This window comes from Nannobrachium achirus (assembly GCF_963921795.1).
Source record: "Nannobrachium achirus genome assembly, chromosome: 7".
Classification (NCBI taxonomy): Eukaryota; Metazoa; Chordata; class Actinopteri; order Myctophiformes; family Myctophidae; genus Nannobrachium; species Nannobrachium achirus.
In genome coordinates, this window is record NC_137816.1 from 35,311,615 (window position 1) to 35,455,793 (window position 144,179).

The window sequence follows — 144,179 nt, forward strand, 5'->3', positions numbered from 1 at the left end:
TTCCTTTTGCAGCTCAATACTTCTTAGTGAAGACTTAAATATAAATAAAGTGTTACAGAGAATAATACTAATTAAATTAGTCTTGACAGCACTCTCAGTGCTGTTTGAAAAGTCATTTTAATATGTCCCATTAATAACAGTACCTCTCTCAACACTGTCTAGTGTCTAGACTCTAGACAGTTAAATGCAGTCTGGCCTGAGATTGCCTTTCTTTGTCTGTGCAGCAACAGGCAATTTATGTGAGATCTGGCTGGCTCAGTACTGTGCGTGGGCTGAATTATTGTGATGTTTTGTTACACAGTAGCTTAGACTGTAAGCTACTGTGTAACAAAACTGCACAATAAGTTACTCTAGGCCTTACAGTAACAGATGAGCCTATGGCTCCAGCTCCACCAACATTGGGGGAAAACACCAAAACAGCACGTCAGGAAGTTCAAGTTTTGAAGTTCAAAGTCAATTGTTTCTTTTACACTATAATAATAATCAATAAAAGCAGGAACAGTGAAATCTGGGGAGGGGGGGCAGGAGGGGGAAAGGAGGGGAGTGCTCTGAAAATAACTGTATGATCATAGTCGTTAGTGCCATAGTTTCCAGCTTTAAAATCCACTTTAGTTCAATAACGTTCACTTGTCACTTCTTTACGAGGAGAGTTTCTTCCCTTTGCAATAGAGGCCCAGATGGCTGCATACCCTTTCCCCTCTGCAGTCTGCTCCATCTCTGCATCCAGGAGGAACTGCTTCTCTTCTACTGCTTTGGTCTTTAAATAGGGAGAGAGATCAAGCCCAGGCAGCAACAATAGGAAACTGCATTGGGTGTTGCTAACTCATATCCTGCACCTGCTCCACTATTACTCATTTGGGAGTTGTTAATGTGGTGCTGCTCTTCCCAGTGACTACGCTGGTATTCTATACACTGCAGCTCAAAGAAAAGTTAAGAAAATCATACATACTCTACACATACAAAATTATACAATTTCAAAAGGAATTAACACAAGGCCAGCTATAATCCAATTTTGAGGGACTAGGAGGATTGAGCATGACTTAAGTTTCAACAGAAATTACTTTTTAAATATGATGGACAGCCTAAAGTGAGTTTACCTACAGTAGGAGTGACTATCGATTTTGGACAGAGCAAAATGTTAATTCAACTTAAACAAACAAAAATGGGCCCTTAAGTTAAACATCCAGTTCTCAGAGTTTAACTTGTTTATTAACAGAGTAATCCAAATACATTAGTGGTTTTCCAGTGTCTTCCAAGTGGCATGCCATGCACTGCATTTTACATTTGTACATCCATGGGACACCCCCAGACGTGGGAATTGTCAAACGTTTCTTAAATAAAGGCTTGCCTCCTGCACATGTAGACAGTACTGCTTCTATATAAAATGCAGAATGTAACTACACAACAGCTGTTAGCCTAGACAACAAGGGCAGCAACATTATCCAATGTTGAATTAACCACCTGTACTCAAGATGATGTTGTTTTCTTCTGGAAAAGCATCACGTGATGCGGTTGTGATGAATATGCACAAACAAACCAAAATAAACACACATTATGGATGTAGCTCTTCCCAGTTTTGCAGTGTTGTTCTGGGATGTAGAAGTGTCAATAATTTGTGACTCCATCTTAAACTGTCTGGTAAAAAGTGCTGAGAACTACAGAGTTGTTGGGTGAAGCAGGAGTAATTTAAACACACTTTTTTATTTCCTTTTTTCTGTGAAAAAATCTCTCATTGCTATGATGCAGGGAACTGAGGAATATAGAAGTGAATTGCAAATGAAATGAAAGGGAAGGGAATTAAGTGTTCTCCATAGTAAAGGACAAACTTTAACTCAACTATAGCTTTGAATTATTTGCTCTGTTAGTACACTCAGATAATACGAATGTTAACAATTTATTGTTGCATTTCTTCTTTGATAAAACATGAAATTTGAGAAAGTTCGTAAATAGCCTTACCATCAACCTGCAGGCTGAGGTTTTCACATAGAATGTTTCTCTTCACTTCTGTCACCTTAAGTTCACCCTCTCAGGCTCAGCACCTCAACATCCCAGAAGTCTCAAGTTCAGTTAATATTGGTGGTTGTGTTACTGTTTTGTTTTATTGAAGTGTTATTGTCATGTTACATGATTGCTTATCATTGCTCTTTGTCAAGATTGTATTAACCCTGAGAGGATTTAAAACCAGCCTGTCTGTTAGCATCAGTCTTGTTATTTCATTAAGTGACTGCATGTCACTGACAGTGTTTCTGTTGCTTCTCACTCATGCTTAAACCAAATTAGTTTCTGGTGTTATTCTTGACTGCTTGTCACTACTGCCACCTAAGGTGCATTTCATCAAACTGCAACTACTGTGCACTTATTTTGGATCCTAACTTGTGACTAATGACTATATGGTCTGGTATACATGGCATTTTCTCTGAAAATGTGAATGTGAGAACCAATGTACACATGTGTGTCTTATCAGTGATGGAGTTGTTCGGCAACTTCGGTTACTGTAATTGGTCAGAGGTTTGTCAGACATTCAAGGTGGGTCGTGGGTGTGATATGTTGAGGAGAGGTACTAGTCTCATGGAGGTACAAACACCTGAGATCCCTCTCTAGTGACTATGTATAGACACAACCTGTCCCAGGAAATGGAAAAACCCCTTGTCATTTCCCAATGTGCGCCAAAGGGCGATCCTGCCGATCCAGGTAAAACCACCAGTTCTAGTGCTAGCTGTACACTGCTTCAGTAGACCGCAGATTACTGAACAGGCAGGGGTCTGTTGTTCAGAACTCGTCCATCTGCAATATATATATATATATTTGTTACCATGGTGGCGACACTGTTTAATATCAGTGATGTCGACATGCAGACTGTTTCACCCGTTTATGCCCATATATGGTGTTCCGTGATGTCAGTCAGTGATGTCGGGCATTGTTTCAGCATGCGGCTGTTACCATGGCGGTAACACTGAATAGTATCAGTGATGTCAGCATGCGGACAGACGGCAGACAGACATTCGGTAAATGAATCATTAGATTAGTTCTTGCACCTTGGAGATGTTCTGAACAGTCGAAGGAAGTTCAGCTACTGTGATTGGCCTGATGTTCAAGGTGGGCATGATGGGCTAGTCCCAGTTGGGCGGTGTCCCAGTTGGGCGGTGCAGCGATAAGGCGGTGGGGGAGCCTTTCCAACAGACTGTAAAGCAAGCGATCTTCATCCCATTCATGCGTTTATCGTGCGCTTGCCCAGGCCTTACGGCCTGGGCATAAATATAACGATTGCATTCACCACACTCTTCGCGGGCACTCGCGCCTGCGTTGCTCGGGCGTGAAGAGCAGGACCAAGGTCCGCTGGCCTTCGCGACGCTTGCAATGTCGTGGACAATAACTGTGACATATAACCATTGTATTGCTCATCAAATGTTCGGCGAGAAATCAATGGGGTCTCATAGCTGTACGCTTGCCGCCTAACGCTACACCGCCGCCCAACTGGGACACCGCCGGCATGATATACTGTAATTTAGTTTTATTTCCACATTCTGCCAGCAGCGAAAACATAGATAGTGGAGGTAGAAACGCCCCTGTAATCACTCTCATTTACCTTACACACAACCTGTCATAAGAAATGTGAAAATATCCATACCATAATTTGCCACAGCGTGTTAAAGGAATATCCAGGGCCAGGCCTTAAAACCAGCACTTTGAGTGCTTCCTGTACACAATGATTCCGTGGCTTGTGAGCGACAGAATGAACCAGGGTGTTGCTAGGCAGATTCATTAAAGGACAACTTTGTTTTTTTACAACAAGGGTTCATATTTTAGATTGTAATTAGAAAAAAGAAAAAGTGAGTGTTAAAATGTTTTCATTTGCTTCGTTCTATTGTTTTATCGCGTTTACCGTGCTAAAATGTGGGGCATGCGTACGCATGGGGGCATGCGTACAAGTAGGGTTTTTCGATTAATCGATTTTTAATCGAAATCCGGGTTTTTTCCTTTGGACGATTTAGAAAAAAAGAAATCGTAAAATCGATTTTCACTTTAATTAGGGTAATTCTTACTCATTGGAGCCTTGCACGGGGCAAAAAGTACACAGCCCGGTCCTCCTAAAGCAGGACGACAAGGTCCGACACCAAATTAATACTACTTTCTCTCTGATGTGTCATTTCTTTTATGCGCGTGCAGCGCAAGTCAGACTGGGCAGAGCTCACCACCGCGCTGCGCTCACTCGCGCTGGTACAGGCAGCAAACAGAACAAAAAGCTGCTGAGCTGGTACACTTACTTACTTGTTGTTGTAGTTGAAAGAAGCTTATTAATTCTGTGTTACCCACCTACTGTAGTCTACTCCTACTGTCCCTGTCACTGTGTTAATTTTGCGTCGGGAAGCGAAGCGCTTCGCCTCCGTTTACAATCAATCAACATCTCCGTGCATGAGTGGTGCAGGGGCGGCCTTAGCTATTTTTTCACCTGTTTCACCAGCCTCCAAGAGCTGGCTTGTTTTGGCTGTTTTGTCACTCACTATTGATAATGAAACACTAAGGACGCTAAGTTAACTTCTGTATGTGATTGTTGCGCAACTAAAGTTATTATTATTATTATTACCCTTATTGTTTTATTACATTTTGCTATTTGGCTATATAAAAAAATAAAAAAATAAAACAATAATGAAAAAAAAAACATTTCCTTGCATTTTTTAAATGAAAACAAAATACAATGTATTATTCTTTTAACAAAAAATCGAAATCGGAATCGAAAATCGACTTTTCTGAGAAATAAATTTAGGCCACATCGAACAACCCTATGTACAAGTGGCTAAATATGTCTTTTTAGACACAATAAGCCAGCAGTTTCTTTATTGCTATTTACAGTAACACCTCTAGCCCCCATAAGTCACATCCAACCATGAAAGGTTGCGTTGTATCTTGGGAATGAGCTTATTCTGTGTAAAATGACATATTTAGCCACTTGTACGCATGCCCCCAACCACTGATATAAGAATCTCTAAAACAATAGAAAGAAGTAAATGAAGTAATTTTAACACTCAACTTTTATATTCTTTAATTACAATCTAAAATATGAACCCTTGTTGTAAAAAACTAAAGTTGTCCTTTAAGCTATACAGTATGGGCAGATTACTGTGGGTGGGGTCTGGTTTACAGGAGTTTGCCGCAGCATAACATGTTTTGATTGATTGATTGATTGATTGATTGATTGATTGAATACTTTATTAGAAGTTTGCATAGGAAAAATACAGGACAGTACAGTTCGCTGATACAAGGTCAACTAAAAGGATTTAAACCACAAGAAAGCTCAATGGCTTGTTTAAATTGGGGTCCCTTTCTACTCAATTCAAAGCCCCTTCCGAAGCCAAAAAAGGTTTGGCATCTGTTGGACTATTTTGAAGTATGTGGGGGGCATACTGTATATTGTAAATGTGGCCGAAACACAGATAAGCTACAGGTCTTGTCTGTCTTCCTCCGTCTTCCTAATCAGCATAAAGACCTATAGCTAAAATAGAAAGGTGCAAATCTCTGTCAGCCAGGAGGCCTTTTTATTAAGGTAGAAGTCAAATGTCGAGTCAATGACATCACCACCACACACATACACAGAACTATACCCGGTAGAAGTACTGCCATATTATGAAACACCGACATCACAGTCAAAAATGTGCACAGCAGAAGCTGATAAAAAACAAACTGCAAAAGCAAGAATTTTGGAAAAGACCTAACTGAGTGTAATAAATGTAATATTTATAGCCGATCTACAAGCTCTCAATGCCTCGCAACACAAGGCGTTGAGAGTTTTAGATCTGCTATTTTTGTTTAAAATAATTATCCTATCACAAAGAATTGGCAGACCCCCTGTAGTAACTCTGGGGACCCCCTAGGGGCCCTGGACCCCCTGTTGAAGACCCCTGATCTAATGATTAAATGTGTACTGTTGTTTGATGTGCTGCTGTATGTTAAAACAGTTCCATTCATTGTGATTGTTTAATCAGGTCAAAGAGGCCATGCAGAGGATTCATGACAGAGGGAACATTGGAAAACTCATCCTTGATGTGGAGAAGTCTCCGACACCGCTGGTAACAAGATGATTGTTTATGTCAGGGTTCTTCAACATTTTCAGGCCAAGGACCCCTTAGTTGAGAGAGAGATGAAGCAGGGACCCCCACAACCTTTCATAGATTCCATATGGTTTAATTGTTTGACAGAACAATCATCAGTGTATTTTGGATTCATGACAATTTGTGTTTTCAGATATTTAACCACTTGAACCGTCAATACTTAATAAACTTGACCTTTCACTATGTACTTAGTCTGAACTCAGAATATGGACGCTAGGGTTCAAGTGGTTAATATAAAAATGGAGAAAAAAGGTTTCTATCACTCAAAGATTTGGAGGGCCCCCTGTAGTAACTCTGGGGATCCCCTAGGGGTCCTGGACCCCCTGTTGAAGACCCCTGGTTTATGTGTTTATGTGTTTTATTTTAGTTCACTGCGGCAATAAGGATGTCAGTGAATGCAGCAAAACCATCTGTCGCACAGCACCATACTGTAATAGTGACTCATCTACTTACACACTTACACTTACACATAAGTATCGAAGTCAAGTAAACAATTACACTTTGAAAGCTTATAGCATATACTGTAGCATTATAATATAATCTATATTATCTATCTATATAATCTATATTCTGCTGCATATATAGCCTACTGCTTATTTACAGTATTATGCATGTACACACACGCACGCACGCACACGCACGCACGCACGCACGCACGCACGCACGCACGCACGCACGCACACACACACACACACACACACACACACACACACACACACACACACACACACACACACACACACACACACACACACACTAGTATATACAGTATACTTGCATAATATTATGTTATTCTTACTAAGTATTTTGTCTTATATCTTTGTTGCAGTGTTGAGGAAAGCCTAAGGTACTTTGATTTCATTGCCTGCAACAGCACAAGCAGCGTATTATGTACTGGTGCATGTGACAATAACATACTTTGAACCATGAAATTTCATGAATCTCTGAAAGTAGAATTGTTTTCACATTGCCAGGTGGTAGGAAACAATCACAGTGGCATGATGTCATTATCTTGTAGAAGAGTTTCCATGGTGACCTCAACATCTAACAATCATGTTTAATGATTGGACAAATTCATGTTTGCTGCATTATTAGGCAAAGACACGCTGATACATTGTTGCTCCAATTTATTTTCTGCTATAGGTGGTTCTCAAACATTTTCATGTCAAATTGATATATATTTTGTGACAGACCCCAATCTGAAGAAATCTGTTGCTAGGGACCCCTAGAAGAGAGTATTTAGGTAGTTTTTCTTTAATAATTCAAAGTTATTCAAAATATGGATTTATGAATATATTATTTTATTTTATATTATATTATATATTTCATAAATATAATATAAAATAGCCGTAATATCGTATCGTAAATAGCCGATCTAGAAGCTGAAAGTTGTCTGATAGGCTTATGGCTGTTTTGGAGCGGTGAAAGCGCTCCCAATAGACAGGTATGTCTGTGGCTGGCTGGCTATGTGGCTGGCTGGCTGGCTGGCTGGCTGGCTGGGTATGTCTGTAGCCTGGCAATACCTTGAGTGGCCACACAAGTTAAAGGAGGGGCGCTGTTGTGCAGGCACAAACACACACACACACACACACACACACACACACACACACACACACACACAGAGATTCACCGCTCCACTTCGAACCGAGGTTTGATTTTTTCTAGAAGTTTGGGACTCACATCTAGAGTTCGTCTGGACAGTGGACACCTATGCTGCACTGCCGATCTGACTGATATATGCCCATACTGTACAGTATATCTGTACAGTATATGGAGATCACTGTGTCTGGCAGTCCTTGTTCCATTTATGTGTCTGTCATTCAATGTAAAAAAGAAAGTTTAAATAAGTCTTATCCTTTTAGTTGACCTTGTACCAGTGAACTGGTTCTATGCAAACTTCTAATTCATTCTTCAATCAATCAATCAATCAATCAATCAATCAATCAATCAATCAATCAATCAAAGCCCATTAGATCCCTGATGTCATCATGATGATATGCCCATATATGGAGATCTCTGTATCTGTCAGTTCTTTTACCCTTTTATGCCCATATATGGAACTCTCTGTATCTGTCGGTCCTTGTCCCTTTCATGCCCATATATGGAGAACCTTGATGTCATCAACATATGCCCATATATGAAGCTGACTGATTTGTTTGCGCCTGATGCCATGACGACACATGAGATTAGATAACACACTCCTTATTTGGGCGTAGCTGCATTGGGAACTCCTTATATGGTTATGGCTGAGTCATGGTAACGTGATCGTGACAACAGAGGTGTATAAAATAGGGCCAAAGTGGTTCAACTGATTTTGGTATATTATACAGTTTTGACCACTGCAACCCCCAAACCCCCATTTTGAGAACCACTGCTATAGATAATATTGTGCATGAATAGTACCCTAAATGATAATGTAATTTTCTCATTAGATGGCCAGTGACAGCACAGAAACCAGTGAGGCAGGAGAAGAGGAAGAGGAGCCAGAAGGTGACAACGATAACAAGGAGCGCATGCCCTTCATCCAGTAGACTGAGGCCTGTTTGGAGAGCTCAACAAGCAAGGGTCATGTTCTACACACAGATGCACCACACAGAAATTACACACCGCAAGTAGAAACCACTCTACAGTATGTACCTATGCATGTACTGTATTATTGTATGTGTGTACTGTCTTCTTCTGTCTATTGTTTTACTTTTAATTGTTTAGATATACATAGCACCTAAGATAAAGTACTACTGACCCCTCATCATAAAATGACCACTCAACTGAAGTGCCATTATTAAAACAGTGTTATAAACAATGCCATTTTAACCAGTAATGGAAATACAGTAGGTTCATGTTAGGGGTGTAACGATACAGTAACTGTCGATTTTAATTTCAGTGATCCAACTATATCGATATGTTTATGTTGTATCGATCTAAAATCGTATCGCCTTGCAAAGAATCGATGTATCGATACTAAGAACTTGTGCCTTGTACTTAGCAAGTACTGAATGTTAAAACAAGATGGTTTAATTACTGAGTTCCACATCACTACATGTCTTTAAATACGTGGAATCTCTTGATGCGTGTCAAGATGTGAGTTTGTCCATATTTGGTCAATGTCGGTGAATCGTGTTCACTTGTTCACGTGTTTATTTATTTATACTCATAATAATATATTTTTCCCACAAATCCTGCAGTGTATATGTTATTTTACACATTATAATGTTTGGCTAAATAGTTACTGTATTGATTTTAAATCATTGTATCGTATCACTATAAATCAACAAATATCATTTATGTATCGTCAACCATGTATCGTGATTCATATTGTATCATTACACCCCTACTTCATGTCCATTATACAATGGACATACACAGGCTGCTGGGTTCGATATGTTTGTTTTTCTATTTTTTGACAAGCAACCCCAACAAATCTGTGTTGTTCATTGATGAGATGAGTTGTGAATGAGTTTGACTGCTTGTATATAAATATAATCAGACAAGCAAATCATCTGTGATGAAGTGCAACCAATACACGCTGCATGGTCATCACAGCTAAACATTTTACTTCTTTAAATTAGCAATGTCAAATTCTCCCTTATGCTGTCCCATTTTGGTTTCCCACCTCCAATGAAGGTAACTGTATAGTGAAAGTACAAATCTGAAATCATCCCAAGGTTTTCTTGCATCTGACTATGAGAAGGAATCAAAACTTACTTTATATAAAGGAAGAAATGTTGCTCCCAAAACATTTCTTATGTACTATAATATCTCTGAAATTGCCACCAGGTTCTGCATTCTAACACACGACTGCTCCTTATGTACAGTTCCTGTGGGTCTCTGGGTCTTAACATTATACAGTTTATGAGACTATATGTTACCATTATAAAGGTAAACAAATGCATTAATACATTGATAAATAAATCCAATAAATATACAATTATCTTAAGATGTATACACAATACACACATAATAGGTGAACAATAAAGAAATGTATATAAATATCTATATGACATTGTTTCTAACTACAACATGTAGATGTATGATCACCAGTGCCTTTGAGGTAGAAACCATATAGCTTTTCTATATTTGGAATATGCTCCTCCGACAAATTTTACTCATCTGTGGATCATGAAATATTGCTGCTACAAAACAAAAGAAAGAAAAAGAATATCAGAATTACTTTTGTTTTGACAAAGTGAGGCCAACATGTAACTACAGGATTGTACTCTGTTAAAACAAAGCATTTTATACAATGCATTGTTAATGGCCTTGTTTACATAATGATAAAGTTTTTTTTCCTCTATTATATGATAGCCTAACTAAGCATTTCATTTATTTTGAGAAAAAGTTGTTTTCATTTGTGATGATGTTTGTTAATACTGGAGTACATTTGTGCTATTTAGAATTATACTACATTGACTACACTTACGGAAAGCTCCATTTCAAGAATGTCCAAGAACATACAGTAGTGTGCTGTGGATATACCTGAACTTTATGTGGTGAAATAAGTTCTGTATTGTCTAAGATGGGACAAACTATTTGCCACTGTAAACTATTCACAAATGTCTTGGTCTGCTACATTCTGTATTGTGTTCGCCTGGTGGTGCCTCATAATAACAGTGTCATAAAACTACTGTACAAGTTACTTTATGGATGAATTAACATACAGTATGGTGTCAGTGTTAAGTTGAGTAGTTTGCTACCATTCATAAACTGTGGGATAAAATGCATCTTATTGTAATGTCTATTTGGTGTGTGTGTGTGTGTGTGTGTGTGTGTGTGTGTGTGTGTGTGTGTGTGTGTGTGTTCGCTCGCAGTTTATGCGTGTGAATACCCTGTCTGTGCCTTTATCCTGGTTAGTAAAAATATACAAGTGTTTAATACTGGAATCTGATTATGTAATTAAATATTATAGATTATATTGTTTATCTGTGATACTATTTTTATTACTTTATATAAGTTTTGCTTATACTACGTACGTACTGTATACAGAAATCTAGTGTTGTTTACTTGAATAAATCTATCTGCAAAGTGTGTTCTTGGCTAGCTGTGCTTTAAAGAAGAAACTGCAAGCATTCCTTTTTCCAAGTAATCCCATCGTACATAACTCTATTAGCATCTGCAGTAATTTAGCTGATATTTAAGCCCGATTTAGACTTAATTAAATGTATTTAAAATACCTATTACTTTTGGGTTTTATAATAGAATAATATAATTGTAATGGATGTAATTTGTAACAATAAAACAAGAACCTTAATCACCATACTTACTAAACTAAATTTAGCTAGGCTAGATGCAGAATGGTCAATAAATAAATAAAAGACACTAGGCATAACAAAAGGGTTTAAAATCTCATGTGCCAAACCATGGCACTCACCCCAAATAAAATAGAGGCCTTCATCATTTTGTATCACACAAAAAACAATCCCTCCCACAAATCACTGACCTGACCTTTAACCAACATAAGTCACCAAACGTATTTTTTACTCAATTTATAAGTCTTGTGTCCAAATGACAGCAGAGGATATTGATGATACAGTCTATGTTTGGCAAAGTCTTGTTTAGGTCTTGTATCCTACATACTGTAGGCCTATATTTGTTTGCTGGGAAGAAAATATTATGATTACTTAAAGGCAATAGAGTAACTAAAAAAAACATTCATTCATTTTGAGAGCTGTTTCTATGTTGAGCCCACGTGTTCAAGACACGTACCTCAGCTCATATATAGACAGCATAGTTTTTCTTAGATCCCCTCTCCCATCTGTCTACAACATCACACTCTAAAAATAGCCTTGCCTGCACCAATGCAGGGGGCTGGACTTCCTCTCATCTAACAGCCTCTTTATTTTCCAAAATTATACATCCGTAAGTCAGTATTTTCTTCACACTTTGGAAGACACTGTAACTGGCCTTCTACTGAAAGTTGTGTGTTAGCTGTGAATTAATTTATGTTTGTACAAAAATGTGATTCTGTTAGATACTTTTTTTTCTTTTCAGATCTTAGGTATCCCTGTTGACAGCCATGGTGATATTGACACTTTCCACTCCAGTGTAGACACCCAGCGGTAACATCATTTATCACTTCTACAGTATTCATTTAGCAGGTCTGAAATAGCCACGATGGAAGGGAAGGGATGGAATGGAATCTACTATAGAGATGGTAACATTTTCTCATACAGAACACTCTGTAGCAGTCAATGAATTTACAGTTTACAGTTTACAGTTTAGGCATTTAGCAGACGCTTTTAATCCAAAGCGACTTACAATAAGCAGATACAACATCACAATAATAAACAAGATAATAGGTCAGTACATTAACAGCAATATAACAATGTAAATGGATATCTATCTAGAGAAAAACACAATATAATCAAGTTCTAAAGAAACCTAAAAAACAAATGTTAACTAGCTTCATGTATGGTCATTGATTTTACTGTAGTGCTAAGGGTTTAGGTGGAGTCTGAAAAGGTGAGTCTTCAGTCCACGGCGAAAGGCAGCGAGTGAGTCCGTTGTTCTAAGTGCGACAGGGAGTTTATTCCACAACTTGGGAGCCAAGAGGGCAAACTGTCTCGGACGAGTGGATTTTTGCCCTGGAGTTTTTAGCGAGGGTTCGGTCAGCATCCCTGTGTTGGCTGATCTAAGTGAACGAGTGGGGGAGTAGGGGTTGATCAGATTTTGGAGGTATGGAGGAGCCATACCTTTGGCTGCTTTGAAGGTCAGCATCAGTGTTTTGTATTCCATGCGGGCCGCAACCGGGAGCCAGTGGAGGCTGCGGAGAAGGGGAGAGACATGTGAGAACTTAGGCTGGTTGAATTTAAAGCTTGTTTGTGAAATGAAAGGGAAATGAAAGGGAAAGGGAAAACTGCTTACTGAACTGTACCCTGTCCCAAGTAAATATTTATGAATGGCCAAAGACAGGGAAATCATTGTCTGCCACTCCTCCCGTATTTCTCCCCCTCCTCCAGAAGTTAGGAAAAAAATAAACATAGCATGAGCCAATGGAGGGGACGTATCTAGAGGGGCATACAGAGGGCCTGTATATATTGAGCAGCCCGCAGGGTTTAGTTCCTCTGACACTGTCTCCTAGGATCCACTGATCTGAGACATGGCACGTTTGTTCCTCCCCATTTTCCTGCTGCTTTGCCTCTCCTTGCTCCATCATTGCCACAGCCGACCATCTCGAACCAGGAAGGCGGTGCCAGCTCGACAGACAGGTAACTGTACCCAGCATAAGATCTACTGTCGTGCATGCTTACTAACATTGCATATCAATGCTGTTTTTTCTTTTATTTATGGATATACAGCTGCAGATGGTGATGATGTGAAGTCCCAGCTTGATAAACTGTGGCAGGAGGTGAACTCGCTGAAAGAGATTCAGGCTTTGCAGACAGGTACCTACAGTCTGAATCACACACATCTAAAAAGTGATGAAAGGGTCAGTGTTTCTGCGAGACCAACACACATAGATTCAAACGTTTCCGATGCTTGTTGGCTTGTGAAAATAGTAAACATTTTCTCCAAAAGTGGGGATACTGTTAATTGTAATGATCTTATAGACCCATGGTACAAGACTGATATGTAATAGCAGCAAGGACCTGAACGTGTCCAACATGGAACATGCTTTCATGCTAAGTCAACAGTAGGGGGCAAAATACCAATCAAAGTTAGATCCTGAGAAACTATTTGGACGTGTTAGGTTTGAATAGAGCAAAACATTTCAGGAATAACACGCTGTACTGATACAGTAGATCATGTCGAGCATTCATTAAACATGTACTGTATATGGGGATCCAAAAATAAGCTTTTTTGTTTTCATTTAAAGGAATAGTTCACAATAGTTTTTTCCATTGATTAGTCACACCATGGAGACTTGAGTTCAATAATGCATTTGACCCAAATGCATTTGTGTGAGAATCAATAGGGGTGAATTTACTTGACCCTTGTCCCTAAATTTACCCCCATTGATTCTGACCCATTTGGGTCCCCATCCAGGGCCTTATTTGGGTCCCCATCCAGGCCCATGCATTTGGGTCCCTATCCAGAATCAATGAGGGTACATTTACATTAATCATTTTTTTTTTCGTCTTAGGAATGCAACAAATACAAGAAACTCAAGTCTCCATGGTGTGACTAATCAATAGAAAAAAATCACACCCGTGTGAACTGAGCGGTGGTTCTCCCCCCCCCCGTGTGTGTGTGTGTGTGTGTGTGTGTGTGTGTGTGTGTGTGTGTGTGTGTGTGTGTGTGGCCTGGACAACAGCGCCCCTACCTTAACATGTGTGGCCAGAAAAGGTACTACACAGGCTTGAGGCTACATACAGACCCACCCACATACATACAAACAAACTAACTAACTAACAAACAAACATACCTACACACACGGCCACGCTATGGAGACGGTGTGACCACCGCTCAAAAGTCACTTTGGGGGTGAACTAATCCTTTAAACATTTTCAATATCAGATAGTTTGCATTCCAATACTCACACATTTTCTATTTTCAGTTTGTCTTCGTGGAATCAAAGCTCACAGGAAGTGCTACCTTACCATTGAGGAACCCAAACACTACCATGAAGCAAATGAAGACTGCATTGCACAAGGGGGCACCCTGGCCACCCCACGAGACATAGATGAAAACAATGACTTGAGGGACTATGCCAAGAGGAGCGCTCCGGGCACCAAGGACTTCTGGATTGGCGTGGCAGACATAGTGAAGGAGGGCCAATATATCGATGTCAACAGCATGCCCATCAGCTACTTCAACTGGGACCGCACCAAGAAGCAGCCCACAGGAACCAAGAGGGAGAGCTGTGTTGTCCTTTCAGTGGCTGCACAGGGAAAGTGGTACGATGAGGTTTGTCGAAGCCAGAACAAGTACATTTGTGAATACCTCATTCCCTAACTGGGATACCACTAAGGGGTAATTTATACTCTGTTGTGTGATAAAGTAAATCAGGGACCAAATGAGACCAAATGGTTGTTGACAACCTGATGGTCATTTATGCTGGTCATTAATTAAAACCATGCAAAAGCACAAGTATTGTTTGAATCTTTTTTTAAGGGAATGCCCTATGTACGTTGCTCAATTTTCATGGATTTGTTGCATTCATTTAACATTTTAAAGAGTTAGTGATCATATAAAAATAATTGTTTTTATTCATACAATACCTCAGAAACTCATATTATGAATATAATATTACAAATTGGACACCGCTCTGTTGTAACAGATAAAAAGTGTACTCACTTCCATGAGCCGTGCTGAGGATAAATGCTGAACTTCAAGGGAAATGCAATAAAAGTGGAATAACAAAACAAAAGCATGTGTGACTCACAACCTTTGCAGCAAGTAATTATTTCTCTCTCTCTTCCAGTTTTCCCATGATGCACCATGATACTGTATGTAATAGCCCAGAAATGCATTAAGCACCTTAAACTAACACCCTAATCACATAAAAGTTCCTGTTGTAGAACACATTAAACACCACCTGATCCTGAATTGCACTGAGCTCGTGGTAACCAGGATGACTGGTGATGGGTATCTGTTTTAGCCCCAAGTTACATGTATTGCACAATTTGCACCTTGTATGGTGAATGAGAAAACACATACAAGTTGTGTTCATAACTCAGAATCAGAAAAAAGAAATGGCAAGTTCCATCTTACATAGTTTTCAGGAAAAAGAAAGGGGTGGGGGCAAAGAGAGGGAGAGCAAGGAGAAGAACATTAGGAAACAGTTCAAAGGGAAAAGATATTTACATGTATACAGTATAGCAAGAAATAAAGGTGCTATACTGACCGCTTGATTGATGGATAGGGTTTCTAACCTGAAATCTATAGTAATATAATAGCACATATGGCTGTTTGGATTCCACTATACACAAGTTCATATTTCATATAATTTTACATATCATCAATTAGTTTGAAAATATCATCATCCACTTAACTGTTACATTATTTGAAAGAGGATAGAGGAAAAACATAGATGGATTGAAAAATGAAAATGAGAATGAAAAAGAGGAAAATATGTATATTCATGCTGAATAGCACAGGTTCCTATTGTAAATGCAGTAAATAATTGACACTGGGTGTGCCCTCTGCTGGCACAATGTGCTGTTATGGACAATCTGCATCTGTATTTCAGAGCATGAACAACTGTAGCCTACAGCTAGTAATCGGAGCGCAAATACTTAAATGTGTGATGTCATAGGCTTGTAATTTGGACCTGTTTGAATAGAGGGCTGTTTTGAAGTCTTGTTTTAAATCTTGTGTCTAAATTAGACAGAAGATGAAACCATTGTGTCGCTGACAGCATTCTTTCCCGCTTATTTGTCTGACATGTAAAAAATAACCACTGATATCAGAATCACATGGTATTACTATTGAAGAAGGATCAAGTCAGTTGCCTGGATAGTTAAATTGTGAATACAAATTCAGTTTATGTTTTGATGAAGAAGTTCTCTTTTACATACCATTATAATGTTCTTATTAGATCATAAAGACTGTCAAGTCTCCAGGTTTTCTTCAGAATATGTATGACAATATGGCACATTATGAGTCCACCAATACCAGTGGTTGGTTCTCAAACTTTTTAACTCTGAGAGTGTACAAATGGGACCAAATGGACCCTTTGGTTACATCTGTACACTCAGAGTTACAGACCTGTTATCATGGCTACAATCTCTTTATGTGTTTCTGGTAATATTATTGATTATTTAAAAACATGTTCTATGTCCATTGACCATGGCAAAAATGACAAAGAAAATCCTCCACAAGGCCAACATGACTGATGATGATTTATTATGGGGTTAATGACCCCTGTGAGTGTGACACTGGTCTTGTGTAGGCCTACTCGTCCTCGAGTTGGTTTGGACAGTCTGGTACTTACCAGAGTACTCTCTGGTACTTGTACTTGAGTCTGGATGGGATGTTGATCACGTGACGCTGACACGGTGACTGAAGTCTCGCGGAGTCGAGCATCGGCCATCTTTCTCCATTGATATCAGCAGCGCACTGGGCGCAGGGTGTTAGCTTACTTTTGTGCTTGTTTGGTAAGCGGAGTGAGAGAAAGTGTGTCACTTTGATAAGCCAAGCAGAAGCCCAGCCACCGCCAAGTTTCACCAAGTTGTACTCGCCTTATAATAGCAGAACTGGCGAGGGGCACAACCTAAAGCCACCAGAACGCGCACAATGCTGCTGGTCCTCTGCGCCGTCGTGTTGTCCCGTTGACATTTAACCTGGATAGATGTGTGTGTAAAAAAGTGTCGCCCGAATGGAAATGGTGCCCAACGAAGATAACCAGCTCGTACCCAGAGAGGTGAGACCTTATTCTTGTTATTGGGACTGATTGTGGTACAACAACTGACTTACAACATGGACAAGCACTCGTCCCTGACAGGGAACATAATTCAATTCAAAGGAGCTGTATTGGCAAGAGAAAACATACGTTTGCATTGCCAAAGCAAGTGTCAAATTATAATAAAAGATTATGTGTATATATGTTCCCCATTTTCAACAGTTTTTTTAATGGGGAACATAATATACACATAACACACTGCACAATTATCATTAGTATATTATGAAAACACGGTCGCAATTAAAACATTTTCAGGCCATAATATGAGCAAACAGTTAACGGCCAGAACGGCCTTTTCTTTCCGTGACAAGGCTATAGTAACAGCTAGCCTAGCGGCTATAGTTTGACTGTTAGCTCTGAGAAACTTTTAGCTCAGATAACAAATTGTTACAAATAAATACCTTTTAAATGAGAAACGTGGTTTACTTACTAGGCTCGTCGTCTAGACCAGGCAGCAGCTAATAACGTCACGACAACAGTTATCTAATATCTAATGTCTAAACATGTCATCGCTAGCTAGCAGGTTAACGCAGCTGGTTGCTAGCTTAACATCGCCTGTCCAAAAAGAGCAGATCTACAAAGCTAGTTGTTAGCTTTGTAGATCTGCTCTTTTTGGAGAGCGACACCGTCGTGCTACGAAGTACGAGTAAAGACAGCAAAGCTGGTTGTTTTGATGTAGCCAAAGACCTTTAGCAAACTCTTCAACTTTTTATTTGTTTAGTTGTTAGCGAATGTTAACGTGTTCTTGCTTGGTAAACATTCCCTTTAAAAGCAGCTTGTTGTCGTTAGTTAGCGGTAGCCTGTTACCATTATTTTTTATACCAGTGGTAAACTTTAAACTTATCTGAACAAGACAGGCCATTTCTGACAAAAGATGATAGTGTTGTTATCTAATCTATTGGGTGGGCCCGGAAAGTTGGTTTTCATGTTTTTGGTTAAACTCGGCAAACTTAATGGTGTGTGAAATTACGCATAGTTAAATCGTGCAGGAGGATGACGTGGTTTAACCGTCAACACTTGGAAATGCGTCATTTGTTTAGCGTAGTAATATAAGCGACGGTGCATTCAATAGCCTATCCATGATCTCGCTGACATTTATTCCGTGTATTGAGTTATTATGGCTGTACTTATTTGATACCTACGTTTATACTGGTCATTCGGGTTCTTAGATTTACACTGTATGCTTCCCACTGTGCCCAGTAGCATACCTGTCCACCATTGTCCTTTTACAATGTAGGTCACATATTTTACATATTTATATTTCCCATAAAAAAAAGATCCTTTATGTTTAGATTTGGTCCATACTAAACGCCATTCACTATTCATGTTGAAAAGGTGTTCAAAAACACAGACTTGAATGTGTACAATGCCTTTTACTTTCACTATTGAATTACTGTATTACTCTGTGAGGCTAACATGACAAACTACAAAATGTGATCTTAATTACTGGTAACTCGATAAAAACAACAACAAAAAAACCCTGCTGGATAATTCAAATAAGACATATGTCATATGTCTTGTTTGACATTATGTCAAACAGTGGGCATATGATATGATAGACAAACAATGTAACAGAGACAGAATAGTCCACATTGATGACACTACAAGCCAAACAAACGGCAGCAGCATAGATGTAGAATCAAATAATCAAATGACCAGCGGTAATAGTTAATAATTCAGGCAAATCTCGTAACACAGAAGCAGTTTCTGGGCCCACTTATCAACTTCCTGGTAGAGGACTGAAATTGGATTTGGTCCATGCAGATCCCACAAGGACCAACAAAATGACATGGGTGGGGGATGGTTTCATGTGTGTGGGAGCAGGCAGTCAGTAAATGTAATATGAAAATAAGGATATCATTAATTGTGGTCATTCATACATTTAAATCCTACACTTGTTCATGATAAAATTTACTCTTTGTGATGGTGGAATTGGGGAGGCCTAGCTTGAACTATTAAGTTCAAGAGGCACTCATTATACAGTAGGTGTAGGCTACAGCAAGCTCAATAACAAGTTTACTAGCAAATTCTCACAAGTATTGGGGTGTAACATTAAGCCAATCGTTGGCCTCCAGTATTCTTTAGTTCTGCCCTCCAAGTATCAGTCACAACAACCGATCATAGCAAAGCCAAAGGGAAAGGTAACATTTAAGATTTATTCTATGCATTTATGCTTTATTTCGGTGAGTGACTGAGTGTAGAGAGATAACACACCAAGGGCAGAGCAGAGAGAAGAGACACATTGAAGACAAACAGCGCACACCAGACACCACTGGAATTCTGTAACATTTTAATTCATATGGAGCAAATGTAAACATGCAAAGAAAAAAGAAAAACAATTTAGGACGCAATTGTCTAGATGTAATGAAACCTACATGTGGAAGTGCAGAGTGAACTTGCTAGCTTTAGCAAGTGCTGTCTAGTTTGTATGAAGTCTGATTCCCAGTGATTACATTTTGAAAGGCTGTTGATGTTGCACAACTTGGTGTTTCCAGTTTTAATTCACAATATTGTCATTTTCCCAACATACTCTGTATATTAGGGTTTGTTTTGGAGTTGCAGACAGAATATATTTGATGAAATGAAGAAGAGGTTTTCTCAGGTAGCCCGACCTTATTTTGCCTGTGTGTGACTGAAGGAGAGTGTATAGCTGTAGAAGAGTTGTGGTGTGCACTGTGTTGCATGAAGAACTTCATAGTGTTGGGCCTGCTAATGATTTTTATTTAATGTTTATTTGAGGGTGATGTAAGTAATACAAATATCTAACCCATTATGCAGGAAATTCTTGGTGCAGAGGAATTAATGTATTTGCTTGAACAATGGTTGTCAACTGGTTGCAAAGACCAAGGTTTTATATCTAAACTGTATTTAATAATAATAACTAGGCTACTGATTTTATAATCTGTTACTGCATCTAGCTTTCTAGCATGATGTTGTAACGCAACTTGTTTTCCAAAGTATGTGTATTTCTGAATATTATTAGAATACCGTACATGGGTCTGAGACCAGAAAATCTCAAAAGTGAATTTTCATTATTTTTGCTGTGCATTATGCTAAGTAGAAATTGAAGACTTCTTTAATGATTTATGAAAGGATCAGTACATGGCATCGCAATGTGATGTAGATCGGCTATTCTGTCACACACACACACACACACACACACACACACACACACACACACACACACCCACCCACCCACTGATACATTCTTCTGTTATCTTAACCGTAAGTTTTATTTTGGTACCATGGGCTATACTGACCTCAGTTTTTGGCTATGCCCTTAACAAACCTAACAGCTAGCTACTACTCCTGTAGTCCACCATGCATCATATAAGAACTGCATAACACAACTGGGGTATTATTTTAGTGTGTTTGTAATGATGAAGTTCCGCTATAGCCTCGGGAATGTTTTAACAACTGTAACGTGGGATCTCTGTGGGTGTGAGAGCATGAATTTCATGCTGTTATTGCTCTGATGGCATGGCGTTTAAAATGGAACTTAGGCAAGTTGTTTTTCATGTTTACCTTTTACCTCCCCTGTGTTTCGCAGATAGACAATGCAGCTGAAGAGCCCAGAGTGCTGTGTATTATTCAGGACACCACCAATGCAAAGACTGTAAATGAGAGACTGACCCACAACCTGCCTGCTTCCACCTTGCTCTCCAAACTTTTTGAAGAGGTTGCCCACAAAGCAGGCTACGTGAATGGCACCTTTGACCTCATTTGGGGCAATGCAGCTGACATGGTTAGAAATTACATATATCCATCTTTATTCCCGCATGCTGCTTGCTGTACCTCTTTGATGCAGAGCTACACAACTCATTTAACTAGACCAGTGTTTCCTACTGTGTGCCGTTAGAAGCCAAGGCTGTGCTTGGGATATTGAGACAACCACACATTATATATAGAAATGTAGTATGTACAACTAAAGCTTTGAATAATAATAAATGATTATTAGTAGTTCACACCCTAAATGAAAATGTCTATTGATTACTCACGCTATGGAGACTATGGAGACTTGAGTTCAATAATCATCGGGAATCAATGGTGGTAAATTTACTTTAATCATATTTTTGTCTTAGGAATGTGACAAATACATGTTTCTTTATTGAACTCAAGTCTCCATAGTCCATAGCATGATTAATCGGTAGAAAAATACATTTTGGGGGTGAACTACTCCTTTAATACTTTCATCTGTTTAGACAGGACACTTTATTTAATGAACAATGTAAATGCGCTGGATTTAGCAAAGATAATTTACATCCACAGACAATAGAGTACACTATGCATCAGGCCACACGTCCCCTTTTGATGCAGTTTGTCTTGCTCTGGGACCCCTATCCACACTGTAAAATCCTCAGTATTAATTTAACTCAGAGTCCGTGTACAACGGTCCATTTGGATTCCTGCTGGTGTTCGGACCCTACATTGAAAAACAGTGTAAAACATTTAAGTGAGAGCAAGAGCTCACTTGCTCCACTCGGACTAGGAGTTTATATACCATGTGGTTTGTCATTGTGCATGTGCTTATTATGTATGCATGCATTCTACTCCTTTTTCTGTACTGAGCCTTGGCTAATCCTGCTGCTGACCCAGGCTAGAGCCCAGGTGCCATGGCTGCAGTTATCTCACTGAGTAGGTCAGTGGATTAGGCACTCTTTCCACTGCAGTCTTTTGCATGTTGCCTCCTCCTCCGCCAGTCCTCTATTGCATATATGGTTATGCACTTGTTGGCTGCAAGGTACTTTCCATAAGGAGAAGCTATTCAAAATGAATTCATTGGGAACCTGAGTTTGTTTGTAAGCTGATTTCTCCCCCCCTTGTTTTTCTTCCCCCAGCTTTGAACACAGACAATGATTTGGAAAACCATACTCTATCTGAATTCTAAAATGTGTTTTGGGAAAACCATTTGTTTTAGTTTACTGTACTGTACCTTTGTGCTGTTTTGTTCTTCTTTCTGTCTGATAAAGTATTTAATCAGTCAAAACTACTTCCCCCAATATAGGCACCACTGGACCACCGCAGTGAAATGCCCCTGTCTGAATCTGGGTTTGAGGCTGGGAAGAGGAATTTTCTTCAGCTTACAGACAAAGATGGAGAACAGCCTCAGATTGCATCGGTGAGTGTTAGAAGAATAAGTTGGATTTCCCAGACTGTGTGTATATTTGTTTAGATTGAATAGTACGTGTTAAGTTGTTTGTAATTGTAGATAGATGAATGGATTGATAGATATACTTTATTGATCCCTGTGTGGAAATTAAGGTGTCGTAGCTGCAAAAGCATGACTTGTCTGTGTGTGATATATTAGGATGAGTCGGGAACAGCAGACAGCAGTGGACTTGACGGCTCCCAAGAGCGTTTTATTGGACCCCTGCCAAGAGACAGCACTGCGGGATGTGGTAGCGACTATAGCAGTCCCTCTTACTCCTACTCTTCTATCCTCAATAAATCTGACACAGGTAGTTCATGTCCTTCCATATGCAAGAAAGCATCTCCTGAGGTTCCTACAAGCCCTCTCACTCCTTCTCTCTTATTGTTTAGGATACGTGGGTTTGGTCAATCAAGCTATGACCTGCTACTTGAATAGCCTTCTCCAAACACTGTTCATGACTCCGGAGTTCAGAAATGCACTGTACAAGTAAGTGATTGTGACCATGGAGCCTTTTATTTCATCCTACATTCCATCACAAGACAACATTCCAACTCTTGTTTTCTGCATCCACTTTTTCCTCCAGCTGGGAGTTTGAAGAGTCTGAGGAGGACCGAGTAACCAGCATCCCCTACCAGCTGCAGAGGCTGTTTGTTCTGCTGCAGACGAGTAAGAAACGGGCCATTGAAACCACTGATGTGACTCGGAGTTTTGGCTGGGACAGCAGTGAGGGTGAGCATTCATCTATAACCCAGATCAGATCGGACAGTGACCAAATGTCCTTGTGTTCGAGCATTTATTTATATTGTTTATGTATGGTTTCAGCCTGGCAGCAACATGATGTCCAGGAGCTGTGCAGGGTCATGTTTGATGCCCTGGAGCAAAAGTGGAAGCAGACGGAGCAGGTAAGAGAAACTTGTCCAGTGCTCTTCTTAGAACAATAATCCCAGCAGCCTGTCTGAATGCTATCCCACTGTCGGAACAAAAGGCCTACTGTGAGAACAGAGGAATGGGGCCAATAAGCTCCAGGGTTTGCTATTTCTGATCTCAGGAGTTTGCCCTAAACACTAAATTCCCTGTGTCTATGCACTGAGGTCTGTGCACGTGAAATCTTGGCTAACTTTACTTGTGAAAAATAAATGCCTATTTGATTGAAATGTAAACGTACGTTTTATAAAAGATTCTGGTAGCATCTTATGAGTACATATGGCCTTCTGTGCACAGAATGACTTTATTAACACTTACTGTATAAAGTATGATACTTTGAATGGCGTGTGTGTGCATGCATGTTGTCTCAGGACCTTCCAGGACCTTGGCCAAAAACGATTCTAGGGGAAAACCTGTTAGGTAACGTTGGTGCCACATGTGAAACACTTACTCTTGGTTTTGCCTTGCCCGCAGGCTGACCTGATAAACCAGCTGTACCAGGGTAAGCTGAAGGACTATGTGCGCTGTTTGGAGTGTGGCAATGAAAGCTGGAGGATCGATACATACTTGGACATCCCTCTTGTCATCAGACCCTTCGGAGCCAGCCAGGCTTTTGGCAGTGTGGTGCGTTTCATCTAAATACTTCTGGCTTTACACACTGACAGAAGAAATTAATGAAATAAAGCATGTATTGTCTTTTCTGGTCGTTTCACGCAGACATTGACTTTATTTTGTTGGATTACATGTATTGCAATTTATGATGAATATCTCTACATATATCAAAAATGTAACTAATTGGAAATCATTTCTACATGTAATAGCAGTAATTGTAATGGCAGTAATGGTAATAGCTGTATTTTTAAATGATGTGGTAATGGTTTCATTTTGCTTCAACAGGAAGAAGCGTTGCAGGCGTTTGTTCAACCAGAAACTCTGGATGGGCCCAACCAGTACTTTTGTGAGCGCTGCAAAAAAAAATGTGATGCCCGTAAGGTGAGGAAAAAAAGGTCATGAAGGCATGTTGAGTGAAGATGGTGCGTGACCATTAACCTTACCTCTAACCTGACTGATGCATTATTTTCACAGGGGCTGAGGTTTCTGCACTTTCCCTACCTGCTGACATTGCAGCTGAAGCGCTTTGACTTCGACTACACCACTATGCATCGAATCAAGCTGAATGACCGCATGACCTTCCCCGAAGAGCTGGACATGAGTCCCTTCATTGATGTGGAGGATGAGGTGAGACGCAGTATCACAGTAGGGCCTGGTGGGGATTCAACATTTTCTGAGTTAAACCATGTCCAAAGGCCTTCAGCAGAGTGCTAATTTTATGCATGAACTCGTCGCTGGTGTTCCTATTAGTCATTACAAATTCATTAATAATTCTTTCATGAGTTATGGTTGACCTTGTCTCACCCCGTTCTACTTTGACCGCTACTGTTCATTGTTGTGAATGGCCTCCCCTTTTAGAAATCGCCTCAGACAGAGAGCTGCACAGACAGTGGGGCAGAGAACGAGGGCAGTTGCCACAGTGACCAGATGAGCAATGACTTTTCCACTGATGACTGTGTGGACGAGGGAATCTGTCTGGACAGCACCAGCACCACTGAGAAAGTGTTGAAGCCAAAGGTGAGCCAGCACCAATATTGTTAAATATGTATACAAAATCGAACATCATCGTAAATGCTATTTAATGTGGATTTTTGTTGTTGATGGTTAATGGCATTCAGTTGCATTGCCCATGGGTTTGTACTATTGTTCAACAGGATTTTGTATTGATGCTACTAAATACCTGGCTAAATGTTGGCAGCCCATTAGTACAAACATTTCCTCAAGCTAACCCCTGATTTATTCTTGATTGCGTACCGAAAATGGCCGATCTAAAAGCTCACAACGTATCACGCTGCAACGTGTTGTGAGCTTTGGCTATTTTCAGTGCACTATGCCAGCTTACAACTAAGTATAAATCACCCTTTACAGTTGTCACCATTGAATTGGCAATCATTGGGTTATCATTGTTCATATTGATGAACTAGACTTGGGTGTTGAGTTCAAAGATGGACATGGTGCACTAGTTGTTTTGATTGTTATCTGAACACACTAACTGTTTTCCCTCTCTTCTCTTTAGAGTGTGTTGACCTTTGAGCTGTTCTCCGTCATGGTCCATTCTGGGAGCGCCGCAGGGGGCCATTATTATGCCTGCATCAAATCCTTTAGTGATGGCCAGTGGTACAGCTTCAATGATCAGCATGTTAGCAAGGTTAGCCTCAGCTCTCAAAGCGATATTTCTGTACACCTACACACCCACTAAATCACTACATCAATGCTACTGTTAACTCATTGACTGCGATTTTGAAACCCTTCTAATGTTCCACACCGCCGGGATTTTGCTTACCTTTAACGTGGGCCCGTGCGTGCACAAGGTGCATGACGGTTCATGGATCGCATATTACAGCATATTGACAGCTCGTCATACTCGTCTTAGGCGGAACGGACGCATTTATATACAGTAGCTTGTCATACTTGTCATAGGCAGTAAGTGAGTTAATATAGGTTTTAAATAAACCAAGATGACAAATCATTCTTTTATCCATGTCCTTTTAAAGCTACAATTAGCCTCTCTTGGGATTGTTGCTTTAGCACATGACTACTTGGTTATAAATGGTAAATAACAGTTGTCCTGTTTTTTATTTTTGTCGTGTAGATCACGCAGGAAGATATCAGGAAGACATATGGAGGGTCCTCAGGGAGCAGAGGCTATTATTCCAGTGCCTTTGCCAGGTCAGTTGTGTTGTGCAGGTCACCCACTGTGTTGATCACAGCAGGCTGACTGTGAGAACATTTATAACTAAATGCTTGCCCTGTGTGCATATGTGCATGTAAAATGTTAACCACTTCAAACCTGGCGTTCCTATTTTGGGCATGTCATTATATAGGCGAGATTTTCTAAAATGTTCAAAGGTTACCTTAAGATAACCTGACGAAGGTCTAATAGACTGAAACTTTGTTGTGTTCCCATTAAATCTTTTTCTTGCATTTGAATCCAATATACTTATGAACTGATTAACCCGGGTCACATGCATCATGAAGTTCTATTGGTCAAAAGGGGATGTATGTGTTATTCATGTTTGGTTACATGCAGGTTAATAAAGGAAATGTATTTCTGGGATAGCCTAAACGGCTTGTGGCCTTCAACAGGGTCATGCAGATTATGTTACAGTATACTATTTAAATATTTCTAAAGTCTTCTGTAAGAGCCTTTGTGAGCAAATAATTTGTAAACCTTTTTTATTAGTTGATGATTTTTGAATGGAACAAACAAAAAATATTGTTCTAAAATGTTTTCTCTCTTAACTGACTTGGATGCCAGTTTGTTTAAATATGTAGATATTGATTCGTAGACAATCATTAGATGGCATGGATCATACATTGTTTTCTTTCTGTCCATTTATCATCTTATTTTCTCTCAACAGCTCTACAAATGCATACATGCTGATATATAGGTTGAAAGATCCCACAAGGAATGCAAGTAAGGGATTTAAAGTAAACCCGCAATGCTATGGTCAAAATGAAGGAAACCTCAATATAATGTTTTTTGGTGGTGACTTGTTTTACTCTTTGCTGCAGTACAATGACTTGAATCATTTTGTAGTAGTAGTAGTAGCATTTGGTTTTGATACATTTTCAATGATAGCAGTTCAATAATTTTAGAATGCTCAGCTGGGATAAATGCTAGTTAAGGAAAATGTACTATGTGGTTATATAGCCTAATGTCTTCATGTCTGCACGATGGTGCACGGATCATACACCACGCGTGTGCACGCCGTTCACAGCTTTCAAACAAAAACATCTGCTTGGAAATTCGTTCAGGTATTCATGAGAAATCGGAAATCTTGTTTTTTTTTCATATGTAAACAAACATGGCCGCCATGTTTGAAAGGTTGAGTTGTTCTGGGGGTCAAACATGCATTTCGCATTTCTGAGACGACGTGGGCTAATCAATGAAACGTCGATGAAGCAGGGTGCCCACCTGATGACCCCAATGAAGAACCCTACCCTCTCTTTTCACCACTCCACCCTGACTGCTACCTTCAAGAGCACCAACTTATCATAGTGATTGAAACATCTAGTTCTTACTAAATCTAGTTCTTACTACACCTTTTAATACAGATTACTGGATTGCAATAAAACAATGGCTACACTAATAGAACTATTACAACCCTATTACTATTATTTCCAGCTGTTGGGCTTGTGTTGCGGTTTCCTATAGTTTGACCATAGATGTATATTGATCATTATACAGTATATTAATCTGACCTGATAACTGGCTCAGGGGTTTGACCTACACTGTCTCTGGCTGCTCTGTCATTATTTGCAGAGTACTTGGATGTGGAGGACTTCCCAGAGCACATCAAACGTCTGGTCCAGAAGGAGAAGGAGTCTGAAGAGCATGAGAAGAGACAGCGGGAGATTGAACGCAACACCTGCAAGGTGCCTTCTGGTTCATGATGCTTTGTACAAGGATCATTTGCCTCCAAACAGACTGCAGGCGAATCAGATTTTAATCACAAATAGCAATCTTTAGGACTGACAGTAACACACTGTTACTTGCAAGTGATTAAACCTATCTAGTACATTGGTGTCTGTGGTAACGTCAGTAATGCTTAACTTATACTTTCGTACGTCCATGCGCCTGTCAAAAATGGCTGAACTGCTAATTAGGCGAGCGACACTAAGACAAACTATACAGTATATCAGTTTTCAGTGTCCAGACTGAGAGACATCTTTAGAAATCACATTTGAACCGCATCACACCACCTAGGAATGTGGTTCAAATCTAATTAGCAAAAATCTGTCCTAAAGTTGGATTTTGGCTGCCAGTCTGAAATATAACCTTGTCTGACCATCTTCGCTGCTTTGTGTTTACATTCAGATCAAGCTGTTCTGCATGCATCCTGTAAAGATGTTGATGATGATGGAGAACAAACTGGAAGTGCATAAAGACAAAACACTACGAGAAGCAACAGAGATGGCCTACAAGGTAGGCTACCTGTGAAAACTGGAAAATATAATGTGTAATGTATCACAACTGTTGCATTAATAAAGAATCATAATGCATTTTATTTGTATAGTGCTTTTCACAATATTCAAAGACTCTTTAAAATCACATGGAATAAAAATAGCAGTGTAAAAAATGTTGAAAGAGAATTCAATGTGCTTTATTGTGCTTTCCAAATGTCACAATTGCAAAGAGCTATGATGAGGGCTAGGACACACACAGCTCATTGGCATCACGAGTGAAGAAATAAAGAAAATGACATTCATTAAATTGACTGAAATTGCAGCGGAAGTACATTTTGGGTTCATTGATGAATGATTATGTAAGTTTTTAATTTAGGTAAAAACATTTACCGGCTTAATGGTGTAATTATTACATTAATTAAACCACCATTACATTTTTCTTCTCATGCACCCCAAGGGGTGCACACACCCCAGAAATATTGAGTATCCCTTTTTTTTGTTCAATGTGTTCTTTTTGTATGGCGTCAAAGCCTGAGGTGTTGTGGTTACATTAGGTATTAATAATTATATCTTCGTCACTCAATGATCCATTTTGTCTGTGTTTGAGTTGGGTCTATATCTGTGCGCTCTTTCACTCAGCTGATGGAGTTGGAGGGCGTGGTCCCTTTGGACTGCTGTCGCCTGGTGAAATACGATGAGTTCCATGAGTACCTGGAGCGCTCCTATGAGGGCGAGGACGACACTCCAATGGGCCTGCTGCTGGGAGGAGTCAAGTCCTCCTACATGTTTGACCTTCTGCTGGAAACACGCAGGCCTGAACAAGTGTTCCAGCCGTACAAACCTGGCGGTCAGCATTACACTATTATCAAGTATATAGGGGTGTGTAGCAACTCATAATGTAATAACGGCTCATAATGTAATAAGGGCTCATAATGTAATAAGAAAAATGTAATAAAAACTCATAATGTAATAATCAGCTCATAATGTAATAAAAAAACGAGCGCATAACGTAATAATGGATTTTTCAATAATGTAATAATGTAATAATGTGTTACATTAAGAACCTCCACATAGGAGGCTCATAATGTAATAAAACTTCATAATGTATTTTTATTACATTATGAGCTGATTATTACATTATGAGCTTTTATTACATTTTAATTATTACATTATGCGCTTGTTTTTTATTACATTATGAGCTGATTATTACATTATGAGTTTTTATTACATGTTTTTATTACATTATAAGCCATTATTAATTTATGAGTTGCTACACACCCTGCCAACTTTGTTGATGAAGAATGGAGCAACTATCTGCTAAAAATGCAGCAAATGAATACATATGGGGATCATTTAGCTGTACAAAGAGCATCCACAATGTTCAACATACAGTTTGTGATTGTATCGACACTGGGTGTTGATCCCCATGTGGTCAGTATGACGACAGTCTGCCATTGCTTGTTCTGGGCCACTTTGCCGAAGGTCATGGGGATCATTATGTAAGCCTTGATGGACCAGTCACACACTTGATTCAAAGAGTCCAGGAAGCAGAGGAGAGCGCACCACTTCGATCTGTCCCTCTCTCTGGCCCTAAGTCTAGCCCTCACTCTGGCCCTGACTCGGTCCCTCACTCTGGTCTGGCCCTAAATCTGGCCCTCACTCTCGCCATAAGGCCCTCACTCTGGCCCTGACCCGGTACTTCACTCTGGCCCTAGGTCTGGACAGATCGAAGTGGTGCGCTCTCTGAATCAAGTGTGTGACTGGTCCATCAAGGCTTACATAATGGTCCCCATGACCTTCGGCAGGGGTTGACACTACGGTCTAAGAGGCACTTGCCCGTCGGGCAAGTACAGGTCATGTTCTACTTGCCCAAAGGTCATGTACACTTGCCCAAAAAGTAAATCGTCCATTATAAAATGATAGGTAAGATTTTAATTACCACTCAATTGAACTCAATAACAATTTTGAATCATACCATAAATACCTCCAAATCCAAATACCTAGGTAGTTATGATTGCTATGGTTTCACACTTCGTCATTTTATATATTTTTGTATGGCCACGTTCAGGTGTTTAGAAAGATATCTTGTGTTGTGTTTATAGACGGTCGTGTCCCCTCTCAAATGAGCAATTGCCCGGTCGGGCAACCTGAAAGCAAACTTCACCTGCCACAAAGTTTTATTTACCTGCCAGGGGCAGGTGGGCAAGCCTTAGTGTCAATGCCTGTTCGGCAAAGTGGCCCAGAACCAGCAATGGCAGACTGTCGTCATACTGACCACATGGGGATATTATCGATGTTGCATCAACACCCAGTGTCGATACAATCACAAACTGTATGTTGAACATTGTGGATGCTCTTTGTACAGCTAAATGTTCCCCATATGTATTAATTTGCTGCATGTTTAGCAGATAGTTGCTCCATTCTTCATCAACAAAGTTGGCAGGGTGTGCAGCAACTCATAAATTAATAATGGCTTATAATGTAATAAAAACATGTAATAAAAACTCATAATGTAATAATCAGCTCATAATGTAATAGAAAACAAGCGCATAATGTAATAATTAAAATGTAATAAAAGCTCATAATGTAATAATCAGCTCATAATGTAATAAAAATACATTATTACATTATGAAGTTGTATTACATTATGAGCCTCCTATGTGGAGGTTCTTAATGTAACACATTATTACATTATTACATTATTGAAAAATCCATTATTACGTTATGCACTCGTTTTTTTATTACATTATGAGCTGATTATTACATTATGAGTTTTTATTACATTTTTCTTATTACATTATGAGCCCTTATTACATTATGAGCCGTTATTACATTATGAGTTGCTACAGGGTGCAACAGTTAATCAAACTAATCGATTATATATACAGTATATATTATATTTCTGTTTGCAGTGTGCATTGTGAGTAATAAAAGTTTGTTTTACGCAGATTTAACACTTTGACCCTAGCGTCCCTATTTTGGGCATGTCATTATTTGCAAATCTATAATATTTTAGAACATTTGGGGACATAAAAAAAAGATGGTAGTAGGGCTTAAATGGTTAAAGCATCTAATACTCAATTTAAAACAAAATCTATCTTTTTAATGTACCATTTTATGATCTCTTCCTTGTTATGTCCCTGTAATTTTAGTTTTCGTTTGCTTGTTTCATGCAGCAATTTGTAACATTGTCTTGGGAAGTTCTATACAAATTAAGTACTATTTATATAAACTCAAGTTCACAGCTTAATGCAATCGTTAGAAGCCTTCTGCAAGTACAAAAGATATTTAATCAATGATGTAGTAACTGCTGAAATGAATGCATCATAGCTCCATTAGCTCCAGAGTGGTTAGTGTTGACTCATTGCTTGCCATATTTAATGGGTTGTGCTGTTGTGCATCTGTTCTTTTGCAGAGGTGATGGTTAAGGTTCACGTAGTGGATCTGAAGAGTGAGACCATCGCTACTCCAGTCAGTGTCAGGGCTTACCTGAACCAGACGATCACTGAATTCAAACAGCTCATTGCACAGGTAGACTCCAGAGCACCACATGTTGACACAATCTTTCTCTTTCCCATAGTATCATGCAAGTATTGGACTGCTGGAGACAAACAAATAATACACTATATTCTAAACAGGACGCAATGGCAGGCATTCATAAAAGCTTATTCTCTTACCTATTTTCACACAAACTGGAAATAACTTTTGTAAAGACTTCTTTGAAATGACTATCTAAAAGGTGATTGTACCTTTGCCAAGCTGGTTTCATTTGAAAATTTCTAACGCCACTGAGTCTATGAAATGGACTAAACCAGGGGTCTTCAACAGGGGGTCCGTGACCCCTAGGGGGTCTGCGGGGATACTGCAGGGGGTCCCCGAAATTGTTGGAAAAAAGACCTCTGGACTAAACGAATACTACATTAGCTGTAACTTAAGTGACACAGACATGCAATATGTATAAGGCCCCTCCACACAAACTGAAAATAGCAGATCTCCAAGCTCACAATGTGTTCTGATGTGAGCCATTGTGACCTTGCAGCTCGGTTATTTTCGGTGTCCAACGCTGCGTACAGATCAGGAGTATGTACTGTCTACTGTTTGTCCCCAGACAGATCAGGAGTATGTAGTGTCTACTGTTTGTCCCCAGGCAACCGAGTTGTCTGCAGAAACCATGCGCGTGGTCCTGGAACGCTGCTATAATGACCTTCGGCTCCTCTGTGTCCCAAACAAGACACTGAAAGCTGAGGGTTTCTTCAGGAGCAACAAGGTTGGGAGATTTTTATTGTTTTGTCTCATGAATGGATATTAATTTCCAAACATAAGAATTGCCTTTGTTTGATGCTTTGTGTACTGTATGTGTTTGTATATATTCATTAGAAAAACTAAATGAATTGGATTGTCATCTGTGATGAGCGATTTCTTATTCCTTTTTTTGTTGCAGGTTTTTGTAGAGAGCTCGGACTCGGCAGATCAGCAGCTCACTTTCACCGACTCACTCTTGTGGAAACTGCTTGATCGACACGGGAACACAATCCGACTCATGGTTTTGCTGCCTGAACAGTCTCCTGGTACCCTGACCAACAGAACTGTCTGCCAAAAATCTGCTGGTGACTCTGTGTCAATAGAGGGCTCAAAGGGCACCAGGAAGTCTGTAGAGGCCATCTTAGAAGAGAGCACAGAGAAACTAAAGAACCTGTCTCTCCAGCAGCAGCAGAGCTCTAGCACAAGTGACAGCCAGAAAAGCTCAGATACCAGTGACTTTGAACATATTGAGTCGCCTTCACAGGAACCCGACTCCGCCTCCTCTGCCTGTGTGGCCGCAGACAACCGGCAGTTGGAGAACCGGATCGGGGCCAACGCAGGTGCAGGCAGCGGCGGAGCCTCTGACCCTGAAAACCAGTTTGTCTGTGAGGAGCGCTCAGACTCTGAGGTGAATAACGACCGCAGCACCAGCTCAGTGGACAGTGATATACTGAGCTCCAGCCACAGCAGTGACACGCTGTGCAACGCAGACAGCGGGCCCATACAATTGGCTAACGGCCTGGACTCGCACAGCATCACCAGCAGCCGTCGCTCCAAGGCACACGAGGGCAAGAAAGAGACCTGGGACACCGCAGAGGAAGACTCCGGAACGGACAGCGAATACGACGAAAACGGGAAGAGCAAGGCAGAAGCTCATTACCTTTACTTCAGAGCAGAGCCTTGTCCACTGGACACCTCGTCTGTGGATGCACAAAAATGTATGGTTCCTAGCTCTTTTATGATGCAATTGCCACAAAACACAATGCTAGCAATCTTAGCAGACTTGGGGTTTCAGAGGTTAGGTCTTCTAGGCATGTTAGGTTATTCTGTTATCAGTTTATAAAAAATCACACCCAGTGTGAAGTGAGCGGTGTCCCGTGAAGTATGGCCAATAGGCCAAGTGTGGGACAGGTACATACAAACCGACAAAGCCAGATAGATGTAGGAGCGGTTAGCCCCGCTCAAAAATATCAGAATATGCTCATTGGTTCATTTGCATCCTATATCCTATATTAATTGGAGGCTTAAGGGAGGACCAGCCGGCCAGTGGACCACGTTGTCACGCTCATGTCACCATGACTCGGCCATATAAGGAGTTCCCTTTTTGATGCCATCAGGGATCTCTATAAAATGCTGCACAATATATCGTTATCATATCGTTATCTCAATAAGACCATGAGCATTATCAGTATCTCAATATCAGCGATATAACGCCCACCATATCGTTGCTTTTTGTGATCACTGAGTTCAATTTCACCCATATATATTTATTTATAAATATATGGGTGAAATTGATTTGCCCAGGAAAGTAAGCGTACTACTTAGTTTTTTTTTTTTTCCTTTTTTCTTCAAATAATTTCACTTTTGCTACACTTAGAATATCAAATAACAAGTTTGGGAACTAGAGCTGGGATCGGGCCCATTTTTTTCTGTCCGTTCTGAAATGTGTCCGACAGTTTTCTGTCTGCCCTGAATCGACGTCCGAGCATTAATCATTAAAATGCGTCTGACCCGCGCCGAGGCCCGACCCTTATATTTTCCACCGCTTTCCCCCTCCTTTCTTTTTCTTTGAGGAAGTCACTGATTTACACTCACTAGTAAACGTGTTCTAATGTGCAGTGCATGCAACGTGCCTGCTTGTTACCCTTAATGTGAATATTATAGTCGGGTGGGATTTCAGAAAAACGTGATTGTTAGAGGCATTTGGGGGTAAAAGTGGGGTTCTGAGTTTTTAACCTGTAAAATTAGACAGTCAAAAACTCAAAATGTTGCTTGGGTACAACTTTTACCCCCAAATGCCTCTAACCTCCTTATAGAAGGCCTTTCTTTTTTTCTGAAATCCCACCTAACTATTAAGCCACACTGTGGCTTGTGAAAGTGTTTAAATAGTAGGCTACGTTGATTATTAAATAATACAAATAATAACGTCGCGGATGCGAGGCATTGTGAGCTTTGTGATCAGCCACTTTTGGCACGGAACACGCCGTGATGAAGAAGTATAAGCCAGGATTTACTTGTGATGTGTGTTGAACGGACAGACGGACGAGGCTGGCACAGTGCACTGCGACTGCACACACAACAGCGCCGAAAAATAAACATCCAATGCAAGGGACAGTAGTGGGAACACAAGCTAGGAGCTCCCTTCAGCGGCACGCCACTTCCAATCAAACCACAACAACGCGTTTATCTCAGCGTGGGACTTCTCCATGCTCAGAGTTATGTCTCCGTTGCTGCAGCATTAGCGCGAGCAGCGCACACACAGGAGTTGTACGCTGCGTGCAGCAGCAGAGAGTGTGCATGATGCATGCCATAGGTAGGCAGAGGCTATATCAACAATATGTCCGACCCAAATCGTCGTCCGACAATTAATTATGAAAATGCGTCCACCCCAAGCCTGTTGGGCTCGTCAGGCCCCACAGGTTTTCAGTCTGGTATCCCAGCTCTTGTGGGAACCCAATAGCACTTAAAATCAAGAGTGATATTGACAGGCTGTTTTTGAATAATGCTTAGTTTTCACTGTTGCACTTATAATATTGATGAATATGAAATCTGTACAGTGATATTGTATATCGTATCGATATCGAAATATTTGGCATAAATACTGAGTTATAAAATGTTGTCCATATCGTGCAGCCCTAACAAGGACTGATGGATACATAGATTCTCCATATATGGGCATTAAAGATACAAGGAACTCTAGATGTGAGGAGTCAGACCACATACTGTAGTAGCCCGAATCTCTAGTAATTATAAATAAATGCACAGATCCGCGAGAGAAAGAAAGTGAAACTTACAAATTATAGTTTGTTTTGGGTAGCATTTAATTAACAATGACAAAGATCCATTTAAACTTTGCTCAAATATAACCGCAGCACAAGCAACATGCCTGAAATACATGGATAGCTTGTGTCCAAGGAAGCTACCCATGACACATGGATGAGAACCCAACAAAGAAGGCAATGCAACTGCTCCTCATAATTAATAACTGTTATTTCTGAAGAAAATGAAGGGGAGAGCTGCTACAGAGAGGGTTTCCCACTGCTGGAAATGAATATATTAGCATAGTGAAACATGAACAGCCTCTGTGATGTGATATTGCCCGTTTCCCCAGCCTGGCTTATAGCTGCCTTAGCCATATGCTATCTGTGAGTAGTGGGGATTTCTGTAGCCGTGCTATTGGAGTGGGTGTTTTAAGTAGTGAACGTTATGCTCAACAGACTGCACAATGGATTCATAACAAAACATGTTGATAGGTTAATCTTCCTCAATAGAACCCCAGACGATTTTGGACTCAAGATATTTCTATTGAGGAAGATTAACCTACCAACAGCCAGCAGCCTGGGTTGGGTCAAGCTGTGCAGGCTACCTACAGCATTTGAGCTGTTTAAACCAAATGGCAGTGTAAATTGAGTGCAGAGGAAAGCAATTAAGACTCACCACCACAGATGCTTGACTAGCATCACTGACTGCTCATAGACCACCACACTCAAGTTTTAAATGTTGGGAGCGGGGATAGTGAATATTGGGCATTAAGAATATTTAACATTGTCACCTTATTAAAATAACGGACGTGTCATTGTTGAGTGGTGCTCCTGGAAGGAGCCAACCTCCAACATCTGGCTTTGTCCGGTTCCCCAAAAACGCCTGGGCCTTAAAGTAAACTGAAGCGTGGTCTAGATATGGCCTAAATCTTGGCACAAACGGCTCAAAGTTTGTTGTTCGCCCAGTGTCCCATGAAATTAACTCCTAAATAGCCCCCTTCACACTACGTGTGATTTTTTTTGTCAACATGTACCATTTAGCAATGACCCAACACAACTGAAACGGAAGGAAATTATTGACGATTAATGATTCGTTGTTGCTTCCCCTGTACAACAGGTTTACTGGTCCACGTGGACAAGAGGATAACATTGGCAGCATTCAAACAGAACCTGGAGCCCTTCGTAGGAGTCGCCTCCACCCAGTTCAAGGTCTTCCGGGTCTATGCCAACAACCAGGAGTTTGAGAGTGTACGGCTAAATGAAACACTCTCATCCTTCTCGGATGATAACAAGGTCTGGCATGACACATTTGCTCAAGTTTTAATTGTATTTTTTAATGTTTTGGATTCGGTGTGTCACAAATGCAGTCTGTTGATTGTAATAGCCAATCCCTTCACTTTTCCATAGATAACTATTCGACTTGGAAGAGCACTGAAAAAGGGGGAATACAGGGTGAAGGTGTATCAACTACTAGTGAATGAACAAGAGGTAAGGCTGTATTGCCTTTTTTCTTGTTCCCTCTTTTGCCTCTTAATGTTTCATATTTCTTCATATGACATTCATTTAATGTATTAACTCTGAGCCATATAGCTGTACAGGCTCTACAGTTGCAGAGAATAAATGGATATTTACAGTAAATTCGGTGGGAATTCCGTTGGACTTCAACACACAGGGTTACTCCACATTTGATATCACAATTTAACTAACACATCTGACCAGGACAGGAACAGGTATAAAACCTCACCTCGGTAGAAATGAATGACAAGAGGGAGATGTCAAAAGCAGATGTGTCTCTAGCTAAATTTAAAACACTTAATAATTTAAAGGGTAGGCCAGTTCTAGGCAACACAGAAGGGAGAGGGACTTTTTTTCTTATTTCCACACTTCAATGTATATTAATGGCATAGTTCAATGTTGAAAATGAGTGGTATTCCCCTTTAATTGTGTCTGTCTTAAGTGGAAGCAATAGGCAATTTCTTAGGTGCCTGGTAGCTCAACTAGTTAGTGCAGTAAGTGCACTGACTATGTTCCTTTTGAGGTTGTAGGAACTAAGATTGAATCCGACTCCTCAGTACTTTAATGTCTTGTATGTCTCCCCTCTACCCATGTTTCACTGTATGATATAATCTTATTTGTAAAACTAGTAGGGTTTATCCCTGTTATTACATTGTATGATATTATCCTATTTATAAAACAAGTAGGGTTTACCCCTGTTATTGCAAATATGTAATCATAAAATAATTAGAATTATGTAAAAGAAAAAAGAAAAAACATAGTTGTGGCTGTGAAGACATTGTTGTTATGAAAGTTCTGTAAAACAGTTTGTATGACAGACATCATGCATTGTCTTGTGTTTTCCAGCCCTGTAAGTTTCTCTTGGACACTGTGTTTGCCAAGGGCATGACTGTCAGACAGTCTAAAGAGGAACTGCTCCCTCAGTTAAAAGAACAATGCAAGCTGGACCTAAGCATTGACAGGTGAGACATTGTAAATGTTCCAGTTTGTGTGACAATAAAGTTAATATTGAATTAGATGCAACACATTTGTCATTATTAACTACATTAAAACCTGACATCCCCTATTTTGGTATTGATGGAAAATGTCAAAATAAATTCTATTTTCAAAACTAGCAAATTGTGAGCTTGTAGATCTACTTTTGCTGTTCGTATAATGACGTATAGGACAAGTGGTTAAGCATTCAAACTATTAGCCATTCACATCGATCAACATACATAAATAACCCTTTATTAAAGCTGATGGATGGACTGGCCTCATAGCTATATTGTTATTGTAAAACTGTGTGTGTGGTCGGTCAGGTTCCGTCTCAGGAAGAAGACATGGAAGAACCCGGGTACAGTGTTCTTGGACTACCATGTCTATGAAGAAGACATCAATATCTCCTCCAACTGGGAAGTCTTCCTGGAGGTTCTCAATGGTAACATAAAATTCAAATGTTTCTGTGAAATGGAAGACCTGTATTAGCCTTGTCTGTTTTTGCTGCTTATAAAGATGGCTGTTCAAGGGGCAATCTTTGTTAAATATTCATTCCAGTGGTGCATTTCCTGCTGCTGCGCTCTGTATTGACTTTCTACATGGAAATGGCACATTTGTTCTGTTTCATCTGGTGCTGTAAGCTCAAAGACAAATTACTGTTTTCACAAAGGGATTGTATGATATCCCATGAAAAGGTATGGAATTCATTTAGCAGGATTTGTAGCAGTAAACTGCATTTCCTTCTAAAATGAGCAAATTAGAGCAATACATTCACATTGTGTTTCATGCCAAGTATATGAACATCTAGTTTCTTTCTCACTGGAGCATAAAAACTACTGAAAACCCCATCAAATTGCATAACAGCTGTGGTAATGGCAACCTGGATTAAAACATTGCGGTGTCCTTGTACTCACTCTCCATTGATTAATTCTTTCCTGAATTCATCAATTTTTATGAAGAAGAAAAAAGACAAGAAATCTAGTTGGCACTATTTTTCTAAATCATAAAAGCAATCGCTTTCACCAGCAATGGCATTATGGCAAAAATAGTCGGATCTACAGTCTCCCACAGACACATTACAATGTGTCATGCTGTTTTTTGTTAAGTGATATTGTACACATCCAATATGGTGTTAGAGCAGCGGTTCTCAAATTAGGGTGCAGGGACCCTCAGGGTTCCTTGGATGGGGTTCCAAATGGGTCCTTACAGGTCTGTAACTTTATGGGGGTCCTTGAAATTAAAATGTTAGAGAATCAATGTAATGGCCCATGGCTTCCTATGTCCTATTCAGAACCAGAGAAGATGAAGTCCATGTCCCAGCTGGCTGTTCTGACCAGACGCTGGAGCCCGGCTACAATGAAGCTGGAGCTCTTCCAGGAGGTGGTTCTGGAGAGCAGCAGTGTTGATGAACTCAAGGAAAAGGTGTGTATCTGCTCGTGTATGTGACGTGTGCATTTTTACATCTGTCTGATCTCAGGACGATTCTACTAATGTCTTCAAAATCCCTAAATGTTTTCTGAAAAACGCTTTTTCCATGTCATTTGGCCACCGACCCCATTACAAAAACATTTTGTTCCAGGGACCACCGGAAGCAAAGATTTGAGTTAAAAATGTTTGCTTTAAAAAGAATCTAATCAAAGATTAATTAGCAGATTAAATGGCAGATCTATAAGCTCATAACCACTCTGTATGGTAAAGTACGTTAATACAATAAACTGGCACATCTGCAGTTGTTGGAAGTGGTCGCCCTTCTCCCTTGAAGGAATTTCAACCCTGGTTTCAGCTAGTACACTTAGTGCTCATAAGCACAATATATCCCCTAGATAAGCGGGTAAGGTAAACAGTAGAAATTCGGTCTTGTGGGAGACCAGGGTTTGAAAGTTACAGACTGTAGCTTTAACTATATTAACCTTGGTCCAACCTAATACCAGTGTTTAATGTACATTCAGTAATGTGTTTGACCTTGCTTCTCAAATTACTGCTACTGACACACTCCTTGTCCTGACCCGCCTTTGTTTTCCACTCTTGTTAACATTCTAACCCATGGACATCCAATGGTATTTGCATTGGTGTCATATTTCCTCACTAAGTATCACACAGCAACATTGCTATTTTATGCATCACTTGAGAATACAGTCGACACTTTGATTCCACTCGTTAGACCAGTGGTTCCCAAACAGTGGGTCGGGAGCCATTTCTGAGTCGCAGACCCATTTTTATGGGTAAGGTTTTTATTATTTAAAAAAGATTTAATTGTAATAAAACAATGAAAACAATCTATAAATATAAAGCATAAATAAAATAAGAATACTGAAAATGGCAGATTAATCTCACAACAGTCACTTTTAAATAGGGCTTAAGTGGATAAGTTAATTGATAGGTATTTTTGTATGTTTGGGTGCTGAGGAGACACACAATGTATATTTTGGGTCTCAGCTTAAAAGGTTTGGGAACCAATTCTTTAAACTAATTGCCATGATGACAGCATCAAGGGTAATTTCTAATGAATTTGATTGATATGAAGTCCATTTACGATTCATTCTTGACACTCTTCTGCAGCTCAGTGAAATAAGTCGTATTCCTCTTGAAAAGCTGGAGTTTGCAAAGGTATGTAAGCTACCTTCTGTTACACAGTATGTATCAAACCATATATTTCTAAACTCTGTACCTGCTAAACAAATTAAATGATTGACTAAGTATATTTCTATCTGCAGGGGAGAGGAACCTTTCCTTGTGATATCTCTGTGTTGGAGATCCATCAGGAGTTGGACTGGAACCCAAAGGTGTCAACACTTAATGTGTGGCCTCTTTACATCTGTGATGATGGAGCTGTGGTCTTCTACAGGTAAGAGCATGACACTGTCAAGTTGATGTCTAATTATAGAAACGGTCTGTTTTTCTTCCCCATGTATCGACTCCACCTATACAACTAAATATCACTTATATATTCCACAAAACAATCTCAGTTATACTGTATATTACTGTGCCATATGTCTGTGCAGGGATAACACTGAAGAACCTATGGACTTGTCTGAAGATGAGCGCAATGAGCTGATGAAGAAAGAGAGCAGCCGCCTGCTTAAGACTGGACACCGTGTCAGTTACTCTCCTCGCAAGGAGAAGGCCCTCAAGATCTACCTGGACGGAGGCCCTGCCAAGGACCCGGGTCAGGACTGAGGCACAGCACGCTGGTCCCATTACGTTGGATCACCTGCCTGCTGCAATGTAGCATGGCTGACCTTGGGAACCCTGTCTGAACACAGGGCTCCATATCGACTTGAAAGTCAAAGCAGTGCTGTTGCAATGGCCCTCTTGCCCTCCACTCTGAGCTCCAATGGGGATAGAGATTGTCACAGATTTTGTGCACTATAGTGTCTTGTACTGTAAAGTTGAAAGGGAAGTACAAAAGCTATTGCATAAGAGACTAAAATCACATACTGTATAGACAAATCAGTTGGATGTAGTGTTGCAGGGATGGATGCATGGATGTTAGAACTGTGAACCTGGAGTGGAAGACATCCGTCAGTGTCTCTTTCTGTCATCTGTCTCCCCTCATGTAAATGGCACTTCCCCACCCCTGTCACTGGGTGTCTCTCTTACTGTTTTGGGCACTGTTAAGCATCTGTCTGTTTCATCAACTTATTCATTGTCCAAATTCTAAAATTTCCATTCCTGTATCAGACCAGAGACCTCATCCTAAATTGTCCCCCATTTTTGGACAATAAAATTAACAGTATCTCCTGCAAATAAATCTTTTTCCAGTCCTCAATCCCATCTTCTGGTGAGTCACACAGGTTTATTAGTTGTTATTCGCACTCAAAATTTGATCATTTAAAAAAAATGGCTAGTTTTGAATGGCTGACCTAGGGGCTGTTTCTGCCTTTCTACCAGCAAGCCACAGGGTAATGTGTCATTGTGGATTGTCTTACTGCTGCTTTCATGCTTTAGGAGCCTTGCTTCTCTGACATCGCAGGATTTTCTGGTACATAGGCCATTGGTCCTTTGCTATCGAGGACAAAACCAAGTTGAATTATGTTAAGAAAATGTTTTTTGTTTTTGTTAATTGTAAATTATTATTTTGCTCCTGTCTTGGCACACGTTTGTCTGTTTAACCATTTGTTTTCATTTAGAAAGGTAATTTTTGCTTTATTCATCACATTATCGTGTCCCTGGACAAAAATGGCATATTTTCAACTGGAAGATATGCAATCTTTCTTGGGGGACACGGCCATACAACAGAGAAAATAAGCCTGAGTGATGTTGGATTGAGGGGAGGGAGGGAGCCCTCTGTGGTTTTTGGCAAAGAGTGTGGTTGTTTTTGGCGCTTCTACCTACTGCTGCTTGATAGACTGACACCAGAGGGTGTAGCGAGGCCCTGGGAAGTGCTAGACTTTAGGGCATCTGCTCTGCACACTGGAAACAAGCCCTCCAGTCCCCTCTGGGCTTCTGATGCTGCCACCAGATTCATTGTAGAAATGCCAATATATGATTTTCTTTTTTTCCTCTTCTTTTGTGGTTTGTTTATTTCTTTGAAATTGAAATCCTGTGTGAACATAGTTTAAGATGATTTTAGAAACAAATTAAAATGCTTTTTTTCATAACCGTAGTTTCCTGTAAATTTAAATGACAACGTAAGGAATTCTCGACATACTAATGTTGTATTTACGTGTAAGAAAGAACCACTGACCCTGGTACAACTTTTAAAATATTTTATTTTCCTCCAAAGCAGAAGTAGTACAAGCTACATGTGTAAAGCTGCAGGCCCTCATAAGATGAAAGAACGCAGGTTACATATGATAGTTGCATGCAAATTCTATCATCCAGCACCACTATAGATGCAAAAAGATTATTGCATTGCTCTTGTATCTTTCACGTCTGATTTAGACGGATACTATGATAGGATATATAGCCTACATGATATGAAAAACTGCGCATGCGCCCCACAAAATAATGCGTCAGAACATTAGTTCAAATTAACGTTGAGGTTAAATGAATACCACTGTGTGAAGTATAAAAGTAATTTTTGGGTTGTGTGGACATTCAGAAGTCCGCTGTTTTATTACTCAAAACGGTCACATGATGCGACTCTAATCTAGAGGCACCATCAGAATTCGGGGATATAGAAATTAAAAACAATTGTTTAAATATAATTTGCACATAAATAATGTTTAGAAATGAAATAGGAGAGGTTAATATTGTTACAGATAACAATATTAGGATAATATCTGTCCCTCTCAGAGACCATGGCATTACAGTTGTCATGGGAGAGCTTGTTGCAGTATACCACATGCTATCATACTAGTATATGAAATAAATTGGAAGACAGTTTGGTAGATAGATATGTAAATGATTGTCATATGAGTGTTGCATGTTAGACTTGCTCACAAACAGTTGTTGACATTGACGAAAAAACGTAACTTGGTAGTATATAAATAGCTGAATCTTTTAAAAAGAGATATCCATATTTAATAATTTCTACTAAGGAAGACCTGACATTTTTAAGTAGTTTTCACTTTCTGAAGTGACGCCTGAGATGCATTGTTGTAGCGCTGAGCATATAACCTAGCTGAAAATATCATATTGCTCACACATGGGCATTAATTTGTCTGCTTCATTGTTGCTCCAAGACTGAACTAGTGTCCTGCACATTCATGTTATATCTATTAAATCTCACATGGGATTTCAATATTTCTGCGAAGAGCAGCACATACACCTCTCAACACACATTTCTTCAATAATTCAGGTTCAGTCATGTTCTGTGGTGTAAAGTTCCACCACTTTGGATCATGTTAACAAAATTGGAAACGCTACTCTTTGCAACAAAGTACTGGCTAAGGCTTAAGCAATGGGCAATAGAGCAAATCTTAAAGGCGTGTCATCAGTGGTGTAAAGTAACTAAGTACATTTACTTAAGTACTGTACTTAAGTACAATTTTGAGGTATTTGTACTTTACTTGAGTATTTCCAATTTCCAATACTTTTACTTCTACTGTACTTTTACTCCACTAAAATTTTTAGCAAACCATAGTTAGTTACTGTAGATTCTGATTATTATTACAAAACATATACAGTATTAACCAATTCAGCACTGTTACATTTTGGCAATTTGAAAATAGCCGATGTGACGCATTGTGAGCTTGTAGATCTGTAAATTTGTAGGTTTTCAAAATGATTTTCAAAAGATTTCTAACATTTTGAAAACCAATAATTATGTACTTTTACATTTTTAATACAAGACTTGGTACTTATTTCTACATTGCAGTATTGGTACTTTTACTTAAGTAAGAAACGTTAGTACTTTTTCCACCACTGCGTGTCATGGACGTGGGATGTATAGTACTTCTTCAAACCTGGATTGAATGGAGACCCTGCTGTCTGGTAGTTTTAAGGCAATCTGAATTTCTAGACTATGTAGTCTATCTCTGAATACAGTGTATCAGTCATCTCCTCTTCACTTGATTTCTGCTCTTTAAGACACATGGAGCCTCGCCTGTCAAGAGGGGATAATGCACTTTTTAGTATTACTGTGTGAGTGGCAAAGCTTACTGTGAGGCATATGGACAAAAGGTTACAAATACACAAATAAAAAAATTGCTTTTTAAATAAAGGTGCAGTATTCAATACAGTCCCAGTGTCTCTTAACTACAGAGGGTAAGCAAGGGCAATGCCATTGTTTGACAAGAATGGCCTATGAAGTAGGGTGCAATAATATGCTTAAAGGCCACGGTACTCACCCCAGTGGCTGGCACTCCAGGTTCCCTGCACATGGGCAGTGTTCCCTAGGTCCCTCACCTTGCATGTCCCAGGACAGCAGCGACGTCAGGTGGTTAGGAGAACCATAGCACCGCTCGCGTTCAATGGGCTTAGCTGAGCATACTGGAAAGAGGAGCGCTGCGCGCACACACACACACACACACACACACACACACACACACACACACACACACACACACACACACACACACACACACATGTCACAAAGCTGATACAGTAAAAGAAAATATTATATATTTTGCAACTAATGAACAATTTCAACATTAAAAGCTTTCTTGAGCAAATGAAAGGGCAGGGATGAAAGCTATGAACGAGGAAACCTACTGCAAAGGTCATGGCTTGCAGTATCTGTTTTTACTGTTATGACAAAATCAGTATATGCTGTATTTGTGTTAAGAAAAAAAATATTGCTGGTGGTGATAGAAGTTATTGTAGCACAGCTTACAACCCTGTCTCCAATATTACATTATTAGCCTACTTTTAGAAAAGTTAGATGTGGCAATATTGTCATGAATGCTATCTAGAAATGCCTGTATTTGTGGCGGTGGTATTGAAAATCATACCTTCTGGATTTCTAAATACCCTTATATGCGGTAATACCTTGATACTGCCAAAGTTGTGAAACTGCATTTTCTGTTATATATACCCTGTATATAATACAATTTGTTCATTTCATTCATTCATTCATGTTCCTCTTCCTCCTTTCCAGTTGGTCACCTTGGTGCCCCCTGGCTGCGGCCAACACTTTGAAAACCTGTGCCTTAGTAGATGTGTGTGATGCTATTGTCGTGGGAAGCATTAGCATATACCTTTATGGAGAGCACAACAGAGGTCTGTACTGCAGTCAGTCTGGTACTGGCAAATACTGCCAGCCTCACCCTTTGTGGCATTCTGAGTGCATTGACCCCACATACACAGGTGTCCAGCACAGCACTCCTCATCCTTGGTGCAGGGCTGAAATACAAATAGAGCACCAATGGCAGTGTTTATAAGAAAGAAATAAACAAAGTGAAAAGTGATTCAGTCAATCACTCCCAAATTAATATGTATTTTGGGAATAGCCAATCTACATCTGAGGATTCCCTAAAATTGATTGCCTTGCTTACAATATCTTCTTAACATATCACACAATTGAATCCACAGAGCGGCAATCACAACTGCGGTGTCAAGCGGCACCACTTGGCACCGCAACTACAGGGCAGTGCTCTGTGGATTTGTTTATGCGCAGCCCTAGTAAGCACTGCCATCATGGTTTTTGTCAATAATTAAAAACAGACTTTCCTATTAACTGAATCAGGGATAAAAATAATATAGTACAGACAGACATGCATGAGTCTATAGTGACTGGACTAAGGCCTTGAAAAGAATGCATTTAAAGGTGGGAGAGTGTTTTCTGCTGGTGATTCAGTCAGAGTGTATCAAAGGGTGCGTTCGTAAATGCGCACCGGGTTTGGTTAGGGTTAGTGGTTATGGTTAGGTTTAGGCATAGTTTTACTGAGGTTAAGGTTAGGGTTAGGGTTAGGCATAGTTTTACTGAGGTTAGGCTTAGGGTTAGGTTTAGGCACTCACTACACTGAGCACACACCAGGTGCGCATTTCCGAACGCACCCTTTGATACGCTCGGACTGAAACACCAGAAGAAAACACCATCCCTTTAAAGGTAGGGTCGACCCCTTTAAATATATTCCAGTCACTTCCTGTACTGCACATTACACACCCCTGAGTTTTACAGACTGCCAGCATCTTCACCCCTGTACACGTTTGTTAACACTATCTATTACTAACAGTACCTCCTCTGCACTTCAGCGTTACAGTAGCAGACTCTACAGTGGCTTAATCTTAAATAAAACAAGAGAGTGTATCTCTACATGTGATTGTTATTGCCTGTCATTGTATTCACTGAGAGCAGAGGGACAAAGGAAGAGCTCATATTTAACCTTGACACACATTGTCCTTTAAAATGAAACCCAGAGCAGCTGCTGTAGCTTTCAAAATTGATAATACGCGGACACTCCAATTACACTTGTAGACCCTCTGCAATGCAGTGTACAGTGAATTCAACCATTAATAACGATGAACTATCAAGTACAATCTAAATTAATTTTAATAAACAGATCTGTCACAACATATTACACAAATATAGATATATAACAGTATATAAACCTAGAACATCTCATTGTTTACTATATTTATAGTAAACAATGAGATGTGGGTTTAAAGTGTGCGTGCGTGCGTGCACGCATCACAACTATTTTTTGCAAATAATCCCCAAATAGGGATGCTAAGATTCAAGTTGTTACTTACCACATCTACAGCCTTGCATCGTAGACACTTAGAGATGTGTGTGTCAAACAGGCAGTACCTCCCCTTCTCACAGTCCTCATCAATGATGCACTCCTAGAGAGGCAGAAAGAAGGACAAAAACATTCAGACCACAATATTGCAGACAGAAATAAATACCCAGGATTGTGGCACATGCATTAACTATTGTAGATGGGTGGGAAATGTACACATACTGTCGGGATGCCCTCATGCTGCAATAATTACCATCCTAACCCTTAAGTATTCCTTTTGCCTTGGTGTTAGTTACGTTTCAGCTGCAAGTAGGACAGGCATTTGCAAAAATCTATTTACCTCTCGATTGTTCTCCAACGACATACAATATTTGAAATAATGCCATGCAAAGGACTTTGCCCTGTCTCTGGAGAAGTTATGTACAATTACTCCAGCATATAAAAGCCAGGAGCAGAGCATACTGTATTTTAACTGCAAGTCACACAGTGGCTTAATTATTTTATTTCTATTCTGTTTAATTTATACATAGAAAATATGTTTTCCTCTTGACTTGAAAGTGCTATAGTACTGAAAGTACTACATTATGTATACAAATACCTTGTGCTTCATTAGCCCTGCATCTCTTTAATCAGTATTTTAGTATGCATAGCATGTCTTCCAGGGCACTCGGCTGGCACACGGTAAAAGTACCTGTTCACCACCGCAGAGTCTAGGGTTTTGAATCCACCGCTATGCATCTGGCTCGGCCAAGTGTCTATACAGTATATGAACGTTATTGGCCATGTTTGGGGGAGGGAAGCTACTAGGCAGGGAGGGTCATAGTGTGATCTTGTTGCTGAGCAAGCAACTCCTACGGGCTGGGGTGGAGCCTGTCAGCGGGGACTGGGAGTACCGAGCGGGAGGAGTCTGATGGAGGTACTACTGTACATCCTGACGGTGGGGGCTCCTCACTGGCAGGTGGGCCAATATAGTGTACAATAGCAGTGACAAGACAGAAATGTGTGGGGAGGATTAATTGGCATAACAGTTTATTGGGAGGAAAAGGGATAATTTGTTATCCATACAGTATGTATGAAACCTATTGAATAACACATAATACATTTTACACAAACAAAAAAAACAGGAAATACAATAGTGATATAATCAACCCACTATTACATAATTAAATCCATTTAACAAAAATCTACACAATATTTAAAATATGTGTTGTGGATCTCAAAGTTAGTAAGGACAAGCTATTCATTGAAATGATTTTGTTTGCTCAAAGATTTGTAATGAGTATTTGGTTCGAACTTTGGACATGACGTTTTCATGTTCCTTCATTCAGACTTGATGAATCTGGTATGGGGTGAGTTTTCACCTTAACGGATAATATGCATTAAATATATTATATCCAGGAATTCAGGAGGACAAATGCCAGTCTTACAATACACAGTTCACTTACATGATTTATATTATTTTCCTTGCCACTGGGTGGGATGCTGTTACTTGTAAGTTCGGGTTCTGTTTGTCCAGTAATGTTGTCTGTCTCCTGAATGATGGGGAACAATTTAGTATCACAAGAAAATAAAGAACAGTTTTGTACTTTGAATGGTCCTACAAACAAACAAACAAACATACTTAGGGTCCTTGACAAGAAAAACGTTTGAGAACCATGTTGCTTTTGTATGCATGATCCTACCTTATCCACTGAGGAGAGGACAGTTTGATTGTCAGTCACTATTTCAGGGACATTGTCAATATGAGTTGATGGAGGGTCACTGGGCTGCAGTTTTGATTCAACACTTTCATTGTCCATCTAGAAATTATTGACATATTGATTCATGTTAACATGTGGAAAACCAATCAACATCATTCTGCATAGTAGTGGAGTCAGTAACGCACTTTTTACTTCAAGTCATGATGCAAAGGTCCCCTTTGGTATGGAAGTACCTTAGGGCCATAGGAAAGAATTTATCCAAAGAGACAAGTTCGATCACCCTTCATTTTCTTTTTATAGCCATTTTAAAAATGGCCGCCGACAATAAACCACTATTACACCAGACCCCATATCTTTGCTTCTGTTAGAGCTATAATAATAATATTGGTGTCAAAGTGTACATTTTTGGGGGCTAGGAATTCAATTAAATAGGTTTCAAAGCAAAAAAAACAATACTTCACTAATTAACATGACAGCAGGGGGCAAAATATGCAAATTTCATGAAAAATAACACGTTTAAACAGGGTAACTTACCCCCCACCCCTCCCCCTAAACTTTGATTCACCTTTTCTTTGGTATGGAAGTACCTTGGGGCCATAGGAAACAATTTATCCAAAGAGACAAGTTAGATCACCCTACATTTTCTATCTATAGCCATTTTAAAAATGGCTGCCGACAATAAACCACTATTACACCAGATCCCATCTTTGCTTCTGTTAGAGCTATAATAATAATATTGGTGTCAAAGTGTACATTTTTGGGGTCGAGGAATTCAACTAAACAGGTTTCAATGCAACAAACCCAATACTTCATTAATTAACATGACAGTGGGGGGTAAAATATGCATATTTCATGAATAATAATACGTTTTAACAGGGTAACTTACCCCCCACCCCTCCCCCCAAACTTTGATTTACTTTTCCTTTGGTATGGAAGTACCTTAGGGCCATAGGAAAAAACTGATCCAAAGAGACAAGTTAGATCACCCTTCATTTTCTATTTATAGCCATTTAAAAAATGGCAGCTGACAATAAACCACTATTACACCAGCACCAGAGCACACGAGCGGAGTGGGACGGAAAGCCGCTCCGCGCTCCAGGGGTCTATGGTACCGTTCACTCTTCGCTCATGTCACCTTGATTTGTGTATCGCTCGCTCACTGCGCACTCCGCGCTCCGCTCAGGGTCGTCAAAAAGCAGCAAAGACAAGGGGGAAAAAAAAGAGGTTTGCTACCATGAAACACTTTCTCCTTCGCCAGTGTGTTCCCAACACAAACGCCTGCGGTAATGTGAGCCTCGGCTTGATGGAGATCTGTCTAGGCAATCTAAGGCATTGTATTTTAAGACGGGCAATATTAAATCCTGTTGGTTATTGATTAGGCTAATCACCACAACCGGGAGAGGGAGGCGACTCGTGGCGTGTGTTTTTCATTCAGCCAAATCAGTCTCACTTGCATTTCAAATCGTATCCTTTGACTGGCAAGGTAGGCTACTTATTATAACATAGCCTAGCCTACTTGTATGGATGATAAAGATACAGATAAGGGAATTCTCTGTCTCCTCTCCTCTACGCGACATGATGGCTGCGCGCTGCCACGGACTATCCGAGAGTCTGTTTGTTGGCAACATGTGGCGCGCGGCCCCAACAGGATCGGCTAGGAGCGGAGGAGGTCGGCGCTCCAAGGAGCGGAGGAAAATCCTCGCTCCGAAGCCGCTCAGACCCATTTGAAAAGTTGCTCGCTCACGTCAAAAACGGCCCGCTCCGCTCCCCGCGCCGCTCGCGCTCCACTCCGCTCGTATGCTCTGACCAGAACCCATATCTTTGCTTCTGTTAGAGCTACACTAATACAGTTTGTCAAAAACAAATTATCTTCCTTTTTTAAGGAAGAGGGAGAGTCGAGCATTAGGACACAATCCTAATGTCGTCCCCGGAAACACCATACAGCTTCTGGAGACATTTCTAGAGAATGGGTGTGTGGGTGGAGAAGATCATCTCAGTGGTGGTGCTAGGGCCAGAGAGCAGCTGAAGAGGTAAGGTGAGTTCAGGCAAGGACTGCCACACAGACTGTCTTCTTGCCCTTGCCAAATGCTGTGTTGCTCCCCATTAAGATAGATAGATAGATAGATAGATAGATAGATAGATAGATAGATACCTTTATTATCCCAAGGGGGAAATTCAAGCATGGAATGCTGGCAGTGCCATTGCCTTGGATGGTCCAAGACTGTGAGCAATGGCATGTGCTGGAATATACCTGGTAAGGGAAAAATTATCCAAAAGAATGTCAGACAAATTCGCTTCAGTCTGGGAGAACACCAGATCCCATCAGTCATTGAGAAGCCGGTGATGAGCTTTGGAAATTTCTTCAACCGCACTCTGAATGACAGAGATTCCATCAAGGCAACCAGTGCTGACCTGGAGGGCCTGTGTCTACCAGCATGAAATGCACCCAAAAATCCTCTGGCCTCTACTCATCTATGATCTGATGGCTGAATGAAGGTGGCTGGGATTGCCACGCAGCCTAAGCAAAATCGGGCTGTACAGGAAGACCAATAAACTCACGCTCTGTTTCGGCACGGGCACAGGAATATCTGTAGTACACATAATGAGCACACAGGTACATATCCTGAACATATCCTGAGCAGCTGCTCCAAGGCGTTGGGTGAGGCTTGAGGGCCGGGTTATTTCTATTGAGGCACCACCAGGTCCTGAAATCCATCGCTTAAGCAATCAGCAAGGGCATCCAATACTCCCAAGCCACAGCTAAGGCCATTCACTGTGTCAAGGAAGGGAAAAGGCCAGAGAAAACACCAAAGAACTGCTCTGCTGGTTTGCTCTCCACAGCCCGAGACTGAGTGATGACAGTTGACCTGGAGAGGCAGCTGAAAATTCCACCACACATCACCCAGTCCAGAATGAGACCTGACATAATCTGGCAGTCTGGAATTTGCCAGTCACTCCCTAAGCACAGCTACGCCACTGTGCATAACAGTTGCCAACAAAGAAGAGCCTTAGGCAACAATGTGGATGCAGCAGAAAAAGCCTCCAGATTAAGAGGGGAGAGCAGTGGGGACAGAAGCATGCCACTTGGATACATAACGAGGTCTGATCAGCTTCGGGTCGCCTGAGGAGGCTGACTCTTGCAGGACACAAAACACCCAGTGACTCCAGGAAACAACACTGATGATGTGTCCAAGTTTGCACCAGTAAATGATTTGTTAACTGTTAATGAAATGTGATTGATTATTTCACCTCCATTTTGAGGGTAATGAGAAAACTATTGTTTTTTGTTGTTGTCTTGAAACCAATTTAATTGGATTCCTTTACCTCAGAAATGATATCTCTATCAGAAGCAAATATATAGGCTGTGATGTATTGCTGTAAGTGTAAATGATGGCTGCCATTTTTTAAAACGTGTATATTTCAGTAATGAAGGGTGATCTAATTTCTCTCTTTGGATAATTTCTTTCGTATTACCCTAAGGTAGCCTACTTCATTGCCAAAGGGGGAGAAAATGTAACGTTACCCTGTTAAAACGTATTTTTCTTTGAATATTTGACTCCTGTTGAAACATATTGTTTTTTTCATTGAAACCTTGGATTACTACACCCCAAAAATTTACACTTTGACACTAATATTATTATTATAGCTTTAACAGAAGGATATATATTGGTTCTGCTGTATTGTTTTGAATTGTGGCGGCCATTTTAAAAATGGCTATATAAAAAAAGGAAGGGTGATCCAACTTGTCTCTTTAGATTAGTTTTTTTCCTATGGCCCTAAGTTACTTCCATACCAAAGGAAAAGTAAATCAAAGTTTAGGGGGAGGGGTGGGGGGGTAATGTTACCCTGTTAAACCGTATTATTTTTCATGAAATTTGCATATTTTACCCCCCACTGTCATGTCAAAGAGTGAAGTATTGGTTTTTTTTTTGCATTGAAACCTATTAAATGAATTCCTCGACCCAAACATGTACACTTTGAGACCAATATTATTATTATAGCTCTAACAGAAGCAAAGATGGGGTCTGGTGTAATAGTGGTTTATTGTTGGCGGCCATTTTTAAAATGGCTATAGATAGAAAATGAAGGGTGATCTAAATTGTCTCTTTGGATAAAGTATTTCCTATGGCCCTATGGTACTTCCATACCAAAGGAAAGGTGAATCAAAGTTTAGGGGGAGGGGTGGGGGGGTAAGTTACCCTGGTAAAACATGTTATTTTTCATGAAATTTGCACATTTTACCCCCTGCTGTCATGTTAATTAGTGAAGGATTGGGTTTTTTGCTTTGAAACCTATTTAATTGAATTCCTAGCCCCCAAAAATGTACACTTTGACACCAATATTATTATTATAGCTCTAACAGAAGCAAAGATATGGGGTCTGGTAAATTGGGGATTATTGTCGGCGGCCATTTTTTAAATGGCCATAAAAAGAAAATGAAGGGTGATCTAACTTGTCTCTTTGGATAAATTCTTTCCTATGGCCCCAAGGTACTTCCATACCAAAGGAAAGGTGAATCAAAGTTTAGGGGGAGGGGTGGGGGGGTAAGTTACCCTGTTAAAACATGTTATTTTTCATGAAATTTGCATATTTTACCCCCTGCTGTCATGTTAATTAGTGAAGGATTGGGTTTTTTGCGTTGAAACCTATTTAATTGAATTCCTAGCCCCCAAAAACGTACACTTTGACACCAATATTATTATCATAGCTCTAACAGAAGCAAAGATATGGGGTCTGGTGTAATAGTGGTTTATTGTCGGCGGCCATTTTTAAAATGGCTATAAAAAGAAAACGAAGGGTGATCTAACTTGTCTCTTTGGATAAATTCTTTCCTATGGCCCTAAGGTAATTCCATACCAAAGGGGACCTTTGCATCATGACTTGAAGTTAACAGCTTATTTTTCGGCGTTACTGACTCCACTATAGCCTATGCAGTCATTCACAGCTAAATTATCCTGATAAGTGTAGCCTACTTGTTGTAAGTAATCGAACCTTGTGTGGGTACATTTTCTAAAATTGTCAACACTTCTCAGAGTTGAATGAACAAACACGATGGGACTGCACTGTAGGCTATAACCTATGTACATGTTCTCTGCTAGGTCAGACACTTCGGGGACAGCAGCTGCGTGACCCGCTTCTCTCTATTTTTAGAATGTGGAATTATTAGTTATTTAAGATCTTATATATTTAAAATAACAGCGTAGCGATCAGTATTAAACTTACTTTGGGGCTTATTTGCAATAAAATACACACACTAAATAAATGATATTTGATGATAACACAAGAGATGCTGAGACATGGTTGGTAGCTTGGCTTACTTGATGGACCGCCCCATCCTCCTCCGGTTTCTTCTGACTGTCCTCCACTTCCACAAACACGTTGTTGTTTGCCGGATGGTATTGGTCCCCCAGGTTCAGAGTCACAGTGATGTCCGAATGCACTATTTCAGGAAGAATAGCATTGGTTGTTGTGAGACCCAGAACTAAGGCGAGGAGGAGAAACATCGTGCCACCAACGTCTGCTGCTATGCCGAAGTAGGCGCTGTTGCTGCTGCTGTGCACCATGCAGGGTGGGTGTGGTGATGGATGATGCATGCCTGGAGAAACCTCGGCATCATCACAGCTGATGCCAAATGCACCGTCAGAAGCTTGCCGTTATAGCTATAGGCTACCTTCATGCTAACAACCCGATGCATGCAGGCGATGTTGAATTAATTATTTTTGTGATATGAGTCCTACTGTCCTGACACACCTCTTTTTCTAGTTTAAAGGGAAACTATAGGTCATTTTATTTGTTTTAATTGTACTATAATAACAATTCTTTACAGTCATTTCCCTCTTTCAGCCACTATATTATTGTGCTGGGGTGTTTTCTTGCAGAAAGACATCCCTCTGGCTGTATTTTAGTTTTGTTTATGTTGACATCATTCCACTGTTTAAAGTGGGAGGGACACGCCCAAGACAGCTAAATCAGGCCATCTAATTATCTAATATTTTTGATGATATCAAGCTACCTTTGATTACCCTATCAAATTAATTTATTGCATTTACTGTAGCCTACTGAAAGTAGTACTTTCTGTACAGTAACTGCAATAAATTAATTTGATTGGCTAATATGGAGGGAGGGGGCGGAGTTGAGCGTGCATATCATTATCTTCTGAAACTCCCTGCTAGAAAAACCAGCACAGACCAGCACAATTTTCATGCTGGTCTGTGCTGGTCTATGCTGGTTTATGCTGGTTCATGCTGGTCTGTGCTGGTGCTGGTGCTGGTCTATGCTGGTCTGTGCTGGTCCCATGCTGGTCCACCAGCACAGACCAGCACCAGCACCAGCACAGACCAGCATGAACCAGCATAAACCAGCATAGACCAGCACAGACCAGTACAGACCAGCACCAGCACAAACCAGCACATGTTGTGTTTTACTGCTGGTCTGTGCTGGTGCTGGTGCTGGTCCAGCACAGACCAGCATGAACCAGCATAGACCAGCACAGACCAGCACAAACCAGCAAATGTTGTGTTTTACTGCTGGTCTGTGCTGGTGCTGGTGCTGGTCCAGCACAGACCAGCATGAACCAGCATAGACCAGCACAGACCAGCACCAGCACAAACCAGCACATGTTGTGTTTTACTGCTGGTCTGTGCTGGTGCTGGTGCTGGTCCAGCACAGACCAGCATGAACCAGCATAGACCAGCACCAGCACATGTTGTGTTTTACTGCTGGTCTGTGCTGGTGCTGGTCCAGCACAGACCAGCATGAACCAGCATAAACCAGCACAGACCAGCACCAGCACAAACCAGCACATGTTGTGTTTTACTGCTGGTCTGTGCTGGTGCTGGTCTGTGCTGGTGCTGGTCTGTGCTGGTCTGTGCTGGTCTAAGCTGGTCATATACAAATAGGGACAAACACCCATTTTAATTAACAGGTTCCAGTGGCGCCGAGGATAAGTGCAGGACTGAAGTGCGAGAGGTAGTAAGTTCGAATCCCACTCACACCCACAATGTCAAAAATAATGTCACAATCTAATATGGTCAAATACAGAACAGGATTCAAGCACCAGAGCAAAGAGCAAATTAAACCAGCAAAGACCTGGTCCACTTCTCAGGAGGGTCCCCCGGGGGTCCCTGACCACACCAGCACAGACCAGCACAGACCAGCACCAGCACAGACCAGCAGTTTGTGCTGGTGCTGGTCTGTGCTGGTTCATGCTGGTTTAGATGGTGGGACCAGCACAAACCAGCACCAGCACAGACCAGCTAGAAAACACAACATGCGCTGGTTTGTGCTGGTGCTGGTGCTGGTCTTACTGCTGGTTTTTCTAGCAGGGCTACCCCCCCACAAATGCGAATTTAGATAAAAAAAAATAGCAGCACTTCATGGCATGTTTATCGCTACAATTATGTACAAGTTTTCAACAAACAAGCCGTCGAGGATTAGTATCCAGGGTCTTGCTTTCTCCACCCCATGTTCTGGACTTTTTTTGCAGCTGTCCCCTTCAGTCCACTTCTCCTAGGCTCTGCCCCAACACTAAACGTGTGCGTGCGTGCGTGCGTGCGTGCGTGTGTGTGTGTCCGTGTGGTGACAGAAAATAACCGTGCTTCAAAAGCTCACAACAACGGGTCGCGAACGCAACGCGTTGTGCGCGGCACCGCATGAAGTATACATTTACTACTAACTGATACGGTCTCACCCTAGCGGGGCAGTTAAGGAGAACAATACTTCAGTTCTGGAAAGAAGCACCAAAATTTTACAGAGTGTACCTCTTGGGTCATTCTTTAGAAAAATCACATTAGACACTTAATTTTCAAAATGGCCGCCAGTTTTAAAGATGGCCGCCTTTTTGGATATGTTTTACAGGACGCCAGCCAGTTAATATCGAATTTTCATAATATTAAAGTTGTTTTGTAGGTTTTAAAACATCCTGAGTTCATTTATTACACTTTTAAAGCAGCCAGAATAACCTTTCTGACTTTTGGTTGGGGTCTTTCCTCACCTGGGACCCCCCAGACAGACCCCTGAGCCTATTTCATTAATCGCTCTGCTCCTGCTCCAGAACAATGTTAAATTAGAACTGAAATATGCTCTGAAATAAAAAATGACTAGTAGCAAATAACAGAGGTCTTCCACGGGGGGTCCGGGACCCCTGGGGGGATCCTCAGAGCTACTACAGGGGGCCTGCCAAATCTTTTTTTTTTTTTTTTTAAACTTCGAATGTTTTTATGTATCCTGGTTTTATGTATTGTACTTTGATGGTTTATTAGTATTCTCAGTATTATTTATAAAAACAAATGTGTTAAACAGTTATGGTTGACAGCTGTTACTGCAGGTATTGCAATAATGAAGGTATTGCAACTTTTCACTTTGGGCGCAGAACAACATTTCCATTTATTGCACTGCACTCACACCGCACGCGCACACACACACACACACACACACACACACACACACACACACACACACACACACACACACACACACACACACACACACACACACACACACCTCTTTGTTATTGTCACCCCAAAACCCTCACCTTATTAGAGCCCATGGTCAATTACGCCCAAAGAGATTCACTACAATACAGTAATTTCAGACATGCAGAATATATTCGTCTTCATCATCATCATCTTCAATGTCCAACCTAATAGTGTTGACACAGTCTCCACCATAGCATAGAGTGAAAGGCAGGTTATTTGAGCAGCTGCACCGTCCCTTACAACCTGCTTTGCAGACACATTTGATGAGCTCAAGTACTGCCTTTGGAGCAGGGAGAGCAAGAAACCTGACTGGAATATACCCTCCACTCTCTGAATTCCATCTATTTTCTTCGATTGGTGGAAGCACAGGGTATGGTATGGTCAGGTGATTTATCCTGCATTGTGACAGAGTTGGCGCGGAGGTAATGTGGTAGCAGTGCAGCACGAGTTGGAGGTAGCATCTCACCCTCCAAGTTCTTTGACAGAAATAGTTCCCATCTGAGTAATCCCAGGGTTGTTGGACCTTTTGAACTGTAAACATGGCATGCAAAATGTTCCGACTGCAATGTTGATGGAAGCTCATCATTTATAAGCTCAGGAGGAATGGCCAATGACCTTGCCAAGGTCCTTGAAGCGGTTAATGGCTTGGTCATCATCATCATCAACAAGTAGGCATTGATGTCTTTTTGGTGATTCCAACAAATGTTACTCCCCAGTCAGCACCTGAAAAACTATGTACGCAAAGGAACCCTTGACATTTGTAACATCCAATAACTTGAACTCACTCGAATATATAAATTTCCTTTTTTTGTACCGGAGGCAAGGACTTGATAAGGAATCGGGGTATCAGCCTCTTCATGTGTTTACTTTGCACTTCCTCAAAATCATGTCCCTTGATGAAGGTATCATATTATAATGCCTACTTTGTCATACCTGACACATTGCCCTGAGCTTCCATCAATTGAAAAAAATAGATGGAATTCAGAGAGTGGAGGGTATGAACAGTCAGGTTTCTTGCCCTCCCTGCTGCAAAGGCAGTACTTGAGCTCATCAAATGTGGCTGCAAAGCAGGTTACAAGGGACAGTGCAGCTGCTCAAACAATAACCTGCCTTGCACTCTCCTCCCTGCAAATGCTATAGTGGAAACTGTCAACACTATTAGGGAGGACATGAATAGTGAATTTCTTTGGGTACAATTGACCGTGAGCTCTTTAAGAGGATAGGGTGCGGGTTTTTTGGGGGTGATGATAACAAAGAGGTGTGTGTGTGTTGTGTTGTCAATGTGGGTGCAGCGTAATAAATGGACATGTTAGACTGCGCGCCCAAAGTGAGATTTTGCAATACCTTAATTCTTGCAATCCCTGCAGTAACACCTGTGAACCTGTCTGTCTAACACAAAAATTTAATAAATAATACTGAGAATACTAATTAAAACAGTTAAAAAAAAGAAAAGAACTTCCCCATCAAGATTCGGCAGGCCCCCTGTAGTAACTACTACTACTAATTTTTGCTTTCAGAGCCCAGTTACAACAACTTTAATGCTTCAGTTATGATCTAATTTAACATTGCTCTGGAGCAGGAGCAATGCGATTACTGAGATAGGCTCAGGGGTCTGTTTGGGGGGTCCCAGGTGAGGAAAGACCCCAACCAAAAGTCAGAAAAGTTATTCTGGCTGCTTTAAAAGTGTAATAAATGAACTCAGGATGTTTTAAAACCTACAAAACAACTCTAATATTATGAAAATCGGACATTAACTGGCTGGCGTACTGTTCAGAGGCAGCCATCTTGGAAACATGGCAGCCATTTTGATTTTTCAGTGTCTAATGTGTTTTATCATAGGAACAACCCCTAAGGAGTACTTGTGAAAAGTTTTAGGTTTCTTTCCACTTCTGAAGTATTTTAGTGCAAAAATGCATTTATCTGCCCCGCTACCCCCTTTTCAGACTGTTTGGAGAAAGATCACGTGACCTACTGTAGCATAATGTAATTTTTCAGTGCGTGACATAACACCTTTAAGTTGACATTCATCCCTTGCAGGGACTTCTTTGTCTGTGAGGGGAGCTCGGCCAGAGCTCCTAATTTCTCCCTTTGAACTTCAAAGGGGTTGTGCACTGAGTTGATTGATTGGTCCATAAAAGTGTCAAACTCGTTCTGTGCTCTAATCAATGAAAGCATCAAAGACAGCTACCTTTTTTGCAACCGTAGGTCGGATTTAGTATGAAAACCTGCAGATCATGTCCGTCCATCTGAACAAAATATATATAAAATATATATAAAATATATATTTTGTATAAAATATATATTTTGTACCCCAACTAAACGGATAAGACACATTCAAGTCTGGAGATTAGTGGAATTTGAATTCCACAACTTCCTACCTTTTAATGCTTTTATTGGTTTAGCTTACTGTATTAGACCTCATTAATTGGCATGTCATGCCCCCACCAACAGGTGGCAGCAAATCCCTCAAGGTCAAGAAGGTAAACTAATCAGCATTATAGAAAGGAGATCTCTCTCTCTAAAGCCTTTTTCCACATGAGCTACAAACAGAAAGATCATTTTAGGCTACTATAATAATAAGGGTAATAATAATAATTATGAAAGAGAGAATAATAATAATAATAATTATCTTATATATATGTTACAGTATGTTTGGGTAACTCAGGACGGTAAGAGTAAGAGCGCTTGTTTTGTCGTTCACCACACACTAATCACCACCAGATGGCGACGACAGCCCATAGACAGCCATTCACTAGTGCAGGCGCTGACGTCACTCGTTTGCGACTCTCTTTCTTTATTTACTAGCCTAGCTGGGCGGTGTTTAGCCATTAGCTTAGCCATTAGCTTAGCCATTAGCTTACTATGAGCGTTTATCGTGGGCTTGCCCAGGCCTTACGGCCTGGGCATAAATATAACGATTGCATTCACCACGGCTTCGTAACTCGCGCGGCGCTCCACCGGCCGCGCGGCCCTGGCCCGCTCTTCGCGGCCACTCGCGCCTGCGGCGCTCGGGGGCGAAGAGCAGGACCAAGGTCCGCTGGCCTTCGCGCCGCTTGCAATGTCGTGGACAATCGAGCGGCTCCGCCTGGAGGACGTTGTTGTGGCGACCGCTTGCTCCGCCCCGTGCGGCACCACGAGTGCTCCGTTTCTCGACCGTCCTGTTTCTCTAACAAACCGTGACATATACATTCCTCTAAGAGCCGCATCCCACTTCCAAGCCCATTCACGCCCACTTCACATCCACCTCAACTCATAGCTAGATCAGATGTAGATCAGATGTATGTCGGTAGAACTCACGGAATACCGCCCTAACTCTATCATTGGCCCCCCGTTGCCATGGTGACCGGTGACCGCCGTCCATTGGCTGGTATTCCCAGCTATGGGACCGGCGGATCCAATTTCAACCGAGGGGGGCGTAGCCAGAACACACACACACACACACACACACACACACACACACACACACACACAAACACACACATACACATACACACACACAAAAATAGCTAATAGTTAGCTCACAACTTTCCACTTTTCTCTTTCACCTCAATCGCAGTAACATCCGTATACACCACGTCATCGCATCACCATTTTTTTTTTTCAAAACTTTTTTTTTTCCAAATTCTTTTTTTTTCAAAAAAAATTTTTTTTTTCAAAAATTCTTTTTTCTCAAAAAATGTTTTTTTCTCAATTTTTTTTTCTCAAATCTTTTTTTTCTCAAAAAACTTTTTTTTTCTCAAAAACTTTTTTTTTCCTCAAACTTTTTTTTTCTCAAAAAACTTTTTTTTTCTCAAAAAACTTTTTTTTTCTCAAAAAACTTTTTTTTCTCAAAAAAAAAAACATATTTGGCCATTACACACACCACACTGCCGCAACATGGCGGTGAGGGCCGCGCAGCAAACTTCTAGTTATTATACAATAATGGTGGTAATGATTACTAATACATTCACCTATTTCTCTTTCAGGGGTGCATTCCAGTTCTCTGACCACAAGATGGCCTTGTTTTCACATTAAACATATAGGTCTACAGCTGTCTAGAGTTCAATGCATATTTCCATAACACTAGCTTTGCACTAGTGATAAAAACAAACACATAATCTAAAATCTAAAAAAAAGGCCAAAATCTTTGCGCGCACGTATACATGCACGCACGCACGCACGCACGCACGCACGCACACACACACACACACACACACACACACACACACACACACACACACACACACACACACATACACAGGTGTGTGTCCCCCTTGTGCATTCCCACAAGGGTCTGAACTCTTACATTTAGGCAGGCCCTCAATAATCCTTTATAAAGGACTATTTGAACAAATAAACAATAACCGTGAACTGAATTCTACTGGTTCGGAGTAGTAGGCAAGTTCTAGACAGGATCTGTGAACTGTGAACAATGAATAGAAAGCAGGATATGAGGTTAATTGGATGTCCTGTGACATCAGCTAATGGTTAGTTCCTGAAGTAGGGCAAGTAGGGCACACAGTGTTTACAGATTGTGAAAGTGCACATTGTAAACTTTCAAAAGATGTCATACATTGAAATCTGAAATAGTTGAAGAAGCTCATACACTTGGTACACTTCAAATCAAGAAGCAGAGAAAATATCACTTGAACTTCTGTTGTTTTTCACTCCTCTGTCAGGCAGGTCATGGGTGGGAACAATAGGTGATTAACCACTCCCCCAGTAGTAACCTGTCACTAACCCTGGGGCTGACAGGGCATAATATGTGACAGGGCTGACATGTTGAGCACCGCCCCAAATAGTAGAGGCATGACTGCACCTTCCACCTACAGTACCTACTCTATCAGACTGAATGAGTGACGGAGACACACTTACACAAGAAAAAGACTAGCATAGATAGGACTATTTCCTCTGAACATATATGAAGTAAGTGGATTCCTTACTTTTATTTTCTTCTTTTTTTTAACCATGAATGTCTGCCTGAAATTAGGACAACTGGAAAAGTTCTAAGTTACAGATTATGTGACACTGGGGAGTTTGCATATAATTTGTAAGGCTATTGACTTACTTTCTTTCTTGTCTAGTTTTGTTTCTTGTTAATTCATCATATTTCCAATATAGGACAAATAGAATGAATACTGTCTGAGTTGTCATACATCTGAATATTCTGTCCAGATGAAGTCTGGAAGCTACCGGGTTGCTCAAGCAGCTTTTTTTATTGCAACTCTAGCCTACTGCTTATTTGCCTGCACCTGTAGGCTACTATTTGATCAACTCTTTCAGTTTGAGCTTTCTAAACCACAGCTGCATGCCTGAAAGCTATAATCAATCTTTCTCATGCAGGTCCCACTGGCTTGGCAGCTTCCACAGTTGTACATGTTTCAAAATATGAGTGGGGTATGGGTACACAAAAGCAGCAATACATAATACATATAGGTGTGGTGTTGACAGTATGTGCTTTGAGACTAATGTTAATGCTGCCTTTATGTGCTGGGATTAGTTTCTGGTAGGTCAGTGAAAGAGAAGGGGAGAGAGGAATAAGCTAAGGGAAGTTCAGTGAGATAAGACTCACTTTACTTCTTTGTATTATTATTTATATAACCAGAGTAAGTCACACTGAAATGTCCATCTCTTTTTCAAGAGGGACATGAACATGTATTGAACTGGGCTCCTTTTGACTGCTCCTCTAACCTTTGGGCCACAGCTGTTCAAATTAAATGTTATCCATTAGTGATATGAGTCAGTGATTGATTGATTGATTGATTGATTGATTGATTGATTGATTGATTGATTGATGCATTTATGAAACTGTGTGTCATGATGTGGCTTGTGGCATCAGATCACATGTAACCATACAACATAGAAACATGGAAGACATACATAATAAACACAACATTAACTCATAATTATTGAGCGCAAAAAAGAGCTATAGATTAGCAGAACATAGCATTGATCCATAGACATATGAACCCATACTGTACATGAATAAAGAATGATGATGCAGTTGAATTTTCATCCGAGACATAGTCTATATATTGGCAAAAAAAAGTATGCTGTCTTGGAAGGATATATTATGCCATATAGCCTCCTGTCAGTGGTGGAAAAAGTATTCACATTCTTTACTTTACTTTAAGTATCTCTACTGCGATGTAGAAGTAGGCCTACTCCGTTTACAAGTACACCCTACCCTAACCCTAATTCATAAAGTTTACTTGAGTAAAATACAAAAGGATTGGTATAAAAATGTACTTTAAGTACCAAAAGTAAAGGTTGTCCTTGTGCAGAATGTCCCATCAAATTTATGATTTCTTTTTTGAAAATAGCAGATCTACAAGCTCACAATGCCTTGTGAGGCATTGTATGCTTTTAGATCTGCTATTTTCAAATGGCCGAAATGTATGTTTTTTAATCATTATCAAAATCTACAAAGTAACTCGTAACTAAAGTTTTCATTTAATTGTAGTGGGGTAAAAGTAGCCTACAATATTTTCCTGTGAGATCTAGTGGGTAATAGTTTCTATCAGAGCCATCTCAGTCTCTATGATTGGATGTCATGTGTTGAGCGCCGCCCTCAGTAGAGGCAGGTCCACTGCAGCATCACAGCACGAGGGTCCATTCCAATAATACTGACACAACAAAACGTGCTTTCAAAGACACGCTGCGAGCTAAGAAATTGGACGAATGCTATATATTTTTTTCATTCTCGCTGAACAACTGAAGTAAGTAGGCTATAGTTTCCATACATTGCTTTGTTCCTACTGTTTGTTAATATTGTTTGTTTGTTTGTTTGTTTGTTTTAATGCGTGGATCACCTGACAAAAAGTGACTGCATTGTGGGGATACTTTAGTGGCATATTTAATTTGTAAGGTTGTTAGCACATGAAATTGTTCATCTTTCTTTCACACGTACCTGATAAGTTTCGTGTCTTAGCCATTTTCCCCAACAAGCCTATTGAATAAATGCTGTCTTGAGTAGCCTGTATACCATGCTGCTTTGTTTTGAACGTGGTGGAAAAGGTACTCGCATGTTTTACTCAAGTAGAAGTATCAATGTAGAAATACTCTAATTGTTACAAGTAAAAGTCAGGAATTCAAAATATAGATCTTTTGAAAATGGCAGATCGGCTATTTTCAAATGGCCAAATGTATAGGCCTATAAGTAGATGTAGACCAATGTGTGTTTTGTAGTAATAATCAAAATCTATAATGTAACTAAAGTGTTCAAATTGTAGCGGAGTAAATTAAAGTAGCCTACACTATTTGTCTCTGAGATTTAGTAAATGGAAACACTCCAGTAAAAGTACCTCACAATTGTACTTATGTAGGCCACAGTACTTGAGTAAAATTAGTTACACCACAAACCAAATGTAAAATATCAAAAGCAGCAATTCCAATATTCCATTCCAATAAAATCATTCCAGTTTTTGAATGGAATTAATAGTAGCCTACACTTGATACAACACAATTAAGGAAGACTTGTTGTAGCCTACTACTTAACTCTATAGAGTTCAATGATTGAACTTTCTAAACCTGGTTGTCTTTTCTGTGGGATTAGTTTGTAAGGTCACTGAAAGAGCAGGAGAGGGAGGAGGAATAATGGATGAAATTCAATGACAACATGTTCTCCATTGTGACAGAATGAGCACTGATGGTTTGCTCCAATCACACATATGAACTCAAACAGAACATTAGATATGAAAATCCTCTATGGTTGACAATATGAGGATCAAATAGAGACATCTGCATGTAAAAAAAAAATACATTAAGATTCTTAATTTGTTTGGGGACTCGTGCAAAGGCAACTTTCCTCCACCCCTGTGAATGAATGAGTAATTTCCTGTGCATTCTGTGACTTGAATGTGTGGCATGTCCTTTTTAGGCAGCTGTAAGAGTTATACAGCGTGATTCACTACTTGCGTGTTAGGCAGTAGGCACTTGTATCTCCTCGTACAACTACAGTTAGTAGACCTATGTGCTAACATCTAAACAGGCCGGAACGCTCTCAGTCACAGGCTATCCAAGAAAGATTTCAAATGTTTGTAGATTCCAATAGAGTATGCCCCATTCAACTGCAACCACATTCTTCTCATGTCTTGCCGGAATTTCCTTTGGAATGTGCAATTTTGTGAGTCATTCATGTGTAGTTCATGAAAAGACACAGTGAACAATATTGCTTAACAACCAAACTTTATTCTTCTTTGGCCCATTGACCATTAATTTAACACAAGTTTCTGTTGTGTTTTTTTGTTGTTTCAAATATTGAGATTTTTTTATATTCAGAACATGGACATGTTTCATGTTTATGTCCTGTGATTTACTTTTAACCGCCAAGTCTTAACCCTCACACTCCGTCTTGGAATAGTGGGTACTACATAATGAATTCAAGTCTGAATTTGTTTTCAGTGATGCTTAAACTGCAGAAGTGTAATGTTTAATGCCTGTCTAACTGAAACACAGGTATTATTTACAATAAACATAAACATTAATTGAGCTTTTAGGACATTGGAAGCAGGCCTAAATGTAACCCCAAAGTGTATAAAATGGTTTATTTGATACCAAACCGTTTCAAACGTATGGTAGTCGTACTGAAGGTCTTCAACCATACCATGCCGAAGCTGATGTCTGTAGCTAATCTCTGCAGTAATTTACACAACTGCAAATGTTTCTGCCAGCCTCTTGTTTTTAGTTTGCAGTTAGTGGTTAATTTTAGAATAGTGGGTATAGATAGAAACCTGTGCCACATTCCAGAATGTGGCACAGGTCCCTCTAATTATGTAACCAGTATGTACTGTAGGCCTACATCACGAACTTGACCTTGAATTGACATCATATTACTGTCCCCTACTGTACATAACTTTGGGTAGGCCTACAGTGTAGAACAAAATTCTTCAACAGGGGGTCCGGGACCCCTAAGGGGTACTCAGAGTTACTACAGGGGGGGCCGCCAAATCTTTATATGATAGGATCATGTTTTTTACATTAATCACTGGAACCCTAGCGTCTCTATTCTAGTGGAACATTTAGTGCCCAAATCTACATCTGCTATTTGTGGGCACAGAGGATTGTTGTAGAGGGAAAAGAAGAGCAGATTAGTAGGTATTGATAGTTCAAGTCGTTAAATGTATGAAAATACACATTAATACAACCTACACAGATGATACTGTGCTGTCAAACAAGTCTAAGCTGTATAAGAAATTGATGAACATAACATACAATATGTAGTGGGGGTCCCTGCTTCATCTCTCTCTCAGCTAAGGGGTCCTTGGCTTGAAAACGTTGAAGACGCCTGGTGTAGAAAATAAACCAAATGAGCTGAGATCATCAAAAATATTCTCTTAGAAGTTGTGAGCTGAACTGAAGCTGACAGTACACTGAAAGTACTGTATATGCATGTTAGGCTGTATTTTACAACCATTACTTTGTTTTTAATATTATTGTCACCTGTCATTCTATAAGATATTTCTATAAACCTTCCTGCTGTGTTTTACGGTACTTTGTCATTTTACTTCGATATGGATGAAATTTATGGAACTATGAGATCACTAACAACAATTTCAGTGAAAAGTACCATCTTTTTATTATTATGGCTTTGTGGAAAAAGCTGTGGACAAAGACAATGGAAAGTGTATTGTACTGAATGATATGGTTGTGAAGTTAGTACTCGATATTCCCAGAGAGAGGTTGTAAACTTTCTTCTTCCTTTCGGCGGCATATTTCCTTCCTACTGTAGCTGGCTATACACACAGTAAAAATGGACACATGTGCTTCTAGAAATCAGCCGTACAACAGATCTGCAGCCGTGTAAAGAAGAGGCTGTTGTTATTAGAACTTCCTTTTTGTAGGAAGCTAGACAGTGTATCAAAACATTTTTGTCTGTGGACAGAAAATGTAAAGGTTGGCCTACACTAATTGTTGTGCATAGTGTTTGATGCCATTAGTTTGGAACCCTGCGATCGGGTTAGAACTCTACTCTGCAATTGATCCTTACTGGTCGTCATACTGTGTCTTAACAGTCAATTAAAATAGCTTGCCAGAGATTTGCATAGAAATAAGACGTACTGTATAATTAACTAATTATGACTCATTTTATTTTGTTTACCTCTGTGAGCCTGTTTTGATTTAATTATGATAGATTGTTCAATGGCTGCTTGCAGGGATCACGTTCTTTGTCTACATGTGATGTTAGAAATGAAAATAATAATATTTCTTTGTTGGGGTCACGCAAAGGACAATGTACCTACTGGAAGATATTACAGTATATTATGCCATCAGGTCAGCAAAAAGATGGCTGTACAGAAGAAAGTACAAAGCTACTAGTAGGCCACCTATTTTAAAGGCAATAAGTCCTCAAGACAACATCAACAAGGTCCTCCTGACAGAGAGAGAGGAAAATATTACAATGGCAGCCCTCCTCAGGGCTTTGATCTGGACAGGAAACTAGACACATTCGACAGGGACATTGTGCTGTACAGTATGTGTCACACAGCTGATGAGACTGAGAGCTTTGCAAAACTGAGCTGAGCCACAGAGATTTAGGAAATGTAGTTTGGGGAATAATATGTCTGTCTTATAACACCACAATCACTTTTTGTCTGCCAAGGATTATAGAGACATTACTGTCAAACAAAGCCATACATATATTACCACAATTTGTAACCATTAGTTTGATGAGTAAAACTGGTTTGTGTTGGTTAAATGTACCTCTCCAGCTGAAAACTGTGTTTGATGTTAGTCTTGTTTAAAGGTTCCTATCATAGCCCTCAGTGTCATGTGCTGTTTTCCTCTGGAACATGATACTTTGTCTATTCTGAGAACGGCTTCCCTGCAGGGCTCATAGGCTCCACTTTGTATGCCTTGCAGAAGTTGCAGTGGCACAAACTGTCATCAAAACATATGGTGGGTCACAGGATGTGCTGACAGGGTCACAGAGACTGAGACATAATGTGTTTGTTTGTATACTTTAATATACTGGATCCCAATAATAAAAAGGTCAGCATTTCTGTAGCACCTTTTAATTTGACAACAACGTTTAAAATGTGCTCTTACATTGATCCTTTCACAAACCCATGGTGGAGGCAACCATGCAAGGCTGAGAGCAATTAGCGGTTCGGTGTCTTGCTCAAGGACGCTTAGACATGATGACAGGAGTCACAGACCGAACCGGGAACCTTCTGGCTCCCAGATGGCAGCTCTGCCTCCTGAGCCTCCTGCCACTCACTCCATGGTGGTCAGTGCAAAATGACACTAACAGGTTCCAGTGCAAGACTAGTTTGAGAAACAACCGTTTAAAAATTTGCCAACATTTTTCATTTTTTCTCCATCACTTATTTGCAGTGCTACATTTAAAGTTGCATTTGTGCTTTACCGTGACAGTTGCTCATATTTCATTCAGCCAGAAGTCTATTGTGTGATAACCAGACAGAGCATTCTTAGTTTTATCTATTCGCCACACACTTTGACGATAAGCGGTTTGGTTGACTACTTCCGCTTTGATTCTGTAACAAATGAGACAAAGAATGTGTGACTGCGCAGGATCAAAATATTTGGTTAAGTGGATTATTTATGTCTGACTCTTAATAACCAGGGAGTCATAATTCTGTGTGTTCAAAGTCTCTGAAGTGTGTCCAGACAAACCTTGGTCCAAAGAGGACATGTGGCGAGCATGCGGCGTGTGGGGTCAAAAGGACCTGCTACTTCTGTTTATGTGACTTAACAATCTGCAAATTTTATTTATTTATACCTTTTTTGATGACTGACATTTATTGGGGCCAGCCAGATAGCACTGCTTGTACCTCCTTTTTGTTTTGGCACTGATGCTTGAAAAAGCAGCCAGATTTCAGAGATATGCATGCGATAATAACTATGGTGTCCAGGGGCCTGTGAAGTGCTGGATGTCCACTGGACCAGACTGTTTTCCGAGGCCTGCTGCCTGCCTGCTTATCAGGGGCAGAGGGTTCCTTCCTGGTTTTCTTCAGTCCAGTGCAGTATGTAATTACTGTGGCTTGCCGGCTACACTCCCACTGTTTTCCTTATGTCGTCAGCTTCCTATTGTTTTCTGATAGCCTCAGGCACTGAAGCACTGCTGCGCCAACTGCAGACATCACATCATGTTGGTGTTGGTGATTAATCAATGGTTAGGGCCAAACCAGTGTCAATACATGTATGTCAATATGTGTGACTTACAGTAAATTGAAAATAAAACAAACTAAGGTACAGTATGCTTTGGAAAATGGTCAGCACTAATGTAAAGTACACCGTGAGTCATAGTCAATGGGCTAAACATGACAGACCTTCAGTGCAATCCTTTTAAGTGCCTTCTTGCTCAATTCTTACTTTATCTTGTGATCAGGGTAAGACGTCATTTGACAAATGCCATTCTCAAAGTTTACTTGGGTGTTATTATCAATAGAATATACGAGATCATGATGTGTGGGTGTGTGTGCATGCTTGTGCGTTTGTGTGTATGTTTTGATTTGATTCTCCAGGACACCAGGTGTAACAACTACATATTTCACATCACTGAAATTCCTCCGTCTTACTGGAATCTGATAGCATGCCATTGCTTTCAGATATGCCTCAGCCTACCTGTATCCTGCATGGAATGGGAATACTGCTGCATAACACAGATGATGCATTGCAGTAGCACTGTTGTTTTGAAATCTGGAGTGTTAATTTAAGAGTGTAAAAAATGAACCTGTACTATCTATCGTACTGTTAAAACACAGTTGACAATGGGTACAGTGTTGGTAGTGATTATTATAACAGCCCACCGATTTCTTCATATGCATAGCCAATGTTTAAAAACGAACTAATCATTGCCTCAGACTGTCTCAGATACTGAACGTCTCATTCAGTCACAGTCAATAAATGATGATTTTTCTAGGGATGTTAAAGTCTGCTCATGCTTAAAAGTGTGTGTGTGTGTGTGTGTGTGTGTGTGTGTGTGTGTGTGTGTGTGTGTGTGTGTGTGTGTGTGTGTGTGTGTGTGTGTGTGTGTGTGTGTGTGTGTGTGTGTGTGTGTGTGTGTGTGTGTGTGTGTGTGTGTGTGTGTGTGTGTGTGTGTGTGTGTGTGTGTGCGTGTGCATGTTTTTACAGCCGTTTTGTGGGTTGGTTCTGTCTGCCCACAGCTGATTTTCCATTCTGTCAGACTAAGATGGTGAAGTCATAGGATTCTGTCTGGGACAATATAGTTGGAGCTTTGAGCGTGAAGTTGGCTATGACAGTATGTGGTACCTTTTCATTAACCCACACAGACTTCTATACCAGATGGTTCCAATAGTGCTGCCTTTTTACCATTCACTTTAAATGCAATGGCATTGCATTAATCTAGTCAGCATGTCTACATTTGAACATTCCACGAGATTACGTATAGCTATTCGCATTTGTCCACTGCAAATATAATGTTCAAAAAGCATTGCGTAAAACCGTTTGCAGCATGACTACTTCTTAGTGGTTTACCAAGATGAAGTTCACAGTGAGTCACCACTGAGCTGACTGTCCTATACAATTATTGAATAGACAACATCCAGCCTAACATTTCAGTTTCACGTTAGTCCCAACTGGCAAAAGAAGCTATTGCAATTATGACTAATGGCAAATTTAGGTGCAACACCTTCCAGGTAAAAATAACAGCTGCTGTGACCTCACGGTCTGGAACATCAAACGCAGACCATTCTCACCCTCACACTCTCATCTTCAGCATAATTTATTGCGGCACCTGCACGACAGGCCTTGCCCATCCAAGCCACTTCTCACCGTTAAAAAATCGGCATTAAAATATGATAAAGCCTTATCCAAAATTCTATTGAGTGGGCCCTGTGGCAAAAGAAAGCCATCAGCCATCATTGTGGTTGAACCAGTGCATGCACTCTGCATGGGTGTTGCCTGTGGTTACATGCTGATGGAGCAGTTGAGAGCCATACTAGGCACGTGGCAATGGTATGCAGACCCATTGAGTGTTGGACTGACTAGGGCTGGGAAATTAACTGAACACATCATACCAAAAACTGCAATTAATTTAGAACAAATAACCAATACATTTTCAAAGGAACTGGTCAATTTGAGGCTGGAACGTAAATCATTCCTCTGAACTGCTGCCGAGGACTGACTGTCTTCAGTCAAAAGCCTCCAGGTTTATGGGTTTACGTTTATCCCAATCTCTGGCCCACTCTGGCCTTTTGTATGGGCGTGCTGGTGTCTCCTATTCTGGGAGAGTTAATGCTTGTAAAGCTGTACAAGAGCAACAGCAAAACAGGATGCAAAACATACTGCTCAACAGGATCTTGACTAGAGTGAGTGAGTACAACAATAAAGTTGCATGTTAATTTTAGCATAGCAACAGATTCGTCTGCTCAACTATTCCAAAAGTGTACTATGCCAACATTGAGCTTCAGCTGTCATCTTCCCAAAACTCTAGAGTGAGAGTCAGTGAACCCTGTGGGGGAATGCAGATCACTGGTTCCTAAACATTTTCAGCCGAGATCCAAAAGATACATTTTGTGTCTCCCCCACACAAAAGATATATCATGAAATAATGAACCACTTAAAACGGCACTATGTAACTTTCCTCTTCTACCCTGGATTTGTGTGTACATTTGGACATTTATTTTTTAACCATTGAGCTAAGAGAGCCGGCCTGCTTGCTCGGGGGATAAATTGAGTCTTGGTCAAAATCTGTGTCAGATCCTGTGTCTAGGTGAGACAAGACGTTTGATGTGATCTAAATGTCTCAATGGAAGAGCAGGGCAGTAGGGGCGAGATCATTTAGCAACCTACAACTGGGTTGCAACCTGGTCGGTATTTTTCACCGACCAGGTTGCTAAATCTACCGACCGGGTCGCTAAATCTACCGACTGGGTTGCTAAATCTACCGACCGGGTCGCTAAATCTACCGACCGGGTCGCTAAATCTACCGACTGGGTTGCTAAATCTACCGACTGGGTCGCTAAATCTACCAACCGGGTCGCTAAATCTACCGACCAGGTTGCTAAATCTACCAACCGGGTCGCTAAATCTACCGACTGGGTCGCTAAATCTACCGACTGGGTTGCTAAATCTACCGACTGGGTCGCTAAATCTACCGACTGGGTCGCTAAATCTACCGATCGGGTTGCTAAATCTACCGACCGGGTCGCTAAATCTACCGACTGGGTCGCTAAATCTACCGACTGGGTTGCTAAATCTAGGGAGACAAACCACCCCAAAAAGTTATATAATATTGTATTAATATACTTGGACAACATTTCAGCCAATCAGGGGAGAGGGCCATGTATCAGCCTCAATTTCATAGTGGTCGAGTTACAATTTTTTCTGCTCATTGCTTTGTCATCACTTCCAATTTTTTTGTTTATCCTGTATGCTGCGTGAGTTATCTCTCCCGATTGGATACAATTGGTATCCCAACCTGAAAATGCCTTTTCTGTTTCCTAAAGTGCTGGAGAAATGGGGAGACTCCTGTTACTGAACAAACACTCTATACAGTAGCAATGATTACAGAAAGATAAAGCTATTTAACACTTATTTTAACACACAAATATCTCTTACCCTACCTTTAAGCACGTTATTTCACCATAGTGGGAAAATTAATGCGTTGAATCACAATGAATTTTATTTATTAATTCAAAGATATCTGAAGAGTTGTGGATTTTATTGAAAAAATTGGTCCATGGCCCCAAAATGGGTCCCGACCCATTGTTTGTGAAACACTGCACTAGAGCAGGCCCCAGCCTGACCTCCCCCTGGCCCAGCCCATTCCTCTCCACAGGACACTGGAATATCAAACGCAGACCGTTCTCAAACGGAAACCATGGTCTCCACCCAAAGGAACACACATATATTTAAGTTAGAATATTACCATACTTGGCTGTAGTTCTCTGCCAGCACAGAACTTTCTACCTTGCTTTTAAAAATAGTTGGTAACTGAGTAATTAAGTGAGTAGTAGTGATTTTCGATAAGGCTGGGTTGTGTTTTGTTAACAATGGTATTTACATGCGTGCCTAATTGCCTATGCTGTACGTTAGATACTATATTATGAACATAATGTTTTGGGTGGAGTACTAAGCTGACACTCCTAATTACCAAGAGTAATGTAGGGTTGCATTCCTACTAATTTTAGAGAGGTGATTTGACTGAAATAAAATCCCTTTGTCCGTCTACAACAGGAGAGCAAGTTGCACTGCCAAATACTTGCACTGCCTGCTTATCCACAGACAGAGCTACACACTGGGAAATAAAACTGCTTATCTGTAACAAATAGTGGTTCTCTAGCTTGTAGTAATCATAGTGGTGGTGCTTACTGTATGGTGCTTCTCTAAGGTTTGAGAGCTATTGTCACATGGAATCACAGCGAACCATTCAAAGTGTTGTTTATTCTTTCTTAAACACTTAAATCCTACAACATTGTTATTCGTCAAATAGGGAAAATAGACGATCTAAAAACTATTGCTGAAAAGTTGCCTATTTTGGCAGAATGTTTCCCTGTTATAACATGCCCAGAATAGGGATGCTAGGGCTCACGTGGTTAGATGAAAAACTTCAACCACTATTTATATAATAGTTTTAGAGACAATTTAATCTCAAGTTAGAGACCATACATGCTAGAACAGCAAATGGCTCGTTACAAGTTCAAGTTGTTCTAATAGCAGTGTCTCCATAAAGCCTCATTTAGTCTAAAAACAGCTTGCCATTTAAGCTCTATTAAACATGCATGGGAACGGTTTGACCACATCAAGCTTTCTCATGTTTCTTATTTGCTGCCGTTTGTCCCTGCTTGCAAAATATACAGCATATGACACCAGTATCATGTTATAGTCTTGACATCTTTTAGAATCTGTTCAGTTACAGTGGGTGTGAGTTTGGTGTGTTTTCAGAATATTTGCTTACACATTGAGATGTTAAGGATAAGTCAGGACTTGTAAAGAGTCCCATCTTGATAACCTTAAATTCCTTAAATTACACCAGTCAATTCATCAAGAGCTAAAATATGCATACTTCATTCGCCGTATCAAATGGCTGCATGCTGAATGATCCAATGAATTGCCTACACCTTTCAACAAGTTAAACAATCCAATGGATCTGGAATGGTCCTTTCATGCTAATAATAGACTGAAGAAAACATCAGTTGCCAAAAGCCAGATGTGAAGGATTCCTTGCTGTAAGATGACATCAGACACTTTTTATTTTTTTCACCCCCGCAGGCTGGGCATGACTGGAGGGGCTAAGCAGAGGGTGTAGCTACAGGGACAGCTGGCGGAGACTGCCGACCCAAGTCTCACGTGTCTCAGCATCCCAAAATCCTCTCCACCTCTGGCCGAGTCCTTCTCGTGAAAGATGGGGGAGATAGAGGAGGAGAGGGATGATGGAGGGAAGCTGTTTGAGAACTTCGTCCAGGCCTCCAGCTGTAAGGGTACGATGCAGGCCTTCAACCTCCTGTGTAGCCAGCTGGAACTGGACCCTATGGATCACTGCACCTTCTACAGCACTCTGAGGGCTAAGGTCACCTCCTGGAAGGCCAAGGCACTGTGGAGCAAGCTGGACAAGAGGATGAGTCACAAAGAGTACATGAAAGGCCAAGCTTGTGTGGGAACCAAGGTGAGCAAAATCATCTCTCATGATGGAAATGATACACAGTAAACACAATACTAGTAAGACGCCCCGTCGCCCCCCCTAAAGGGCGAGGACGCGCCATGTCTTGGCCATCTGGCCAGTGATGTATTGTATATTAGTCGGGGGCCCCAGGGATATTTTGGTTCAGATTCTCGCAAATTCGCCAAATTTGGCACAGATGTTGTCCATAACATACTTAATCATTTTAACTCTTTCCAAGTCACGGGGAGCCACTTAATATTAAAACCTTTTTATACCGGACATCTGAGCAAGGATGTTTCAGCCGCGCCGTCTTTTACCGTACTTTGTCATTAAAAACGAAATAAATTATTTTTATCCAAAAATCGGCGATCGTCTAACCTTCCCTAGTCACCGCTCGTCCATCGATAGCGCATGGCTCCTCTGACATGAAGCAGAAGTGACCTCAGGTCCTTTCCATGAAAACCTTCCCAGCTACCATCCATTTTCTGTTTAGACGTTAGTGCTCGCACAGCTGGAGTGCTGCGGGCTAAGCTAGCGAAAATGTTCATATTTAATATTGGATTGTGCCAAATTTGGCGAATTTGCGAGAATCTGAACCAAACGGTCTTTTTATTGCCCCGGGGCCCCCGACTATATCGGACCAGTTACCCATATATGGAGACCCCTGGTACCCATATATGGAGATCCATGTACTGTATGTGGAGATATGCTGTGGGGGCCCGTTATTCGTTTTGTGACAGTCTTATGACGTATATGACATCTGACATCATACATACAATCCCTTTTGTGCCCATACATGGATATCCCTGTATGTAGAACTAGCCACACAGATATGGGCTGTCTTGGCCATATATAGATTCTGTTAGTGTGGTATGTAGCCTCCATATATGGGCATTCCCATTTTAAGTCCTGTTAGATATGGGCTTAATATTGATGACATCAGGGATGGATCTCCATGTATGGGCATAAAAGGGATTCTGTTGGTGTGGTTCCCCTGACATCACAGTGACGTCACAGTGATGTGTCAGGGGAACCACAGTGTCAGGCGTTACAGACAGACAGAGATACGGTCAAGCTGTGACCGTTCACATACTAAACTGCAACCTACGGTCCCTTTATGCTATTTTTGGAGCTGTGTGGAACACAAGCTCCCTATACGTGGCCGTGTGTGTAGGTATGTATGTTTGTATGTGGGTCTGTCTGTATGTAGCCTCAAGCCTGTGGTGTAGTACCTTTTATGCAGTGATGGGCAAGCTACTTGGAAAATGTAGTAAGCTAAGCTACAAGCTACTCTTGATGAAATATAGCTTAAGCTACAACAAAGCTACCCACAGAAAATGTAGCAAAGTAAGCTACAAGCTACACGGCAAAAGTAGCTAACTACAACAAAGCTACTTTTTTATTTTTTTTTATTTTTTTATCAACTTCATGATCAAGTACAACTTTCCACCAAACAAATAGGCAGGCAAAAATGTTCAGTTCGATTGATTATTATAAAACTGGAAACAAGCCCTCGTGTCTGGCTTTTTGTGTCATCCTTTCATTTACTTTTTAAATTAAATGTGTACCTTTTCAGGCCGTGACCCCCCCCCAAAAAATCCTATTTGAACTGGGGACCCCACCCTGACAAGCAATTGGAATTAGGAGTTGAGGCATTTAGTTTCACATTTCTGTTCCACCAATACATTTTGTGTAAAATAGCAGATCTACAAGCTCACAAGGCCTCGGAACACAAGGCGTTTCGAGCTTGTAGATCTGCCATTTTCACAATTTGTGCCTCTTTTACTATATTGTCAATTTGGCCAATGGTTGACCAGTTTTTTATAGTTGATAACTTTTTATGCAGTTTTGGTCTTTTATTTATATTTTTTTAGGTATTAAAAATGTCTAAAGGGTCCTTAAATTGCCACTTCACTGTCATTAGTTAGCTGTGGACAAAAGAGTGCACTGACTTCTGTGTGCTGTCAAAACAGCTGATAAGCTGCAGCCAGCGGTGGACAGTAACTGAGTAATGTACTTGAGTACTTTTACTTTTATTTGTACTTCAAGTAGCTTAAAAGCATGTAGACCTACCGGTATGTACTCTTGAATACATACGTTTATTTAAAAGCAAGTACTTTTTTACTCTTACTTGTAACTTTTTGACTGATTTACTGTGGATTGGAGTAAATGTGACCAGGAGGAGTGGGCTAGTACCTACTCTGTACTCTTACTCAAGTAGGCTACTCGGGTCGAGTACAGTCCATCTCTGGCTGCAGCGCAGCGCCTCAAGCCTAATTTATGCTCCCCACCGCCACCGGAGATCTACAAGCTCACAATGTTGGCATTTGCAACGCGATGTGAGCTTGTATGTCAGTTCTCAGTCAGACGCTCTCTGAACACTTCACCGTGTCGTTCCAAGAGCGTATGTATGCAGCTCGCAGCCCCCGCTCTCCGAGCTCCAATACCCTTGGCTGGCTCCCAGGAGGTCCCCGAGGGGTCCCCCACGCCGGGGGACCCCCGCGGACCCCCTCGCTGTCCGAAAAAAACTAGGCCAAAACGGCCAAAAGCGGCCCGTCCACCGCATCTATAGCGGATCCCCAAGCTCGAAAACGCTAGGAGAGGTGGGACGTCCGCGAACGAATCGAATCTTTTGAACGGTTCTTTGAAGTGAACGATGGGATCCGGTTCGTGCAGTAGAGAGCGCGAAGTAGTGAGCGCATAGTGAGACAGATCCTTGGCTCGGTCTCACTTCAAAGAGCCATAAATCCCTTGCTTTAGAGGAGGTTCGTTGATGAAGTGAAAGCAAAGCAGCGCTGCGCAGAACAACACAGGGATGATCTGTTGGGAATTATTTTCCTCACAAACTTTATTTAGCAGTCAAATTTCGCCGGGATAGTAACGTGTAGCGTTTGTTGGACGCTACGTCACTACTGGAGTCTAAAAATAGCTACGCTACGCTACAGCTACGCTGGTTCAAAAGGAGCTGCGCTACCGTGACGCTACTGATAAATGTAGTTAAGCTATGTAGCGTCGCTACTTATAGCTCGCTACTGCCCATCACTGCTTTTATGACCACACATGTTAAGGGAGGGGCGCTGTTTTCAACTGCAATACACACACACACACACACACACACACACACACACAGCTCCACTTCGAACAGAGGTTCGATTTTTTATGGCTATTATGCCTTTACATTGGGCCGACAGGAAATTGGGGAAAGAGAGATGGGGAGTGACATGCAGCAAAAACCGTCGGGAACAGGAGTCGCTATATTTAGGTACAGACTATACAGTATATAGGTGCCTGGACCACTATGCCGGTCCAAGCAACGATACTCAATTTTAAGTTGTCCTACAAGCTCACAAAGCTCTGCGATGAGTTGAGAACTTGAGTTTGGCTATTTCCAGCTGTATATAATGAGAGTTAAAAAACAGATTCTCATTTGAAACCACTTACAGGAGGTGTGATTGAAATTAGCATGAACAGTAAAAAAATAAAAAAAAATAAAAAAAAATAAAAAAAATAGGTAGGCCAAAAATCGGATTTGGGCTGCCACTCTGAACATAGCCTTAAAGTCTATAAGGATGTTGTTATCTAGGACAGATAGTGTTGCATCAAACCAGCTTCAGTACACTCACTCGCTCGCTACAGCTGGCCTGTTAACAACACTAGCCCTTACCCGTTCAAAGATATGAGCTCCAAAATGATGTGCAGTGTGTGGGTTATGGGGTGCACACAGTATATGAGGGATGGAAAGTAACTTTAACTGGTGCTTGCATGATGTAGGAGCATCAATGTAAGAAACCTGTTTCGTTTAATGGCTACAGAGATACTGTCCCCCCTCCCCCCCCCCCCCGCCCGCCCACCCGCCTGCACACACACCCGCCTGCCTGCACACACACACACACACACACACACACACACACACACACACACACACACACACACACACACACACACACACACACACACACAGAGCTGGTTAAACATTTTGCCTCATGCTAGATGTAGAATAGATGTGCCTCATGCTAGATGCAGAATAGATAGTAGATACACCATAAAAATGCTAATATACAGCATATGATTTGTGAAAGTGACAAACGGGCTTCACAGTTATGTCAGGTGTGTTCATATGCTAATGGTGATGCGATTTCAGATCAATTGCTCCAGCCACTGAGGAGACTTACCCGTTCAAAGATATGAGCTCCAAAATGATGTGCATTGTGTGGGTTATGGGATGTGCACTGTGCACACAGTATATGAGGGATGGAAAGTAACTGGTGCTTGCATGATGTAGGAGCATCAATGTAAGAAACCCGTTTCGTTTAATGGCTACAGAGATACTGTCCCCCCCCCCCCACCCACACACACACACACACACACACACACACACACACACACACACACACACACACACACACACACACACACACACACACAGAGCTGGTTAAACATTTTGCCTCATGCTAGATGCAGAATAGATAGTAGATACAGCATAAAAATGCTAATGTCACAGAGCTTGTAGATCGGCTGTTTTCAGCAAAGAGATTTTGTGTAGAGCAGGGGTCTTCAACGTTTTCAGGCCAAGGACCCCTTAGCTGAGAGATACATGAAGCAGGGACCCCACTACATATTGTATTAATGTGTGATGCAGATTTTCATCCATTTCATAGATAGATTCATAGACTTGTTTGACAGCACTGTCATGTTGGGTTCGTGACTCGTGTTAATGTATTTTTTCAGACATTTAACTACTTGGTCTGCTCTTTTTAAATCTGTGAAACAGATTACATTAAACACGTTACATTGTCCTGAGACATTCAGGCGACCTAGGTCACCTATTTGCCGATTGGCTGTCGCATGTCACATGGTAACCAAGCTAGTGTCATGATTGGGAGCGGCCAGAGCAGTATAATCAGAGAGTGGTGTCACCGCGGACACGCAACTCTCCATTCTAGGGCTCTGGGAGCGGCCTTGCGCTGTTCTTCTTCTCGAGTTTGGAAAAAAAGGATCCGATCCGTTTGTCACATTGTTATGATCGTAAAACTATCTAGTTTTAACGTTCAGAACGTTTTCTTTTTGAACAATAAAAACATTGACAGCCAGGGGGAAAAAAATCCATGAAGGACACGGAATGCAATCGTTCACTCGCCGTTGGAAAATTGACATATATTAATTAGACTATTCTGGATGTGTGGCAAATTGCTAACGCTAACGTTAGCTAGCGCTAGCTGCAGGCTAACGCTAGCTAGCGCTAGCTGCAGGCTAACGCAGACATGTTATACACAATTACTCATGGAATAAAACGGCGACCCAACTCGGAATGCAATCGTTCACTCGCCGTTGGAAAATTGACTTAGACTATTCTGGATGTGTGGCTAACGGCTAACGCTAACGTTAGCTAGCGCTAGCTGCAGGCTAACGCTAGCTAGCGCTAGCTGCAGGCTAACGCACGAGTCACGGTGTGTAATACATTCACTTCAACCTCGTGTTGAGCAGTTAAACCTATTTGCTACGTACGTCTACAAAAACGTTCATATTTCAAAGATAAAGTGCTTACTGAAGTCTCACAGATGTCACAGTATGGTACGCTCAAGCAGAATTACCTGTATCTTTCGTATTGTTTAATAAACAGCATTTTAATCCGATCAGACGTCATTTTCTGTTGTTTTTCAGCCATGCGACCCCATCGGTTGCGAGGTGTACTGCACTTAGATACATTAATACCTTTTTAAGGAAACGACGACCGATCGGATTAAAATGCTCCTCTTTAAATAATACGATCATTACGGGACATTCTGCTGGAGCGTACCCTATGGTGACATCCGTGAGCCTTCACTAAGCAATTTATCTTTGTAATCTGACCGTTTGTGTAGACGTACGTAGCAAATTTGTTAAACTGCTCACGGTTGGCGCAGCGTAGCGTCTTTACATTTAGCCCAATAATGCTAATCTACAAAGCAATAACTGATTGATTGAAGAATTTATTAGAAGTTTGCAATAGAAAAAAGTACAGTTTCATGACAGTACAAATCACTGGTACAAGGTCAACTAGAGATCCTAGAAAGCCGAGGCTTATTTCCACAGGAACCACACTTTAAGTATCTCATATAACATTGAAAGACAGACGGGAATGGGCGATAGTGTGTGGGGTTGGCTAACTAGCTAGTACATGCTAACAGGGTTTTTTCTTTCTTTAATTTTCCTATTTCCTTTTCTGACGAAAATACGCAACCCTTTTTTGACTGATATTATATGATCAAACGGCGTATGTAGACATGTCCGTTCCAACGGTTAATGCGAACCACTTGTTTACGGCGAATTCTATTGCGCCTGTGGTATGCTAATATGCGCTGTTTCTTTCTCTCCGTACATGACGATTACGTTACGGCGGTTTAGTTAAGTGTTAGAGAGCGATCGAATGCTTTGCACTTTATGATGACATGATTGTAGTCGAGACTTCTCGACATGTTTTCGTTGTTTTTATACTTCATCTTACGATGTGGCTCTAATATGCTGATAGCCTGAGTTGTTTGTTTTTGGTCGGTGGCCGCCATTGTGTGCCTCTGACAGGATGGACCAAACTGTGAACTCTGAACTCTGAACCACGCTCGACCTATGCGCTCGACAATTAATGGTTCTACGCTGCCTCTGCCGGCTGGGAGGTGGTATCACTACTATTTTTGTTACTTTTTCTTTTTTGGTTGTAACAGCAGCCTCTCTCGACTGGCAGGCCTTACTTTATTTTACAACTGACTCATGGACATTAGTTTTTTTTTTCTTTTTTTACCTTTTAGATAAATATGTCGCCACATAGCACCTTCCCTCTGGGATTATATAACCTATTATGTTTTTGTTTTGTTTTTTTTAATTTCTGATGTCTGGGGGCTGCCTTTTGGGACCCGGTGGCAGTCCAGTATTGGGGCGTCTGGGTGGGATACCAATACTTTTGTACTTTTACTCAAGTACATTTTTAATTCTGGACTTTTACTTGTAACAGAGTGATTCTACATTGCAGAATTGATACTTTTACTTAATTATAAAAATGTAGGTACTTTTTCCACCACTGTGTAAACGTTTGTGTTCTCATGCCAATAAAGCTTCTTTGAATTGAAGATTGAATTGAAGATTGCTCCCCATGTGGCGGAGTACACAATAATGGTAAATAAAGTAGCTTACTCTAAAATAATCCATCCATCCATCCATCCATCAGTTCCAACTGAGATTTCTAGAGTTCCTTAATAATAATAATTAAAATAAACAATACTAATGATTATAATTGCGACCGTCAGGTCGCAGTTACTATGAAAACCTCCACCGCCTGTCTGTCCGTCAGTCTGTCTGTCTGTCACGTCACATCACACTTTTTTGCCCCTATCCATGTGAAATTTTCCACACACAATCCTTGTCTGCCAATCCACAACCTCCACCCTTCCAGGGACCCCCGCAGCTCCAGGGACCCCCGCCAAATTTTTTAAAACACATTTTTGAATACTGCTCCTACAGTTTTTGCCCTAAAATCACACAAATCGCTACACAGTATGTCTACACTTATCTCATCGACATGGATCTGTCCCATATAGCGCCACCATCAGGTAGATTTTTTAACACATTTTTGGACCTAAACTTTTTTTTTTTTTTTTTCAAACTTTTTTTTTTTTTCAAAAAAAATTTTTTTTCAAACTTTTTTTACACTAACGTCAACACACCAATCCACAGATTTTATATTGACTGTGTGTCAATTCTTGTTTACCTCTACACCAGCACGAGGCATTGAGAGCTTGTAGATCTGCTATTTTTGGCTAAAGTTCTCCTCAGAATACTGTAGGGATGCAAGGATTCAAGTTGTTCATTTAAAAGAATTATCCTACTGTATCACACAAAGATTTGGTGCCCCCCCTGTAGTAACTCTGAGGACCCCCTAGGGGTCCCGGGCCCCCTGTTAAAGACCCCTGGTGTAGAGGGGAAAAAGGAGGGGGCCCTAGGCACTCCGGTCAACAAAGTGTATAGGGTTTAAGTGGTTAAAGAGCTAGACAATGCTTTGCACTGACACTGCAGTCCACAGGCAGGTGCCGCGTCGCAAAGCTATACAGTTCCCTCCGTCAGTCAAGCTGTGTTTTTATTGCACAGAGAAACAGACAGCATCACTCAGCAAGTGTGATTATCTGCATGTAGGTTGTACTGCTGGCGTTCTTTATGGGCTCCTCCTCAAAGGCTGGAGCCAGGCCCAGATTGTTATTAACACACATTTTCAGTGCCTCGGATAGAGCTACGTTTTTACAAGTCTAGCTTGATTCAAGCCACAACAAAGTTTTAATTAAGCTTTCAGTAGAAACTGCATGACTGTATACCATCGCCTGTGCCAAAAGCATTCTGTCATGCTGTACTGCGGCTCGTCACTCTACATACAGTAGGAAAGTGTTGAAGGTAAATTCAAAGAAACAATGTACTATTGTTGCAAACCTGTTAGCTGGATAGGCACTAGTGTATTACTGTATGTGTAGAAAATCTCAGATTTTCTGTAATTGTGTGTACGCTGTGTTACATATTTCATGATTGCATATTCTTTTTTTCTTTTTCTTTTTTTTTTCAGTATATGAGCACTATGCTGCCTGTTCAAACTTTTTTGAAGGCCATGAGCCATAACTTGATAAAAGATTTATGTCTTCACAAACCAAGGAGAGGGTGACGTAAATGATTGGCTCATGTTTTTATTGGAGCTGTGCTTTCTTCTCACAGTGAAAGATGTGATATCACTCGCCACACAAGTCCAAATTCCTGCTGGAACAGCAATCTGTGTAGGATGTGATGTCAGCCCTGCCTTATGACCTGATACAGATGGCTTTAATGCCGCTGACTGACACACCCCCAGTAGTTTGTTTTCTGCACCATGAGTTTTATCCATATAGGGCTATATCAGGGGTCTTCAACGTTTTCAGGCCAAGGACCCCTTAGTTGAGAGAGAGATGAAGCAGGGACCCCCCACAACCTTTTCATAGATTCCATATAGTTTCATCATTTGACGGCACAATCATCAGTGTATTTTGGATTCACGTCAATTTGTGTTTTCAGATTTATTAGTATTTAACCACTTGAATCGTCAATACATAACTTGACATTTCACTCTGTACTCAACTCTTTTTCCCCTCTACACCAAACGTCTTTGCCAAAAATAGATGATCTACAAACTTGTAGATCAGCAATTTTTTGGCTAAAGTTCTCAGAATATGGACACTAGAGTTCAAATGGTTAATATAAAAAAGGAGGAAAAAAATCACACAAAGATTTGGAGGACCCCCTGTAGTATCTCTGAGGACCCCCTAGGGGTCCCGGACCCCCTGTTGTGAAGACCCCTGGGTTATATCATATTAACTCATTTAGACTTGGAACCCCATTAGCCATTACGTAACTATACCTTTCAAGCTGGGAAGCTCCTTTTGGGGTTCTTGTTGCTATGTACACGTACAGTATATAGCAACATCTTTTTTTTTTTTTTTACGTTTTTTTCAGAAACCTTTTGGATGGCATTTTCAGAATCAGCCTCAACTCTAAATGGGTTATTTTATTGTGTATATACACCTATAATATAATCTCCAAAAAAGCATATGCTCTGATGAGCCACCATTTGTTTCTAATACTCAGTAACAGTGTATGCTTTTGTAATAATGTGCTCTGCTGCTGCTTTGAGGTCAGAGAGAGAGCAGAGCGAGAGAAGTTTTCCAGGGCGGGGATGCTGGACAGTGTCAGACAGTGCAAGGAAACTATTTGAACCCACTCGGTCCTGGAAGCGACTTGCAGTGGAGCCAGTTAATTTCAGCAAAACATCAATGATGTTTGTCATCTGTCTCGCATGTGTGCATAGTGTGAAATTGTAGTTTTGAGATATCTCCAACATTCCTTTGCGTAGGCTATTAATACCGTGTCTAATACTTTCCAAAAAATATTTTATGAATAAAGTCTTACACTGTAGATTCCTCTGAGCTTGGATTTTCTTGTTCATATCCCTGTAAACTCTAGTTGAGCTTTCCTCAATAGCTCGATGGCTCTTTCCATAGTAATAAATCTCAATCTGGTTTGTTCACCCAGTAATTGAAACAATGTGTGTCATCAAAATAGTATAGTATAGTACATTCTGGACAACTGTAAGATCTTAACAAGTAGATCTATAAGCTTCACTGGATGGTTATTGACTGGAACGTCTTCCTCATGCAGCTTATACGAGTTAGATTCTAGGTCTGGGACTGAATGCCCACACAGTAAAATCCTCATTGTTAATTTAACACGGCATGTACAAATGTCATTGTCAATAATTACCTTCTTATACTCTCTCTTTTCTGTGCAGACCATTTCTCTCACACCATGACATTCTAGATGCCTGTCTTTGCAGCTGGCTTGTTGCCTCTTGCCAGTGTCATGTTTTGGCTCCCCAGGTGGTGTGCAGCCTATTGACTATCTACCGGTGCTTTAAGGCAGTGGTTCTCAACATTTTCAGGCCGCAATCCCCAAAATAATCATATTTGAACTGGGAACCCCCCCACCCTGACGAGCACTTGGAGTTGAGGCATTGTGTATATCGGTTGAGGCACATTTTGTATATCACAGTTCTATTGTGAATGCAAGGCGTTGTAGATCTGCTATTTTCAAAATGTTCTGCCTCTAATTTTGACAATTTGGTACATGTTTAATTTGGCATTTTAGAGGTATTAAAAAGTGCTTAAAGTTATACCATGTAACTTTTTTTATAAAACAAATCTTAAAATTGTCCTAACTGTTAAATCGCTAAAGTTTTAGAACACCCACTCCGTTATTTTCAGCTTCTGAAGCCTTCTCTTTATATGTTTTTTTCTTAGCAGTGACAGGGGCGGGATTTCCCGGCAAAATGACGTAATCTGCATCATCTGTATACGTTGTGTATACGTTGGCCAATCACATCGCAGATCATACACACATGATACACTACCGGCCAATAACCGACTCTTCAGGAAGTAGCTTCCCTCAGCAGCCAGTGTTTACGATGGTGAAGGATTCTTAACCTCTTATTCCCCAAATCCTGCTCAGAAAATTACATTCTACCACTCCATGGATTCGTATCGGTTGCGGCGGTTTGCGGCGCCGCTCCGGTGGTCCGCGGCGGTGGTCCGCGGTGACTCCGGGCAAAAAACGGATGGAAAAAGCAATACCGCGACTGACCACTAGTTTAGCAACTTACACAGTATAGCTTTAAATTGTCACTTTAGAAATGTGCAGATACCCTCTATACACTTAAACTTTATGTTGGTTTGTTTACTGTTGAGAGAGAAAACAATGTTGCATATTAAGCTAATCATCTGGGGAGTCTGTGGGGACCCCCCCAAAAGAACTTGGGGACCCCCCTGGGGGTCCCGACCCACAGGTTGAGAACCACTGCTTTAAGGCATGGCTGCTTCTTTGTAGTACTGTTAGACAAAGGAAGGCTGTCTTCATCATCATCAGCATTATCATCATCAATAACAACAGCAACATGTCGGGTTAAGTCAGAATGTTGGCCACCTTTTAAAAAAAAGTTTAGTTGCTCCCCTGGCTGTGCTTTGATTTTGACTGACAGATAGGGTTCTGTAATTAAACGGAGATGAGGTGAAAGGTGACCCTGGCAGTGGGGCAGGCTGTGCCGTGCCGTCATAAAGGCCACAGGTGGGGAGCTGATAGGATGTGTGTGTCCTGACTCAGCAGATGTGGAGTGAGCCCTCAGGAAGCCCTCGTATCTGGAATAACACATCAGAGCGTGGAACCGCTCTAAAACCAACGAGTCATTTCTGGTCGTGCCATGGACACCGATTAAGCAAACCAAAACATGAGCATTGATAAAGTCCCTACATTGTCAGATTTGTGGTTTGGGAACATCTGAATTGTTTTTACCTCGTCTTCACACACCAGATTGTAGTGCAGGAATAATCACCCTCCAGTTGAAAAACCGAAGCGTACTTGGACAGCAAACAGCCCTGTCCAGGTGACGCTGCCAGCACCTGTGTTTGGCTCACACCTGCTGCCAGAAAGATGATGAATGCCTCATCTTTATATGCTGCAGCTCTAAATGTTCAAAAGGTTCTTCTCCATCACTGACGCCATCCTCTGATAACACGCAAGGGTTTCATCATGCTCACAAAGTAAGAAAATAAAATGACTTAAGCCCAATTTATTTTTATTGCTGGGTGCAGCAGACCATGTAGGGAGTGATCTGGGATTGCTGTCAGCTGGCACACAGTGCTCTCTAAACCCTGGTAGAAAGCTCTCCGCTTGGAGCTGTGACTCACATAGAGCCCCAACGGCGGGCAAGCAGCGGAGAGAAGAGCATGAAAGAGAAGCTGTAGGTGCACACAGGACACCACGTAGAGCTGCACAAGCATAACGAGGTCCCAGAGGCCAAGGCAGGTACTGAAACATGAGTTGTCACAATATTGACACGCATAGCAGTTCCATGGAGTTCCTGTGGCCCCTCCAGGCAGATGCACAGGGTGACAGGAAGTGAGTCCCACTGTTTTAATATGTTGCCAGCCCACACTCTGCATGGGGGTGGATTTAGTTGTCACACCACCAGTGGTAGCTCTTGATTCTGTTTCACTAAGTGAGTTTAATGAATTCTTCAGGGAAGGCCACTCGATGCAGGAGTCACTCCTGGAAAGTTAAAAGGAAATCTGAAGGTTATGGAAACAGGAACCCTGTTGACCACAGCATGCACTACTGTCTGACTCAGGAGGAATTTGGTTTAGAGTGAATCCTCGAAAGATTAAAGACACAGGCGCACACACACATGCACATGCACATGCACAGGCACACACACACACACACACACACACACACACACACACACACACACACACACACACACACACACACACACGCACAGGCACACACACACACACACACACACACACACACACACACACACACACACACAAATGCAGGCGCTCTCTCTCTACAATACAGTATGTCCAAAACAAATAGTTGTTAAAATTATATTTTTACTTAACCTGGCTGGCTCAACACTTTCGCGGATTGTAAACAAAAAGACGTTCTTAACTATAAAAAGCCTCACAATATCCATTTGTCAAATTCTGTTATACTAGAATCACAAGTACCTTTGGATATGAAAAGAGAGGGAAAAGTTAATTGTTTCTTTTCTTCTCCTTTCCAAAGAATGAAGTCATGTTTGAATCACACATTCTCAGACAGATGCTGTAACCCCCAAACAACTGACTTCATGCATATTTGAGGTAGACGGATGCATGAGTAATACCTTTGATATGGAAAGACTATAATAACAGTTTGGAGTAATTAAGGTATGGGCAACCGTACTTCTGGGAAGAGGATATTTGACTTCACATCTTCACCACTAATCACCATTTAATCTCCCATTACACTTTTCATCTTCTTGACAAAGCAGCCAAGAAGTAGCTTTGGTCTTTATGACAGGTAATGTTTGCACATTGTGTGGGAAGTATTTCAATGAATTATGGTTGTAATATAATTCACCCTAGTGCAATAATAAATCACTGGGTTAAAAAGTAGTTCTCATTTAATCACATATTTTAAGTCATTGATAAAGAGGCTCCTTGTGTCTGTCTATCTGTGTCTCTCTCTTTCTCTAATAATAATAATGGATTGCATTTTATGGCGCTTTTCTAAGCAAGTTGCAAACTCAAAGCGCTTTACAATAGTCCATTCATTCATACATTGGGAGGTGAAGCAGCGAACAGTTGACACCAGCGTCCTCACTTCCCACATTCACACACCAATGGTGGAAAACCAGCACCAACCTACTCATTGGAGCCAATGTGGGGTTCAGTGTCTTGTGTTCACAGATCATTGGACAACCTTCTCTCACTCTCTCGCTCACTCGCTCACTCACTCACTCACAACTCAACTGGTTATGGTCCTAGTAAATGTCTGCCTACCTAGTAGGCTCTGTTTGAGGATTCTTCCTTTAAAAGAAGAGCTGTATTTCCTGTATGGTCTTGACCTGCTCTATATGTAGTGTGATTGGATTGGATTAAATTGACATGACTTTGTCTGTTCTTCTCTTTTAGTGCCTGATCATTGGAGGAGGTCCATGTGGTTTGCGGACTGCCATTGAGTTGGCCCTAATGGGGGCAAAAGTGGTGGTCATTGAGAAGAGAGACTCTTTCGCAAGGAATAATGTGCTGCACGTGTGGCCCTTCACCATTCAGGACCTACGGGGCCTGGGGGCCAAAAAGTTCTATGGCAAGTTCTGTGCTGGTACCATCAACCACATCAGTAAGTGTCTGCTTACATCATCTCTCCTTAACTTATGGCAGTGAGGACAATGATTCAATTTACTAACTATTTTAGTTGCTTCCTAGTTATAGCTGGAAATGTGTTACTTACAGCTGTGGTTCTCAACCTGTGGGTCTGGACCCCCAGGGGGGTTCCCAAATTATTTTTGGGGGTCCCCAGATGATTAACTTAATGTGCAACGTTGTTTTCTCACTCAACAGTAAGTGTATAGAGGGTATCTGCACATTTCTAAAGTGACAATTGAAGGACTTTTTAATACCTCTAAAATGACAAATTAAACGTTGTCCAAATTGTCAAATATTAGAGGCAGAAAGTGTGAAAATAGCAGATCTACGGCTATTTTCACAATAGAACCGTGTTAAACAAAATGTAATGCCTCAACTCTTAGTGCTCATCAGGGTGGGGGTCCCCAGTTAAAATATGATTATTTTGGGGGTCGCTGCCTGAAAAGGTTGAGAACCACTGGCTTACAGTATGCTCATCTCTCATCTTAAATAGCATGTGATCATAATCTTTGATAGGTATTCAGCAGCTGCAGTTGACGCTGCTAAAGGTTGCCCTTCTTGTTGCTGTGGAGTTCCACATCAATGTGGAGTTCATCAAGCTGCTTGAACCTCCAGAAGACCAGGAAAATGAAGGTATATAGCCCATGCAAATGATAATGCTCTAGAACTGACAGTTTTATGACACAGGGATTTTGATTAATTTAAGGTAGTTGTTGCCATTATAAACCTCACAACTTTTAGTTCCTATCAGTTAAATAGTTGGACATTTCAGTTCCTCTTCTACATTGTAGCCTGGTATTTCACTTCCCTAATTATTGCAGTTTTGCTGTAGTAGAATTGTTTTAACAATCATTGTCAGAATGGAGATGTTTGAGATGTTAATGTTTAGCATTTACTGTAAACTGGACTCTGGTTGGAAAGCTGAACTGCACGACTATCTGCTTGACCTCCTCCCCACAGGATTTGAAACTTCTGCACTAAAGTTCACATGCTGCGGTCCAGTGTTGTCTCTCAAACCGCAATGTCAATACACAGATACCAACAAGAGCCTTTCCTAAATTTAGAAACAGACTGGCTTTTTTTAGCTGTGACAGACTTGTGATGTGACGGAATGCATTTTCCACATGGTGATATTACACAACAGACTACAGTGCATTCTAGTTTATTGTATTGTGGCCCATAATACCACCAGTGCATTATAGTTTATTGTAGGACATTGGCCCATAATCCCACCACAGCATTAATTATCTACTACTATATTACGCACTAGCCTTTCACTGCTTTCAGGATTTTATATTGTAGTGTGGTGTAATTGGTGTTGACATTATGCATGGTTGATCATAGCAGGCCAATGCTTCATTTATAGTTTGTCATTTGATGACGCATAAATCAGGCTTTAGTCTTCTATATGCTGAACAAAATGTATCCAGATGTTTTGGTGCCATCAAAGGTCTTCAACATGTTTCTTTTGTTGCTGTTGTTTCTTTCTTCTTCTTTTTCTCCTAATGAATGAAAATCCACTTTTTACTCTTGTGTAACTAAAGTCATAACATGATTAATTTCCGGAAAAAAAAGCAAGATATACAACTTGTTTACTTGTACTTTGTACTTGTTTACTCTGTGCTGTGTGCTGAAATTACTGTAAATGTTTGTCACTCTCTCTCTCTCTCTCTCTCTCTCTCTCTCTCTCTCTCTCTCTCTCTCTCTCTCTCTCTCTCTCTCACACAGACATTGGCTGGAGGGCAGAGATCCGACCAGCTGATCACCCTGTGTCTAACTTTGACTTTGACGTGGTGGTGGGGGCGGACGGGCGTAGAAACACTCTGAATGGTGAGATGAACGGAGAGACAGGCCAAAGGGCATTTGCTTCTGTGTGGAAGGACTTTATTATTTAACCAGCTGGTTGCCGGGTTAAGTGCTTAGTTTTCACAGATTGCTCAGTGTGTTTGCTCAACACTTTCTCCCTCCAAAGTGAAGGTCTGCATCAGAGTTCATCTGCATTATTTATTCTGAAAGCCTACAAGCGTCATATGAAGTTATCCAAAACCATGTTTATGTAGCGGCTTAAGTGTGATGAAACACAGGACACCTTTATTTTTACTGTATGGCAAATATAATCTAGAGAAACCACAAGGTTGCTCTTGGACGCTTCTTTTGATTAATTTCAAATACATAACAGCTATCTCATCCAAGATTACATTTACAATGTAGACATTAAGCAGACGCTCTTATCCAGAGTGACTTAGACTGTAGAAGATCAGAGTAAATGTCTTAAATAGAGTGCAAAGACGAAAACAATTACGTGCTGCAAAGTAACTAGGATACCAGGTAAACATAGAACCTACTGTAGCATCTGTCTCAACAACGTGCCATCTAATTCTTAGCATTTGTGTTCAAGCAACAGAATATATCCGTCAAAAATATCATAACATGTGAACAAGTAACAACATAGTACAACTAGCATCATCTATCAAAAAATAGGTTATGGTTATGATGGTTATGCAGGCTTAAAATTGAACTTGTCTTTGTTCTTTGTAATACTATATTCCTATGAAGTCACAGAGTGTTCCTCCCTGGGGACCGGTTGCGTATGAAACCACCAAAACACTGCATGTAAACAGAGTGGTGCTAGGGTCCAGTGCAGCATCTGGAGGCTGTTCAACAACTCATACTGTTCATGCAATCTCTCTACACCTCTCCGTCTCAGCCTCCTCCCCACTATCTATCTCTTTTTGTCTCATTTAATCAAGTATTTGGATGACAAAGATGTGACTATCAGTCTTTGGCAGACATATACAGATTGATAAAGAGGCTCCTTTGTTATTATTGTGGTTGCTATGCATATCTGCCCCCCCCTCTCTCTCTCTCTCTGAAATGCTCACCCAACAATTCACATGCAATCTTTATTCCTAATAAGGATATTTGGGGACATTATGATGTTTGGCTCTTTGAACAATTCTGAAGAAGCTTGTGGATAACTATTTTCCCTTCCCGTCAGTATTGTTGTCTAAAGGCACAGTTAGAGATCCTATAATAATCATTGCAGCATTGGGAATAGTGCCGTGAAATGACAAACCGCCTTATACTTTATTTTATGGTACTGAGACTGAAATCTATTGAATTTCATTTATAGAGTCCCAGCTACGAAGTGTTAGTGACAACATCCTTGTAAACGTTGATGTAAGACGAATAGTGAACGTAGCCTATGTACAACACGTTGCAGTGACATGCCCAAACCAGGGACACCGGGTTGAAAGTGGTTAAAATGTATCACAATGTTTTCTTTGTGATTTACATTTTGACAGTTTATTTATAAATATAGTGAGCATGTCGGCAAGAGGAGCCTTCTGTAACTGAATCAGTCTTGCGGTAAAAGCTGGAGCCCATGCCTCGGTTCAGTGGGTTTAGTCCTGGAAAGAACTGAAATAAGTTTGGCATTCACCTAATTCCATTTCCCAAATTCATAGGATAGAAATGTATATATTTTCCAAGTGTATTAGATCATTAGATTGATTGAACTATATTTCAAATACATTTGTCAAGATGTGTTAAGGTGTAATAAATTACTTGGCAGATACAGCATAATAAACTCTTGACATCTGAAACTATAAAATAGAATGACTAATGAGCCAGGAATGTGGTGTGTTTATGTTATAAACATAGAAATGGAATCATAACTGCTTTTCTGCCAGCTGTGAATGTCAATCAAGGTTAATTGCTATTTGAAGTCAAGGTCCAACTCTCACTAATATACTCCATGTCTTTTGTTTCGTTGGTTTAAATAAATGCTTCCTTCAGTAACTTGTTGTCCTTATCTTTAAATAGCTGCCCTGTGATTTTTCTTTTGATTAACAGACTTGTTGGCTCAGGAAGACATAATATTATTTCCTTGTCTGTTTCTCCTCTGTGTGTGTGTGTGTGTGTGTGTGTGTGTGTGTGTGTGTGTGTGTGTGTGTGTGTGTGTGTGTGTGTGTGTGTGTGTGTGTGTGTGTGTGTGTGTGTGTGTGTGTGTGTGTGTGTGTGTGTGTGTGTGTGTGTGTGTGTGTGTGTGTGTGTGTGTGTGTGTGTGTGTTCCTCCCTCTCAGGTTTCAGGAGGAAGGAGTTCCGAGGTAAGCTGGCGATTGCCATCACAGCGAACTTCATCAACAGGAACACCAGTGCGGAGGCCAAGGTGGAGGAGATCAGTGGAGTGGCATTCATCTTCAACCAGAAGTTTTTCCTTGACCTCAAGGAGGAGACAGGTGGGCAGAGGGACACACAGTCAGCAACAATGCATACATCATTGACCCTCTCATAAACAGCTTTTATGGGACCTCTGAGAGAGTGTGGACAATACCAATGATATAGCATTCATTGGCATTCATTTATATATATATAAAAAAAGAAAGAAAACGTAAAGGGTATGAAGATACAAGTTTTTGCCTGGCGGTGACGATATAATGAAGTGAATGACTGTGTGTGTGTGTGTGTGTGTGTGTGTGTGTGTGTGTGTGTGTGTGTGTGTGTGTGTGTGTGTGTGTGTGTGTGTGTGTGTGTGTGTGTGTGTGTGTGTGTGTGTGTGTGTGTGTGTGTGTGTGTGTGTGTGTGTGTGTGCTCGCTCGCGTACATGTGTGTGTATAGGTATTGATCTGGAGAACATTGTGTACTACAAGGACAACACTCACTACTTTGTCATGACAGCCAAGAAACAAAGCCTACTAGACAAAGGAGTCGTCATCCACGTAAGCAGACACGCTTTACATTTATATTGCCAGCAGCAGGTGGGTCAAAGTGTAATGTGAAAAGGGCAGTGCATAAGAAAACCATGTTTATGATAGTGCAGATGTGTGCCCAAGGCACACCAATGGGAAGTCAAAATCTCATAGCATACTCTGTATTTAAGATACATTTGTCATAGTTTTTGGAGCTGTGTGGAACACAAGCTCCCCATAGGCAGCAATGTGTGTCCTCACCAGAGTCTCACCAGAGTCTGTCGTCAAGAATGAACAGGATCTGCGCATGCGCGGCTTTACCACACACACACACACACACACACACACACACACACACACACACACACACACACACACACAAATTATATATACTAGCCCTTACCCGTTCAAAGATATGAGCTCCAAAATGATGTGCAGTGTGTGGGTTATGGGATGTGCACTGTGCACACAGTATATGAGGGATGGAAAGTAACTTTAACTGGTGCTTGCATGATGTAGGAGCATCAATGTAAGAAACCCGTTTCCTTTAATGGCTACAGAGATACTGTTCCCCCCCCCCCCCAGCCCGCCCGCCCACCCGCCTGCACACACACCCGCCCGCCTGCCTGCACACACACACACACACACTCCCCCCGTGTGTGTGTGTGTGTGTGTGTGTGTGTGTGTGTGTGTGGGTTTGTGTGTGATTGTGCATGGCCTGAACAACAGCGCCCCTCCCTTAACATGTGTGGTCACAAAAGGTACTGTAGGCTAAATAGATATAGATACACCATAAAAATGCAAATATACAGCATACGATTTGCGAAAGTGACAAACGGGCTTCACAGTTATGTCAGGTGTGTTCATATGCTTATGGTGATGCGATTTCAGATCAATTGCTCCAGCCACTGATGAGAAACGCGGTTTCAGACAGACACTCAGACAGACAGACATTCGGAAAATTATATGTTAGATAGAACACTTAGAATTCATAGATCTAAAACACATAGAATCAAAACATAGATCTGGAACTGCTCAAATTCACAGCTCCACTTCGAACAGAGGTTCGATTTTTGTTTGTGTTTGTATACCTAGTTGTATATGATTGTTCTATTACAATAACTAGACCTTACCCGTTCAAAGATGTGTGCTCCAAAATATACTGTGCAGAGTGTGGGTTGTGGGGAAAGTTACTGTAACTGGTGCGTGCGTGAGAGCATCATGTAAGGAGCAGCTCATGGAGGAGTGTATATTTATTTACCCGTTGGAAGATGAGACACACATCAAACGCACCTGGTGAAAGAGAGAGAGAGAGAGGAGAGAGAGAGAGAGAGAGAGAGAGAGAGAGAGAGAGAGAGAGAGAGAGAGAGAGAGAGAGAGAGAGAGAGAGAGAGAGAGAGAGAGAGAGAGAGAGAGAGAGCACATTCCTAACTGTGAGAGAGGGAGCTGTGTGTGTGTGTGGGGCTACAGATCCCATGGCCTGGAGGAACAGACCGTAACCCTGGCAACAGACAGTAGAAAACGCTAATAAACAGCTTTAATTTGGGAGAAATGAAATTCGGGCTTCACAGTTATGTCAGGTGTGTTCATATGCTAATGGTGATGCGATTTCAGATCAATTGCTCCAGCCACTGAGGAGAAACGCTGTTACAGACGGACGGACAGACATTCGCAAAATTATATGTTTGATATTGCGTGGTTGTCACAAAATCCTTGTCTCCTTGGACTTGTCTCAAGGCACACCAGTTTGGGAAAAACTGGGGTAGATGATAAAAATAAAAGCTGCATTTAAAAGAAAAGGACCAAAGGACTAAGAATTAAAACGTTTTCAGGCCAAGGACCCCTTAGCTGAGAGAGAGATGAAGCAAGGACCCCCAGATTCCATATGGTTTCATTGTTTGACAGCACAATCATCAGTGAATTTTGGATTCATGTCAATATGTGTTTTCAGATATTTAACCACTTGAACCGTCAATACTTGATAAACTTTACCTTTCATTCTGTACTTAGTGTGCTCTTTTTCCCCCCTCTACACCAAACCTCTTTGCCGAAAATAGCCGATCTACAAGCTCACAACGCCTTGCAACGCGAGGCGTTGTGAGCTTGTAGATCTGCTATTTTTGGCTAAAGTTCTCAGAATATGGACACTGGGCTTCAAGTGGTTAAATGAGAAAAAAGTTTTCTATCACACAAAGATTTGGAGGACCCCCTGTAGTAACTCTGAGGACCCCTAGGGGTCCCGGACCCCCTGTTGAAGACCCATGCTCTACTTGAATTCCCTTTGACTGTAAGGCTTTTGTTTAACAGGATTACATGGACACAGAGAAGCTGCTGAGCAGTGACAACGTCAACCAGGAAGCTCTTCTGTGCTACGCCCGTGAGGCTGCTGCCTTTGGCACCAACTACGAGCTTCCCACGTTGGATTATGCTGAGAACCACTGTGGGCAACCAGATGTGGCTATGTTTGACTTCACCAACATGTACGCCTCTGACAACGCTGCGCTGGTCAGGGAGAGATTTGGACACCAGCTATTAGTGGCTCTCGTTGGAGACAGTCTACTAGAGGTAAGAAGGGATTAGCAATGTGTGAGTAACTTTTATTAAAACTAAAATGTTGCAATGGTAACGCAAGCAAATCATAACTTTCAAATAAAACGGAGCACAACATTGCACATTGCATAGTTTCAACTGTCCATGAACTATTTAAGCCCTATTTCTTGCTTCATCATACAGTATGACGGTGTCACACAATAGAGGGTATGCGCATGCATAAACTGAATGGCATATCGAGTGGCAAATCGAGTAGCAAAGTGAGTTTAATGCTGTTTAACATTGTTTAATGCAATCAGATAGGACTTTTCTGTTTGGATGTATGGGCTGTCAAAGGTCAGAAAGTAGTTTTTTTGCCACTCATTAGGTGTTCCCGCATAACTTTCGGGTATGATGATGATGTCACACTTATACCCTCTATAGCCCATCTACAAGCTTGGAGATCTGCTAGTTTTTAGCAATATTTGAAAGTCTTGCACAGAGTGAAATGCCCAAATAGGGAGGCCAGGTGTAAAGTGGTTTATGTGTGTGTTGATCTGCAGCCCTTCTGGCCCATGGGGACAGGGTGTGCCCGAGGATTCCTGGCTGCCTTTGACACCGCCTGGATGGTGAAGAACTGGGCTCAGGGTAGACCAGTTCTAGAGGTTCTTGCTGAGAGGTACTTTCTCACTCTCTATGTCACTCACTCACTCACTCACTCACTCACTCACTCACTCACTCACTCACTCACTCACTGACACACATGCGTACAGACACGTGCACAGTGCACACACATACTCACATTCGCCCACATTTACTTATGTACTCTACTCATTCAGATTCAGACTGTGTAAAGCTACAGAATACATCCATTTTGCAGAAAATTATACTGTATGCACATTTAAGTTTATGATAGTTTATTATTTATTCTGTCAAATATGCACTATAACAATTTTTAGTTGAGAACTTGTGGTTTACTGATTTACTTTGCTCAAAATGCATTCATTTGCGTACATGTTCATTGTCAAAGAATTTGATCTAGCTTGTGACTCTACCCTGTCATTGGTGTCGGGTGGAAACTTTGTATTTCCATATATATATTTTTCAGAAATTAAAGCCCTATTTTTTAATTTGTGTGACAATGTCGCACAAAGTGTAGCAAAATAGCTGAATTTATGGATGCCAAATTGAAAATGGTTAAGTCAGGGTTATTCTTTCCATTTCCTACCACTCTGTTGTGCCTAACTCTGAATTGATTTTCATTGATTTTCTTCTTTAACATTTGTGTCCATAGGGAGAGTATTTATAGATTACTTCCACAGACAACGCCTGAAAACCTAGCCAAAAACTTTGAGCAATACACTATAGACCCTGGGACCCGATACCCTAACCTGAACTCCTCCTGTGTCAGGCCACATCAGGTGAGAAGACTACACTCTGAAGCAGCTCGCAGATCCCTTGTTGTTACAACTGGATGCACTCTCATATATCATTTTTCACCTCTCATCGCCTTTTCAATACATTCATATCTTTGTCTCTCTAAGGTGCGTCACTTGTACATCACTGGAGAGTTGAAATCTTGCTCTCTGGAGCGTGATGGTTCGATACGGCGACCTGTCAACCTGGCCAGACATGGTACGTGTCTAATAAAGTATAACAGAGAGCTCACTGGTATTTCATTGAGCCTGCACCTGCAGCTATTCACTTGTTCCCCAGCCTGCCTATTCTGGTATGGAGGGAAACGTTTGCCTACAATAGCAGATCTACAAGCTCAGACACAACACATATCAGCTATTTTTGGTGATTTGGTGTAGATGGGAAAAAAAGAGATCCAATCTACAGTTGTAGCTCAGGTTTGTTTTACTAAGACTTATTCTAAGTGGTTGGAACACTTGGAAAGATTTGAACGTGATGGTTTTACTTTATACACTGTTCAAGTTGTGCTCCCCTCACGCATTAGAAGGACAATATCAGTCCCCAGAACCAAGGACGGGTGTTTTCAATGAATCCATCATTAAAATGAAGTTTAAGGGAGAGTGTCCGATAAAAAGGAATATCAAATATCTAAATACTGAATCAAAACTGTCTGGGGTGCTCACAAAAGAAGAAAAGAAAATACTCCAAACTTAAAATATCCCTTTAATCACATGAGATCTAAATTGTGTCACAATGTGACAATGTGTACTTTGATATTCTTTTATCATTTAACTAGAAAAAACAAAAATAGTCAATCTACAAGCTCGCAACATGTCGCACTGTGACGAGTTGTGAGCTTGTATATGAATCACCCCTCGATAAATCACCCTTCAGACAACATTGTCTTGTGGTTATTCCACACAGGTAGTGAGGAACATGTCCTGACTGAGACGTGTGCATTCCTCAGCCGCAGCGGTATCTGTATCTGTTTGAACCTCATTTACTGTCAGCAGGCATCATCCTATCGATGATGCCATAGCCTCTGTTCCATGGCCTGTAATTTCTGCATGCCTGAGAGTGACTGTTATTCCTTTTTTTAATGGTTTTATTCCGGCGTGCCTCTCTTTGTCTCTTGTACAGAGTCAGAGATCAGACCCGGGAGACTGCTCACCTGGTGTCAGAAACAGACAGAGGGCTATAGGAACGTCAGCGTGACCAACCTAACGTCCTCCTGGCAAAGTGGCATGGCGCTCTGCGCCCTCATCCACAGGTTCAAACCCCAGCTCATGTAAGTAACTCCCTTTAGATCAGTGGTTCTCAACGTATTCAGGCCAAGAACCCCTTGGTTGAGAGAGAGAGATGAAGCAAGGACCCTCACAACCTTTTCATAGATTCCAAATCGTGTGTGTTTGGGATTCTTGTCAATTTGTGTTTTCAGATATTTAACCTCGTGAACCGTAAATACTTAATAAACGTGACCTTTTACTCTGTATTTAGTCTGCTCTTTTTCTGCTCTACACCAAAGCTGAAAATAGCCGATCTACAAGCTCACAGCGCCTCGCAATGAGCTTGTAGATCTGCTATTTTTGGCTAAAGTTCTCAGAATATGGACGCTAGGGTTCAAATCGTTAATATAAAAAAGGAGAGAAATTTTTTTCCATCACACAAAGATTTGGAGGACCCCCTGTAGTAACTCTGAAGACCCCCTAGGGGTCCCGGAACCCCTGTTGAAGACTCTTGCTTTAGATAACATCTCTGCTAACCTGCATTGAAAGATACCATGTCACCGTGCGACCCCAACCTATAGAATAGATTGCTCATGACGTCAACTCTCACACTGTTATCAGCACACTTTGAGATAACGGTCGGAATTGTACATAGCAACATGAAGCCTCCTGGCACTTATAAAAGCTGCCATGTTAAATATGTACTGTAGGGTTGACATAGTTTGTTGCAACACAAAACCCTCCCTGTAATCTGTGCAACTCCTACTAAAGGGATACATGTTTATGGGTGTGTGAAGTTACTGAAGTATGCCAGGCATGGGAGAGAGATATGCATGCTTCCTGATGTATTATCTGTAAGCCGTCGCCCTCTCCTCACCACTTGAGTGACACTTGACCCTTTCTAGAGGCTCTGGCTGATACTGTATTTGCAGTCTCTATCTCACTGATTGGTGCGACAGAGCACGGAACACATAGTCCTTTTTCCAGCTACTTTGAGTACAGAAGGACATTTTATGCAAGCTAGCAGTGCTGTGTACATGCTACATTTCACACCATGGGCTAAAAAAAAAAGTCTATCATGAGGATTAATACTTTTCACAAAAATGACTAGTACTCAATTTTAAGAATTGAGCTGGGATATGTTTTGGTAGCTTACTATGAGCAGGATTTGTTTTCAAACTTGATAAATAGATATAGTACCTCAATGACACCAAAATTAAATTATTAGAATCTCGCTTTATTGTATGGACATTTTCAGTGCCAGATAATCCTCGAAACAACTGTTAGTGTGATAAAAGATGATAAAAATCTTCATCCAATAGCCTAACTACTTTTCCCCCGATATCATTATCTCTGTACAGTAAGCAGTAAAATCCTCAGTGTTAATTACCAGCGCCAGCAGAGCGCGCAAGTACTGCGTTCGGTGTCGTCCCTGTTGGGTCTCTGTTTACGCCCGTAGCCAATCACGGACCAGGATTCCAGGTGACATCACCATCAACAGACAATTAGGGACCAGCATTCTTGGTGACATCACCAACAACAAGTGCGACCTGATATATAATTAACAAGGCACAAGTTGGTACCTTGGCAGAGTGCCAACTGGCCCACCCACATACATACATACAGACAACAGTACTTTCTCGCTCTGCTGGTGCACAAGTAGGCCATAGATGGCCACAGGTGCACAAGGCGCACGTTGGCACCTTGACAGAGCGCAGTCTAGTTTATCCTCCATTTGTAACTCTGAGAGTGTAGAATTATAACCAAATGGCATTTGGTACATTTGTAATGTACACTCTCAGAGTTAAAGTAACACAGGATTTTACGGTGGATGATGGGTCATTCTTATTTATATTTTTCGTGATGTGTTTCTTAATGCCACCCAACTGTCTCATTCCGCCATCAGAGACATCGATTCACTCAACGAGGAGGACTGGGCTGCTAATCTCCAGCTGGCCTTTGACCTCGCTGAACGGGAGTTTGGGATCAAGCCGTTCACTTCTGGGGAGCAAATGTCTGCCGGCCAAGACCTAGACAAAACCACCATGATCACGTACCTGTCCAAATTCTACGAGCTGTTCCGCGGCACACCCCTACCTGCCTCAGGTATCCTGTTCTCTCCAAACAGCATTTCCCCCTATAGCGGACAAACTGTTCATACCAGGGGTAAACCGAGAACGAGCTATCACTGTCATGGCCCGCAACCATCCCCTCTATCATGTCTGCACTATCCTCCATTATGAGCTCAGTCTCCGCGTGTACGGTTTCAATGGTTACGAGCACATCAGCCTCCTGCATCTAGCATATTTTTGGTTTTTGCTTTGTTTGGTTGGGTTGGTTTTGGTGCCTCACCTTATTTATGGTATGGTGTTTGGGTATGTACTGAAAAACACCCTTTTGTTCTCTGAAAGAAATGGTCTCATATGTCATACGATTTCCCGTCAACAGAAGCGAACGAACAGAAGCTGTCCGTCGTCATGTATTGTGGCACGAGAGGAATGCACTGCACCATGTTACAGAGGAATGGTCACGTGTGAAGAGGTTGTCACCTCATGGTCACAGGGATTGAATAGCAGATCACTTCAGCCCTGTTGCCAAAAATAGGATATATAGAGTTTTTGTTAGTGGTCCAAGTCAGAGTCCTGCATGGGTCCCATTTTGACAACCCGCGCCCACCCCGCCCGTCATTAATCAGATCCCCGGACCGACCTGTTACCCGTCCTTGTATAAAAATCAAAACCAGATCCGCCCCGTCCGTCAAAAAAATTACCCGTCGCCCGCCGTCTACCCTTGATTACATGTATTAAAGTAAATAGCCTACAGCCGTGCGTGCTTCCAAATGGCATCGCACTCGATCGTCCCTGCACGCCATCCTCAGTGTTTGCGACACAATATACAGTATTGAGTATTACATAAACATCAGGTCAGCTGCCACTCTTAATTCTTTTAGATAGCCTTTTAAACCACCCTTGCTATGATGAGAACATGGGCTAACGTGCTAGTTAGTGCATGCTGTGGTTGTGTCTGTGTGTTGTGTGTGTCCTGCCAGCAGCAGGCTGCTGCTCACTGTGTGACTGTGAGCGCTCCAGCCGCTCCGGTGTGTGACTTGACGTTTAGGCGGAAACAGTGCTGCTGTATGCATGCCGTGGTTCTGTCCTGCTGCTCACTGTCACTCTTGTGACGTTGTTTAGGCAGAAACAGTTGTCTGATTTTCACAATAAAATGTCGCCCACCCGTGTTTAGTCGTGCACCGCCTGTCCCCGCACCCGCACATTTATAATAGTATGTATTCCGCCCGTTTTCACCCGTCAAACGCGGGTACCCGTCGAGTACCCACGAGGGCCCCAGCCCTTTGCAGGACTCTGGTCCAAGCTAGAATCTGCTAGAACCCTATTGTACTATTTGGGTATAAGAAATGTTTGAACCCTAAGTCTCACAAACTCCCCCCCCCCCCCCCCCCCTTGATTCAGTGGGTCCAGGTGAATCTATGCCAATAAACCACACCCATTCCAACTGATTTTCTACCAAATCAGTCCAAATCTGGTTTCTCCCCACTCACTTTTGTGGGCATCAAATTATAAATGTTTTAACCTCTGTCTTTAATTAATTTTTTACAACACATGAATAATCATGTATTATTATCTTCTCATAGTCATTGTCTCCACCAGCCGAAGGCTGAGGGAGAGTATGTTTTCCCCTCCGTCCGTCCGTGCGTCCGTCCGTCCGTTTGTCCGTTACCAGCTAATCTCCGGCGCCGTTGGCCCGGTCGCTGCCAAACTGTGCACACACACTCCCTCGACACCAATTCAGAACCTCTGCCCCAAATATTTCACATGGGCCTGTTCTAGCGCCACCAGGAGGCCGACTTTTGCAAAACTAACTTTTGCCAGTACTCCTACAGATTTTGTCCAAAAATCACGTAAATCAGTAGACAGTATCTCTACAGTCATGTGATCGACATGGATGTGTCAGATTTTCCATATTCCATCCTGATTGGCTAAAACTGGCTTTCAAAGTTTGCAGGATTGGTCAGTTTTGAATAAAATGCCTGAAATCCTGAACGCAGTGTGCGATTTTGGTGAAATTGTGCATGCACATTCCCAATAGGCAGAGGAATAAATGCCACTTAAGAAAAATCAAATCAGGCTCATGGTGGCGCTATAACAGGCCGATTCATGTTTTCACCTATAACTCCACCGATTAGTGTCAAACTTTGTATGCGCACTCCTTAGAGGCCAAGGTAAAACCTTTTCCCTGCATTTTTTACATCAGCCTTTTATAGCGCCATCAGGAGGCCGACTTATGTAAAACACATTACATGCCTGACCTGGTGGAGACCTGTGCTCGGAAGAGCACTGCTTCTAGTTATCTTCTGTGCTTGTTCCCCATTAATTGCTGCTAGCGGTTATATAACATATAAAACGTAAACCGTGACTTTATTTGGCATATAGGCCTAGTATTAGTTAAAATTACTGTGGAAAACGTTAACACGTTCACAAATTGTGTTTCAGGTTCCAGAGGGGGAGATGAAAACAATCCATCAAAGTCATATTTTAGGAATATGAATAAGAGCCTCAGTCTTACCCTGCCAAGGAAACGGATACCCAAGGTAATTCCAGGCTGACTAGAGGGCCATAGTAGGGCTGTCACAATTATTACATAATCGTCTAATAGTGATTATTTGACATTATCGCAATTATTTTGTCATAATCGTCATAATCGTGAATGTTGAAAAATGTCCGAAATAGTGGAAATAGCAGATCTACAAGCTCACAACGCGTCGCATCGCGACGCGTTGTGAGCTTGTAGATCGGCTATTTCCACTATCAAAGTTATTTTTTAAGTAGTAAGTTGTCAAATATGTCAGTAATTTCTTTGTATATTTAGGTTATGTGTCATATCTACCATGTACAACTTCAAAGCCTAAAAGCCAAACAGAAATGTAATTATCAACGACAAAAACACAATTAAATCGTTAATCGCCAATTATTTGAGTAACAATTAATCGTCATGTAAAATGTCATATCGTGACAGCCCTAGGCAATAGCCAAATAGATTCCCTTGTATGTGCAAACATATTTATTAGGGTTGTCTAAACAATTATTTGTGATTATGATGTACTGGGTATGGTAAATCTCCCTTGTATTACTGTGTTTAAAAGAAGTCCATGAAGGATTTGTTTTGCAGTCTCTCCAGAATTATTTTCTTTTTTAACACAGTCTCAGTAACTCTCAAATAGAACAACATGAAAGCACATAGTAATCATTTAGGAACTGTTTGCAATGTAAACTGTTGAACATGAAAATATCCCATCATAACTGTCATGAAACCAATTTCTTTAACTGCTAAATAAGAATTATATACACCAAGAGAGGCCACTCTTGTATACAGTATATGTACCAGTTGATGGATTCCAAAATTATTTACAACATTTTTACGAGGCAAGTGAGTAGTTACTGTTACTTGGCAAATTGCCACTTAACATTTAAGGTTAATTCCATACAAAACCTGGAGCTGCACTCAAATACACTCGTTTAATTGTGAAACATTCATTCATTAATTCTTCTTCTCTTGCTTGTAGGATGAAAAGAAGATAGAGGCCCCGGACCCCATTTATAAAAGAAGGCGTTATTTGGAGGAGGTTTGTTAATTGCTTTCAATTTCAAATCATCACACTGTACTGTAACATGCATTTCCATTCTCACAACATGTTTTTAATGTGTTAAAAGTTAGCATACATGTAAATGTGTGTGGTCCCAACCTGCATGTGATGGAAATTACTATCATTTCAAAGAGTGACAGATGTTTCTCCTAAACTGTTTAGGAGAAACACTTTTTATGTGACATTAGTCATTCTCTTTTCTCCTATCTCACCATATAGGCTACCAACTTCTCAACTCAGAATGGCTCCTCTGTGTGTGAGGAGCAGGAACCCAGGGTGAACAGGGTACGCTCCATGGCAACCCAGCTGCGGGCCAAGTTTGAGAGCAACTCCACCTGCACCTTACAGAGACAGGTACAAACCCCACCCAAGGGCTTCCATTGGCCTACCTTTATTATTGTATAAAAAAAGAAAAAGCCAAACTCCTTCTCAGAGTTTTACCACACCAGGATGGTTCCTTTCTTACATTGCTGACACAGATATTAAAATAGACTTTGCTGTGAGCCAACGTTCCTAGGGTGGTTTGTAGTTTCAATCACAAGCTGTGGTGTTCCTTTATTTAATGCCAGGATGTCTGCACTTGTCTTTTAGCCACTAGCTTGCCAGTTTTTTCCTTCTTTTCCTACTTTAATTTCTTCCTATTAACTTTATTCTTAACCCTTCACTTGGACTTTGTGGAAAATCAGTCTGACTCTGAGATGTCCTCTGGGCTACACTCTGCTGACACGACTGAGCCCCTGTTCATCAACCTCAGGCCACCCGTTTCACCTAAACCTCCCCCCAGGACACAGGTACACTGGAGCAGCCATAGACATCACAGGATAACAGATACTGTAACCTACATACACAACACAGAGAGTAGCAAAAGCTGTGGGACACAGCACTGTATGTATTGTATGTATGTCATACACGTACTGAAAAAAACACACTCAAAATACGCTATGTACAGTATAAGTTGAATAATAGCGGCAAAATGAACAAACAGGAGTACCAATGTGAACAAAAGTTTCGAATAAATCCAAGTACAGAACATTTCCTGCTTAATGGGAAGCTGTTACGGTCCCTGTGTGTTTGCACTTCCAGTCTGCAGCCTGTGTCAGTTCTGCAGCGGAGCACAGACCGCCACCCAAACCCCAACCCCAACTCCAACCTCAACTCCACACCCAGCCCCGACCTCCCCCCAGCCCCAAGCATTCTCTTAGGGAATGCAGACATGTTGATCAAACACATGCTCAGACAAGGCCCCAGCCTCAGCCCGAGCGCACAGACCCTCCGGGCTTGTCTCCCTCGTGCCACTCAGCGGTCCGGACCATGACAAGAATGTTGCAGCGCCTCAAGGAGGTGGATGAACACATCTCAGAGGTGAACACTATCTCTTCTCTTCCTGCTTTTATCTTTTTCCCCCCCTCTCTGGCTGTCATCTTCCCATATTATAATATCTTGTTGTGATCATTATGTATTTTGTACTCCCAAAAAGCCCCCAATCAACTTAAGCCCTATATACTTAGTAATTTGATGAATAGCAGAAATAGTTGATCTATAAACTCAACTTAAGCCCTATATACTTTGTCATATGATGAATAGCGGAAATAGTTGATCCATAAACTCGCATCGCATTGGGAAGTTGTAGATCTGCTATTTTAGCTATTTTCTTTTTTTTACAAATGTTGAAAAATGAGTGCGTCCCAAGATAGGGACGCCAGTGTTAAAGTTGTTAGTGAATGCTGATTATATAGTTTTGTCGTGATTATACATTTAAACTTGTATAATGTGTACTCAGATGGTGAAGTCAGCCACAAATTATCCATGCCTAACCACAATGGCAAGAGCAGGCCTAGAGAGCATAAAGAGAGGCTGAGGCAGATACTGGCAGATTAATGGCTGGTCTAAGAACAGCTTACTGTAGACATACTGTAGTTTCCCTTATGTTCAATATTCTCACAGAGCCATGTGTAAGCAACTTTTGATTTGGATTACCAGAGTATTTCCATTGTTTGATACTTTATACTTGGTGCTCTAAGTATTTTGATGCCAATACTTTTGTACTTTTAAGGAAAACTTCAAATACAGTACTTTTACTTTTACTTAAGAATCAGAGCACATCTTCCACCTCTGCTACTCTCTGTGCCAGGTCTGTGTGGTTGTCTTAGTCTACTGAACCTAGTATGAGCAAGTCATATCAAGTGAGGTGTGAAATTAATGCAATAAAGCAGCCTCGACCTTGCACAGGAACACCATTGTTCTCCACCGCACAACACACACTTGACTGTCAAAGCTGACCTTTCACAGGGGAAAGCCGAACAGAGCGCTTTCAACAGTGTATTGTTCTCCTTGTTATGAGGTAATTAGTCCAACTAATTATGTCTCCACTAAGGCACGTTCATGGAATGGTGAGAGAATGTCTCACTGTACTGATGGGGTTAGTCTCTCAGTCTCCTGATATCTGATGCCTGTTCTTTGTGTCCGTTTTCCATGTCGTCCTGCAGAGGAAAGCTCAGACAAACCACGCTAGAGATTTTCAGAAAAAGAGTATAAAGGAGAAAGCACTTCATCTTAGTGGCTTAGTCTCAGGGGACAACACCTCTCTATCCAAGGTGACTATCAAGACGTTTAACCTCTGACCGCCCGCCACCTGCCTTGCTTGCACTGCCTGCCAACAACTCCCTGTGTGTTTAGTTCAGTGGTTCTCAAACTATTTAATCTCAAGGACCCCCAGTTTGCTGTGCATTAGGCCATGGAACCCCAGAACAATGAGAGTGTACAAATGTAGCCAAATGGACTCATAAGGGATAACTTAGAGACGCATGCATGGGTCCATTTGTTTCAGTAACTTAGCTGGGGACCCCTTGGAACCCCCTCAAGGAGCCAGGTACATGAACCCCACTTTGAGAACAGCTGGTTTATTTCACTGAGTGTGCCAATTGCATGTTCATATTCCCTGTCTCGGCTCTTATCCGGTAATCAGTACCCATGATTACGTCTTTCAGAATACCTGGCTGTTGAACATGACATAGGTGACATTTCATTCCTTTACCCTAACCCTGGCTGTATGTTAGCTCAAGCTGACATAATTACATTCAAATATGAAATCTTCCATGTCATGGTGCTATGTTATGTTGGAAATACTCTCAAGACAGGACACGTTGGCCTACCTGTCTGTACAGTAATTCAGAAGCTCTTACAATGAGTAGTAAAACTAGAGTAAGTGCGCTCCTCTGAGCACAGGTCTCCGCCAGGCCTACTCAGGACCGCACACTTTGGAAGGCCGTCATAGCCAATTGGAAACTGAACAATAACTCTTGATCACATAACTCCAGAGATGATGTGCACTGATTTGTGTGAGTTTTGGACAACATTTTTAGGAGACATTTTTAGGACAGTTATAGACAAAAAGGTGAAGCGGCCTGTTATAGCACCACCATGAGGCCGAATTGAAAATTTTGGGGAAGGGGTTCTTCCATAGCTCCCTAGTGGGCCTGCCGGGGACGATAAGGAGGGCCATTTGGTCAATTTCCACCTTCCGTTTTGCCTGTGCAGTCGTGTAAATAACTCCTACTGAAAACAACTTAATCAAAGCCCACAGTAGCTAGCTGGCTGCTAAACAGAAATGTCAATTCCAAAAGATTCTTTTAATTGAACATTTTCTGAACTTTGCAAAATTCAGAAAAAGGAAGCTGTGTCATCTAATGACAGCTTCCCCCTCTCAACTTTTACAGGGTGGAATTACAGACTGTTTCTGGAGCTTTCGAAGGTTGTAGCAGAGATAGGCTGGCTTGAGAGACTAATGTGATTGACAGGGCCTCATAACGCCTAATTTATGCTCTGTCGTACGACTGCTGAAAATGCAGAAGCCTGTGAGTTTATAGATCGGCTTTGGGTTGTGATCACTGTTTGTGCTGTGGAGTGATTATACAACAACAGAACTTCAGGCCTGTTAAAGATTTAATGCCATCACAGGTCATGTTCAAAGAGCGTGCACAGATTATATTGACACAGCAAGTTCACAGTGTGTGGTCCATCCAGCCACATTGTTATGACAGTTAGCATGTATCAATACAAGCATTTCTATTATTATAAATGATAGTCAGGCATGTTCATTTCCAGAATTGCTGATGTTAAAGCAACAATCCAGATCTAAATGTAATGAATAAAATGTTATTCTAAACCATCTCTATGGTATAGTAATGCAATATAACTAGCACATTATGCCACCCTGGTGTCGGGTAGGACACCTACCGGTTGATGTTGTCAATACATTTAGTTGAAGCAGACAACACTAGATGTGCCACCATCTTTATTGTAGTTCGGACATTGTTGCAATTAACTCTCTCTGTTGTGTGTGTGAGAGAGAGAGAGACAATGAACATAAAACTTATGGATTGTAGCTTTAATGAAAAACACATAATTCTCTTGGTTTAACATATACAGTACAGATACTGTAAGTTCAGTATTGTATTAGAATTTTTAAATAATTAAAGGAGTAGTTCACCCCCAAAAATGACTTTTTCTATTGATTATTCATGCCATGGAGACTTGAGTTCAATAATATATGTATATGTATGCGATAAGGTCTTGCTGCACGGTCATTATAGCTAATATGGACAAGACGGGCTAATAATTCCCCGAGGCGGAGCCGAGGTGAATTATCAGCCCGAAGTGTCCATATAAGCCATAATGACCAAGCAGCAAGACCTTATAGCACTTATTACCCGGCTAATACATAAAATGAATAATTTGACTCAAAACTAAAATCAAAACAAAGTATTTCCTTGTTTACAGACGGCTGAAAGTGTGTCCCCCCGAGCGCAACACGGTCGCCTTGGAAAACAAGGAAGTGCTGATCAAATAGAATCCATTTTCTGTTACTGCGTCGTCTATTTCTCACCTCAAATGTTTTTTTTAAACATTCTTCAGAGCAACGTTTGGTTGTAAATGACGCTGTGTGTTTGTTTACATGGCTGCCATGTTGGATACGGCACTAAATCCACACAGTGCAGCCTATATACAGCAGCTGCTCTGAGCCTTTGATTAGGCAGCGGTGAATTATAGAGCGGAGCGGTCATTATACGCCTATAATTCACTGCTGATTTCAGCGCTCGACCAATCAGAATCAAGCATCCAAACAAGCCGGGTAATAAATATATTTATCTTTGTATTTGTCGCATTAAAAAATGTGATTATAGTAAATTTACCCCCATTGATTCCGGATGGGGACCCGAATGCATGGCCCTGGTTGGGGACCCAGATGAATGGCATGGGAAAACTGTCAGGGTACTTCTTTAAAAAAACACAGACACCGCATGATTGTTTGTATTTGATCTCCTCTAATCATCAACCCTCATGATGTCTGTGTACAATGATCTTCTCTGGGAAGACTCTTCTCTCAGATCCCATTCACCCTCCTCAAACCACCGGGCACCTGCTCCAGCCTGGCTTCACTTCCATCTCCATTTCACCTCCTCAAACCCTCTCAGATCCCATTCTCCCTCCTGCTGTTTCCTCCTCCATTTCACCTCCTCAAACCCTCTCAGATTCTATTCTCCCTCCTCCTGTTTCCTTCTCCATTTCACCTCCTCAAACCCTCTCGGATCCCATTCTCCCTCCTCCTGTTTCCTCCTACATTTCACCTCCTCAAACCCTCTCAGATCCCATTCTCCCTCCTGCTGTTTCTTTAACCACTGTGGGCCAGCTTCAACCTGGCTTCACTTCCATCTCCATCTCACCTCCTCAAACCTTCTCATCAGCCATACCCTCATTCTTTCTACAGCTACAGGTACAACTAATAGTCCCTTCTGGCTTTCACCTCTCTTCTGTCTCTTCGTGCTGCATGCGTTCCTGTATTTGAATGTTCTCTACGAACATAACATTTTAATGCACTGATTTTCCTACTCTGCCTGTCATGCCCACTTTTAATTTACCCAATGTTGTCTTCTCTCTCATCACATTTTATTTCCACCCGGACAATCAAAGACTTGTAGACTACAGGAACTCGGCCCCCAACTTAATAAAACGCAAATGCAGAGTGACTCTATGAGCCATAGCCATGTGGTGAGTGGCTTCTTCCGCATTTCCACATTGTGCTCATTATTGTGACACTTCTATACATAATACAGTCTGCTTCTAACAAGAGTGCTAGGACCATGACACAATAGTGTTTCTATTTCAACAGACAGAATTCTGTGGATTAAAATAAAAAATAAAATGGTTTCAAACAAGTAGCATACTGTATGGTACAAGTAGCATACTGAACTGTATGCCCGTGTGGGCTCTTACTGTAATCACAACATACAAATATGGACAAAAAGACGTAGCATATTAAGTATGTGAACTTTGTTTTTAGGCTCCATTGCATACCCTTGTATTTTAGTTGCCACAGCTCCTCATCAGAATAGAAGTGTGTATTTTTGTGGTTCAGCACTTAGAAGTTTCCTCAGCCCCTCCCATTCCAGACAATCTGCTCCATCTCAATGGCCAGATGTTGTAGTTGGAATGTTTTTAATGTGATGGGCAGCAACTTCTCTCCCTTTACTCAACACTGAAATTATCAGCACTCAAAACAGAAAAAAATGCTATTTAGACTAATGTAATTGCAGACCAAATCATTAAGCCCCACTAAATGTTGTGTTCTTCTTGAGACACATTTGGAATTAACAATAGATCATCTCTTTCCTTTACTGTTACACCTCTGTTTTCTTACCTAATCTTGTGTCTGTCTATATACAGTATTCAAAAGGATATCTGCCACCTTCTGTCCTGTTTTTCCTGCTTGCTGCCTTCCTTCACTGTTTCTGTTCTGTCTTTTATTCTGTGCTGAATGCTAGCGGACAGTTGGGAAGGTGTCTTTGGCAGAAAATGACCACAGATCTAGGGTCTCCCACTGTTCACCCCCAACATCACCTCCTTTATCACCCCAAATATCACCAACATCATCCCCGGTAAGCAGGTCTGTCTGAGCAAGGTGATATTCAGGATATGACATGCTGAAATGAATGTCATTATCTGAACGAAGCAATATCAACCCAGATACACCTGTGTATGTGGGTTTCCTACTACAACCTCAGGAAGACTAGAGGCTCATTCATTATTAACATAAACTAGTGAGGTCTATAATATGTATTAATGAGGTCTATATACCCACATGTATTACTGAGGTGTATACAGTATATACCCACAAACAGTATATTACAAGAGGTCTATGCTGTATATCCACATGTAATACTGAGGTAAATATACACACTTTTAACTGAGGTATATACCCACACCTATCACTGATATATATCAGGAACGCCCTACCGAAGGCCTTAAAGGAGTGTGGTTCCCTAGCATCCTTTAAAATCGCCCTGAAAAACCACTTACAGGCGGCAGCCATTCGCAACTGGCAATAACGAACCTAGCCCAGCCTCCCCTGACCCTTCTCTGTATTTACCTACTGTATATATTTTTTGCACTGTTTATTTTATTTTTATTTACTTTTTTTATACTATATCTACTGCATAGTACTGTGTTCTATCCGTCTGTCATTCAATGTTATATGAGATACTTCAATGGTTTCCTATGGAAATAAGCTTAGTTTTTCTAGGATCTCCTTTTAGTTGACCTTGTACCAGTGAACTGTACCATCATTAAACTGTACCTTTTTATATGCAAACTTCTAATAAAGTCTTCAATCAATCAATCAATCAATCAATACCCATAGTAAGTAGCCTTGGGAACCGTAGGTGATCAACAAGCTCACAATGTGTAGCATCACAGGATTTTTCACTTAGAATGACACACCCTAAATAGGGACGGCAGGTTGAAAGTAGTTACGTCTGTCTTTATATTTATAAATATATAAATACAAATAAAGTATAAACGAGAGCTTGTGTCTAAAATAAGTAATAACTACAGTGGATCCATTGGAAAATAACATTTTGTTTTCCATTTCCTGAAAAGTAACGCCTGACATTGACGATGGTCCAGTCTATCATTATTATAATCTTGTCTTGTTCCGACTACATTCCTAACATGCACTCGCCTCTTCTTTATCCTTCCCAGGGTGGTGTGCGAAGGGACTTCCCCCAGTCAAGTGATAAGTGTCACTCCTGCGACAGGCGTGTGTATGTAGTGGAGCGCATTTCTGCTGAGGGACTCTATTTCCACAGAAAGTGTTTTCAGTGTCATACATGCGGCACTGCCCTGCGTCAAGGAGCACATGCCTTTGACTCTGAACATGGTATGTCACACCCTGTGTTTTTTTTTTTTTTTTTTTATGTATCAATTCTCTCACTGCGTCCTGCCCACATACATTATCACTTTAAGATCTAGGATGGTAATCTTTCAGGAAATACATGATCATTTGTTGTCATCTTACAGGTAAACTGTATTGCAAACCTCATTTTGCTCAACGTAAAAGCGGAACAAACCTACGGTGGAATCATTTCAACATGCGCTCAGTAAGTTCTCTGGAGCATCTGTTCAGTATTTGTTCATTATTACTTAAAGCCCAGTACACACAAAAGATTCGCATTGCAACTCGTTGCAACTTGCAACGAGTTACAGCGGTCGGAATTGAACCGTTGCAGGTCGGCGCCGTCTTGGGATTCTGTTGCAAGTGGTTGCAGTTGCAGCAGTGGTGAATCATTGGTATGCGCTGGGCTTTAGATTTATATGACCATATATTTATAACCTCTCCCTCCCTCATTCAGAGACTGCAGGATGAATCTGCCACCCCGGCTCCAAATGGAGACACAGTTGGGCATAGTGCCACCGATGGCCAGTCGGCAGCAGGTACCCTACGCTCGTTCCTGAGGAAAGGTTTGAGCTGGCCTCTGAGTGTGACTCGCACGGTGTGTAACGCCCCCCGGCAGCTGTCCCACTGGGTGCGTGGCACGGCTCATGTGCTAAGCCTCCACCTAAGGGACAATGCCCAGGACTATGCGTTCCTGTATGAGGTGCTGAGCCTGGGTGTCCCTCTGCTGCTTATGTTGCAAGAGGTGCTGCTGCAGATGTACGCAGAGGCTGGACCTGTATCCTTACAGCCTCTACTGTTATGGCTGGAGGAGCATGTGGGCCAGAGGCTCCTCTAGACACTCAACAGGGATGACTAGCTCAATGTCTACTAATCCCTTAACACCTGACGATTTTTCAGCTGAAACTGAGTGTGCATACACAGTTAAAGTCCTGAGTGTTTATCGCTTATTGGTATTTTTTTCTCTCAGAGTTAAATGAACACTCTGGATTTTACTGCGTAAACAAGCATTTTGCTGGCATGTTTTTTGTGTCTTGTCATATAATGGCGGGCAACGCTTTTGACCGTGTGCACATGCACCTTTTTTAATGTTTACTTACATCATTATTACAGTGATATTGATGGGGTATGTAGCTCTCAAATGTTTTAGATGTCCTTCTGCTAAAGCCAAAGAACAGACACTGTATGTTGTTTTCATTGATGTGGCATTGCAACAGTTTGCAACTCTTTTCAGGGTTATTGTAGAGAAATACTTCACATATTGTAGCTGTATCCAAACATTCCTGTGGATTTGTTGAAAAGGCTTTACGATGTCACTTATGGTGTTCAGGGTTTTTGATAATATTTAAATCAAATGAAAAAGCCTACAATATATAAGATACAAAAACAGTAAAAGTCTCTTGAGAGATAGAAATCACTCTCAGACGCCAATTAAATTGAGGTTTTACTGTGCAGGCGTTAGTGAAAACAAAAGCAATATATTTTATATGAGACAGATGGGCTATAATTGTCAGTGCAATCTGGGCTGTATTCAAGACTGCTGAGGTTAACAAATCTCCATTGCTGTAGAATCTTCTGTTTTAGAGACTGATCTTGAAAATGGAGTCAGATTTTGAACTGTTACTCAGGTTAGGACTGATTTCTTTCATGGTTAAAAGTGATCTATGTCACTAACTTGAAGCACTTTATCTTTCAGAACATTCTGAAATCATTTCTGATGAATGGGTTCGCAAAGTGTCGCATTAAATAAGGGCCTAATCCCAGTCTGAGACTGACCTGTCTGCATTATATTTGCGTCAGGAATGTGACCTTCTCATTTTGTTTCAGTATCTGTTTTAAAGACGTTTACTTGTTTGAAATCGTTTTGACATACTCTGTCCAGTTACGTTTACTCCCAGCATTGTTACAATACTACACTTTAGTCTTGTTTTGTTTTATACAGTAAGTTTAAGTGTACCATGGTTTGTACAGTATTGTGTTGTCTATGAGAACAGTAGGAACCAGCAGATCATTTCTGGTTTTGTTTTGTTAGGTGTTGCTGCCATCTACTGTTCACAATCAGCAAAAGTATGTTGCCTTGTTATAGTCCGGGAAAAAAAGGGTGATTTTTGGCTGAACGTGGATTCGCCTGTTAAAGTTTTTTTCTCAATTGATTATTGTAGCTTGCGGTCACCTCTTAAGGATTCAAGAGGATGACCAGTGATATCCATTGAGCATTTTTTATTATTAACCCCTTAATGCCTGAAACATGGGCTCCCATTGACTTTCTATACAGGAGGAAAATACCCAGAAAAAGATTATTTTTCGGGGTATTTAAGGAGCATCTGAGGGGTCTAACTAGGGGTTTGTCATGATGCTGAATCCATTGCAGGCATTTGTTTTGCACAAAAAACATTCAGTGGGCTAGAAATAGCCTCAGAAAACAATACACGTATGGGTGAGTATTCATGTTAGTCGGAGGCTTTAGGGTTTTTTTTCTCGTGCTAATCAGTCTAAAAGTGCAAAATTTTGCACAGATGTAGCTCAGGGCATGCTCTAATGATTTAGCTAGGTTGGCGACCTTCGGGGTCACCACAACACCCACAAAACTCTGAAAACTGATGACTCATCACTTTTCATCACTAAAGTCGATGGGAGCCCAACTTGATTTGGCCGCTGTGGCGACCCCGAATGTCGCAGACTCGGGCGCCCTAGCTAAATCATTAGAGCAAGCCCTGAGCTACATCTGTGCAAAATTTTGCACTTTTAGACTGATTAGCACGAGAAAAAAAAACCCTAAGGCCTCCGACTAACATAAATACTCACCCATACGTGTATTGTTTTCTGAGGCTATTTCTAGCCCACGGAATGTTTTTTGTGCAAAACAAATGCCTGCAATGGATTCAGCATCATGACAAACCCCTAGTTAGACCCCTCAGATCCTCCTTAAATACCCCGAAAAATAATCTTTTTCTGGGTATTTTCCTCCTGTATAGAAAGTCAATGTGAGCCCATGTTTCAGGCATTAAGGGGTTAATAATAAAAAATGCTCAATGGGTATCACTGGTCATCCTCTTGAATCCTTAAGAGGTGACCCCAAGCTACAAGAATCAGTTGAGAAAAAAACTTTTACAGGCGAATCCACGTTCACCCCCATTTTTCCCGGACTATTAAGGGAACATACTGAAATGAAAACTATGGTGGGGGATATTAGTAATTACTGGTGAAGTCACTCAATGAAACATCTCTAGTTTAATCAGTACTTCATAATTTAGTCAGAAATATAATATTTAGTTCTGTTAAATGCTGGATAAAATGCTTTATGCATTTGCATCTGAATGTTTTTTTGACGTGTTTGACATGTGTGTGACACGTGAATGTTTCCCTGACCCAACTTTAAAGCATGGCGTTGACGTGTAAAGCTCAACTGCATCTCAACTGCATATCTCTTGTTCGGTCATTCCTTACACGTGCACGTTATTGGATCATACTTTTGAAGCACTTTGGAGTTGGAATATCTTTCACCCTAAGAATGTTCCTCACACAACAAACTAAGTCACACACACACACACACACACACTTTAATATTTATAATTTGGGCAAGCTATATCATACTTTGAGTGTATTTTTATTTTATGTTTTATTTTTAGTAATATAACAGGCTGTTTTTTTTAAGAGAGAGAGACGCAAATCTTCCTGTTTACAGTACTGATGGCAAACCTAAGATGTTTTACAAACCTTGTAACCACAAACCATACTGTTTTGTTTTAAAGGTGGTGATCTTTTTTTATCTTGATAGGTGTGTGCCTATATCTTGTTACTCTCCTTGGTTTAAGTTGCCTGTATTTTAGATTTTTTCTTTCTGTCAACTCTTTCCCCTCATTCACCTAAAGCCTTTTATGACGATTGTGATGATGAACCACCTGGATGGATTGATGGAGAATTGACATAGTGAAGGTGATCACCGGCATGTTGTGTGGCTACTGTTACTGACATTTATTAATTACTCACCGCATCAACAGTACTACAGTACTATAACTATAACACACTTTAAAATACGTCTGAAGGGACTTGATGGGACTTGACTCAACACTCTTGCCAAGACAGACTGAGCAAAACAATGTTTTTGCTGTTAATTAAATCAATTAATGTAAACTGCGTTTGAAGTGACACTTGCCATCAGCATGCATTGCTCTTATGTGTTGCACTGATCCTCCGCCAGGTGTTTCTATATGCTGTTGTACAAAGGTGTCACGTGGCAAAAAGAACACATCTGTCAGATCTGCTATTTTTGTCCAAAATAATAGATCTATAAGCACCTCATGTGAGGCACTTATAATCTGTTATTTTGGACAAGTGACATCCTTGTGCGATGGAGTACAAATTAAGTTTAACCACATAAACCCCAGTGTCCCTATTCTGGGGTGAACATTCTGCTAAAATAGCAGATGATGTTTGGTGGGGGAAAAGAAGAGTGCTTAGTGTAGACCCCTGGGCGAATCTAGTCAACTAACTAAGCATGTAGGGATTAAGTGGTTATGTTTAAAATATTAGCATCGGCTTGATGAGTAGCCAGAAACAAAAACAAAGCAGGTTGCTATTCTTTGCATTCATGTCCCAGGTATCATAAATGGGAACATTGTCATGTCCGTATTCTCTGTAATGAATGAATGGGTCAGAAAATCCACCATAGAAAGTCAAATATTAATCTAAAAATCTGTACAGAGTATCTGCTAATAGGTTGACTGGCAGGTAATGGTACATTTTAGTTGTCCAACTGTATTAAGCCACTAGATGGTGACAGTGGGCAGTTGTTATTAACACTGCCTCAGGACATATTATTAGGCTATTTGTAATATGGCTTTAGGGAGATAAAAAGCTAAAGCTAATATAAGTATTCGTCATTGAGACTGATTTATTTCACATAATTGCCTGTGTGAAAGCAGCCGTTTCCTTACAGCACATTTGACTATGCATTGTAGTGAAGTGTTCTAATTAGCAGAAACCAATAATTATATGCAGTGAATCAATCATAATGTTCAGGACCCATTATGTCCTTAACTTTATTTGGTTGTTTTTCATTTTAGCAACCTTGCGGTGTCATATTCAAAAGAATGTATTACATAGGCTACTTAAAATGTCTAAATAAATGTTGAATATCTTACATTCATCATAAGTGCGTTGCCATTGAGTTTATCTTGTTGAAATCAAGTTGTAAGTCATCCATGCAGACACAGATATTCAGGGAACCCAGAAGCATGTTGACAGGACATTTCCTTGTCTGATCATGATGCCATCTTGCAGTGGTGTAGGTGCAGTACACAGTAAAATCATCAGTGGGTCATTTGCACTCGGAGTTAAATTAACACTGACAATTGTACTATATGTCCCACAGTTAGTTACCCGACCTAATAATCTGACATGCAGCCACTTACTGGTTTGAAAATGGATTATTTGTTCTAAGCACTTGTTAGCTTACTGCTTTGTCCACTCGATCAGTTTTCAACTTTGTTTCTTTGTATTTTTCGTTCCCTCTTCTTTAGCCAGAAGCTGCCGGAAGACAAATACCTCTTGGCCAAACAAAGACAGAGGATTGTTATTCTTAACACTATTGAGGATGATTTGAATATTACTGTATAAAGTTGTTCATAGCCTACTTTGTTATGTGTGTTCATGGGTTTCCTGTTATTCTATTGACTTGTTGTTTTGGTTTGTGTAATCTAAAGCAATAAACAACTAAAAATGTACAATTCTGGGAAATTGCAAGTGTGGTTGCAGTTACACTTAAGTGAGTCGTGAGGAATCCACTGGGAAATTAATTTAATCTTACCATCCATACTATAATTAGGGAGAGCAGTCAGTCAGTAGGAGGTCAGTCACAAAATGCATTATCTATTCACTCGCTTCAGCGACTGATCTCAAATTTAACATGGCATTGGCCATTAGCATTATACACATGGTGACGGAGCCCGAATTTCATCTGTCCCAAATTCTAGCTATTTATTAGCGTTTCTTCACTCTACAGCTCTACAGCCTGTTGTCAGGGTTACAGTCCGTTCCTCCAGGCCATGGGATCTGTAGCCCTGGGCCCACACACACCTCTCTCACAGTTAGGAATGTTGCAGTCTCTCTCTCTCTATCTCTCTCTCTTTCTCTCTCTCTCTCTCTCTCTCTCTCTCTCTCTCTCTGCATGGGTCACGCATGCAACGGGTGATGTGTGTCTCATCTTCCAACGGGTATAGAAAAATTATGTGGAGCAAATACATCCTCATACTTCTATTCACCTAATTTTGCTGTTAAATTATTTGTATCAATCATAAATATACACTCCTCCATGGGCTGCTCCTTACATTATGATGCTCCCACATATTCTCACGCACGCACCACGCAGTTACAGTTACTTTCCCCATAACCCACGCTCTGCACATATTTTGCAGCACATATATTCGAACGGGTAAGGTCTAGTTAATATTAATATATCATGATGTCAATGAAGCATGACGAAAAGCTTCACTTTTCTGTTGTGCAAAGCCCAGGGGCGTCACAAGTGGGGGAAAAGTGGGACTGAGTTACTAGGGCCCAAGGTGGAGGGGCCTTAATTATTTTATACTTTAGCAATTGAAAAATAGCAGATATACAAGCTCACAGCCACGCTGCAAGCTTGTAGATCTGCTATTTTTGAAAAGGTGAAGGAGTAATATCCAAAAATGTGTTTTACATAAGTCGGCCCAAAGGTGGCGTTATAAAAGGCTAATGTGAAAAATGCAGGGAAAGGGATTTTCCTTGGCCTCTAGGGAGTGCGCTTACAAAGTTTGAAACTGATTGGTGGAGTTATAGGTAAAACCACAAATCGGCCTGTTATAGCGCCACCATGAGGCTGATTTAAAAAATGTTAAGTGGCATGTCTTCCTCGACCTGGTGGGAACGTGTGTGCCCGATTTCATGATAATTGCACTTTGCGTTTGGGATTTGAGGCATTTTGTTCAAAACGGCTCAATCCTACAAACTTTGGAAGCCAATCTTAGCCAATCAGGATGGAATATGCAAAATCGGACAGATCCGTGTCGATCACATGACTGTCGAGATACTGCCTACCGATTTGTAGGATTTTTGGACGAAATCTGTAAGAGTAGTGCACAGAAATGTGTTTTGCAAACATCGGCCACTAGGTGGCGCTAGAAAAGGCCCATTTGAAAAATGTAGGGCAGAGGTTCTAGATTGGCATCCAGGGAATGTGTGTGCTCACTTTGGCAGCGACCGGGCCAACGGTGACTGAGATTAGGTGCACACAAACTGCGAGGACACACGGACGGACGCACGCACGCACGCACGGACGGACGGACGGACACACGGACGGACGAAGGGGAAAACATACTCTCCCCCATGCCTTCGGCTGGTGGAGACAAATATTCAGACTTGCACAAATGTTCACGATTTTTCAAAAATAGCAGATCTACAAGCTCACAGCACTCGGTGCTGTGCTGTGAGCTTGTATATCTGCTATTTTTCAATAGTTAAAGCACAAAATAATGTGTTCCCAGTCTAAATTCGTTCCCTCCCCCTATGAAGAACATTCATGGGGGGCCTACAGTGAATCCTTGTACCCAGGGCCCAGAATTTGGTGCAACACCCCTGGATACATGTACAACATCTCTTCAATTATTCAGCTCATCTTCAGCCAATAAAGCCTGACTCCACTCAACTCCACATCCCACTCAACTCCACATCCTACTACAAAGACACAAATATCATCTTTTAGCTATTTCAACAGAAATCAACAGGGCAGGGTAAATGAAAAACATTACCAGAAAAAGTATTTGAGATATCAAAGAGCTGATGAAGAATCCACTGCAATACCATCGGTTTGACATGGTGATGCTGATAACACTGATGAACTATTCAGGAGTTTTCGGTTTTTCAAATAGTAAAGGTTCACACAATAATTTAGCTTACAAAGACCCCCTGAAAAAGAATATCTGGCATCATCCACTGCCTTATCTGTTTATTTACTGAACAGCACTCATACCGTACAAACAACATTGCTGAAATGTCCTTTGAGGTTTACTTTAGAGCAAAATGGACTCCTAGTATATTGTGTAGAAAATTGCCCAGCCAGGAATGCTCTTAGAGCTTGGAAAGCAGTACCTCCATTGACTTCAAAGATGTTCTTTACAAAGTGCTCAGTACAAAATAGCTTTTCAAGTCAAGCATTGATATCCAACCCTAGAGGCTGAGAACAAAAAATAAAAAGTCCTTGACTTCATAATCCAGGTTCACACAGAGCACAGTAGCAACTTGTTTTGGCTTATAGCTTTAAAAGGAAATACCAGTGTTGTGTTGCTGAGGACAGTTTGAAAGTAGATGTTCACCAATGGGAGCACAACACCACCCCCAGCACCAGTACCTACAACCGACCAATGACCAACCTCAGGCACGTGCACACATAGACATCAAAGTGGGCTTGAGCCCCTGCCCTTGTATCCGTCTGTAAAAAGTGCCCTCTCCATGAATGTAGTTTTCACTATGGTGAAAGAAATGCAAATGCCCTCTTTCCATACCATAACTGAAGGCTGCGTTCAAGAGAATTGCCTTGTCCAAACTCACCTGAACTTGAATGCAGCATCTCATGTTGAAAGAATTGCCCTCTCTGTGTAGAAATTCATGCCGTTACGCTCCAGTATATATCCACTATTGACTTGATTATTCTTACTTCAGTGTGGTATCAAACACCAAATTAGCCGACCTCCAAGCTCACAACGCGTTGCAGCGCGAGGCGTTGTGAGCTTGGAGCTCTGCTATTTTTGATATTTTCACTAAACGGCCCTTTTAGAAATTTCAGCCCCTGCCTCTCTAACATTCTCTGCACGTCCCTGCCAATGGGAGCACACCAGCCCCAGGACCTACAACTGACCAATGACCAACCTGCTCTACAGACCAGGGACTAACTTGGTCATTTGGTCTGTTGTAGTCTGGGCCCAGGGGTAACCGATCAATAAACATCACCATCTCTAGAGCCTTGCCACTTAGGGGTCTACAAATGTAAAGTTTGACCTGAGGTTGGTGCTTGAGAATTGGGGTCATGGGTCACCCAAATTAAAATGTCTCTTTTTCTGGGGAGCATGAAAGTTTCATGGCAATCTGCCATTTACAATATGAGATTATATATTGGGTGCAAAGTTGACATTGTGGCCTGAGAATGGACATATACAGGAAAGCTCACTCAAATGGTAAGGTTTCATCATCCGGGAAGCATGAATGTTTTTTGTAAATATATATTTTTATTATTTTATATTTCTTTCTAGAGTCACCAAATTAGTAGGGTTTCTGCTCTTCTATGGAGCATGAAGGTGCTCAGCAAATTCCATATGGAATCCCAGACAGTTTTTGAGTTTATTGTTATTTTTATATACTATATATATTAGGGGTGCAACAATACATGTATCGATATTGAACTGTTCAATACAAGGGTGTACCGAACCGAATGACCCTGTACCGAACAATACAATACAATACCACTCCACATCCACATTCCCCTGGAACCCCCTCAAGGAGGTTGGGTACCATATTGTTCAAAGTTAAAACAAAAAAATATGTAGTTATTACATTTATAAATCAAGGACATTTTATTTTTTGTATCGAAAAAGTATCGAACCGTGACACCAAAATATTTATATATATATATATATATATATATATATATATATATATATATATATATATATATATATATATATATACATATATACATACACACACACACACACACACACACACACACACACACACACACACATCAGTGATGTTAACATAGTCTAATTGCCAAAATGTGTATCTTTTATTCAATAAAACCTTTCATTTGCAACAGCTTCTATCCTTTATTGAAATGAAGATTGTTTGAAAATGGGTAAAGTGATCCTTTAACTGTGGCCACTATTCAAAATGTTGTGCAGGCTGCAGGCAGAGGTGCCAGATACCATACCTACAGGTCATCTGTTGGTATATTAAACTCAATTGTCATAGCCATGAGAAAATCAAAGCCATTTAGCTCCCAGCTTGTAACCCTTGCTTACGCAATTGAGAAGAGCAGAGATGCCATTTAAAAGCATTAACCAATCAACCTACAAATTTGATCTGTTTTACATTGAGTTATGTGTATGTAAGAGCCTTGTGTTTCATGCCTGGGAAATACATTTTTATCGGAAATGAGGGGCTAGCCATACAGTATCAATCAACTCTCATACTACCCTGCATATCTCTCTTGGCTTCTCCCTTCATAGTTTGCATGCATGACAGGATCATACACCACATTATCATGGAGGACATGTGCCATATGTTTTCCATTCTATAGGGTTTGACAACAAATTATCATCACTTGTGTTACTCAATTAAAGTGTGCTCCTCGGAACACAGGTCTTCACCAGGCCGGGTTGCCTAGCCAGTGCCCACAAATTTTGGAAGGCAGTCTGAAAAAACTCATACATCTTGATCACATGACCCCATAGATAATGTGTATGTACCGGTTTGTGTGATTATTGGCCAAAATGTTAAGTGGGATGTTGTAGCGCCACAATGAGGCCAGTGTGAAAAGGTGGGTGGACGTTCTTCTTTGACCTACAGTGAATATACATGTGTGCAAAGTTTCACAGCAATCGTTAGCTGCGTTTATGATTTGTGGCATTTTGTGTAAAACGAGATACTCTTAAAAGTTTAGAATGCAATCATAGAAAAATGGAATGGAATATGAGAGATCTGACAGATACACCTTGATCACATGACAACAGAAATAAGGTGTACCGAATTGCTTGATGTTCTACAGAATCTGTAGGAATACAGTATGGGCAAATTTATTTTTGCAAAAATTGGCCTCATGTGGTGCCTCTATAACAATACCATCCTATATTAAAATTGGTTTAAGGGAGGGATGGCCTGCAAATCAAAAACAATCATATTTGTGTAGCTATGCCAGTATCCCTGATTGGCTAACCCGACAAGTCAGCTTAACTGATTGGCCGAGCTTCCATCACAACTTGCATCGCTCCCGACTTGCATGGCCCCAAATTTGCAGAACTTATCCAAGTGGATGTGTCCATGTCCTATCCTTCACTATACTGTATCTTTCAGAGAGCTCACTTTAAGCTATATTTGGAGTGTTATTGTTAATGTTAAATGAAATCCACTAAAGAGGACACTTAACTTTGTTGTCTGCTTCTCGGATGGGCTGCAACGTGACTGGCTTACTGACCCTTGTAACATTTTCTGATTTCATTTATAAATAACCCTATCTTAAATGGGACTGGCAAACCGGGTGTTCAGTACAAACGATTAGCTGTAAGAAAACAGCAATTTGAGGCTAAAATTGCATTTAAATTACAGCTCAAAAGGGGCAGTGGAAATAAAAAAAACCTGGAAGAAGATTAAACCACAATTTCATTATTTTCATGCATAACACCAAAAACATTCTCAGCAGCAGTACAATACGAATCTCCAAGTGGTGCTGTAAAAAATGTATAGGCCTATATACACATATATTCCATGTCTCTAAAGAGTAGAGACGATTAAAACATATGAATAAGCAGGCTACATTTTCTGATATACTTTAGTTATTTATAGCATTACATAACTTTTTGGGTAGCCTTTTAAAGATGCATGCTTTAATTCTGCGAGCATATTAAAATATAAGCATTACAGTAGCTGCATTGAATTGATTCAAGAGAGTCTGTCCATGACATTCAGGAAGCACATCAAAAATACCAGCGGAAACAGACACAAAATAACAAAACATTACAAAAGAATTGATCTTCAGATAAGCAAGCTCTGTTTTATATAGCTTTAGATTCAAGCCAGGGACTAATGGAAGACAATGCAATTCTGGAACATCCATAGTCTTAGATTAGGACCACTCAAAGTGTATCTTAACATGATAATAACAAAATAATAAACAGAATAATAGCAAAATAACAGAACATCAGTCCATGGAGAAAATACATTAAGCGCCTGCTGCTTAAAGAGCTCAAACGGAGCTGGGGCTTGTAGACTGACAACGCTGTAGGCCATAACGGCTCCTCCGTGTCTGCTCCTGGAACCTGCTGCAGCCCTCTCAACTGCATGGGCAGCGATAACATGGGAAATCTCTCTGACAGTAAGATCTAGACTAGAGCAATGGTTCTCAAAGTGGGGTCCGGGGACTCCAAGGGGCCATGGAGCTTGTTCCTTTCTGCGCTGCAGGTGCCTGACTGCACCTGCAGGTGGATCACGAACTTCCTGTCCAACAGGACTCGGCGGGTGAAGCTCGGGAGGTCCATCTCCGAGCTGAGGACCACCAGCACCGGCTCCCCGCAGGGCTGTGTCCTGTCTCCCCTCCCGTTTTCCCTCTACACCAACTGCTGCACCTCCGGCCACCAGTCAGTCAAACTCCTGAAGTTCACAGACGATACAACCCTGGTTGGGCTCATCTCCAGGGGGGATGAGTCAGCTTATAGGAGGGAGATTGACTTGTTGGTTTCCTGGTGCATCCGAAACAACTTGGAGCTAAATGCTCTTGAAACGGTGGAGCTGATCGTGGACTTCAGGAGTCTCCCCTTCCAATTATACTGGGGGGCACTCCAGTCACCACTGTGGAGTCATGCCACTTTCTCGGGGTGACTGTTTCTCGAGACCTGAAGTGGGGGCCCAACATCGACGCCCTCACAAAAAAGGCCCAAAAAATACTATTTTTCCTGAGGCCGCTCAGAAAATTCCATCTCCCAAGGACCATGCTGGTTAATTTCTACTCTGCCATTATTGAGTCCATCGTTACCTTCGCCATCATCGTCTGGTTCCCCGCTGCAGCGGCCAAGGACAAGGTCAAGCTGCAGCGGGTGATACGCTCGGCAGAGAGGGTGATTGGCTGCCCCTTGCCCTCCCTTGAGGCCCTATTTTGAAGTAGGGCTTTGAGGAGGGCCAGGAAGATAATGGCTGACCCCTCACACCCAGGCCATAGTCTGTTTGCTATGCAGGAGGTTGTAGTCCCTAAAGGCTGTGAAGGCCCGACATTCAAATAGCTTTTTCCCCATGGCTATCCGGCTCCTAAATGATGCCGGTTTCCCCCCCTGATCCCCTTCCACCCTCCCTCCACCCCACTCAGAGTGCTATGTGTGCTCTCTGACCTGACCTATACATATCATATATATATATATATATATATATATATATATATATATATATATATATATATATATATATATATATTTATTTATTTATTTTTTTGCACTATAATGTTGGTTATGCATTGCCTTGTTTTGTTTTGTTTTGTTTTGTCTTGCACCTGTCCTGTCGTCTAAACTGCACTCTACTATGCCAAAACAAATTCCTAACATGTTTACATGTGATGGCAATAAAAGTCTTCTGATTCTGATTCTGATCTGTTTTTATGGGTCATGAGTAAATGTCTGTTTTATCATTTCCGACAAATAATAATAATATAATCTAAAATGTTACGACAAGTTGTCAGTCAAAAATCTAAGATTTTCACAAATTTTAAAGAAATTTCGATGCATTTTCTTGATAAATTCCCACCATAGTCCATAGGAGCCTCTAACTTAAAATAACCTTTTATGAAGACATACAGTACATGTAGCTTCTCTTGCCCCTACCCCACCAGTGGAGAGATGGGCAAATTGAAAGAAAGATCCAACAGAGAGCAGTGTTTTTCTGAACTGGTAAGGTCTTGGGCGAATTAGCGAATCGTGAATTTGCGAATAATTTGCCTTTTCTTTAAAACCTCTTACTTTATGTATTATACATATATTATTATATGTATATAGTTAATAATAATATCATTAATAATTATATATTTGAAATAGGGATAAGTGCTTTACTCATAATGTAGCTTTTCTTTTGTAAGTTTGGGTCACAGTAAGACACCAAATTCATCTTTTGGGTCTCTGGGCAAAAAGGTTTGGGAACCCCTGCTATAGAGAAACCGAAGTCCTACTTACTGTCAACCCACATGAAAAACAACAACCTGAAAAACCATCTGTTGAGTGAATCCATACAAACTCATTGTTCTATTAGTTGTTCTATTAGTACTGTACTGTAGCTTAATGTAAGGAACTTAAACTCCCTTCTCTTTCCTCTGCTTAACGTAAGCGTGTTTGAAGGTAACTGCTCATAATTAGATTTGAGTGCCACCACAGCACTGGCTGTCGGAAGGAAAAGTGCTGTGTAAATTAGATGTAATGGGTGGAGAACACACTGCTCTTGGAGAGGTAAAGAATTGCTCTCTCTCTCTCTCTCTCTCTGTTTATACATGTGCAGGGGTGTCGCACCAAATTCTGGGCCCTGGGTACAAGGATTCACTGTGGGCGCCCACAGTGATTTTTTTGAAAAAAAAAAATTCACTGTGGGCTTTTTTGAAAAAAAGGTTTTTTGAAAAAAAAAAAAAAAAAAAGTTTTCTATGTCAGTGGTGCTCAAACCTTTTCATGTGAAGGACCCCCAAATATGTATTTGGCCACGGACCCCCATCTCAAAATATTTACTTCCAGGGACCCCCCAGAAGCAGAATTTGAGTTACAAATGTTTGCTCAATTTAAAAAATAAATAATATTCAAAGATTTGCCCACATTTTCACAACTTTTTAAAAATAGCAGATCTACAAGCTCGCTGCACGGCACTCGGTGCTGCGCTGTGAGCTTGTATATCTGCTATTTTTCAATAGCTAAATAATTAAGGCCCCCTCCACCTTGGGCCCTAGTAACTCAGTCCCACTTCCCCCCCCCCCCCTCTTGTGACGCCCCTGTACATTTGAGGCAAACTGGTGAGATAATGAGGGTTGGGCATTGTGCATGGCTGATGCTATTTGATTATTTTAACTGATAATCTTCTACCTCCATAGCAAATTAACCATTAGACCACTATTGCCTCTATTATTCATTATTATTTTGGCTATTTAGTATGGATAAGTTCAGGCCTTGGCTTAAGTGGAGCATGTGTGTGCACATGCCCCGCTGTGCACATTCCAGCCTTGACAAACACAAAGGCAGCTTGCTGTAAGTTGCACCCTATATAAATCAATGTGCATCAGCCAGAATACAGAAACAAGTTGAATTCCAACCTTGACTTAATTGTGCCATTGAAAGTTCCATTGCACTAGCACACTTGCAATCCAATCATGCACTCTAATATATTTGAAAAGAGTGGCAGAAGGTATTGGATATAGTCCAGTTTTGGTAGAGGAATATGTTGTGAAATTGCAGTTAACCATCCTACCGGCTGGGGTGCACGCAGACCGCAGACACTTTTTGTCATATCCCGCAGTTGTCGATCAATTTGTGCCTACTGTACCTGTTATTAATAACTTCATATCATTATTTTCTATTTCAATATGAATCTTATTTAACATACTGTACAACTAGGAGGACTATGGCAGTTACAGTGGCTCCTCCTAGCATTGTGCCAAAGTGTCCTTGAGCAAGACACCGGGAAATGGTAACACTTTCTCATAACCTCCAAAAAAAAACTAACAAGTAATACTTAACTAATACATTAGTTAACTATTACTATTACATTACTTAGCATTTATTAAGCTTCAATTCATGATGAAGTACAAGGAATTCATCATTACGTTAAGGGTGTTACTTAATATATTAATTCATATGAGCCTTTCGGTCAATTTTATGCCCAGCACGAGTGCTCATATTAAGGGAAGGATACCAAGGATCCAGCAGAGCGGCGGCCGCCTGGTTCTCCAGAGCCATAGTCCACAGTCATATCGCCAGGGGTCCCTGGAGGTGGTCCCCGGGGGTGGTCCCCCACTCTGCAGTCCGAGGCCGAGGCCCCAGAGTCAGATGCGAGTGGAGCGGTGAAGGCCCCTTGCGCCTGGTTCTAAAGTCCCAATTTCCCCCTCTAGCCCTGGATCCTTGGTATCCTTCCCCTAATATGAGCACTCGTGCTGGGCATAAAATTAACAGAGAAAAAGTAGATCTACAACCCCCCCCCCCCCCCCCCCGTGTAGGCTCATTTGAATTAATATATTAAGTAACACCCTTAACTAATAGTGTTACTAAAGCAGTAAGTAATGATGAATTCCTTGTACTTCATCATGAATTGAAGCTTAATAAATGCTAAGTAATGTATTAGTAATAGTTAACTAATGTATTAGTTAAGTATTACTTGCTATTTTTTATTTTTTTTTAGGTTATGAGAAAGTGTTACCGGGGAAATGCTCCCGGTGAGCAAGTTGGTGTCTTGCATGATTGCCTCTGCCGTAGGTGTGTGAATGTGTGAATGTAATGCACTTTGTAGAGCACTTTGGATGGATGAAAGGTGCTATAGAAATGTAGCCTTTACCAAGGACTACAAATAAACTGTAAAATGTAAGAAATAGCCATGACCGTAAAATGTTAACTTAGGTCTTCTCAAAATAATATGTAATGAAAGGGGAGAAACACCCATTTTCAATATTGAACTATGTCATTAATATACCTTAGAGGAGTTGTGTGGAAATAAGAAAAAAGTCCCCCCCCCTTTAGTTTTGCCTACAGTTTACAGTTTACAGTTTAGGCATTTAGCAGACGCTTTTAATCCAAAGCGACTTACAATAAGCAGATAACATCACAATAATAAACAAGATAATATGTCAGTACATCATCAACAATATAACAAATGCAAATGGATATCTATCTAGAAAAAACACAATATAATCAAAGTTCTGAAAAAACCTAAAAAACAAAAACAAATGCTAACTAGCTTCATGTATTCATTGATTCTTTTTCTGTAGTGCTAAGGGTTTAGGTGGAGTCTGAAAAGGTGAGTCTTCAGTCCACGGCGAAAGCTGGCCTAGAACTGGAGGATTGGAGGATTGATTTTGAGGTTTGTATTGCAAATCACCGTGATGACATCACACAGGTGTGATTTGCAATACAAACAGTCTGACTGACTGACATGAGGCGGAGGTCGCAACAGTTGCAGTCAAATTTTACAGTAAATTAGGTGACTGTCAGGGTCCCTGGGGGACCCTGGGGGACGCTGACATGGCCCATGGTTTGACTACTGTCATGGCAGACCCCTGAACAGTGTCAAGTTTGGTGCAGACTGGAGAAACGGTGTGCTGTGGCTGCGGGGCCTTTGCAGCATGGTGTTATTGCCCTAAATCCAGACTTGGACTTTTTAACAGCCTCAACCTCTGACATTTAGGTTGTGAATGTGACAATGTCTTTCAATTGCCTATTGTCCTGTCCCACTATCATGACCACAACCCACCGTCTAAGAGCCCTGGTTTTTCATCAGAGAACAGAAAATGACCACCCATAATCAGACATGAGGCACAAAGATGTCTTGAAGAGGAGCATTTCCAGCCATTAAGTGTAATTACGGCCCTCTCCTCATTTCTTTTACTGTATCACTCTATTCATCATATCACATAAGCCTCCCTGTTCAGGTGCTACAGGCATTGCCCTCCCATGTCTTAGGTAATTAGGTAATGATTTGCCCACATTTTCACAACTTTTAATCAGATCTACAAGCTCGCAGCACGGCTCAGTCTCTCCACTCCCCCTTGTGACGCCCCTGTACATGTGAGGCAAACTGGTGAGATAATGAAGGTTGGGCACTGTGCATGGCTGATGCTATTTGATTATTTTAACTGATAATCTTCTACCTCCATCCATAGCATATTAACCATTAGACCACTGCTGCCTCTATTATTCATTATTATTTTGGCTATTTAGTATGGATAAGTTCAGGCCTTGGCTTAAGTGCAATTCTTTAGGGTGGAGAAAAAGTCAATAGAAGGTAGGTTATCTTATCTGCAGTGGTGACGTATTCCGATTTTTTACAAGTAGCCTAAAAGTAGCAATAACCACAATATTAAAAAAAGAAGAAGAAAGAAATACAATGAAAAAGGTAATTGAAAAAACATGGCCCCTCACATATTAGCAAGGCAGTATGAGTCACCAGAACCAAGGACAGGTGTTTTCAATGAATCGACGGAGTTAAAATGGGTTTGTATTGGAAGAGGGCGTGTCTGATAAAATGAGTATAACATTTCTAAATACTGAATCAAGCAACTTAAAAACTGTCTGTGGTGTTCAATCACAAAGCCTGAGTAGAGATCAAATTACACAAAGTTTTTGGCCCTCCCTCACTATGGCTCAGACATATCAGTCGGATCGGCCGTGCAACGTATTGTAGGTATGAGGACCACAAAGTGTCCCAAACCTCTAATAATTTAAATCTGCAATGTTAATAGTAATTCAAGTTTTACATAATTGTAGTGGAGTAAAAGGTATTATTTCCATCATTATAACTTCAGTTTTTCTATTCTACAATTTGTCTTTAATGAATTTTATATCATGCTATGTATTAGGCTAGTATTCAACTGTATGAAAAGCTTGACCAAATAGGGTCAGATTAAAAGCAGACGTAACAAGGAAAACAGAAGATCTACGTGTGCATAATGCAACACAACGCTTTGGGAGCTTGTAGATCAGCGATTTTTGGCAAAGAGAATTGGTGTATGTGGGGCAGACCAACTATAGACCCCTGGGGGACTCCGGTCAATGAAGTCTATCCTTTTTGATATATTTATTTTAAATAGGTCTTACAGATTTACCAGAGGGGAGAGTGCTGATTATTTTTCTCATGGCACGACATGAAGCCCTATTCTACAAACATGCTTAGTGTGATATGGAAAATCCTCTGCCTTAGATACAATCTGCATCCACATCTGGTTATAATCACATTTTAAACATTGGTTATGCTATAATCTGTTTTTAATGGCTGTGTCCTATTGGCAAGTCCTTTTGCTAAATAGATAATAGAGCTGGCACTGGCAGACAGAAATTAAATACAGCACGTTGAGATTTGTAGGAAACTTAAAGTCTGCTATAATGTATGCAATGGCACCTAAAATCCCCCCAAATCTAAACTCCTAGCAGAAAGTGAAACTCATGTGGTGTAGTATTGTTACACAGCATAGTGAAACGTTGAATCAGAATTTAAACCTAGTTTCATGAGACCTCTCTTTTATCAAGTGAAATTATGTACTTACTGTAAAAGACTCAACTTGCATGCAGAGCTTGCATGTTCAATGCTTCTTTCTCCCAATGTGAAGACAACCACATTTATTCCACAATTCTGAAGCATGTACTGTACATACAGTATATCCTTTCCTCTCAATCAGCGCGTGAATCCGCGCTGATTGATCCAGCAGTTTGAAAAAAAGACAAATAAAATAAAAAAGCACAGTGTAGTTCAATACAAGGTCTGCTAAGATAGCCTATGGCTTGTTTCTATTGGGGTCCTTTGTACTCAATTAATCGAAGAACGACAATCTTCTGGTGTATATTTTAATTATATTCTGATACACTGTAGGTCTATTGTGATGCAGACTAATGAACATCCTTCAGCTTACAAGGTTTACATTGTGGAGAAGATATTTATTTTCCTGTTTCTGACATTATTATGACAGATAGCTTGTTATTAAATGTATCCAAATGATCATTATTTGGGTAAATGTTTACACTCTCTGGAGTTACAGTAACATGTTTGCATACCAATCACAGCTCCAACCAGGGCATTGAACCAGGGGCGGGACTATAGGCGATGCAGCCGATGCAGTCGCATTAGGGCCCGGAGGCATTAGGGCCCGCCGGCCGCCACCGCTCCGGGGAATAAAACAATAAAAAATAAAAAAAAATACAAAAAACTTTTATTTTGAAATGCTTACCGGATTGAGAAGACACTCTATTGGCCCTCTTGACGAGTGCTACTGATTACCCAATGTGTTCCAGTTGCTTTGATATGAGGACAGCTGTTTCCTGTTTACTTTTAGCGGCAGGCATGAAGAATCTTCTCTCTGCCCGAGTCTGCCGTCTGTTTAGTTTTTAGGGCTGTTATCGGTAGTTTCTACAGAATGGCTCTGAAACTAAGTTGTAGGCTACAGAAGCAAGTAGGATATTATGGACATGTTTTGCAGTCCGTGACTCAATCAGAGGAGGAGGATTAGGGAACAGAATTTCCACTCAAAGGTAATTATTACTATTTATTCCAGGGGTCTTCAACAGGGGGTCCTTAGACAGAGTTACTACAGGGGGTCCTCCAAATCTTCCAATCCTTTTTATATGCTTGAACCCTAGTGTCCATATTCTGAGAACTGTAGCCGAAAATAGCCGATCTACAAGCTTGTGAGCTTGTAGATATGGAATCTATGAAAAGGTTGTGGGGGTCCCTGCTCCATCTCTCTCTTAACCAAGGGGTCCTTGGCTTGAAAACGTTGAAGATCCCTGATTTATACCGTTATATTGTGTCTTCTGATGGCCGCGCTGTTGCCTACTGTATATTATTGTGTTGACACAGCCGCTGTGCTGCGCTGTTCGGTGGATCGGCTGGATCGGTGGGGGTGGGGGGGGTGAGTTTCGGTGCTCTAATCAAATGGTTTGCGGATTCGGAATCACAGGATCTTAGCTTTCAAATGGTATACAGCTTGCAAAGAAATAAACCGCGGAAACCGATCAAATCCGCGATAAAACGTGATCAAAACCGCGAAACGAGCACGCGAAACGAGCATGCGAGCTTCGGGCGCGTGCAGTGGGGGGGGGGGGGGGGGGGGGGGCCTGTGATGAAAACCTCGCATTAGGGCCCGGCGGGGGGTCGGCACGCCACTGCATTGAACCTCCACCTTTTAAGCCTGATTCACCGGCGTGTTGTGTGGCGGAAATAGTGAGTAAGGTAGTGAGTGTGTAGATCTGCTATTTTCAGCGCACGACACACCGTCGTATGACGGAGCATAAGTCAGGGCAAGGGATGGAGATGTGCTCTGGACATCAGATGTATTATTCATCAATTGAATTGAATTGGGAAACTAAACTAAAACAGACTGTTATATACTTATACACTGTAAGCCCGAATTAGTAACCAATACTCAAAAGTTTTGAGGGAATCATTTACCTCAAAAATTTTGAGTTAATAAACTCAAAAGTCAGACGTATTCAGAACGTAAACTTTTTAGTTACATGTACCATGTGTCAGTTATCAGAACTTTAAAAAATAGAGTTGCTCGTACTTATAAATTTCAGTTACATGTACCATGTGTCAGTTATCAGAACTTTAAAAAATAGAGTTGCTCGTACTTATAAATTTCAGTTACATGTACCATGTGTCAGTTATCAGAACTTTAAAAAATAGAGTTAATTGTACTTATATATTTCAGTTACATGTACCATGTGTCAGTTATCAGAACTTTAAAAAATAGAGTTACTTGTACTTATACATTTCACTTAACATGTACCATGGATCAGTTATCAGAACTTATAAATTAGTTACTTGTACTTCTATATATCAATTACCAGGAAATAATTGTATTAACCGTTTAATTAAATCACAACTAAAAAAGCAGAAATTCAAGTTCCATGAAATCAGTTTATTTAACATTTTGAACATTGACATACGATAAGTCAATTTTTAAACTTTAAATACAAATGACATCTTGTAGCCCCAAAAAACTTCAAAATCAATCATGAAAATAAACTGACAAAAGCAAATGAAGATACATTTTGCAATTACAATAGTATCAACCATTTCCAGTGCGTGGTAATACCCAAGGTATAGTGTATGAATTTAAAGTGCAAAAAATGAATTGTCCAAACACATGTAATGACCACACCATAAAAGCTATAAAAACATGCCTTCAGGCCAGTTTATGTTAACGTAGTGGTTAACTTTATAAAGACTATTTTACAAAAAGTGAAAAGTATCATGTCATTTTATTTAAACTGTTACATCCACGAGCAGATTGTAAACAACAAACAACTGTCTGCATAAAACTACTACTGATTGCTCCGAGTTTGACGCGTGTGCCGTCTGCCTGCCTGCCTGTCTATGTATGTGTATGTCTCTGCCTGTCTATGTGTGTGTGTATATATTTATATATGTGTGTGAGCACCACTTGGTTCACAGCGCAAGTATACTACAGACAGTACCATGTACTTTTTTAACACTGTTAAATACATCCATAATCTTGTCATGAACAGATTGCAAACGTCAAACAACTGAAATGTAATATTAAACGGTGCAACTAAAATTAATTCCAGGGTTCCCACACATCTTTACCAATTCATTTTTTCCAGAATATTTAACCCAATTTCCAGGACTATATAACAATAATTCAGCCAAATAACAGGTCACTTAATCCTATGCGCAATGCCCAAAGACAGGTAGAGTATGCCAGTGGTTCTCAAACTTTTCAGGCCGTGACCCTCAAAATCAATCATGTTTTAACTGGGGACCCCTCCACCCTGACGAGCAAGAGTTGAGGAATTCTGTATAACACGGTTTGTGAAAATACCTTTTTTTCCCAGGACCTTCCAGGACCCTTGATAAATTCCAAAACTTTTCCAGTAGTATAAAAATATTTTTCTAATTTCAAAATATTTCCAGGAATTTCATGACCGTGGGAACCCTGTAATTCTCATTTAATTTGGTCATACAGTTTAATAACTGGACGGTTGATGAATACAGCCATAAACTAATTCTAAACTTCAAACTACAACTGAAATGTACACTTTTAAATGCAAGTGAAATCAGTAGTCACTGAATACAGGTTAAGTAAATACAAGAAAAACAGAGACAAGATCCTTGAAGATAGAAAAGAAAAACTAAACCCTGTGTACACATGGGTATTGAACAATGTCCAACACATTCACTCTCTCATCTTGTCCAACTTGTTTATAGTAGAGAACTGTGGATACACTGACCTCAAGGCCTGAAGGAAGGCCCTTGACGTAAAAAAAAAAGAATACTATCTGGGAAGGGAGATCACATCTTCACCTTCAATGATGACTGACTTCCCTCGGGTTGTAGTGTATAGCCCGCCTGACTCCAACTGCCGCCGCCATCAGGAGCACAACTCCGCCAAAGAGCCCTGGATCGTTGTCAATTTCCTGAAGGAATGAAGGAAATGTACATCACATACTAATAACATAGTAATCGCATCACTCAGGAGTTCAATAACAGGTTTCTCCACCTTCCTAGTATTTAGTATTATGTTTGATCAGGAGAATGAACTCGGGACAGGATAAACAAGTGCAATTCAAAGTGATCATAAAATAAAAATAAAACAAAAAGACAAATTTGGAACTGTAATACTAGAGAATTGAAGCTGATCTTTGTGGCGTTCTCTTCTGAGCGGATAAAATTGGTATGAAGTTTCTATTTACCGAAGAGCTTAAGGAAATGGGCAACCCCAGTTACTGAACAAACTAAGCAGCAATATACAAATCAGCCAAAAGCATTTGTAACTGGTATACTGACCATGGTATTACTGTAGATGACTGACCAGCAAACTGGTCACAGTCTAACAAAAATGAACCATTAAGCACCCGCATTGGTATTGTGAAGAAAGCTTCCACAGAAAATAGCAGATCAACAAGCTCACAACACAACGCGCTGCGTCACTCCGAGCTTGTCGATCGGCAAATTTCAGCCAACACTTTCCCTAGAATAACAAAACACTAGTATGAAGGTTAATTTAGGTGTGATAATGAGGACTCACCGTGCACGTTTTGAACACTGTAGAGGCATCCTCTCGCAGGAACGCCATCCTCTCGCAGGAACACCGGAGGGGCATGGAGCACAGTTGTACGCTTCGTGTAGATATCATGCACATTCCTATGAAGATTAAAAAAGTGTAAATATTTAGACATTTAGTAATGAATAGATCAACAAGCTCACAACACAACGCCCTGCGTCACACTCTGAGCTTGTCGATCGGTACATTTCAGCCAACACTTTCCCCGGAATAACAGAACACAGAAGTATGAAGGTTAATTTAGGTGTGATAATGAGGACTCACCGTGCATGTTTTGAACACTGTAGAGGCATCCTCTCGCAGGAACACCGGAAGGGCATGGAGCACAGTTGTACGCTTCGTGTAGATATCATGCACATTCCTATGAAGATTAAAAAGTGCAAATATTTAGACATTTACTAATGAATTAGCTAAAATACAAGTCTTAGGGACAATACTAGTTTATTTGCCTCTTTTTTATCCCATGACTTTGTAACCCATTTTTCGCCAGGTGCCAATTTGCCTAAACGGTAATCCTGAACTCTGCGCTCCCTCTGCCAACCTGGGGAGAGACCCAAACTGAGCTCATGCTTCCTTCAGTGCATGAGTAGTGTGCAGCCCGCTTCTTATCACCTGACAGGGGGAACGTCCCCGGTTGGATGTAGTGCGTGGAATGAACACGTTATTCCAACCAGTTACAATCCCCTCCATCAGGCGCCCTGGCTGGCCAGGGGGAGGGATTATAGTGACCAGGATTACCTAGGAGACACGCCAGGACATGCAAACTCAGAAAGGCCCTTTCACCAACCCAACCTAGGGTGTGTGCCTGTGGGCACTGTGGATGCGGAATGAGAGAACTCACCCCCAGCTTCCCGATGGGAATTGAAACCCACCTTCTAGCTGTGAGGAGACGGGTCTTCTGACTGCGCCACCGTGCCCTTAATTTGGGTCATTACACTGGTTATATCATGCAGATACATAATATCTACCTGTTCATCATGTAGCTTGAACATTCCATTCAATGCATCTGCGACCGCTCCAGATCTGGATGCCTCTTCTCGAAATATTGCCATCAAGGGAGTGTGGCGATCCAACTTGGTGTAGAACTTGTTGGGCAGGTTCTGGTTTGTTACCCGCTGGAACTCAGCATAGACCTATAAAAAACAAAAGGACAGAACAAAAGGTTCAGATACTTGTAGGGGTGCAGGGAAAAGATTGATTTGAACTTGACTCTTGTACCGGCAGGGACCTGGAAACAAAAAACATGCTTCCATGCTTAGCAAGGGAGGTGGGCTGCCTCCACATCGCCAAGATATACTGTACATACAGACAGTGTAGAATTTCCCCCTTGGGATAATAAAGGTATCTATCTATCTTGTTACCTGCTGCGTTTGGGTCTTGGGCTTATTGAAGTTCTTTCTGACTCTGGCTCATCTGGTCTGTTGCAGTTGGGTTGAGTCAGCTGGGTCTGGACCTACAGAGTAAGACACAATATTAAAGCAATAGGAAACATACAAGTAGGACAGCAACTAACCACCATTTTACTTATTAACCGGTTTATGATTTCAAATCATCACTGTTGGTTGGATACACCCACCGTACTTTGCTGAACAAGCGTGATTTCATTTTAGCCCCAGCAGCATAAATGTCAGTTAATATAAGCCTACCATTACACTACCAAATGTACAATTTAGGTAGGGTAAGTGAAATCTTTGGTTTAAAACTTGTTTTGTTCAAAGGTTCAAGCTTGATATTCTGACAGTAATCATAGCTATATTGTGTTTGTTCAGTGATGTTAGTACCTTGGCTGGCTGGTGGATAAGGTGGAAGTTAAGGACTACTGTTACTGAATCCAAACCAGCTTTGTTTTCAGTGATGTTAGTACCTTGTTCTATGCTTGCCCTGGAGCTGCTGCTTTGAGCCTGTGCCACCTCCAACGCCTGCTTGGACTTCGGAGCCTGGAGGGAAGTAAAGTCAAAAGCCACTGTTAAATATACCACTATGGAAAGAAAACCCAATGTTGTCTTTCATTCTGATTGATTGATTATTTTAATTGAAGTTTGTAATGGGAAAAAGTACAGTTTCATTACAGCACAAATCACTGGTACAAGGTCAAATAAAAGGAGATCCTAGAAAGCTTTACGGCTTCTTTACACAGGACACTTTGTGCATCTCATATACAGTAACATTGAAAGACAGACAGATATAACAGAGTACTTTGCATAGGATAACTAAGGCTGGCTGGTGGATAAGGTGGAAGTTAAGGACTACTGTTACTGAATCCAATCCAGCGTTGTTTTCAGTGATGTTAGTACCTTGTCAAGTGGCTCTGTTCTATGCTTGCCCTGGAGCTGCTGCTTTGACTCTCCTGTTGCTACCTCCAACGCTGTTGCCTTCTCTGACTTCTGGTCCTGGAAAGAAGTGAAAGTACAATCAAAAGCCAGTCCACTGTTAAACAATATACCAGGGGTCTTCAACAGTGGGTCCAGGACCCCTAGGGGGTCCTCAGAGTTGCTACAGGGGGCCCTCCAAATCTTTGAGTGATAGAAACTATATTTTTTTCTTTTTTATATTAACCACTTGAACCCTAGTGTCCTTATTCTGAGAACTGTAGCCAAAAATAGCAGATCTACAAGCTCACAACGCAGCGTTGTGAGCTTGTAGATCTGCTATTTCTGGCAAAGAGGTTTGGTGTAGAGGGAAAAATAGAGCAGACCAAGTACAGAGTGAAAGGTCAAGTTTATCAAGTATTGATGGTTCAAGTGGTTAAATATCTGAAAACACAAATTGACATGAATCCAAAATACACTGATGATTGTGCTGTCAAACAATGAAACTATATGGAATCTATGAACAGGTTGTGGGGGTCCCTGCTTCTTCTCTCTCAACTAAGGGGTCCTTGGCCTGAAAACGTTGAAGACCCCTGCAATATACTACTTTGAATAATGGTGCTTTGCATAGGATAACTAAGGCTGGCTGGTGGATAAGGTGGAAGTTAAAGACTACTGTTACTGAATCCAATCCAGCGTTGTTTTCAGTGATGTTAGTACCTTGTCAAGTGGCTCTATTCTATGCTTGCCCTGGAGCTGCTGCTTTGACTCTCCTGTTGCTTGGAGTCTCCTCCTGTGCTGTTGCCTGCTCTGACTTCTGGTCCTGGAAGGAAGTGAAGGTACAATCAAAAGCCAGTCCACTGTTAAACAATATACTACTTTGAATAATGGTCACCTAACACAAAATATTTTAGACAATGTGTTTGGATTTTTATTTTTATTTGTTTCAGTTCTTATTTTGTAACCCAGTAACCGTCATGTTTTATTTTATCTACTACGACACTATGGCATATTCCATGGTTCTCAAATGTTTTATTTTTAAGGACCCCTTAACTGAGTGTAATGGAACCAAATGGACCTGCAGAGTCTATTTGGTTCCATTTGGACACTCAATTCAATTCAAAGGAGCTTTATTGGCATGAGAAAACATACGTTTACATTGCCAAAGCACACTCAGCGACAACGAGTAACAGACCTGTAAGGGTTCATTTGGTTCCATTTGTAGACTCAAGAGTTACAGACCTGTAAGGGTCCATTTGGTTTCATTTGTACACGCAAGAGTTAGTGTTATGTTCATTCAAGGCTAGCTCTGTTTTTCTGGTAATATTGTCTGCTCCTTTCCCATGTCTGACAAAAAGAAAATGACAAAATATGTCCACCATAAGCCAACATGGTATTGACCCTTGGACACAACTAATATACAGTAATGAAATCAAACTGTAGGCCTACATAATTTTAAGCAAATAAAACATTCTGGCAGGGCTACTCACCAAAAAGAATAGATCTACAAGAAAACAACATATGGTCGGTACCATTGTGTATCACAATGAAGACTTGGAATTTAGGCGTGCCTTGGTGAAAATAACAAATACAGAAAATGGCGAGTTGTGTTGTGACACGATGTATGCTTGTGAATCTGTGCCAGGGAGCATAATAAATCTGTCTTCCTTCATTTAGAACAAATGATGAACGTTTCAACACAATGTAGCTACCATTTACAACCAGCAAAATCAAATACTGCTCTAAATACAGCCTAATAATGCTACACAAAGCAAACAATGCGCGCACACACACACGCACACACACACACACACACACACACACACACACACACACACACACACACACACACACACACACACACACACACACACACACACACACACACACACACACACACACACAGAGTGGGCAGCGAGCATTTTAGGCAAACATGGTGTTATTTTTTGGAGTGTGCTCTTAACCAAGACTCCAGTGTTATCAAAATTATTAAAACTACCACAAGTTCATGTTTAATGACTCGCTTCATATAGTTTAAGCAACTCACACGCACGAACGCACACACACACTCACTACACAGGGTTTCGCGGGCAAACTTCTCCGACACGGAAAAAACTAATTTAACATGAACAAATTATAAAAACAACTATTGAATTCATGTGTAAAGACACTTACCGTTAACGTGTTCTGCTTGAGGACTCGTGGTCATCGTGGAAGTTGTAGAATATGCAAAGAAAAACTTTTGAAAGTTCCGATGCGTCCGAGCCAGCGCAGAGCAGACGGCAGCCATTACAGAAAATGTTTCAAAGATTGTAAACTCCGCCCTTTGAGCAACTACGTCATGACGCAATGTGACGTCTATGTGACAAATCGTTCAGATGAATATAATATTAGCTTTAATATTACTGAAAGAGGACAAAAGTGCTCCACGCACGCAATATGTTTCAGTTAGTAGAACTCTTTAACACATTTCAAGTATTTAATACATAATCCAATCAGTGTTTTACTGCATCAGGGATTACAGTGTAGGCTATCCCCGAGGAACAGTTCATGAGGCAGACAATGAGTCTGTGAATGTAGGCTACCCTTTGCACGAGAGCTCCTCAGAAAAGTCAGAATATCAAATCAAGAATAACCGCAGCATGAGAAAAAGCAGATAACCTACTCCATTCAGGAACAGACGTGCATGTTTGGCTAATCCATCCTAAGCAGTGCAGGTCTGCTCTTTTCAAATGGAATCTGTTAATAAATTGACATCATGAATCAGAATTGAACATTAGTTTGAAAATAGTTTTATTGAATGACTAAAAGGCAGTTCTCATCCATTCCAGATAGACTTGCATTGCAGACCCAAATGTAAGATTTACCAGACCTACAGTATTGTCTATTACAGAACACGTGAATTGCTTTACATTCTTAATCTATTAAAGATATATTCAACATTTCTTTTTTAATTGTTGTGTCCTTACGATGGTAGACTGAACATTTGCATGAACTCAATATCTACAGTATGTAGACAAGAATAACAATGTTCTTCTTTCAGAAAGAAAATGGACATGTCCCTTCAAATGATTGTGTACCACATCAGTATGATTAGATTGTCTTTACAATGGTACAGTGAGAAGATTATCAAGTGATCTGGTTCTTTTTGTCTTGTGTTGTGTAGGATTGATACAGTGACATGCCTCTGAGTACCAGGATGGCCATCAAAGGCAGCGGGCATTGATCCATATCTTCAAACACTGCATTACAAAATTGGATTAAAGAGACATTTAGTGCACAAACATTTAGACATCAAAACCTCAGCTGTTGCTTGGAGACAAGTCCTCTGGCTAAGATTACACAGAGAGAACAGAGGGAGAGAGAGAGAGAGAGAGAGAGAGAGAGAGAGAGAGAGAGAGAGAGAGAGAGAGAGAGAGAGATGCTGATGATGAGCGGATTGACATAGGCCTAGATACACAGAGTCAGAGAGGCTTTTATAGGGTAACAGGTAATCTCGCCAAAATGAAGGTCGCCGGAAAACGTGGAAGAGTCGCCGAGGAAGGCTCACCAATTTCGGTGGAATTCTCGCCTGCCTGATTTGGAATTGTCGCCGACAGCTTTTACATGTCGCCGACAGTGTCGCCGACGTTTTTGGAATAGTCGCCTATATTTATACCATTATAGACAACAAGGTATAAAGGGAGTGAGTGAGTGGTGAGTGAGTGAGTGAGTGGCAGGGGTATTCAAGTGAGTGTAGGCTACCCTACCCATATATTTATAAACCATTATAGCCTACTTTAAAACTCTGATGCCCAAAATAGACAACAAAGGGAGGGAGTGAGTGGGGTATTCAAGTGAGTGTTCATATGTCACCCATTCACACGTTACATAAGCTTATAACTGTTAGCTGTACCTGTCTTCTGTTAAACATCCTGGCCCCTCAACGTGTTGCTTTAAACACATGAGCTAAATTGCGGTTATGTTGGGATAGAGGAAATCAGAGACGCATGCAGCCAGCCAGCTTTGTCAGGTGGCTTTGTACTACGCCGGACAGTCCGGTTTTTGACCGTGCTGTCCTCCGCCCAGCGCAGCCTCTGGCCGGACACCTAATTGTCCGGCTTTCAGAGTGATTAGGCTACAGTGCGGCAAATCTCCCATTTCACTGGTATAGAAAAATAGCAGATATACAAGCTCACAGTGACAGCGCAACACCGCACCGCAGCTTGTCGCGTGCTGTGTGTGTGCATTTCGTTTAGTGCTCGTTCTCAACTGCTTCACACCGAACGCTCCAGTCGCTCCTCCAACGCTTGTGGATGAAACCCGCGGCGAGTAGTTGTATGAACTGCAGGCAGCTCAGATTTGCCCAATAGACGCCGAAACGAAACGTCATTTAGCCAACAATGGAGCAAGGTAAATTAGTTAATAAATTGATTTGAAGGAGTAGGCTATCATGCACTTGCAGCAGTGCAGCACTGTGTGTAACGGCCGGGTTGGTGTCAGCAAAGGAAGAACGCAATGCATGTTTTGACTGACAGGCAATAACCAATAACTTTACTCAATGTGCTGTTTCTATCAAGTACCCATATATCTCCCTCTGCTATGCCAGTCATGTGGATTAGATTTCAAATGGGACAATTTAACTCAATAATAATTGCAAAAAAGATACAGTGTAGCTAGGCTCATCATAAAATAAAATAATTCATGAAGGGTCTTTGGGTGCATAAATAGAGTCTTTTAGTTTAAACCACTTTAAACCTATTTTACACTATAGGCAATAGCCAATCTACAAGCTATGAGCTTGATCTATTATTTATTTTTATTTTTCAAAGTGTAGCCTACAAATTTGGAATAATATGTGGGTTCCTGGCTGGGACAAAACATTTTGAGAAGGGGGTCCGCGACTAAATAGGCCTACATATCAATTTGGGGGTCCCATACAGTGCACCCCGGAAAAGCGTCCTCCTTTCTGAGGTCCTGCTGGTGGCCACCCTATCTCAGCATCCCATCACAGCTGCGGAAAGCGAGCCAGCCAGTGGTGTTGCCAGATTGTCATTTGCGAGAGAAACAAACGTATTGGATCTGCAGATTTAATAGCAGCACGTCTGACTGCACAGATCGCTTCGTTGGGATTAAAACCGCTCGTAATCCTACCACAGTGGTGCGGTGGTACGTGGCT

The 144,179-nt window shown here is 41.0% G+C and overlaps 5 protein-coding genes across 11 annotated transcripts in view; 4 read left to right on the plus strand and 1 right to left on the minus strand.

Moving 5' to 3' along the window:
• The window catches only part of vat1l (vesicle amine transport 1-like), a gene marked incomplete at both ends in the record, with an annotated part of 18,665 nt that extends 10,027 nt beyond the window's left edge, over positions 1-8,638 (plus strand). The window contains 2 exons of the mRNA XM_080729458.1: positions 5,982-6,065; positions 8,540-8,638. Of these exons, the coding sequence (XP_080585584.1) occupies positions 5,982-6,065; positions 8,540-8,638 (183 nt within the window). The remainder of the gene's footprint in view (positions 1-5,981; positions 6,066-8,539) is intronic.
• A 4,565-nt stretch (positions 8,639-13,203) lies between these two features.
• On the plus strand, positions 13,204-14,999 carry clec3a (C-type lectin domain family 3, member A; the record flags this gene model as incomplete). The annotated part of the gene is made up of 3 exons (XM_080729863.1): positions 13,204-13,312; positions 13,403-13,489; positions 14,602-14,999. 3 exons carry the CDS (start codon positions 13,204-13,206, stop codon positions 14,997-14,999), a joined length of 594 nt encoding a protein of 197 aa, XP_080585989.1.
• A 2,112-nt stretch (positions 15,000-17,111) lies between these two features.
• On the plus strand, positions 17,112-42,905 carry usp47 (ubiquitin specific peptidase 47). 2 transcript variants are annotated; one of them, XM_080729265.1, is made up of 29 exons: positions 17,112-17,409; positions 19,991-20,050; positions 20,999-21,193; positions 22,454-22,567; positions 22,757-22,907; positions 22,990-23,086; positions 23,184-23,329; positions 23,423-23,502; positions 23,999-24,148; positions 24,422-24,517; positions 24,611-24,763; positions 24,995-25,153; positions 25,653-25,784; positions 26,229-26,305; positions 26,998-27,053; positions 27,903-28,015; positions 28,458-28,565; positions 29,186-29,393; positions 31,962-32,077; positions 32,694-32,813; positions 32,988-33,786; positions 36,947-37,122; positions 37,237-37,317; positions 38,191-38,306; positions 38,646-38,764; positions 39,614-39,744; positions 40,882-40,929; positions 41,037-41,167; positions 41,325-42,905. In XM_080729265.1, exons 1-29 carry the CDS (start codon positions 17,365-17,367, stop codon positions 41,497-41,499), a joined length of 4,152 nt encoding a protein of 1,383 aa, XP_080585391.1. In that variant the 5' UTR covers positions 17,112-17,364; the 3' UTR covers positions 41,500-42,905. The 2 variants fall into 2 exon arrangements, with proteins under 2 accessions (XP_080585391.1, XP_080585392.1); XM_080729266.1 differs by lacking the exon at positions 19,991-20,050.
• A 112-nt stretch (positions 42,906-43,017) lies between these two features.
• dkk3a (dickkopf WNT signaling pathway inhibitor 3a) lies at positions 43,018-54,684 on the minus strand (the record flags this gene model as incomplete). The annotated part of the gene is made up of 7 exons (XM_080730199.1): positions 43,018-44,812; positions 45,057-45,213; positions 45,906-46,050; positions 47,401-47,493; positions 48,836-48,922; positions 49,073-49,189; positions 54,409-54,684. The coding sequence occupies 7 exons, from the start codon at positions 54,682-54,684 to the stop codon at positions 44,725-44,727; spliced, it is 963 nt and encodes a 320-aa protein (XP_080586325.1). The 3' UTR covers positions 43,018-44,724.
• Positions 54,685-62,384: 7,700 nt separating this feature from the next.
• mical2a (microtubule associated monooxygenase, calponin and LIM domain containing 2a) lies at positions 62,385-118,759 on the plus strand. Of its 6 annotated transcripts, XR_013962168.1 has the most exons (23): positions 62,385-62,472; positions 74,743-75,136; positions 89,182-89,389; positions 89,932-90,048; positions 91,144-91,245; positions 93,501-93,656; positions 94,036-94,136; positions 96,414-96,671; positions 97,199-97,314; positions 97,930-98,056; positions 98,180-98,270; positions 99,192-99,339; positions 101,184-101,383; positions 103,789-103,886; positions 104,859-104,918; positions 105,159-105,293; positions 107,426-107,533; positions 110,910-110,987; positions 111,761-111,874; positions 112,977-113,154; positions 113,295-113,374; positions 113,627-115,248; positions 116,324-118,759. XR_013962168.1 is itself a non-coding variant. In XM_080729306.1 (22 exons), the coding sequence occupies exons 2-22, from the start codon at positions 74,876-74,878 to the stop codon at positions 114,005-114,007; spliced, it is 3,117 nt and encodes a 1,038-aa protein (XP_080585432.1). In that variant the 5' UTR covers positions 62,385-62,472; positions 74,743-74,875; the 3' UTR covers positions 114,008-118,759. The 6 variants fall into 6 exon arrangements, 5 of the variants coding, with proteins under 5 accessions (XP_080585432.1, XP_080585434.1, XP_080585435.1 ...); XM_080729306.1 differs by having other exon boundaries at positions 113,627-118,759; XM_080729307.1 differs by lacking the exon at positions 62,385-62,472 and adding an exon at positions 64,201-64,265 and having other exon boundaries at positions 113,627-118,759.
• The last annotated feature ends 25,420 nt before the right edge of the window (positions 118,760-144,179 follow it).

Coding starts and splice junctions, on each gene's coding strand:
- usp47 (XM_080729265.1), top strand. CDS start 17,365: ATGGAAATGGTGCCCAACGAAGATAACCAGCTCGTACCCAGAGAG. Junction 20,051..20,998: donor TGAAGAAGAGGTTTTCTCAG/GTAGCCCGACCT, acceptor TGTGTTTCGCAG/ATAGACAATGCAGCTGAAGA. Junction 33,787..36,946: donor GTCTGTGGATGCACAAAAAT/GTATGGTTCCTA, acceptor CCTGTACAACAG/GTTTACTGGTCCACGTGGAC.
- mical2a (XM_080729306.1), top strand. CDS start 74,876: ATGGGGGAGATAGAGGAGGAGAGGGATGATGGAGGGAAGCTGTTTGAG. Junction 89,390..89,931: donor TGGTACCATCAACCACATCA/GTAAGTGTCTGC, acceptor AATCTTTGATAG/GTATTCAGCAGCTGCAGTTG. Junction 91,246..93,500: donor GCGTAGAAACACTCTGAATG/GTGAGATGAACG, acceptor CCTCCCTCTCAG/GTTTCAGGAGGAAGGAGTTC.